This window comes from Rana temporaria, chromosome 2, assembly GCF_905171775.1.
Source record: "Rana temporaria chromosome 2, aRanTem1.1, whole genome shotgun sequence".
NCBI classification, from domain to species: Eukaryota; Metazoa; Chordata; class Amphibia; order Anura; family Ranidae; genus Rana; species Rana temporaria.
In genome coordinates this window covers 150,061,807-150,205,985 of record NC_053490.1, presented here as the reverse complement: position 1 = coordinate 150,205,985, position 144,179 = coordinate 150,061,807, and the positions used below count along the sequence as shown (strand labels likewise).

Sequence of the window (144,179 nt, the reverse complement as noted above, 5' to 3'; positions counted from 1 at the left end):
ACCTCAATTTCATTCTTCAATGCAAAGCATAATAGGAAGATATTTTGCATCCACATTAATTTATTCTGTGCATGACTTTGACAGAGACATTAGCCCATGCACTCGTCTACGACTGGGGCTGATGTGAATAGCTCCATGTACTTTGTAATAGCTAGAAAAATAAAAGACAGACACATAGATGGGCAAAAGATAGAAGAGAGATAGATAAATAGATAATAGATAGATAGATAGATAGATAGATAGATAGATAGATAGATAGATACTATGCTGGTAATAGACTACTAGGCTCATTAGATGTAAAATAAAAGCCTGAATTTCCTATACTTTATAAATGTTATGTTGTTTGGCAAACACTGCTTTATTAATATTCATTTGCCGAATGCATTTTTCATGTGTTGTCCTATTATTCAGCTCCCTTTTGAAGTTATATAGTTGACGAAACAAGAAATACTGTTAGTTGCAGTATATAGCAATGAGTTTGAATTGAAAATTAGAAAAGAAGTCTAATTACAAGATGATCACTGCTGGGAGAAGAAAATCAATGGTTCTATTCATTAAAATCACAGAAGCATATAAGAACAATTGCATGTTGATTCTCATTTTGTTCATCGAACTAATTTGAGAATATTTACAACCATGCTGAGGTATGGCTATTCACCCATCACTCTTTACATTTTTATTATTTGTATTATGCCAATGAAGCAGAAAAAGTTGCATGTTCAGGATATGAAGCTTGAAGCATAGTCATTATTTATATCAAAATAATTTATCGTTTTCCCATGACTGAAGGATGTTTGTATATAGCTACTATGGGCCAGATTCATAGTAGGAGATACGACGGCGTATCTCCAGATACGCCGTCGTATCTCTGAGTCTGAGGCGTCGTATCTTGGCGCCTGATTCAAAGAATCAGATACGCCAGAATTTCTCTAAGATACGACCAGCGTAAGTCTCCTACGCCGTCGTATCCTAACAGCATATTTACGCTGGCCACTAGGTGGCGCTTCCGTCGATTTACGCGTTGAATATGGTAATGAGCTAGATACGCCGATTCTCAAAACGTACGTGCAGCCGGCGAATTTTTTTGCGTCATTTGCGTAAGGCTTTTTTCGGCGTATAGTTCTCCCTGCTCTATGAGGCGTAGATGAGGCGTACTAATGTTAGGTATGAACGTCGAAACCGCTGCAAATTTTTCACGTTTTACGTCGTTTGCGTAAGTCGTCCGTGAATGGAGCTGGACGTCATTAAGTTCACGTCGACTAGGCATTGAGCCGGCGCAATTTAATTTGAAAAATCGACGTGATACTGAGCATGCGCGCAAATGCGCCGTTCGTAAAAAGCATAATTTAAGTGGGGTCACAATTCATTTAAATAAAACACGCCCACCTCTTCCAGATTTGAATTAGGCGGGCTTACGCCAGCCTATTTACGCTATGCCGCCGCAACTTTGCTTTGTGAATATTGCACTTGCCTGTCAAAGTTGCGGAGGCGTAGCGTAAATAGGATACGTTACTCCCGCACACAAATACATGCTCCCTATGAGAATCTGGGCCTATGTCCTTTTCTGCAATTTCAGATGCCCCCATGCTATAGAAGTACACATAAAATATAATACTTCCCTCTACGAAGGGTCGTAGAACATGCATAAATTATATCCGTGTAAAAAGTGGAGGCTGTTCATAGAGTCCCAACACCATTACTGTCCAGTTCAAAGTGTAAAGCTGGCCATACATGGATTAAAATTTGGCTGGATCTGCAGGGATTGGTCAAATTTTTACCACTTCAGCCCCGGGAGAATTTACTCCCTTCCTGACCAGAGCACTTTTTGCGATACAGCACTGCGTCACTTTAACTGACAATTGCGCAGTTGTGCGACGTTGTACCCAAACCAAATTTAAATCCTTTTTTTCCCACAAATAGAGCTCTCTTTTGGTGGTATTTGAATACCTCTGCGTTTTGACTTTGGATGTGGCTCCCCCTGTGGCTCCCCCTGTGGCTCCTCCTGTGGCTCCCCCTGTGGCTGTCCCTGTGGCTGGCAGCAGTCAGGCCTCCATCAGGGGTAGCCCCTCCCACTCCTCCCCCAAGAGGGCTCCCCCCCAAGGGTCTCTCTCCCCTCCTCCCAGGCCACAAGCCTCAGCTGCAGGCAGGAAGGCCACCCAGAAGACCAGGGGGGTGGCCGAGGTTCTGCCGGCCAATCTGCGGAGGGACCAGGCTCGGCAGACCAAACATCTTTTTTTTATTCTACTGTGATTATGATTTGTTTTATGTGTGTGAATGATGTATGAATGTGGGGTGACATTCCTGATGAAAAAAGGGTGTCACCCTCAGTTTTGGTGGAGTAGGGATCCCCAGGACCAGGGAGAAGTGATCCCAGGTCCATGTGAATGGTGTATGAATGCACAGTGACATAATTGGAGCCTTGGCGGGGCGTTGCTGCTCCCTAGTACCATGGGGGGTACTTCGGTCTAATCCAATTCGATGTGGATGTGATGTGTCTGTGCTAAGGACCACAGTGGGTGTGCATGCATGCATTCTCATTGTGCCATGATTAATGTGTGTGTTTACTGTGCAAAGATGCATTCTGCGAGGCGTCTTCTGGCTGCTGTTCCCTCAGAAGAGGGGGTACCCTCGGTTACCAAAGTCACTAGTATAGCTATGAGCATGGATGCCCCTGGCATGTTGGCATACAGATTGTTGTCCTGCAAGTGTGTGTGCTCAGCTCTTCCCTAACGGTGTTGCTTTAGCTGACATTTACACAGCTGGTGTAAAGTTAGGGCAGCTTTTATAAGGTCTAACTTTCCGCCCTGAAACTAGCAGATGCGCACAGGGCGTAGCCTACGCCGCACAAGCGTACTTTTGTGGATCGCCGTATCTCCTTCATTTGCATATTAGCATAGAAAATCAATGGTGTGTCTAGCGTATTTTGCGCTTCAAGATGCGCCAGTGTAATCGTTTTACGTCGGACGGAAAAATCTTGTTTTCAGGCGTATTTCGTTTTGAGGATACGGTGCAAAGTTACGCGCGGCACATTTTTGAATTACGCCGCGCATCTCTAGATACGTCGACGTAAGTGCTTTGTGAATCTGGCCCTATATACTTTGGATAGAAAATCAGACTACACGTCATGTTCCTGTCAACCAGGGGCTTATGCCTGTTACAAAGAAATCTACAGGGAGAAAAAGAGAGCTACACTTCAAACCTCCATAGCAACATACTTTTCTAAAAGTCCATCAGCACGCAGATCATCAACATTGACTGACAGTCATTTGGATCCCAGATCATCATCAACTGACAGTCTGTTTCCAGCTCTGACATCACCACCGTGTCCTGCTCCTATTGCTACTTGTAGTACACCCAATTCTCCAGCAAGAAAGCGCCTCGTTTTTGAAGACTTGACTTGTGAAACAGAAGATACCTGTATGCCTTCACCCTTCCTACCACAATGAATTCTCTCAGCTGCTCTGGCCTTGCAACAACAATGAGATGGGGTAAGCTTACAATTTTTATTTTAATATTGTGTTTATTTTCGTTATGAATGCATTATTCATATCAGTTATGCTTGTAAATGACTAGTGCAATGCAGTGCACACATTTAGAAGTGAAAAAAGGTATTGCTTCACTTTAAGTACATTTTCGTTTTACATACATGCCTCAGTCCCATTGTGTACTTAAAAGTGGGGTATGCCTGTATATGCGGTGGGTGGTCCGGAATTGGCTAAACAATCAGTAGTTCTAGAGATACAGGTCATTAAAGTGGTTCTAAAGGCAGATTTTTTTTTTTATCTTCTTGCATTCTATGCATGAAGATAAAAAACCTTCAGTGTGCAGCAGCCCCCCTCAGCCCCCCTAATACCTACCTGAGCCCCATCTCCATCCAGCCTTGTTGCACGAGAGTATAGGACTCTCCTTCCTGATTGGCTGAGACACTGGCGCCATTGGCTCCTACTGCTGTCAATCAAATAATTTTTTTTTTTTTTTTTGGGCCTCGATCAGAAGGACTTGGGCCCCCGAGCGAAATTAATGAATTGAAATTAATTTCAATACAGTGTTTTGTTTCAGTTTCCCAACCTTGCACCAGGCCTACTTTAAGAGAATGAGCCCAAAGCAGGTGGAAAGGGCCACTATACAAGAAATAAACTGACATCCTTACTTACTGAATCCTCTGATGTTACTGTTCCTTTTTACTGGGCTGGCTAACAAGCTTATCTCCTAAAACTGTCACTATTCCTCCATTTATATGCTATACTGTGTCAACCCCACTAGTAGATAAAGGCACTTTGTAATGCCAAACACTTTATAAGGTATATGTATGTTCTAGGTTGTCAAACCCAATTAGGAAAACACATTTTACCTTATAAAAAGGAGATGATGCGAATCCCTCCAATGAATGTACCCTTCTGTTCCCTGGAAAGACCTTTGCCATTCTGCGTGTGACCAGAAATAATCTTTGCATTTAAGAATAGTAAAACATAGCAAATCATACAGTTGCTTAAATGTTAATGCCTTTCTTAGATCCAGTGCAGTGACATGCATGGCATCTTCTGAGTACGTTTTCTCCGAGGTAGTTAATTAGTTTTCACTTGATTAGTTCTAGAGTCATGCCTTAGGCCCAAGTAAAGCTCACAGGAAAAGGCTAAGGGAAACATACTCTCCTAGTATAAAAATGTAGTTAAAATGTGACAGAAAATAGATCTTGAACTTTTCTGAAGCTGCTTTACCTAATGCTGTGTGTTTTGCAAGTATGGCATGTATGAGAAGTTTGGGGTCAGTGGTTTTGACTCTAATTTCTCCAAGTTTTATAGCCCTTTACCCTAAAGCTGTCTTTGCTTTACTTCATTTATGGTATAAATAGAACCTAACTCGTAGCCTTAAGCCACAACATACTTATATAGTGCATATAGGAGAAACACTGAGAAGTCAGTGAAATGTTTTACTTTTAGTTTGGCAAACAAAAGACACCTCCAATAAAAAATGTACATTTCATGGACTGATTGTAATAGGTAGGTCTCCATCAAAGGTATGAAAATAGATCTTGTTACAATATCATTACATTACACCTCGCTTTAAAGACAACCCCATACATCAGGCATGTCTTAAGTCTGGCCCGCATTCCGGTTTCGGACGGCCCATCTGGTCCCTTTGACATGTACATCTTTTGTGGCCTCCAATGAATCCCAAAGTGCCAGGGGCCAAAAGATATCTATGCTGGCTGCCTTGAAGGGGACAGGGAGGGGGCGGGACGAGTGCCGTACATACAGGATTATTTCCTGTTTACACGGTGGCCTCTGTAAAAGGAAGTCCAGTCTTCTGTGCTGCCATTGGATGACTGTTCTGTCCATCACAGGAGGCAGGGCTTTCTATTAAAGAGGCCACCGAGAAAACAGAAGTTTCTCCTGTATGTCGGTCAGTGCTCGTCCCATCTCCCCCAAGGCTGCACTGATGTAAATGGTGAGTCTGCATCCAGGAAAAAGCGGGTGCTGCATTCAGGGCACCGTGGGTGCTTCATTCAGGGCAACGTGGGTGCTGCATTCAGGACAAAATGAATGCTGCATTCAGGACAACGTGGGTGCTTCATTCAGGGCAACATGGGTGCTGCATTCAGGACAACATGAATGCTGCATTCAGGACAACGTGGGTGCTGCATTCAGGGTAACATGGGTGCTGCATTCAGGACAACGTGAATGCTGCATTCAGGACAATGTGGGTGCTGCATTCAGGACAACATGAATACTGCATTCAGGACAACGTGGGTGCTGCATTCAGGGCAACGTGGGTGCTGCATTCAGGGCAACGTGGGTGCTGCATTCAGGGCAACGTGGGTGCTGCATTCAGGGCAATGTGGGTGCTGCATTCAGGACAACGTGGGTGCTGAATTCAGGACAACGTGGGTGCTGCATTCAGGAAACTTGTGAGGCTGCATTGATGGTCACTGGCTCTTATTTTGCTTCACAGTTCTTTATATAAAATTCAAGATTTTTTTCCTGAAACTCTCCTGTTAAAGGGAAGGTGCGTGTTATAAGACGATAAATACGGTATATCCAAACAACACGCCCAAGCTCATCACTTCACCACACACAGACAGAAAGGCAAGATAATTCTTGTTGGCTAGTGTATTAGTGCTCGGACGAACACACTTAAACCCAATTTTAATGGTTCACAGAATGTCACGCAAAATGGTCAGCCCTCACGCATGTTCACTTCATCAAATCTGGCCCTCTTTGAAAAAAGTTTGGACACCCCTGCCATACATGATACACTTAATTTCATGGCACATTTTCAGCAACTGTTTAAATTAGTTTTGCTGCTTAGAACGGTATGCAGCAAGACAGTAAATAGCCCACTGTGCTACTAGACCCAATAACAGATGCATGAACTCCTATTGCTGTAGTTGTAGTTAGAGATAACGGGGCAGATTCAGAGAGAACTTACGCCGACGTATCTGTTGATACGCCGCGTAAGTTCTAGGATGCGCCGTTGTATATATGCTCCGTATTCTTGAAACCAGATACGCCTGAATTCTGGCTCCATCCGACCGACGTAAGTCTCTTACGCCGTCGTAATTTGGGGTGCATATTTACACTGGCCGCTAGGGGCGCTTCCATTGATTTACGCGTCAAATATGTAAATGACCTAGATACGCCGATTCACAAATGTACTTGCGCCCGTCGCAGTAAGCTACGCCAGTTATGTAAGGCGTACGTCAGGCGTATAGTTGTCCCTCATAAAGCAGGGGTAAGTCATGTTAGGGTATGGACGTCGGAACAGCCGTCGGATTTTACGTTGTTTGTGTAAGTCGTACGTGAATGTGGCTGGGCGTAGGTTAGGTTTACATCGAAAGCATTGAGCCGACGTATCTTAGGGAGTATATGCGACGTGATTCTGAGCATGCGCGCGCATGTGCCGTTCGTTCGGGAATTCATTTACATGGGATCATGGCTAATTTTAATACAACACGCCCACTACCTTTCTAATTTGAATTAGGCGGGCTTACACCGGCCCATTTACGATACGCCGACGTAACTTAGGGAGCAAGTGCTTTGTGAATACTGCTCTTGCCTCTCAGAGTTACGTTGCACAAAAATATGCCGCTGTCTCTGAATCTGGCCCAACATCTTTTGTCTTGTGTTCCTTCTTCCTTCACATTTCCCAAATTTGGAAATCACAGAATTTGACAATTTAAATTGTAGTCTTACCCAAGACCTGAAGGGCCTGGTATGGAATTTGGGGGGACCCCCATGCAATTTTTTTTTTTATTATTTTGTTTTTTTCAATTACTTTTATCTGTATTGCTGGGATCCAACAATCAATTATAGCCATTTATAGTTAATTATAGTAGTTTAAAATTACTTTTTTTTCCTTTAGAAATTTCATTTTGTGCAGGGACTGTTCTAAACACAGGAAACATGCGCTACTTTACAGGCATACTATAAACACCCCCCAGGTGCGAAATTTAAAGGAATATTTCACTTTTATGGTTTCACTTTAGTAGTTATTAAAATCACAGCTCCCAAAAAAATTTAAAACTTTTTTTGCATTGATACATGTCCCCTGGGGCAGGACCCAGGTCCTTAAACACTATTTATGACAATAACTTGCATATTAACATTTAAAATTAGCACTTTTGGTTTTTCGCATTTGTGTGCCATAGACTTTAATGGTGTTCGGAACAAATGATTTGCCTGTTTGCATGTTCTGCTGCGAACCGAACTGGGGGGTGTTCGGCTCATCCCTACTGATGTACTGATGGCCTTTCTCACTTCTTGAGGCTCAGGATAGTACAAATATCCCCCAAATTAGAAATGACCCTTTTTTGTAAAGTAGACAGTCCAGGGTATTTAGTAAGAGGCATGTGAGTTTTTTGAAGTTGTATTTTTTTGTCACAATTTTGAGCAAAATAAAGACATTTAAAAAAATTGTCTATTTGTCCCATTAGATAGTTGCCACCCCACAATACAGCTAGGAGTCTCAGGGCTCTGCATAGAAGTCTTTGGGCTTGCTTGGCTTTAGCTCTCCCCCTGCTGGCCAGAGGAAAATGGTGCAGCATGACATGAGTATCTCAGTAGAAGGAGAGAAAAATGCCTCCTTTTCCATATTGCTGTAGCCCAGCACATGGCTACACTTGAAAAATCTCCTTTCTTGTTATGAGTGCTGCCTGTCTGCTGGCCATAACCCATGGTACCTTGATGTCTGCAAGCAGTGATTCCTGTATTGACTCCACCTCCTTTCAGCACCTCAGTAGTAGACCTGACTCTCCCAGCACTAATGATTGGGAACTGGGAGGCCCCATTTCTGATCACTTGATCGCTGTGATAGTTTCTGATTGGCTATCACAGTGATCAATCACTGTACAGTCCACCTCTGTGTTTTTTCTCATCTGACTGGAAAGAAAAATATATTGTATCTTTTTCTCCCTGCCAAATGAGAAAAATGTAAACAAACAAAGGTGTATAAAAAAGTAAATAAATACATATTTCTTTTTATTAAAAAATAGAGATAAAATAGCTTATTCAGTGATTGATCTAAATCCGTGTCAGGGTTAGGGTCAAAATCAGGGTCAAATGTAAGAGTCAAAGGTTGAGGCCAAAGGTCAAGTTAATGTATTTTAGGCAGGATTTAAATAAAAGCAGTTTTTTTTTTTATTCTTATTTAGTGGCATGCATCAAAATACAAAAACATGACTTGACAGATGTATCAGGCCTTCGGAAAGCATTCTGTGTGAAAAGGGGCAACTTAAAACATAGACCTTCCCATGACCAACATATAATAAATGAAAAAGGGATTTTGATATAGAAAATTTCAGAAGTGTGCCACATCCCATAAAGAACACAAAGAAAAGAGTCCCTAGTGGTGGGATTTTTAAGTTACTACCAAAAAGACAATGAAGTAGAAAAAATATGAATTTTTTATTTATAATGAAAAATATATATACATAAATTATTAAACATAATCGTGGATACAAAATATGCAATTGGAGATACGGAGTTCTCTACCCGATGCGTTTCGGAGATGAATGTTTGTCTCCTTCATCAAGGGTTAACATGAGGTAAGATAGCTATGAGATTCAAAAGCAAATGATCAGGAATAAGTTAAAGCGGGGGTTCACCCTATAAACAAAAAAAAAAAAAACATTTTTTTTTTCTTCTAGCATAAAATTAGGCATAGTAGCGCGAGCTACAGTATGCCTGTCTTGATTTTTTTAGCCCGTCTGGATAGGAACGTGACGTGTCAGAGCCGGCCATCAATCATCCTCCGTCTGGATAGGAACGCCCATTCCCCGCGGGGAGTCGGAATCTTCAATGTACGATTGCACTGTGAGTACGGGGCTAGAAAAAGGGAAAGGTGAGTGTACATCCATAGTTCTCAAGGAATTAACTTTAGTTGGACATACCCAAAAAATTAGGTCACATAAAGAATCGGCGGCCAGGCTGAGGAGAACATATAAATTGGGGAATGCTGTGGATTGGTCCAGTGAGATGTTCTCTGTTATACTAGGGACTGTGTAGGGTCCCCAAAGAAAGAAAAAGAGGGAAAAAGTGATTAGCATCAATTGTTGCCCCGGAGAGTAAAGAAGGTAAATTACCTTAGTGATTTATATATACCATACAATACCAACCAGTTCGAAATATATATATAAATATATATTTTTTGGGCTGGAGACATATCTATCGATAGAGGCTCAGTGGGAACAGCCATAGTGTGGACAGGACGAACAGAAAACTCCATGTGACAGCGTCATTTTTAACAAATGTGGATACTTTTGATGTACTGTATGTGCTATCGATGAAGATGTAAGTGACCAGTGTTTATTGAATGGAAACATTAACTTATTCCTGATCATTTGCTTTTAAATCTCATGGATATCTTACCTCCTGGCGTTTGGATTTGTTTTACCCTCTGTCATGAAGGGGTTAAAATGTATCTTTTGATATTATATTACTGCAATAGAAAACAACAAAAAAAGATTTTAGAGCCTCTGAAGTTTAAACTGAATGTCTCAAATAGCAATGGAGGTGAAGGAGGGCTAGCTTTAACCACTTAAGCCCCGGACCATTTTGTATCTAAAGGACCAGGCCACTTTTTGCGATTCGGCACCTCGTCGCTTTTACTGACAATTGCGCGGTCGTGCGACGTGGCTCCCAAACAAAATTGGCGTCCTTTTTTACCCACAAATAGAGCTTTCTTTTGGTGGTATTTGATCACCTCTTTGGTTTTTATTTTTTGCGCTATAAACAAAAATAGAGCGACAATTTTGAAAACAATTCAATATTTTTTACTTTTTGCTATAATAAATATCCCCAAAAAATATATAAAAAAAAAAATTTTTTTCCTCAGTTTCGGCCGATACGTATTCTTCGACATATTTTTGGTAAAAAAAACCGCAATAAGCGTTTACTGATCGGTTTGCGCAAAAGTTATAGCGTCTACAAAATATGGGATAGTTTTTTGGCATTTTTATTAATATTTTTTTTTACTAGTAATGGTAATGATCAGCGTTTTTTATCATGACTGCAACATTATGTGTGATTCTTACTGTAGGGGGGCGTGGCCTGGCGTGACATGTCACTAATCGTCGTTCTGTATGACAGGGAACAGACGATCACTGACACTGCCACTAGGAAGAACTAGGAAAGGTTTGTTTACAGTTACCTTTCCCCGTTCTTCAGCTCTGTGACCCGATCGCGGGACACCTGCGTCGATCGGGTCCGTGGGTCCCACGGGCACAGTCACAGAGCTCAGGATCGGGTCGCGAGCGTGCCGCCGGCAGCGCGCACGCGACCCACGGCTGGGCTTTTAAAGACAACATACCTGTCATGGATATGTAGCATTACCTTATCTGGCTGCCTTTATCATCTCTCCTCCCTCTATGGCTCCACCCCAGGCCATCCCAGGAACTCTATATTAACCAGTTCACTGCAGGTCTGCTTTGCTGATCAACGTTGTTTGTTAGCATTGTGTTCCTGCTTGCCGTGTGCTTCATTATTTCTGTGTACCGATTTTGGCTTGTCTCTAACTACTCCTGTTTGCCTGTGACCCTGACCTTTGGCCTGTCCCTTGGTTATCCTCGTCTGCCTGTTGCCCCGACCTCGGCTTATCCCTCACTTTCTCTGTGTCCTGAGTGGCAGCTTCCCCTCTCTCCCTACGGAGCATGGCCTGGATCCGGTTGCAGCGAAGGCCATCCTCACCACTAGAGGCTCTGGTGAACACCAGCTGGATCTTAGACTCTGCGCCCTGGGGAATCTTGGGCTCAAGCTTCCTGTAGAGTCCCTGTTTGTGCCCCAGTGAACCTCTCCTCCATATCCACTCTGTGGTCCATCCGCAGCAGTCTGCTATAGGGTTCACTACCTTGTGGTGCACCCCTGACTCCAATGGGGTGCACTTGTCATCTGGCTACAGGTGACCTGACAGTTCCTGTACGTGCTTATGCCCAGCCGTGCCACTCTGCCGACGTATATCATTGTGCGGTGGTCCTTAAGTGGTTAAAGTGCTTTTGATGCTTGTTCAGAATATGGAAATACTACGACATATATTATGGTCTACCATTGCTGTCTTCTCTTTTTTTCCATCCTATTTCCTTAGTGTATCAATGAATATTGTATCATGCATATAGCATCCCATTATTGGGATTCTCCTTTTCATCTTATGTTTGATGTAACCATCACACTTTTGCACTAATCTGTTGTGACTACTTTTCTATCAATAAAATCTTTGTAAAAGAATATGTAAATACTTTAGGCTGTGTTTACACTTGTCTGGTGCAATAATGCAGGCACTTTAATGCACATTACATTACAAACATAACAAGTATTAAATTAAAGCAGACTTTAATTTTATATAGACTGCCAACATACCCCAGGACAGCAAAAACTTCACTGACCCATTTTTTGGGAACGTAACACACAGCAAAAGTTGAAGCTTTGAAGCATGTCGCAGCACAGGAGCATTGTCTTGAGTTGGGGTGTCATCCAAAAATAAATAAATGGTACCCCAGCGCACCTAAAATGCATTACCACATGTAGCAGTAGCACACGTTACCCCAGATTCAGCATTGAATTACGCCGGCGTATCTATAGATACGCCGTGTAAATTCAAAGCTGCGCTGGCGTATCTTTTTTCTGTATTCAGAAAGCAAGATACGCCGACATTAGCCTAAGATCCCACTGGCGTAAGTCTCTTACACCATCGTATCTTAGGGTGCATATTTCCGCTGGCCGCTAGGTGTCGCTTCCGTCGTTTTCGGCGTAGAATATGCAAATGACCTAAATACGCCGATTCACAAATTTACTTACTTATTTTTTTACGTCGTTTACGTTAGGCTTTTTCGGCGTAAGGTTACTCCTGCTATTAGGAGACGCACGCAATGTTAAGTATGGCTGTCGTTCCCGCATCGAAATTTGAATTTTTTACGTTGTTTTCGTAAGTCGTTCGCGAATAGGGCTGGACGTAATTTACGTTCACATCGAAACCAATGACGTCCTTGTGTGTACGGGGCCATACACACGACCGGTTTTCCTGACGGGAAAACTGGCATGTTTGCTTTTAGTCGGGAAAACCATCTGTGTGTATGCTCCATAGCGGTTTTCCTGACAGGAAAACTGCGAGCAAAAAAATTAGAACTTGTTCTCTTTTTTCCCGCTGCGATTCTCAGCGTTTTTTTGCTTGGCAGTTTTCCTATGGGAAACACTGCAGTGGAGCATATCCACACGGCCGGTTTTCCCGACCAAAGCTGTCATGGCAGTTTTCCTATCTGGAAAACTGGCCGTGTGTACACGGGGAAAAGCAACCGAGCAGGTTCTCGGTTTTCCCGGCGGACTTTTGACCGCCGGGAAAACTGATCATGTTTATGAGGCATGAAAAGTAAGTCTGACATCACTTTAAATCATCTCTGCGAACGGGCATTCCACCACTACCACAAAACCAACTTTTTGCCGTAACCTATAAAGGAATAATGACTTTTTATTGCAGCCTACAATTAAATTATGCATTTTACTGCAAAGCATCAAATGTATTTATTTTATCTCTCAGGCAAACATAATCCTAAATTTGTGTTTTTTCCTGTTCCTGAAGATTTTTCAGCCTACTATTTCCAACATGTTCAGCAAGGTGAATAAAAAGAGTGGCAGACAAAAAGCATATCTCCTTACTATGGATAACAGGTACAAATGTAAGGCAAATGCCTTATATTTAACCAACACCACAATCTGAATACAGCTGAATATGTTTTATTACAAGTGAAATCAGTTCTAAGAGTGGATTTGCTGTTGAATGTCACAATCTTGTTCCCGGTAATATAAAAAACATGAGGCTGTGCAGAGAGAGTAATGGGCTTGGCTTTCATGCGATTTGCCGGTGACAATGACAAACGGCCGGCGCCTCTCTCTTGCGAATGCTTGACATTGGCATCGTTCCACAATACCTTAGGTTCCCTTCAAGCACAGTTGGCTGCTACTTCTTATACTTCTTTACATTCCTCTGAGAATAAAAACATAACTGGCTAACCAAAGATTACTTTCCATTTCCACTGGGCTTACCCTCATCTAACACAATTCACATTGCTGTTTTTACTTCAATACATATTAGATGTGCAGCCTTCACAGTGTGCCATTGACACCAAGGTATTAATCTGAAGAGTAATGAAAAGAGAATAGCAGGGTATTTATTCTGGACAACATCAAGGCAACTAAATAAATGTTTTTAGCTGCAGATAAGAAAATTGGTTAGGGAAACATTTCTGATAATTACTGCATGGAGCTATCCAAACAAATAGTGGGACAAAATTAGCATATAAATTTACAGTAAATGTCACATAAGGGTACTTGACTCAATGGACTGTGGAATGCATTTGGGCTTATAAAGCAGAATAACTAAAAGAGAAATACAAACAGTTGATAATAAGCTACAGCGGAATCGTGGACTGAGCCTCTTCAAAGATGAATCTCCAAGGAACCATTTCTAATTTCTTGTTAACAATGGCTTTGTTCAGGAGACAATACATGCTTGAAATATTTTATACCAAAGCATGCACTATATGTATTTACCCTTTAGGAAATTGTCTTAGGCAGCGCAATGACAGTCACATGCAGGGAATGCTGATTGCAAACTGACTGATTCAAACTTCTCAAGGACATACCTTCTTAGGTTTAGACTAAAGTGTAGAGGAAAATATTAGACATTGATAGTGTCTATGGCTTTGACAGTTCAAAACAAACCTGACGACAGGGAAAAGTGCAGGCTGAAAACTGGCCCCCGATGACGTCTTTTGATGATCAAACGCATAGGACAGAGCATATGGCACTGACGTAACTATCTCCTTTGGCTTACAGCACAATTGATTCTGGCGGTGTGTTTTTTGTATGAAACTTTTTTGTATTGTTTGCCTGTTTTAATGGATAAATCATCTTGTTATCTGTACTATTTGTAGCCTTTCCCTTCTTTACATGGATACCAAAGGGTATTGGAGTATCCAGCGGTTTTAATGAGTGGAACAGGTGTCTTCTCTCATCTTGTATGGCAGAAAAGGAGGGTAGAGGGAGGCGCACCTAAGTGTAGTATTAGTAGCACAGTTTATTGCACAACATACATTGTACTTGCAAGATGTAGGCAGCAGGGCCATCTTAATGCAAGGGCACTCCTGGGCACTGCCCAGGGGCCCCAGGTACACAGGGGCCCCCACAATAATCTTGCATTACATCTTACTTGCCAACTGTCCCGGATTTGCTGGGACGGTCACACTTTTTACAAAACTGTCCCGATAAGGTCATGTCCCAGGAAGCATCCCAGAACCTATACTGTGCCCTCCTGATCCCCTTCTGCATTCCCCCCTGTACTGTGCCCTTTGTGTTGATTAGTCTTTGAATCATGGAATGTTTTCCTTTTGTAAAATCGATTTTATTGAAAGTACTAATGAATATATGTTTAATTCTATCAACTATTTATACTTTATTTCTTGAAAGTAGGTGTGTAAATTGGGGCAAGCTGGTAGGGGCCTCAGTGCATTACTTTGCCCAGGGGCCCATGATGCTATTAAGACAACCCTGGTAGGCAGAACACATGCATTGTGTTAGGAAATCATCGTCCTCAAAGGCTGCTACAGTCCAGTGTGTCTCCCAGGGTCCATATGGCTGTGGAGGAGAGAGCTGGGGCACAGGAAGGCACCACAACAGGGAAACGATCTGGGATCTGGTCCGGACTCTGGAGGAGGGGGGGAGATAGCAGCGGCTCAAAGCTAAGCGGAGGCCAGCCCCACTCACCAGCAATCAAGGACAGGCCAGCCCCGCTGCTTCACATGACCCCATTCGCCCAATCACAGGACACCAGGGGCCATCCTGCGACGGAACATGACGGACAAAGCGCAGACACAGGAAATCTAAAAAAGGAGGATGGAGCCCGGGGGGGGGGGACACACACTGGCGTGGGATTTCACCCCCCCAAATGTTGCGCCCGGGGCCACGGCACCCCTCGCACCTCCAAAGCTACGCCACTGTAGGAAGCGACAGAAAGTCCGGGAACTGTAAATACGTAAATCCAACCATGCGGTATGAACGCGGTAACCTGTGACAATGGGCTTTTGTTGGGATCACAACTGCCTTTCTCCCTATTAAGTCAATGGAAATGTAAAAGCAGCTTGTAGCAGGGTGATGCAGCTTAAAGAAGGTCAGAATACAAAACAGAAAGATAAAGGCATCCAAGAGGCATTAAGAATTTGATATGAGTATAAACAAGGCTCAGGTAAGGCTGCTCACAACAGGCAAGGCTACCCTTCTGTTGGTACTCCAACAGGTTACCAGGAAAAGACGTGCATATATGGAAGGAGTGCCAGACCAAAAGATGGGCTCTTTAATCCTTTGAACTGGCGCTCCTTCCATATACGCACATATGTGAATAATCTCATAGATGTCTCACACTAATCTCAACCTAATCGTTCTCTTCATTCTTCTCAAGACCTCCTGCTTTCTAGCTCTCTCATAACCTGCTCCCATGCTCGTCTCCGGGACTTTTCCAGAGCCTCTCCAAGCCTATGGAACTCCTTACCCCAATCTGTCCATCTATCTCCTTCTCTGTTAGCTTTTAGAGGATCCCTGAAAACCCTCCCTTTTCAGAGAAGCCTATCCTACCCACAACTAACAACTGTATTTTTGTCCATCTGATCATCCCCCACAGCTACTACACTTTGTTCCACTTGACCCTCCCTTCTAGACGGTAAGCTCTAACGAACAGGGCCCTCTGATCCCTCCTGTATTGAATTGTATTGTGACTGTACTGTCTTCCCTGATGTAAAGCGCTGCGCAAACTGTTGGCGCTATATAAATCCTGTATAATAATAATAATAATAATAATAATAATAATAATCTCAAATGCAAGCGGAGTGCCAATCGACAAACCTTAAGCCCATCAACAGCAACTTTTCAAAGAAAAGGATTAAACAAAATGATAATTTTAACTTCAAAGGAAGGAAAGGGAAGCAAGTGCTGTATTTTGCTGTTAAAGGGACTGTATCATTTTTTTGTATAAATATTCTTTAATTGTATGGTCAGTGCTTAAAACTTCAGGTTAATATAAAATGTTGCCTCCCGATAGTATTTATCATTCTCTGCCAGCAGGAGGAGCATTAAAAGCCATTACTCATTTTACAGTTTCTCTAAATTAAGTTTACACTGTAAAAGTGCAGTGTGAGTTGAATTCCTTTAGCAGTGCAATTTGATCAATGCGAGTTAATGCAGTTCTCTCTCTCTCCCTCCCTCCTCTCATAGACAATAATCCAGACAAAAGGGGGAGAGTTGACACTTGTAGAAAACATACTAGAATTGTGTTTTCTTCGGACAGGTAAGCGTTTTGCATACAGTTACCATTCAAAATCTATGCAGATAAAAATTGCACCGCACCACTCTAAACTCACACAGGATCCTTTTCAAAATTGCATCTGAATCTAACTGCATGTATGTGAAGGGCCTCCACAGAAAGACATGCCATTGCTGTAGATCCGAGGGGAACATGCAAGGAAAATAACAAACAGCATTTTAGCTTGCACATGATGGGATAATAAAATCAGCAGAGCTTCCCCTCATTTCAGATCTACCCCTCAGATTTACAGTGACTGCACTTCCAAGTACACTTTCAGCGCAATTTCGAGTGCACTTTGCACTTGTAGTTTTTACTTGTAGTGCAAAGTGGTTTTGCCTTTCATAAACTTCTAGATTGTAAGCTCTAACGAGCAGGGCCCTCTGATCCCTCCTGTATTGAATTGTATTGTGACTGTACTGTCTTCCCTGATGTAAAGCGCTGCGCAAACTGTTGGCGCTATATAAATCCTGTATAATAATAATAATAATAATAAATAATCCCCATTGTGTCTGGAAGTAAACTATTCCTGCTCTCTTCCAGCTATTCTTTTTGGATAACCCATAGCGCTCTGGGAACACTTTATCACCTAGCGAGTGTGTATTTGTATAACAAATAGTGTTTACATATAGTTAAAAATAATAAATATAAACAATTTGCAACATATCGAAGGAACAAGATACAAACATTATATAACCACAAATGCAGATATACATTCTTTAACAAAGGGTAATGTGTAAGTAAAGAGAACTGCAACATTACCAAATAAATGATTTAGAAGAAATTCATTATTCAAACTGGTAATCATGCCCTAAGCAAACTATTGAGATTGCCAAAACCGTTGAAGCTTTTCCGACACAATTATACAAAATGGCTCAATCAGAACAAAATAAATTAAGCATAGCACCCACGACTCCCAGATAGGTACAATTACAGTACATTCAGACAAAACAAAGTCAAGAAGTGTTGCCCAAAAATGTGTTGGATTGCCATGCAGCATCTAATTCTGATTTTAGCGGCTTCTCAATTGAAATAGTTTCCAGATTTGTTTGAACAAGTTTTCACAGGAAAAGAATAGAAAACCAAACTTGCAATGGACACAAGAACAAAATATACGATGTTTCAATGTGCTGGGTTCACACTATACTACACGACTTTCATCCTACTTTGCTCTGCGACATTGGTCCTACACTGATCCTACATTGGTCTTACATTTATCCTACATTGGTCCTACATCCATCCGACTTTCATGAACAGGATACTACTTTGATCCGACTTTGCCCTGGACTTGAAGTCCGACTTTCAATGAGCGGGGATCCCTGCCAATATCAGGCACTGTTTGATATGAATCTTGAGGGGGGACTCCACGTCAAATTTTAACAAAAAAAACGGCATGGGTTCCCCTCCAGGTGCATAACAGGTCCATGGGTCTGGTGCGTATTTAAAGGGGAAGCCCCTACGCCGAAAAAAAACGGCGTTGGGGTTCCCCCAAAATCCATACCAGACCCGTATCCGAGCAGCAGCCCGGCCGATTAGGAAAGGGGGTGGGGACAACCAACCCCCCCCCCCCCCGCCTTTCTTAACCATGCCATGAAGCAATTCCCTCAACATGGGGAGGTAGGTGCTCTGGGGCAAGGGGGGCACGCTGCGGCGCCCCCCCCCAACCCCAAGGTACCCTGCCCCCATGTTGATGAGGACAGGGTCTCTTCCCGACAACCCTGGCCGTTGGTTGTCGGGGTCTGCAGGTGGGGGCTTATTGAAATCTGGGAGCCCCCTTTAACAAGGGGGCCCCCAGATACTGGCCCCCCACCCTAGGTAAATGAGTATGGGGTACATCGTACCCCTACCCATTCACCGGGAGGAAAAGTGTAAAAAAAAATAAACACACTACACAGGTTTTTAAAATATTTTATCAGTCAGCTCTGGGGGTCTTCTTCCGACTTCTCCGCTCTCCCGGGGTCTTCTTCTGACTTCGGGGGTCTTCTTCTCCCTGGTTCTTCTCCCTCTCTCCGGTGCCTTCTGCCGGGCTGCGCCGCGGCTACTATCTTCTTTGTAGCTCTTTTACTAGCAGCAGCGGCCAGCCCAGTCTTCCTCCGTCGTCTTCTTCCTCTGTCGCCTTCTTCTTCCCTCTTCTTCCGGTGTTGACTCGACGCTCCCTTCTGCTGTAATGCCGGGTGTGCGGCTCGCACCAATTTATATAGGCCTCTTATGACGTCACAGTCCCAGAATGCTCTGGGTGGTGACATAGAGCTACAAAGAAGATAGCAGCGGCGGCGCAGCCCGGCAGAAGGCACCGGAGATAGGGAGAAGAACCGAGGAGCGCGGAGAGCAGAAGAAGAGAGCGGAGAAGACAGAAGAAGACCCCCAAAGTCAGAAGAAGACCCCGGGAGAGCGGAGAAGTCAGAAGAAGACCCCCGGAGCTGACTAATAAAATATTTACAAAACCTGTGTAGTGTGTTTATTTTTTTTGACACTTTTCCTCCCAGTGAATGGGTAGGGGTACGATGTACCCCATACTCATTCACCTAGGGTGGGGGACTGGTATTTGGGGGCCCCCTTGTTAAAGGGGGCTCCCAGATTCCGATAAGCCCCCCGCCCCCCGCCCGCAGACCCCGACAACCAATGGCCAGGGTTGTCGGGAAGAGGCCCTGTTCTCATCAACATGGGGGCAGGGTGCCTTGGGGTGGGGGAGGGGGCGCGCCCCCTCTGCCCAGAGCACCTACCTTCCCATGTTGAGGGCATGCGGCCTGGCATGGTTAAGGAGGGGGGGCACTCTCTCGTCCCCACCCCCTTTCCTGACCGGCCGGGCTGCTGCTCGGATACGGGTCTGGTACGTTTTTTCGGCGTAGGGGGTTTCCCTTTAAATCCACACCAGACCCATGGGCCTGGTATGCTCTTGGAGGGGAACCCATTCCGGGTTTTTTGTTAAAATTTGGCGTGGAGTTCCCCCTCAAGATCAGCAGAGTACAAGTCGCATGCCAAAGTCGGAGCGTGCAAGACTGCAATCTGACTTTGATCCTACTTCAATGATATTCAATGGAGTGAAGTAGGATCAAAGTCAGACCATAGTAGTACAGGGAGCATCTGCAAAGTCGGTCCGACACGTGTCGGACCAGTTAAGACGGCTCTCATAGGGAAACATTCATTTTCACACGTCATGCGACATGAGCTCCCAATGTCGGAGCGTTTGTCGGACTAGTGTGAACCCGGCCTCAACAGAAAAAGTTGATGGGCTTTAACTTTGTGCACCTGTGATGAAATCTTGGTCAGGAAATCTCAATAGGGATGCAGACAGCAATAAAAACCTCAAAGAAAATAGGGTATTGACTGAAGGTGAGTTTACAGAACAATTTTAATGGCCAGAAAGGACTTTTTTTATTCAGATTAGCTGATCTTTAAATCAATAACTCATAATGGATGAGAAGTGAATGTACACACATGTCAACCCCTGAATCTCTCTGGAGACCACATGCACCTAGCTGAAAGTCAATTAACGTGGCCACAGCTCCCTGTGAGGTCTTATGCTGATACTGACAGCATTAAAGTGGTTGTAAAGGCAGAAGTTTTTGTTATCTTAATTCATTCTATACATTAAGATAAAAAGATTTCAGTGTGCAGAAGCCCCCCTAATGTTAAATCAGCATTTTTTGCTAGAAAATTACTTTGAAACCCCAAATATTTTATATTTTCTGAAAGCAAAAGCCCTGCAGAATAAAATGGTGGCTGTTGCGATTTTTTATGTTGCATGATATTTGCAGTTTATCAAACTTTTATCTTGTGTTAGAATATTAGTGTACATGACCAAAATATAATACCAAACTTTTGTAAATATATGGTTGTGTTGATTAAAAAGTTACCAAACGTGTCAAAGCTGAAAACTGTGGATGCTCGTGAAATGTTGACACTTTAAAAGCCTTCACAGGTTGTCAGAGTTATTCGTAGAATTAGTGCTCTCAGTCTAACCTTCGCTACAATACCTCATATGTGTGGTGCAATAACTGTTTACATACACATGCGGGATCTACGTACCTGTTTTTACATGTATGTGCAGAGGGGAGTGGGATGCTTTTACATTTTTTTTTTTTACACTTTTTTTCCATTTAAATGTATTGCTATTACAAGGCAGCCCTTCACGCTACAGTAAATGTGATCACATGGCTGTAGAGCCACCTAGAATTTTTTTACTGAGAAAATAAAAATTATACCAAGCTCATGGCAACTGCAGCTAAGGCCTCGTACACACGACCGAGTTTCTCGGCAAAAACCAGCAAGAAACTTGCTGTGTTTTTTTTTTTTTGCGGAAACCGGTCGTGTGTACACTTTTCGACGAGGAAACTGCAGAGGATCCCGTCGAGCCAAAAAGAGAGCATTTTTTTTTTCCTCGACGGGAATGGAGAAATTTGGCTCGCTGAGATCCTCGACAGCCTAACAAGGAACTCGACGAGCAAAACGATGTGTTTCGCCTGTCGAGTTTCTCGTTCGTGTGTACGAGGCTTAACAGCTTGTTTTAAGCAGTTCAATCTGGGACAGTTTAAAGCCCCATACACACTATCAGTTTTCCTGCTGGTTTTCTCTTCAGGTTTACCAAAACCATCTAATACGTGGTCAAACCTCAAGAGTTTCAATTTGTATGCAACCAGGCAGGCCCTTGCACTACATGGTTTTGGTAAACCTGAAGAGAAAACCTGCAGGAAAACTGATAGTGTGTATGGGGCTTTAAGCCCCATACACACGGTAGGACTTTTTGACAACAAACTTCAAAATTAGCAAGTTTTCAAAAAAATCCTACTGTGTGTACGCTCCATCGGACAAACTTTTTTGGTTTTCATCGGACAAAAGTTCTCTCTGCAAACGGACAAACTTTTCGTCAGCAAAAGTCCTACGGTGCAAAGTCCTATTGTACAGAAATCCATCGGACTTTTGTCCGAAGTACAATCACGCATGCCCAGAACCAATGTTAAAATCAACCAACAATAGCAGAAGTTGACCAAAGGGTGGCGGTAAAGAGCATAAAAGAGCAGAGAAACCACGTGATGTTGGGAACGTTTCTTGAAAGTTTGCAGAAAAGTCCTGCTGTGTGTATGCTATGGGTGTGCCCGGCCAACTCCCTTCGGACAAAAATCCACAGAAAAGTTTGTTTGAAGTCCGAAGTTTGTTTGAAGCTTAACTGGTCCGGCGGACCAGTTTCCGCGGACATGTTCGGTCATGTGTACGGCCGACCGGACAATTTTCTGGCGGATTGGACAGGTTTCCAGTGGACAAATGTTTCTTAGCATGCTAAGAAACATGTCCGCTGGAAGCCTGTCCGTCGGACATGTTCGGTCATCTGTACGACTCACCGGACATGTCCGTTCGGCCGAAAGCCCTCGCATGCGTCGAAGTGATTCGACGCATGCATGGAAGCATTGACCTTCCAGGGTCGCGGCGACGGCGCGGCCACGTCACCGCGTATCCTGTCCGCGCGGATTTCTGTTTGATGGTATCTAGTTAAAGAAATAGAAGTGAGGGGAGCATAGTAAAAATATTAAAGTATGGCTTTCTTATTAGTAATTGAAGCTCCGCATGCAATATGTCTTCCCATTTGGGGCACAGTCATTGAGCTCAGTCAATTAACACTGGCTTACCTAGACACATTCTCATCTCATTTCACAACTGCTGAACATGTATGGATGGATGGGCTCAAAACAAATTCTGTGCTACACAGCAGAAACGAATACATATTCAACAAGCCTATCCAGCAAGTCATGAGATATGACAATCTGATTGGTATGGAGAATTCTGATAAATGTGTTATACGTCTGTTTTGCTTATTACTATGGCAACGCATTTACAATGTATTTAGTACTAATAAAGCGTGCGGCACCTTACAGCATAGATAGTGCAGGGAATTATAATGCAATTAATTTAACAAAAATATTAGTCCCTCATTCAGTAACACATACACGGTTGTTAAGACTCGGTCTCTGTGTTGTAGAAGTTTAAAGGAAACCTATGATAATTTTGTCTTTATTTTGCATAATTCAGTCCACTTCAAAATGCATTTTTGACAAGCAGAATTATTTGCACCAAATTTGCAAGGTGTGCATGGTAAAAAGGTAAGCTTAAACCAAAACAATATACTGTGGGTGAGAGTGAAAAAAGTGAATATGGTCTACAGAACATAACAGACAAATGTCCAAATTGTCTCCCATAATACAAATTTTTTAGCATGCACCTCCTAGGGGCCACCACTGATACTACAAGCCAAGTTCATTGCACTTACTTCTTAGAGCTTAACACTTTCAGGCACTGATACTTGCTGTAATCAATAACTAGTACCAACTGTAATCGGACACTGGTACCCTGTACATGCGCGGGAGTGATGTAATCGCGGCTCCGGCCAATCACAGCGCCGGAGCCGCGATACCCGGACGTAAATCCGGGACGACATGTCGGCGGCCAGTGTAGTTTCGGACTTCCCAGATGAGTATTACATAATGAGCTAGTATGCCATGCATACAAGCTCATTATGCCTTTTTCTTGCAGGTGCTAGGTTTTTTTTTTTGGGTATACAAGCACTTTAAAAAAAAGTAAATTAAATTAAAAAAAAAATTGTCCCAGTGTAGATCCACCGTCCATACAATGAATGCCAACCGCACCCAATAAATGCTCCTGCCAAATGGCAGCTCCACCACCTCCCACTGCTAAACAAACTAAAGGGCGGAACCACTCAGTGATGTCACCAGGTGACCCCAACCCTTTGTGACTTATCAACCCAGCTTGCTCCAGTCGATGACATCACAAGGGGAGCTGTAATTCAGCGGGAGCCTTCGTCGGGTGCGGACCTCTTTTTCTACCAGACAGGTGATCAATCAATGCCTGTATATAAATCCTTACTGGAGATGCGGGATCGCTATTCCATCTGGATATTAAAGAAAATCAAACTTAAAGCGGAGGTCCACCCTAAAAAAAAAAAAAAAAAAAAATAGCCAAAAAGGCTACAAAAGATTAGAATTTTTTTTATATATATATATATACTTACCAGAAGTGGCTGTTACTAGGCAGATCTCCTAATCTGCCACTTCCTTGTCCGTGGTGGGTCTTCTTTCTTCTCCTCCTCGCGCTGCCTCCTGGGAAATGGGGAGCGATGTCTTCTGGGACCTTGTGTGTGTCCCAGGAGACATCCGCCCATTCACATAGAGCCGCGCAGCTCGCGCATGCACAGTAGGGAATCGGACAGTGAAGCCGCAATCCTTCACTTCCTGATTCCCTCACCGAGGATGGCGGCGGGGCAGCTGAGACCTGATTGCTCAGCTTCGGCTGCCGACATCGCAGGCACCCTGGACAGGTAAGTGTCCTTATTAAAAGTCAGCAGCTACAGTGTTTGTAGCTGCTGCCTTTTAATTTTTTTATTTTTTTTTAAGCCGGACCGCCGCTTTAAAACCATGTATATCACAAGGTTCAGCAGGTATGCCTGTATCTCACCACTCATCATTATTCATGGATCGCGGTGGGACCCAGGTTCAGACAGTCTGTGCTTCTACCTTCAACAGCCGTGTAGTCTTCAACATGTTGAGGGCATGTGGCCTGGTATGGTTCGGGAGGGGGTGCTCGTTCATTCCCCCCCTTTCCTTACCTGCTGGGCTGCATGCTCGAATAAGGTTCTGGTATAGAATTGGGGGGGGGGGCACGTCTTTTTTTTAAATGCCAGCAATTATTTTCTTTCCTTTCAGCTGTCAGCGGGCAACCCTGCTAACAGATGTTGGCTCATTGTTTGTTAAGGACGCGGTGGCCACCACTCCTAAACAAATGTTTGTCAAGGATCCGGCGGCCGCTCGCTCATTACCAACCAGCTATTTACACTGTTTGTTAAGGATGCCAGCTAACACCCATGTTAAATTACCACAGGCTTTAACTACTAACATACCGCATGACTTCATATAATAGCACATGTGGCATGCGGCAGTATGCACCTGTTTTTAACGCTGGACAATTTGGTTGGTTAGCAGGCTGGTTGGTAAGTTGAGCTTGGAATTTCTTTGGTGTGGCTTATCTGCACTGTGTGTGTCTATTTAGGTATACAGCCCCACTCCTCTCACTTCCTGGTCTCACAGGAGACACTGAGAGCAGCGAGAGCCATAGGCTCACAAATCCTGTGAGGGAGCGGGGGGCGTGGCTTACCTACACTATGTGTGTCTCTAGATGTACACAGCCCCGCTCCTCTCACTTCCTGGTCTCATAGGAGACACTGAGATCAGTGGGAGCCATAGGCTCACAAATCCTGTGAGGGAGCGGGGGCATAGCTTACCTGCACTGTGTGTTTCTATTTATGTATACAGCCCTGCTCCTCTCACTTCCTGGTCTCACAGGAAAAACTGAGAGCAGCAGGGGCCATAGGCTCACAAATCCTGTGAGGGAGTGTGTGTTTCTATGGATGTACACAGCCTCGCTCCTCTTACTTCCTGGTCAAACAGGAAACACTGAGAGCAAAGAGAGCCATAGGCTCACAAATCCTGTGAGGGAGCGGGGGAATAGCTTACCTGCACTCTGTGTTTCTATTTATGTATACAGCCCCACTCCTCTCACTTCCTGGTCTCACAGGAAAAACTGAGAGCAGCAGGGGCCATAGGCTCACAAATCCTGTAAGGGGGTGTGTGTTTCTATGGATGTACACAGCCTCGCTCCTCTTACTTCCTGGTCTAACAGGAAACACTGAGAGCAAAGAAAGCCATAGGCTCACAAATCCTGTGAGGGAGTGTGTGTTTCTATGGATGTACACAGCCTCGCTCCTCTTACTTCCTGGTCTAACAGGAAACACTGAGAGCAAAGAGAGCCATAGGCTCACAAATCCTGTGAGGGAGTGGGGGCAAGGCTTACCTGCACTGTGTGTTTCTATTTATGTATACAGCCCCGCTCCTCTCACTTCCTGGTCTCACAGGAAAAACTGAGAGCAGCAGGGGCCATAGGCTCACAAATCCTGTGAGGGAGTGTGTGTTTCTATGGATGTACACAGCCTCGCTCCTCTTACTTCCTGGTCTAACAGGAAACACTGAGAGCAAAGAGAGCCATAGGCTCACAAATCCTGTGAGGGAGTGGGGGCAAGGCTTACCTGCACTGTGTGTTTCTATTTATGTATACAGCCCCGCTCCTCTCACTTCCTGGTCTCACAGGAAAAACTGAGAGCAGCAGGGACCATAGGCTCACAAATCCTGTAAGGGGTGTGTATTTCTATGGATGTACACAGCCTCGCTCCTCTTACTTCCTGGTCTAACAGGAAACACTGAGAGCAAAGAGAGCCATAGGCTCACAAATCCTGTGAGGGAGCGGGGGTGTGACTTACCTGCACTGTGCGTGTCTATTTACTAATACGGCCTGGCTCGTGAGTGAGCATGCATGAGTATCCCCTTGCTAAAGAGGCACCTGGAGGAGGGAAAAGTGGACAGAGTCGGCAGGGTACCGACAAAGGGGGGGGGGGGGGGGCAAGGTCTGGCTCTGTGTACAGGGTAAAAAAGTATAACTTTTTTTCATTTTAACAAGTAAAATAGGACATCTTTTCTATTTTAAGGTAGAAAACAGTTTTATTATGACTTGAAATCCTCTATAAATGTTACTTATTTGGAGGCAGGCAATGATGTAGTTATGAGAAGAGTCCAGACATGAGGGAAGGGGCAGCACCCTGGGGATGAATAGCACTTCTGTCTTCTTCCCTGACAACACCTGAAGCTCCACTAATAGGGAGGAACATTCCCAGTCTGGAAGTCAGAATGGAGCTGTGTGTATACAAGGAGCATTCCTGAGCTGAGGTGGAATCCAGTGACCACACAGGGAAGGAGGGAGGAGGAGGGGGGGTGGAAGGAATGGCCCCCATGCTGGGAGAAGGAGGTGGGCAGGTGGCTGGGTGAGTGACAGGCACAGTCACGTGGTCCTCTCCTGTCCAGCACAGATCTCTGAGCTCCATCTGGGGGGAATCAGACTGGGACCTGCACTACACAATGGCAGAGAGTTCGGAAAAAGTTCCTATAGCCCTAGCTGGACCTGAAGATGTGGAGCAGTGCCTTCCCCCAGTGAGTACTAACCTACACTGCCAGCCTGACCACTTTCAGCCTATGAGGATATGAACATCCACTTGGAGTTTGTCTGTGTACTTTTGATGTGTGGCAAGCAAAATCTATATTACCTATGTTTCTACTTTTCTATTTAGAATAGTGATGTCTTTGTTATTGTCAACAATACTATCTGTATTTTTTTCCTACCTATAGCTCAGAGCAGGAACTACAAGTCCAAGTGGGGTGGATTTGCGCAGTGGTTGGGGGCGCCAGGCTGTGTAGGTGGCACCTTATCTAGAACATGAAGCCGGCAGCAGTGAGAGGAATAAAATGGGATTATATGGAGAAGGGATGATGCTGTCATCTCCCCTCTCCCATAGGTACAGGGAGATGGGGATTAGGCGGAGGAGACGTGGGATTCTGGAAGGTGTTTGATTTGTGTTTACTTCCAGAAAAAGGTTAATTAGATCATTTCCCTGCATACCTGCAAAGCTGGAGATTAGTGTGGCATACTGCTTTTATTAATATATGAACAGGCGGTGCTGGCAGTCCTAATGTGAGCTGCATTATCACAATGTGACAAACATGCCATGGTGCTGGCTGATTATGGTCATAGAATTGAAAATTCACAAGTAAGTTTGCAGGCGTGCTGCCAAGACCGCACAAAATCCATTATAGTGCAGGTTCCCTGCTGGTGGGGGCTTTACAGGAGAACTAGGAACATAGAGGATGGGGGACTACATGTCCCAGTTAGGGCATACTGCCAAGAGTGTACAAAGTCATTGGTTCCCTGCTGGTGGGGGCTTCACAGGAGAACTAGGAACGTAGAGGATGGGGGACTACAAGTCCCAGTTAGGGCATACTGCCAAGAGTGCACAAAGTCCTTGGCTACCTGCTGGTGGGGGCTTTACAGGAGAACTAGGAACATAGAGGATGGGGGACTACAAGTCCCAGTTAGGGCGTACTGCCAAGATTGCACAAAGTCATTGGTTACCTGCTGGTGGGGGCTTCACAGAAGAACTAGGAACATAGAGGATGGGGGACTACAAGTCCCAGTTAGGGCGTACTGCCAAGATTGCACAAAGTCATTGGTTACCTGCTGGTGGGGGCTTCACAGGAGAACTAGGAACATAGAGGATGGGGGACTACAAGTCCCAGTTAGGGCATACTGCCAAGAGTGCACAAAGTCATTGGTTACCTGCTGGTGGGGGCTTCACAGGAGAACTAGGGACGTAGAGGATGGGGGACTACAAGTCCCAGTTAGGGCATACTGCCAAGAGTGCACAAAGTCCTTGGTTACCTGCTGGTGGGGGCTTTACAGGAGAACTAGGAACATAGAGGATGGGGGACTACATGTCCCAGTTAGGGCGTACTGCCAAGAGTGCACAAAGTCCTTGGTTCCCTGCTGGTGGGGGCTTCACAGGAGAACTAGGAATGTAGAGGATGGGGACTACAAGTCCCAGCTAGGGCGCACTGCCAAGATTGCACAAAGCCCTTATAGCGCAGGTTCTCTGCTGGTGGGGGCTTCACAGGAGAACTAGGATCGTAGAGGATGGGGACTACAAGTCCCAGCTAGGGCGTACTGCCAAGACCACACAAAGTCCATTATAGCGCAGGTTCCCTGCTGGTGGGGGCTTCACATCAGAACTAAGAACATAGAGGATGGGGGACTACAAGTCCCAGCTAGGGCGTACTGCCAAGAGTGCACAAAGTCCATTATAGTGCAGGTTCCCTGCTGGTGGGGGCTTCACATCAGAACTAAGAACATAGAGGATGGGGGACTACAAGTCCCAGCTAGGGCATACTGCCAAGAGTGCACAAAGTCCATTATAGTGCAGGTTCCCTGCTGGTGGGGGCTTCACAGGAGAACTAGGAATGTAGAGGATGGGGACTACAAGTCCCAGCTAGTCTTCCCTGTTACATGCTGACATCGCCTGTTCCTATTTTATGTAAAGTATATTAGTTTCACCCTCCACTTATCCTAATTGTTTAATCTATAAAAAATACACCAGCATATCTTTCTAAAGCTCACCACACACGTTACAATCTGTGCAATCTCCATAAAGATGGCCATATGCAGTCTGATGATACAATTTCCTTTATAGTGGCCATACACGCTGCCCATACATCGATAATCCAATCAATCTGCAAGCGATTGTACAGCAATAACTTCCCCTCTGATTAATTTGGACTCGGTTTTTTGATTGGCCAGGGTAGAAAATCAGTTATCAGTTATCAATCAGCAGCACAGGGATACTTTGTTCATTAATGCAATTGTATTTCTATCCATCAGACTATGAGATTACATGGTGGAAACAGAGATGCAAGAGATTACTTACAATCATAAAATACAATCGTCTCTTAATTATTGGTCAAAATCCACTTTCCCGTGTGTGGCATATCGATCAAACGGGTTGCTGACTACAGATCGATTATTCCAAACAGGAAAGATCAAATCAGGAAAATTAATTATTTATCGAAGTGTGTATGGCCACCATTAGATTTACCAAAACTATGAGGACATGCCTAATCTATCCAATCAATCTCTATACAATTAGGCATATCCTTGCACTACATAGTTAATTGTAGGTCTAAATGAAATTGTATAATCAGATTGGATAGTATATGGTGAGCTTTAGATCCACCAAGAGGTGCCTGCCTAAAAGGATACAGATTGATTGGTTTAGGTATGTCTGTATTGCATAGGTTTGGTAAAGTTGATTGTACATAGATTGTAACGTGCATGGTGACCAAGATTGTAGGATTATGTGGTCCTGTGTGTACAAGAAGTCAGTCCAGTAGTGGTCTCTGACCGCTCAGGAGCCATAATGGTGTTGATTTTGCTTCCAGTTGTCATTCCTCAATATGTCCATCAGGTTGATAAAGGAACAGGGTCCAAATGGGTTCCTTGCTCTTGGAAATGTCATTAATACTAGTATACTGTACACCACTTTTTACAGGGGGAACCATAAATGGGTTTTAAGCCCTTGCTGAAATCATCTTATCATTGAGGCCAGGTTCACACCTATGCGAATTGAGTGCGGCTTAAACCGCATCCAATACGCAGAACATTTCTAAATACATTGTTTTCAATGAGGCTGGTTCACATATGTGCGTTGCATTCGCACTGCGCATTGCAGTAAAACCGTGTGCGTCTTTTAGGCATTGCGGTGCGGCTCAGGTGCGAATTCAAGCCCATTATCTTCTATGGGTACGCAGCTGATTCGCAGATGTGTTCAGTTCTCTTCAGGAATTTCTCTCATTCAGCTCAATACACTTCTCCCCCACTCTCCTCTCACCCGTAACTTCTCCCAGGTCTCCAAATTCGCATCTAAAATGTTGCTAATCTGCTGAACACTTCTCTTATCTCTCTGCAGAGATAAGAGAGCTGAAATTTGCACCGCACTAGTGTGATTCCGGCCTAAGTATTGATGTTTTAAATGTATTTTTTTTTTTTTTTCATGTATAGCTTGTGATTCTATGTTTATATGGGGATGGCTTTATTTTCTCTGTACAGTGTCTGTCTGATGATTATTATTATTACTATTGGTACTTGTATAAAAACAAAGTACTCACTGCAGTCTCTTATGATGTGAAACATTCACAATGCATTGTATAGCAATACATGTGTATATGTGTGTCGCGAGGACCGCGAGAGACACCGACGCCTCGTTCTAAGGTAAGTATTTCATAATAAGCTAGTATGTGGTGCATACTAGCTCATTATGCCTTTTCCCTTAGGCCCCGTACACACGGACGGACTGTCTGATGAAAGTGGTCCGCCGGACCATTTTCATCGGACAGTCCGCTGCCGGATTTCTGTCTGATGGTTGTACACACCATCAAACAGAAATCCGCGCGGACACGATATGCGGTGACGTGGCCGCGCCGTCGCCGCGACGATTGCGCGGCGATGTGCGCGGCCCTGGAAGTTCAATGCTTCCACGCATGCGTCGAATCACTTCGACGCATGCGAGGGCTTTCGGCCGAGCAGACATGTCCGGTGAGTCTGTACAGACGACCGAACATGTCCGACGGACAGGCTTCCAGCGGACATGTTTCTTAGCATGCTAAAAAACATTTGTCCGCTGGAAACCTGTCCGATCCGCCGGACAATTGTCCGGTCGGCCGTACACAGGACCGAACATGTCTGCTGAAACTGGTCCGCGGACCAGTTTCAGCGGACATGTTCGGTCGTGTGTACGGGGCCTTACAGGTGTAAAGAAAAAAAAATCAGCGGGATTACTACCGCTTTAATCCATGGGTGCTAAACCTGTGGTCCTCCAGCTGTTGCAAAACGTCAAATCCCATGAGGCATTGCAAGGCTGATAGTTACAAGCATGGCTTCCAAAGGCAGAGGCATGATGGGACTTGAAGTACCGCAACAGCTGGAGGGCCACAGGTTGAGCACCCATGATAATCCATAGCAATGTTGTGTAGTTCCTAACACACACACTGTCCTAGGGTGACAACGCTGCTCAGTACCGTTGTCACTCTAGGACAGGAAGTGTGTTCATGGCAGGATTAGCAGGTTAAAATAAATGTGTGAAAAAGAAAACAAATGCAGCCACCACATCTAGGGAACGGTAAGCTGCAATACTATCAATTTCTGTTCTTGGGTTTAGATATGTTTTTAAAGTGTAGTAATGTTATTTCAGACTAGCAATGTACGTCGTGATAATTGATAAGATTGGTATGGCATCTCGTTTACGATGATTGTGTCTCCTCTGACTCCAGGCATACACAGCAGTGACAATGAAGCCAGCCAACAATGGGCGTCTACTGCGAATCGGGGCCGTGGTGCTGATCTCAGGGGCTCTCCTGCTTCTCTTTGGAGCCATTGGTGCCTTCTATTTCTGGAAAGTTAATGACAAGCACGTAAGTGACCATGAAAGCAACAAGCACAATGAGCGTCTGTCCTTTCCTCTTGCCGGGCCTGTTCCTGAAGAGCAGATGTGACAATCAGGAGGTCATAAGGCTTCTGCTGTAAAAGGAGCCTATTCACTTCACTTCCCCAAAATCCCTTTCTAAACATACAAGACATCCTTCTATTTAAAACAAGGGATCCATCCTTGGAAACACATCAGCCGTAGTCAGCCACAGATCATTCTAGGGAGATAAAAGATATCCGCTGTATAAAATGGATGTTGAATGACTCTTTAACGCACAACTGTTTTCTAGCTAATCCGCCGATATTGGATAAATGAAATGCGGTTTTTATGCACTTAGACAAAATGACACATTTGAGTTTATTATTCCTGGATTGTTTGAAAAGCAGATATAAATAAGATCATAATAATTCGCCTGACTATTTAACCTGAGTACAGATGGCTGTCTTAATTGGCGGAAATATAAATACATAAATTATTAAAATGGACCATTATAGCTGCAGTGGGGAAAGACGTGTAACTTGTCACGATAATTGGCTTTGGAGGAATAATTAGCGTCAAGTAAAAAGCTGCCACTTTCCCTTTCCGTATGAAAAATTTGGTATTTAAAAGGATTTTTTTTTTTTTTCACTGATTGTGTTGTCCCGTATAAAATGTGAACACTCTTGATGTGCCTTGAAGGGAGTTGTACAGGGATGGCCTGTGCTGGCTGCGCTGCTTATGGTCTTGTAGGCTGAGCTGGGGTCAGTGGTGACTGCTTGCAGACAAAAGCCCCTTTATGTCCGACTCAATCAGCTCTTGTATATCAGCCAGCTACTTCCCCCAGCACTATTTCCAACGGCAGCATGTCATGAATGCAGTCCAGTATTTGTACTAATGTGCGTTTTTATCATTTCTACATAGAGCTGCATTGACATAACTTATAATATCATACAGGGCTTGTTGTTAAACTTATGTGGCTATTTATCAGCTGGCACTACTAACTCATATGTCTGCTTAATTGGAAATGTTCACATTCAAGGACCTCATGGTATATTATTGTCGCTGGTATAGGATGCATCAGCAGCATTAATGTCAATGTATTAGGTGTTAGTGTCATACATCCGTGCACAGTCTGTACCATACATGTAATTGGTATTTGATCCAATTAGTCACGGTAACAAATGTAATGTGTTGCATTGGCAAAATCAGCATGGATAACAGCAACTATATGCTAATTAATTTACAACAATTATTTATTTAATTTAAAGAATAGGTCACTGATTTGCTTGTCCTCATACATTATCATCTGAGTTGTGTTTAGTAATCTAAATTTGGAAAAAACACAACAAAGCTCCCCACAATGCTCCCAGGGCATTTCCGACTCACCACTGGAGGCTCCACCCCCTACAGTGATTCCACATCAGTCCGCTGTATCCTCAGGCTTCTGGCCCAGAGGGTCCCTCGACTCCGCCCCCGACATAGGGTCCTCCGGCAGTGGAGTGTTGCATGTTGTAGCCCTCTCCTTAGTCAATTTGTTCAGATAGCGTTGGGGTACCGGTCCTCCTCTTATTCACCCCATACTTGCACAGGGCAAACCCCTTCCTCTGCATCAGTCTCAGTCTGGTGTCCACAGTCACTCCATTGTAGATGGAGACCCACCTCTTCTGAAGGACCGGTACGACTTTGGATGGAAAGCGCCTTGAGGCGATTAAGTTCGCATTTGTTGCGCTGTACGCACACACCTTTACAGGGAAAAACTCCCCCATCTTAGTTATTTACATATTTCTGTAGTGAGGCCCACCTCCGTAAGAAGGGATTGTCCACATCAATAGCCTTTTAACACAATTTTACTGTGGCAGTAACACAACAGCAGATATATACATCCAACCTTCACTTTTACAGCTTAAAGGGGTTGTAAAGGAATTTCTTTTTCCTAAATAGTTTCCTTTACCTTAGTGCAGTCCTCCTTCACGTACCTCATCCTTCCATTTTGCTTTTAAATGTCCTTATTTCTTCTGAGAATTCCTCACTTCCTGTTCTTCTGTCTGTAACTCCACACAGTAATGAGAGGCTTTCTCCCTGGTGTGGAGTGTCATGCTCACCCCCTCCCTTGGACTACAGGAGAGTCAGGACGCTCTCTACGTTGCAGATAGAGAAAGGAGATGTGTGTTAGTGGGCGTCCTGACTCTCCTGTAGTCCAAGTGAGGGGGTGAGCATGACACTCCACACCAGGGAGAAAGCCTTGCATTACTGTGGTAAGTGAAGGAGGACTGCACTAAGGTAAAGGAAGCTATTTAGGGGGAAAAAATTGTAGCTTTACAAACCCTTTAAAGCCTAGTACACACTAGTATTTTTTTTTTTTCATTCAACCCAGCAGGGCTGAACGAAAAAAAGATTGACCGCTCAGGAACTAACTATCCAACATTAGTACAGAGATCTCCCCTGCTGTACTATTGTGTTCTGACAGGGGAGCGGCCTCCACACCAGAACACTCCGTTCATAATTCTGCCATTGGCTGAGAGTGCTGATTGGGAGCCGATCAGACCTTTTTCGGTCATGCCCCTTCATCAGAAGCCAGCTGAACGGCTGGCTTCTGTCAGACCGACTGCTGTACACACCGGCCTAATGTCGGGCGGTTTCTATAGAATCAGATGTGTGACTGACAGCTCCACTCTGCTTTCCATGGCTTAGGGGGAGGGCCTGAAAAAGCTGAGTTGACGTTATAGGACACATGACCCACTGCTTAGCCCTGCCCACAGCCCAGACCGAGCTGAAGAGAAAATACTCATGTGACCCAATTTACACATAAGCTAAAAAGTAATTTATTGCTGGATACTTAAAGCTCTTTACATGTGAATCAGTGGCTACTGGTGTGCTCCATCATTTATATGTGCCAGTATTGTCAGGGTTTAAAGTCACTTTAACCCTAAAAATGCTTTTTTACAATTCTTTGTTTATTTCAAGAATTACGCATTACAGCATATAACATTTCAATATTATCAAAAAATTGGGAGTGAGATGGATATTTACCTCCTAATCCTCCTCCCACTTTTATCCTGTAATCATAATACTTTCCATTTTCCTCACTTTCTTTCTATCTTTTGTTACCCGTTATCCCCCCTCCCCTTACCACCCACCTAGGAAAAAAAAAAAAAGGAGAAAAAAAAAAAAAAAAAAAACCAAGAAAAATTTTCTGCTGGCCATTCGCATCCTCCCGTCCCCCTACCCCTCCCTGTATCTCACATAAGGAGCCCATATCGCCTGGTATCTCTCATCTTGGTCTTTCAGTGCCAATGTTAGATTTTCCATTAATTGTATCTCTGCTACTTTTGCAAGCCATTGTGCTTTCGATGGGGGAGTCTCCTGTTTCCACAGGGCAGGGATACACGCTCTAGCTGCTATAATAAGATGTCTTATCAGCGAGTTTTTATATTTTTCCGTTGACAGTGGGATGTCTAGTAATAGAACTGTCGATGGTTTATCCGTTAAGTTAATTCCCGTGATTATATTAATTGTTTCTATTATCGTTTTCCAAAATTCTTTTATTTTCCTGCATTCCCACCAAATATGTACCAGTGTCCCTTCCGCTTCAAGACATCTCCAGCAGATATCTGAAGTCTCTGGATATATTCGGTGTAATACCGCTGGTGTTCTGTACCATCTTGTCAGTATTTTGTATCCCCCTTCCTCATACTTACTAGCCACTGACGCCTTATGGGTAAATCGAAATATCCTGTCTTTTTGTTCTTGGGTGAATGTTAGTCCAAGATCTCTCTCCCAAGCTCGTATGAACGTGAATTCTTGTGGTCTGTCTAGTTTAATTAACGTTGAATAAAAATAAGACAGAGAGTGTCTTACTATGTTCCCATCCAGACAAATCCGTTCGAATTTAGACGGGGGTCTTATTTCTGAGAAGGTGTCTGCCTTTAAAGTCACTTTAACCCTAAAAATGCTTGAACGCACAAACACACATAAAAAAAACTCCAAAAACGCTTGAAGCTCATGCTCAGGTGTGAACCTAAGAATGGCAATAAGCATCAGTCAGACTTCCAATCTGATACTACTCAAATAGTAGAAATTACTCAATCCCTGTTCACACTATTGTGTTCCTGTACACAGGGCCGGCCTTAGGTGTTCAGGCGCCCTGTGCGAGCTAATCTTGTGGCGCCCCCCCCCCCCCCCCCATCTTCACCCCCTCGCCCCCTGGTCACCTAAACATACACAAAGAGAAAAAAAATATTTGTAACAAATAATTTCTTTTAATAAACAAACAGACAATTTAAGTGCGTCTCAATGGACCTTTCACACTGAGTCCTGCAAGCAGCATCTTTGGAGCAGCTTTTGGGTGCTGAAAAAAACGCTCCAAAAACGCCCCTCTCCATTGAAATGAATTAAAAGCGCTGTAAAAACGCCTTACCCTTTCACACTGAGGCACTGCAAAAACGTCCTAAAACGTTAGGGTCTTAGGCCCCGTACACACGGCCGAGGAACTCGACGTGCCAAACACATCGAGTTCCTCGGCCAGTTCAGCCCTGAAGCCGCCGAGGAGCTCGGCGGGCCGAGAGCTCCCATAGAACAACGAGGAAATAGAGAACATGTTCTCTATTTCCTCGTCGAGCTCCTCGTCGGCTTCCTCGGCGAAAGTGTACACACGGCCGGGTTTCTCGGCAGAATTCAGCCAGAAACTCGGTCGGAAGCTGAATTCTGCCGAGGAAACTGGTCGTGTGTACGGGGCTTAAGTGGTGCTTTACCAGCACATTGGGATTGCAGATGAGGCTTCGCTTGAATAACGCCTCAAATAACGCTCAAATAACAGTTAAGCCTTTAATTGCCCTAGATCAGGGGGTCTCCAAACTGCAGCCCAGGGGCCAGATGTGGCCCTTTTCTTGCTTTTATCTGGCCCTTGGGGCAATATTTCATCTTCTGACATAAAAAATGGGGCACAATTCCTCCTAATGACACCAACAATGGGCCAAAATTCCTCCTAATGACGCCAACAATGGGGCACAATTCCTCCTAATGACACCAACAATGGGGCACAATTTCCTTCTAATAACACCAACAAAGGGGCACAATTCCTCCTCTTACTGACACCAAAAAACGTGGCATTGTTTACTCCTGATACCGGAACATTTTTGCTATTTCCAGTGGCCACAGTCCGGCCCCCTAAAGTCTGAAGGACAGTAAACTGGCCCTTCGTTTAATAAGTTTGGAGACCCCTGCTCTAGAAGATTAACCCCTTGCCAGCCAGTGTCATTAGTACAGTGATCACTGTATTAGTGTCACTGGTTCCCACAAAGTATCAGATTGTCAGTCACAATATCGCAGCCCCGCTATAAGTCGCTGATCTCCGCCATTACTAGAAAAAAATAATTCCATAAATATATCCCATAGTTTGTAGACACTTATTAGGATATTTTGTACCAACAACATTGACCTAAATCAGAGGTCTCCAAACTGCGGCCAGGGAGCCAGATGTGGCCCTTTGCTTGCTTTTATTCCGGCCCTTGGGTACAATTCCTCCTACTGCCACCAATGATGGGGCACAATTCATCCAATGACACCAATAATGGGGCACAATTCATCCAATGACACCAATAATGGGGCACAATTCATCCAATGACACCAATAATGGGGCACAATTTCTCCCAATGACTCCAATGATGTGACACAATTTCTCTCAATGACACCAATGATGGGACACAATTTCTCCTGACAACACCGATTATGGGGCAACCATTACTCCCATTGACACCAAAGATGGAGCATTGTTTTTTCCCCACTGACATCAGGACATTTTGTACTCCAAATGGCCACAGTCTGGCCCTCCTGAAGCACAGTAAACCAGCCCTTTGTTTAGAAAGCTTGGAGACCCCTGGCCTAAATTTATGAAAAAACTTTAAAAAAAATTGGATATGTTATATAGCAGAAAGTAAATTTTTTTTATTTTTTTTTTCAAATGTGGTCTTTTGTTAAAACAAAAAAAAATACAAATGTTATTTGTGTACAGCGTAGCATGACCGCGCAGTTGTCAGCTTAAGTTATGCAGTGCACATCGCAAAAAATGGCCTGTCATGGAGGTGGGGGGGTAAATCTTCCAGAGGTCACATGGTTAAACCGTGAATTTTTTTTGCCCAAAGTTTATTTATACTTCAGGCAATAAACTTGGGGTGTCCCAAACGTGAAGTGATCCTCTGTAGGAGTTTTCCATATGACAGAGGTGCAGACATAGCCGGGGGTACATGGTACCAGTACAGGCCAATTACAGACTGCCTGAAAAAAAATATCATTGCATTTAGGCTATTTAGTAGAATGAGAATCAGCGTTTGTTTTTAAAAAATGCTAGCGGGACCTACCTTTTTCTATATAGATGATCAACGCAGCAAATAACAAATAAATATATAAGACATAAAAATCAATAGTACCCTACTGGATATTGCACCCAAAAGCACCAGTGCTGCAAATATAGAAAATTGTGCAAACAAAGCAAGATAATTCCACATGCAGATAAAGTTCATTAATGCGGTAGCAATATCCAAATAAGATGCCCCTGCTGGGTACTGCAACCAAATGCACCAGTGCTGTAAAACATCTAAATATGTGCAAATATGGTGAATAAATAGATAAACCAAATACATTTCATAGGATAATAAAGTTCCTCAATAAAGTGTCCTTTTTTGGACACATCAATGTGTCCAAGCAAATAAATACATCAAACAGATCCCAGTGGTGATAGAAATGCATATATGATGGTGTGATCACTCCATATGTACTAACAGCTCACCTCACACCTCACATCAAGACCTTTGATTTTTTTACAGCACTGGTGCTTTTGGTTGCAATATCCAGTAGGTTAAGGTTGTCTTATTGTATGTATTTGTTATGTGCACATTCACTTGAACTTTATTGATGAATTTGATCTGTATATAAGGAATTTTTTTATTTTTATCAGTTTATTCTGCTTTGTTTGCACATTTTTAATAATGTGATCTCTGTTATGGGTGTACCTTATGTTTTTAGCACATTCATCTGAACCTCTTGTGGCACTGAATTAGGGATTGCCACACAGTCACTACAAGTCCCAGCATGTCCAGGACTCCCCCTTTCCCATGCTGGGTTCCTGTCACTTCCTCACATATGGGATGTTCCCAGTACAGAGGGGAGTCCAGGGAAATCTCAGCCCCCCTCAATGTATAGAAGCCCCCCCAGACATGTCAGTGTCCAGGCTGGACTTTAGAATGCTCCAACTCCCTCCACAATCCACATACACCCCCCCCCCCTGCATCTGACCTCTTGGTGAACTTGCTTGCAGTAACTTCTCTGGCTCCAGCTTAAAAGCACATATCTCCAGCCGGACCCTGCCATGACTGAGGACAGGTGAGGGGGGTGAGGGGAGGGGGGCGGGGGGGGGCAACGAGGGATGTGAGGAGAGATGAGATCGCACTGACTTGCAGTGAGAGATGTAAGAGGTGGAGGGGGCGGAACCAGCTCACAGAGCAGCAGGGACAGGGAGAAGACTCACGCTGCTGCTTGGAGGCAGTCTGGATGCGATGTTCTATGGAGAGCTGATGTCCCGCCCATTCAACTCAGCGGTCCCGCGCGATGGGAGTGGTCTGTCACATTTTTTTTTCACAGTCCCTTCCCTCAAGTGCCCTGGCGAGATGTGACAGCCGCACGGCGCCCGTATTGTTCAAGGCGCCTTGTGCGATCGCACAACCCGCACAACGCAAAGGCCGGCCCTGCCTGTACATGTTACCCTAATGCCAGGCACTGCACGCTGCTTGTGATATGCATTGCAGTGTGGTGCACTGTCACTGTTGATCTGTCTATTCTGACAGCATGGTCTCCCAGCTGTCAGAATACAATAAAGCAGCAGGGAGGATTCCCCCATCCACCTCAAATGTGTTGATGTATACCCAGGTCCATTTTTCCGCTCACCCCATTGGTTGAAAAAAAAAGACACATGTATGGCCAGCTTTAGGCAGCAAACAAAAAATGTTTTCAGCCAGAACAAATGAGTCAGAGACATGTTTCATTAGAATAAATATTTCGTACAGCAGGAATGTTCCAAATAAAACGGGCGTTTTAGAGTCGGTGAGCAGTTCTAATGCTGCGTACACACGATAGGTTAGTCTGATGAAAACGGTCTGATGGACCGTTTTCATCAGACCAAACCGATCGTGTGTGGGCCCCATCGGTTATTTATCCATAGGTTAAAAAAATAGGAACTTGTTTTAAAATTATCTGATTGATAAAAAACCTATAGAAAAAAACGATCGTCTGTAGGTACGTCTATCGGTTAAAAATCCACGCATGCTCAGAATCAAGCCGACGCATGCTTGGAAGCATTGAACTTTTTCAGCACGCCGTTGTGTTTTACGTCACCGCGTTCTGACACGATCGTTTTTTTTATCAACTTCATCAGATAACTGATAGAAAAATCCATCGGACCGTTTTCATCAGACTAACCTATCGTATGTACAGGGCATTACAATTTGTTATGTACAGTATTTCACAAAAGTGAGTACACCCCTCCCATTTTTGTAAATGTTTTATTATATCTTTTCATGTGACAACACTGAAGAAATGGCACTTTGCTACAATGTAAAGTAGTGAGTGTACAGCTTGTATAACAGTGTAAATTTGCTGTCCTCTCAAAATAACTCAACACAGCCATTAATGTCTAAACCACTGGCAACAAAAGTGAGTACATCCCTAAATGATAATGTCCAAATTGGGCCCAAAGTGTCAATATTTTGTGTGCCCACCATTATTTTCCTAATCCTTTTGGGCATGAAGTTCCCCAGAGCTTCATAGGTTGCCACTGGAGTCTCTTCCCCTCCTCCATGACGACATCACAGAGCTGGTAGATGTTAGAGACCTTGTGCTCCTCCACCTTTCATTTGAGGATGCCCCACAGATACTCAATAGGGTTTAGGACTAGAGACATGCTTGGCCAGTCCATTATCTTTACCCTCCGGTTCGTTAGCAAAGCAGTGGTCGTCTTAAAGGTGTAATTGGGGTCATTATCATTTTGGAATACTGCCCTGCGGCCCAGTCTCTGAAGGGCGGGTATTATGCTCTGCTTCAGTCTGTTACAGTACATGTTGGCATTCATGGTTCCCTCAATGAACTGTAGCTCCCCAGTGCCGGCAGCACTCATGCAGCCCCAACCATGCCATTCCCACCACCAGGCTTGACTGTAGGCAGGACACACTTGTCTTTGTACTCCTCACCTGGCTGCCGCCACACACGCTTGACACCATCTGAACCAAATAAGTTTACATTGGTATCATCAGACCACAGGACATTGTTCCAGCAGTCCATGTCATTTAGTCTGCTTCAGCAAATCGTTTTACACTGTTATACATTGTAGCAAAGTGTAATTTCTTCAGTGTTATCACATGAAAAGATATAATAAAATATTTACAAAAATGTGAGGGGTGTACCCACTTTTGTGAGATACTGTATTAGATGCGTAAACACCTTTTCACCCCACTCTACTCTTTTGAAATTCAATTTGTCTGAATGTTTCTTTTTCTACCAAATCACAGTTTACATAAATTTCCTTCTAAAATAAATATTAACAACAACAACTTTAACAATATTTAACATAAAATATATCAGTTCCCATTAGTGCATACTCATTCGTGCAGCTCCATCAGTGAAAAATGTAAATAGGTGACGCTCCCACATTATCACTTTAACCAGTGTAACTTAACTGCCGCAAACACTGATTAGCAAATCCGTGACTAAAAAGGTGCAATGAGTAATAGAGTGATGGTGTTGCGCTGTCAAGTATCAATATATCAAAGGGGTGATGAAAACAAAATATGTGTAAATAAACATCCAATAGCATATAATGCACATACACAGAAAAAAATAAAAAAGTGCAAAATACAATAGCAACAATGTGCACAGTGACCACACTTGTGCCAACCAGTGACTGATGTAACATATAACAAAATATAAGTGCAGACACAGCAATGTCAAATGAGGTGAAGGGGTAGATAAAATATCTCTTCCAACCATAGAATAAGGTGACTGGTGTCTATTTCTCGTGGACCTCTGGGATCAGAAAAACCTCCAGTGTAAAGATCCTGGGGGTCCTGCCCAATAATCTCCTCAATATTGATATGCTAGGAAAAGATCTCCAATAGTGTAGTACTTTTAAAATATATATATATATATATATATATATATATATATATATATATATATATATTAAATTTTTTATTATATTTATATATTAAAAATATATATATATTAAAATGGCTAATTTATTACATTTAAATCAGTAAAACAGACATACAATCCATGAGCGCTGAGCTTGTCCTCCTGCGTCACTTCCGATGTGCCTGTCGCCCAATCCCAACACGTATCTTCACGCCCACGTGACTTCATCAGGGGTACAATATTAACATAAAGCATATCAGTACACATCAGTGCAGACTCTCATTATTACAGCTCCATCAGTTCCCATAAGTGCAGTATATCAGTGCTGCCTTATTAGTGCCCATCATTGCCGACCTCCTCAGTGCCCATCATTGCCGCCTCATCAGTGCCCATCAGTGCCACCTTATCAGTGCCCTACAGTGCAGTCTATTACTACATGGGGATCACAGAGAGCAATGGGAAGTAGAGACAGCCGGATCACACAGAGAGATGATCTCCCGCTGTGACACAGCTTGGATCTGAAACGCCAGCCACTGTCAAACTAAGTCCTGCCTCCTAGACCAGCTCCTATGATGAACAGCACACTGATTTAATTTTTGGACCAGTGTGCTGTCTATCAGGAGTCCTCTCTATGTGTGATCCAGCCATCTCTCCTCCTGACAGTTACCTGGCTGATCGATTCTGGCAGAAGTGGTGCAGCCTTCTGTACAGGGCATCAGACTGGCCCAGGGGCAATACCCTCCCTACCCCCGGCCCAGTCCGCCCCTGCTTCACACTCACCCTCAGCTTATTTCCACTTGCCTAATGTGAGGCGAGTGGAAATTATATTTATATTTATATATATATATATATATATATATATATATATACAGGTGGTTCTCAAAAAATTAGCATATTGTGATAAAGTTCATTATTTTCTGTAATGTACTGATAAACATTAGACTTTCATATATTTTAGATTCATTACACACAACTGAAGTAGTTCAAGCCTTTTTATTGTTTTAATATTGATGATTTTGGCATACAGCTCATGAAAACCCAAAATTCCTATCTCAAAAAATTAGCATATCATGAAAAGGTTCTCTAAACGAGCTCTTGACCTAATCATCTGAATCAACTAATTAACTCTAAACACCTGCAAAAGATTCCTGAGGCTTTTAAAAACTCCCAGCCTGGTTCATTACTCCAAACCGCAATCATGGGTAAGACTGCCGACCTGACTGCTGTCCAGAAGGCCATCATTGACACTTTCAAGCAAGAGGGTAAGACACAGAAAGAAATTTCTGAACGAATAGGCTGTTCCCAGAGTGCTGTATCAAGGCACCTCAGTGGGAAGTCTGTGGGAAGGAAAAAGTGTGGCAGAAAACGCTGCACAACGAGAAGAGGTGTCATGAAGATCCTGCCAGAAACAGGCGACTTAGATTTTGCGGTTCCCGATCGCGGCTGCGATCACGCATGCGTGTGCATGCACGGGTGCACACGCCTATTGGAGCCAGGCGGGGTATTTAAGCCGGCCCCTCACACACCATCCCTGCTGTCTGCTCTACAGCGTTGAGTACCTGAAACCTGATCTGAGACTTACCTGTGAAAGACCCCGGCTTACCTGTGACTATTCCAGCCATCCGCCTGCACCTGATCCTTGGCCTGTTCTGACTACCCTTCTGCCTGCACCTCTGTACCTCGCTGTCCGCCCCGATATCTGACCCGGCTTGTCTGACCTTCTGTGTTGATCCAGTCAGCTCCAGTCTGCTGAACGATTCCAGTTTGTCCTAGTTCCAGTCCAGCTGAACGATTCCAGTTTGTCCTAGTTCCAGTCCAGCTGAACGATTCCAGTTTGTCCTAGTTCCAGTCCAGCTGAACGATTCCAGTTTATCCTAGTTCCAGTCCAGTTGCTGAGCTGATCCGGTCTGCTAAGCTGATCCAGTCCATTGGACCTTTCCTGTCTGCTAAGCTGATCCAGTCTATTGGACCTATCCTCTCTGCTGAGCTGATCCAGTTCCAGTATTCCAGTTCCTGCAAGGAAGCTTCTACTAGACTGACCCACTGCCTCTTCCTGTTGATCCTGCCAGGCACCCGTGCCCCTCCTTCCTCCTGTGCCTTCTGTTATCCTATCAGGGGGCCACGAGTGGGAGCTGTAAGGGAGGCCGACCTCTGCAATTCGGGCTCATCACCATCAGGTACGTGACAGTAGCAGACAGCCATGTCTGAGCCCGAGCAGAGAGTCTCCCCTATGGAAGAACTGTGTCAGCACCTGGCTGGTTTAACTGAAGCAGTTAAGAATCTTCAGCACGGCTACACCCAGCTAGAAGAACGGGTGCTGGTTCTGTCCAACCCCACTGGAGCCCAGGGATCTTCCCACGCATCCACCTCTTCTGCTGGGACAGGATCGACACCAACTGTGGTGATGCTTCCTCCGGAACCCAGGGTCCCCACACCTGAAAAGTTCTCTGGAAATCGAAGTAGCTTCAGGGCCTTTCGTAATTCCTGTGAGCTGTATTTTGCCCTTCAGCCACGAACCTTCTCTCTGGAAGTCACCAAAGTGGGCTTTGTGATCTCACTACTTACTGGAGAACCCCAAACCTGGGCCCACCGCCTCCTAGAACGAAAGGATGAGTCCGTGACCAACCTTACCACCTTCTTCGACGCTATGGCACAGCTTTACGAAGACCCCCAGCTTTCAGCAACTGCAGAAGCTGCTTTACGTACCCTTCAGCAGGGTCGCAGGGCAGCAGAGGACTATGTCGCTGAGTTTAGGCGGTGGAGCGCAGATACAGACTGGAACGACGCTGCTCTTCGTTACCAGTTCCGCATGGGACTATCAGATCCTCTGAAAGATGAACTGGCTAGAGTTGGGGTTCCACAGACTTTGAAGGCGCTGATCGATTTAGCCATACAAATCGATCGACGCCTAAGAGAGCGAAGGGCTGAGAGAGCTACGGGGTTTTCTCGTCCAACCTGGATGCTTCCCAAGGCCCCAAGTCATCTACACCCAGTACCCATTGCATCACCAGCCCCTACAGCTGACACACCTGAGCCCATGCAGCTGGGCGTCCTTCGCCCTTCCCTTACTCCTGAAGAGCGTCAACGACGTCGTGTAAATAATCTGTGTCTGTACTGCGGTGGACCCAGCCACTATGTCAGGAACTGTCCTGTAAAGCTCCGTAAGTGTCTCTCCATGTCTCCTAGCCATACAGACTTTATTACCCAGCCTGCATCTCACCTTGCCCTTTCTGTGTCGTTCCAGCTTCCAGGAAAGACTCTGCTAACACCTGCCATTATTGACTCCGGGGCCTGTAGCTGTTTCATGGACTCATCTTTTGCTGCTAAACACCAAATTCCTCTCCTTCCCAAGACCCATGGACTTTCTGTTCATTTGGCTGATGGGTCTGCTATCAAATCAGGCCCTGTAGTTCTAGAGACTGCTCCGATACTTGCCGTTATCTCCAGTTCCCACCATGAACTTTTACGTATGGACATAATCTCCTCCCCAATATTTCCTGTAATCCTTGGCATGCCCTGGCTACAAGTCCACAACCCTGCCATCAACTGGGCCACAGGGGAGGTTACCTTTTCTTCACAGTACTGCCAGCAATTCTGTGGGCCCCAAGATCCTCATGGGCCATCTACCTTACTATGCCTGGAATCTGAAGCCGAAATACGCCAGTCTATTCCCGAAGCCTACCATGATTTTCTGGACGTATTCAGTAAACAAAGGGCAGAGGCTCTACCACCCCATCGAGCCTACGACTGTCCTATTGAGCTGCTTCCTGGGGCCGAAATCCCTTTTGGTAGGATTTTCCCCTTGACAGAGGTAGAACAAGGGGCATTGAAGGAATACATAGATGAAAACCTAAAGAAGGGGTTTATTCGCCCGTCCACATCTCCAGCAGGCGCAGGCATCTTCTTTGTCGAGAAAAAGGACCATACCCTTCGACCTTGTGTCGACTACAGGGAATTAAACAAAATCACTGTGAAGAACCGTTATCCTCTTCCCCTGGTGCCAGAGTTATTCCAGAGACTGGGGGCCGCCACGGTTTTCACCAAACTTGACCTCCGTGGCGCCTATAATCTAGTCCGCATCAGGGATGGGGACGAGTGGAAGACGGCCTTCCGTTCTCGATTCGGGCACTTTGAGTACTTGGTGATGCCCTTCGGATTGTGCAACGCACCTGCTACTTTTCAGTATTTTATCAACGACGTCCTCCGAGACTTTTTGGACTTATTTGTTATCGTCTACCTGGACGATATTCTAATCTTTTCTTCTTCCCTTGAATTCCACCGCAGGCATGTCAGAAGCGTACTGGGCCGTCTTCGTCAACATGGTTTATACGCAAAAGCTGAAAAGTGCGAATTTGAACAGGAAAGTATACCATTTCTGGGGTTAATCATCTCCAGTGAAGGCATCAAGATGGACCCCCAGAAGATTTCTGCAATCCTGGACTGGCCAGTCCCAGCAGACAAAAAGGGAATCCAACGTTTCGTTGGTTTCGCCAACTTCTACCGCAAGTTTATCAAAGGCTTCTCGGCCATCATTGCACCAATCACCCAATTGACCAAACAGGGAACCCGCTTCCATTGGTCCCCTGAGGCCCAAGGAGCCTTTGAGGCCCTTAAGGAACTCTTTACCTCTGCTCCTGTTTTGGGACACCCAGATTCCTCTCTACCATTTGTTCTTGAGGTAGACGCATCTGAAATTGCCGTAGGAGCAATACTTTCCCAAAGACAAGGAACCAAGGCCCAACTTCATCCAGTAGCCTTTTTCTCACGTAAACTCTCAACAGCAGAGAAGAACTATGATGTAGGGGATCGGGAATTATTGGCAATAAAATCTGCACTGGAAGAGTGGCGCTACCTGCTGGAAGGGGCTGCCCATCCAATTCTAATATTTACCGACCACAAGAACCTGGAATATCTGAGGTCTGCAAAGCGGTTGAGGCCACGCCAAGCCAGATGGGCGCTCTTTTTCTCCAGATTTTCCTTCCATGTCACGTATCGGCCAGGTTCCAAAAATACTAAACCCGATGCCCTGTCCCGGATGTTTCACAAGTCAAAAGAAATTGCTACCCCGGATACCATCCTTGCCCCTGGCAACTTTCTTCTTCTTCAAGAAAATCTGCTTTCCCGAATTAAGCAAGCCTCCACAGGGCAGACACCTCCTTCTGAATCAGGACTGCAGTTCAAGGATGGGGTATTTTGGCACGAAGACAAGATCTACACTCCCGAAAGCCTACGAGTATCTGTCTTGGAACTTTGCCATGACCATGCATTAGCCGGGCATTTTGGCGTAACCAAAACCACCGATTTGGTACAGCGTACCTTTTGGTGGCCTCAGTTACGGGTAGATTGTAAGAAGTATGTTGAATCCTGCACTACTTGTATCAGAAACAAGACCCATAGAACCAAGGCTTGGGGTCTTCTAAAGCCCTTGTCTGTCCCAGATAGACCATGGAGAATGTTATCCATAGACTTTATCGTTGAATTACCTCCGGCAGAAGATCATACCACTATCTTCGTGGTAGTTGATCGTCTGTCAAAGATGGCACATTTTATTCCAATGAAAGGCACTCCCTCAGCTTCTGAAACAGCGCAGGCATTCATTAAGGAAATCATCAGACTCCATGGGGTACCAGCTAACATCGTCTCAGATCGGGGGGTGCAATTTACCTCCCGATTCTGGAGGTCCCTCTGTAAGGCCCTGGACATTGAACTGTCCTTTTCCTCCGCTTATCATCCCCAGACCAATGGGCAAACTGAGAGGACGAATCAGACTCTCGAACAGTATCTACGCTGCTTTTCCTCTTTTGCACAAGATGATTGGATTTCTCTGCTTCCATTGGCCGAATTCGCCTACAATAACTCCATCCACTCCGCTACCAAACAAACCCCCTTTTTCGCAAATTTTGGCTTCCATCCCTCATTTCTGCCCAATTCACTTCCTGAATGTACAGTACCAGCGGTCCAGGAGAAAATTAATTTCTTCTCTACCAATAACCAGTTTTTGCAGGAAACTATGACCAAGACTCAGGAACACAACAAAACAACCTTTGACAGGAAGAGACGAGGTGAATTAATATTGTCTCCTGGTGACCTGGTGTGGTTATCCACAACGAATTTGAGGATGGCATGTCCTTCGAAGAAGCTGGGTCCCAAATTTTTAGGGCCATTTCCGGTTAGGAGGAGAATCAACGAAGTAGCCTACGAATTAGAACTCCCAGATTCATTAAGGGTCCATCCTGTATTTCACGTATCGCTGTTAAAACCTTCTATTCCCAACCCTTTTCCAAATCGGAGTACTTCCCCCCCTGATCCTGTCATTGTAGATGGAGAAGAGGAATTCGAAGTGGAGGCTATCCTGGACTACAGAAGGAGAAGGAACCAGAATCAGTTTTTGATCAAATGGAAGGGGTACGGACCTGAAGAAAATTCGTGGGAGCCCGAGAGGAACATCCACGCTAAGAGTCTGGTACGTTCCTTTAAGAGATCTCACCCTGAGAAGTTTGCCAGACTGGGCATCCGGAGGCTGCCCCTTGGGGGGGGGCAATGTCATGAAGATCCTGCCAGAAACAGGCGACTTAGATTTTGCGGTTCCCGATCGCGGCTGCGATCACGCATGCGTGTGCATGCACGGGTGCACACGCCTATTGGAGCCAGGCGGGGTATTTAAGCCGGCCCCTCACACACCATCCCTGCTGTCTGCTCTACAGCGTTGAGTACCTGAAACCTGATCTGAGACTTACCTGTGAAAGACCCCGGCTTACCTGTGACTATTCCAGCCATCCGCCTGCACCTGATCCTTGGCCTGTTCTGACTACCCTTCTGCCTGCACCTCTGTACCTCGCTGTCCGCCCCGATATCTGACCCGGCTTGTCTGACCTTCTGTGTTGATCCAGTCAGCTCCAGTCTGCTGAACGATTCCAGTTTGTCCTAGTTCCAGTCCAGCTGAACGATTCCAGTTTGTCCTAGTTCCAGTCCAGCTGAACGATTCCAGTTTGTCCTAGTTCCAGTCCAGCTGAACGATTCCAGTTTGTCCTAGTTCCAGTCCAGTTGCTGAGCTGATCCGGTCTGCTAAGCTGATCCAGTCCATTGGACCTTTCCTGTCTGCTAAGCTGATCCAGTCTATTGGACCTATCCTCTCTGCTGAGCTGATCCAGTTCCAGTATTCCAGTTCCTGCAAGGAAGCTTCTACTAGACTGACCCACTGCCTCTTCCTGTTGATCCTGCCAGGCACCCGTGCCCCTCCTTCCTCCTGTGCCTTCTGTTATCCTATCAGGGGGCCACGAGTGGGAGCTGTAAGGGAGGCCGACCTCTGCAATTCGGGCTCATCACCATCAGGTACGTGACAAGAGGTGACTGGACCCTGAGGAAGATTGTGGAGAAGGACCGATTCCAGACCTTGGGGGACCTGCAGAAGCAGTGGACTGAGTCTGGAGTAGAAACATCCAGAGCCACCGTGTACAGGCGTGTGCAGGAAATGGGCTACAGGTGCCGCATTCCCCAGGTCAAGCCACTTTGGGCTACAGAGAAGCAACACTGGACTGTTGCTCAGTGGTCCAAAGTACTTTTTTCGGATGAAAGCTAATTTTGCATGTCATTCGGTAATCAAGGTGCCAGAGTCTGGAGGAAGACTGGGGAGAGGGAAATGCCAAAATGCCTGAAGTCCAGTGTCAAGTACCCACAGTCAGTGATGGTCTGGGGTGCCATGTCAGCTGCTGGTGTTGGTCCACTGTGTTTTATCAAGGGCAGGGTGAATGCAGCTAGCTATCAGGAGATTTTGGAGCACTTCAGGCTTCCATCTGCTGAAAAGCTTTATGGAGATGAAGATTTCATTTTTCGGCACAACCTGGCACCTGCTCACAGTGCCAAAACCACTGGTAAATGATTTACTGACCATGGTATTACTGTGCTCAATTGGCCTGCCAGCTCTCCTGACCTGAACCCCATAGAGAATCTGTGGGATATTGGGAAGAGAAAGTTGAGAGACGCAAGACCCAACACTCTGGATGAGCTTAAGGCCCCTACCGAAGCATCCTGGGCCTCCATAACACCTCAGCAGTGCCACAGGCTGATTGCCTCCATGCCACGCCGCATTAAAGCAGTCATTTCTGCAAAAGGATTCCCGACCAAGTATTGAGTGCATAACTGAACAGAATTATTTAAAGGTTGACTTTTTTTTTAATTAAAAACACTTTTCTTTTATTGGTCGGATGAAATATGCTAATTTTTTGAGATAGGAATTTGGGGTTTTCATGAGCTGTATGCCAAAATCATCAATATTAAAACAATAAAAAGGCTTGAACTACTTCAGCTGTGTGTAATGAATCTAAAATATATGAAAGTCTAATGTTTATCAGTACATTACAGAAAATAATGAACTTTATCACAATATGCTAATTTTTTGAGAACCCCCTGTATATATATATATATATTGCTACACAAGCCATATTGTAATTGCATGCTATTAAAAATGACCTTACCTAGTTAATCTAATTTTCTGTAGAATCCAATGCAATATGGAAACCTGAAAGCATTCCATACACCATTGGTGTACCCCCAGAAATGTAATTTCCTACTTGTGTGATTGGCTTACTAATTTTCCCAAAAGTCTGCCCTAAGATACAAGTCAGATTTTAGGTATCCCCTGCAATAGAGATACTCCTAAAGGTTTAATCATTTCTAAAGGGATGCAGACCCTGCATTTTCCTCATTAGAGCCCTGTGAGTACATCAGCTGATCAATAATGAAAAAGTCACTCCCGTTCGGATTCTCTCTGCAGACAACAAATAGCTTTTTATTCAGAGCAGAAATAGGTAGGGATCTGCTACAAAAGTTTGATCAAATCCTTGCAATGTACATTGATCACCCAGACGGGGGTTGTTTTCTTCTCAACAAAAGTGGAGTCACTCTTTAAAGCAGCATACTCAAACCAAGGTGTATATTTAGGTATAGACATTTTTGAGGTTTGTCAGTGTAAATTATAATCTTTAAAACATGATTGTTTTGATCTCTTGTTCAGGTTTACAATGTCCACTACACCATGAGCATCAATGGCAAAATACAAGAAGGTTCAATGGAAATTGATGCTGGGAACAATCTTGAAACATTCAAGACCGGCTCTGGTAGTGATGAAGCCATTGAAGTGCATGACTTCCAGATTGTAAGTATAGAGTACTTGTGTGTTGGTGTCTTTGGGTCAGAACTGTCTGTAGGCACATTGTACAGGTACTAGAAATGTGTCTACATCAGCCATTTTAGGACCCCTTTCACACTGGGTCGGATTTCAGGCAATGTAGTGCTGGAAATCGCCTCTGCTAAGTGCCTGAAATCTGCCTCCCATTCATTCCAGGGTGACTTTTCACACTCGGGCGGTGCCCTTGTGGGACAGTCCAAAAAGTCCTGCAAGCAGCATCTTTGGGGTGGGTTGGGAGTGCTGTATTTAGCATTCCCAAAACGTCATGCTCATTGGAATGAATGGGCAGCGCTTTTAAAGCACATAAAATACATTTTTAAAGCGCAGCATAATGGGTCTTTTTTTAACCCTTTTTGGGGGTTAAAAGTGCCCCGCTAGTGGCCGAAAAGGGCTGCTTAAACAGCGCTGCTAAAATGAGCAGGTGCTTTCAGTGTGAAAGCATTCTTAAGCCTAGAGTTTCGAAACAATTAAAGCCAACTGGAAGTCCAAATACTGTACCTGACAACTTTTACATATACTCAGCCATGGTAATGATTATTAAAGTCATGTTTGTTGTAATCGTCTGTGTAATGATCAGGCAAACCCCCTTTAAAGTAGGTAGAGAAGGAAAGGGTGGGCAGGATAAGCAGTGCTTACATGTCATTCCCTGTCACGTTGACAACACTGATTGACTACCCACTCACATACTTAGGTAATCCAAGTGGCTATAACTGCAGTAATGTCACCCTCTTAAAGGAGATGGCAATTCAACTGGTCAATTGGCAGAATCAACAGGTAATAAACTATGTTACAAGGGGTACTGTGAGAAATATAAATGGTATTTTACTAATGAAAGACTACTGTATATTTTCTCTGGACCATAGTTCCACTTCGAACAATACTAAAGCTAGCCATACACATTTACATCTCTCAAGCTGTCAGAATGCCTAAACAGTGACTGCATCTGATTGGATGTAATCCGTGGGTTAAACCAACATTTTTTCACCCAGTTCCTTTGATAAAAGTTACTTGAAAAATCACATTTTGTCCAGTGGGGTGGTACTGAGAGGCCCACCTACGGCTCTAATTTCATCAAGAATCAGCTGAATTGGACAAAATTTGACCCATCTATGGTTAGTGACACTCCAGCCCAAACTTGGTTTTGGATAAAGAGTGGGAGGGTTAGATCATTTGCTGTGCTTTAGTTGCTGCCTATGGCCTTATGAGGAGAGATTTCCTCTTACTTCCTTCCATAGTGATATCCAAAACATACAGTTGCAATAAAAAGTATGTGAACCCCTTTGGAATGATATGGATTTCTGCCCAAATTGGTCAAAAAATGTGATCTGATCTTCATCAAAGTCACAACAATAGACAATCACAGTCTGCTTAAACTAATAAGACACAAAAAAAAATGTTACTATGTTTTTATTGAGCACACCATGTAAACATTCACAGTGTAGGTGGAAAAAATATGTGAACCCTTGGATTTAATAACTGGTTGAACCTCCTTTGGCAGCAATTGCTTCGAACAAACGTTTCCTGTAGTTGCAGATCAGACGTACACAACGGTCAGGAGTAATTCTTGACCATTCCTCTTTACAGAACTGTTTCAGTTCAGCAATATTCTTGGGATGTCTGGTGTGAATCGCTTTCTTGAGGTCATGCCACAGCATCTCAATCGAGTTGAGGTCAGGACTCTGACTGGGCCACTCCAGAAGGCGTATTTTCTTCTGTTTAAGCCATTCTGTTGTTGATTTATTTCTATGCTTTGGGTCGTTGTCCTATTGCAACACCCATCTTCTGTTGAGCTTTAGCTGGTGGACAGATGGCCTTAAGTTCTCCTGCAAAATGTCTTGATAAACTTGGGAATTCATTTTTCCTTCGATGATAGAAATCCGTCTAGGCCCTGACGCAGCAAATCAGACCCAAACCATGATGCCCCCACCACCATACTTCACAGTTGGGACGAGGTTTTGATGTTCGAGTTCTGTGCCTCTGTGGTATCCTCCCATGAAATCCATTATGGTTTAGTGTTTTACGTATTGTAGATTCGCTAACAGGGATGTTAGCATATGCCAGAGACTTTTGTAAGTCTTTAGCTGACACTCTAGGATTCTTCTTCACCTCATTGGGAAGTCTGCGCAGTGCTCTTTCAGTCATCTTTACAGGACGGCCACTCCTAGGGAGAGTAGCAGCAGTGCTGAACTTTCTCCATTTATAGACAATTTGTCTTACTGTGGACTGACGAACCGCAAGGATTTTGGAGATACTTTTATAACCCTTTCCCGCTTTATGCAAGTCAACAATTCTTAATCGTAGGTCTTCTGAGAGCTCTTTTGCGCGAGGCATCATTCACATCAGGCAATGCTTCTTGTGAAAAGCAAACCCAGAACTGGTGTGTGTTTTTTATAGGGCAGGGAAGCTGTAACCAACACCTCCAATCTCATCTCATTGATTGGACTCCAGTTGGCTGACACCTTACTCCAATTAGCTCTTGGAGATGTCATACTTTTTCCACCTGCACTGTGAATGTTTACATGGTGTGTTCAATAAAAACATGGTAGCATTTAATTATTTGTGTGTTATTAGTTTAAGCAGACTGTGATTGTCTATTGTTGTGACTTAGCTGAAGATCAGATCACATTTTATGACCATGCAGAAATCCATATAATTCCATAAGGTTCACATACTTTTTATTGCAACTGTAGTAGATGTGAACTGAACTGTGAAGTTCTTTTAGAGACTCCTCCATCTGTATATTTGAGCTCCATCATTTAACATTTATAGTCTGTGCACTGGTGAAATCCATCCAGTTAGAAATCTCAATAAATTAGGATGCAGCCAGCCTTTTCTTCTACCTGCGTAGGAAATGTTAAACTAGTAAAGTAACATAACTAACATCAGCTGTCTGAAAATGCCTTGTAGTTTGTAGGATCTGTCATTCTCTCACATCTCAGAGTGCTCCGAAAGCAGTTATGCAAATACTGACTTTCCCAAAATTGCCTGTAGGCTCTGTGTCTATTTCCACTATGAAGAATCAGAGATAGTATGGAGGGGACTGTAAGCTCTGAATGCATAAGAGAAAGTATGGGCTGACAGCAACCCACTACACAATTTACATTGCCATGTTATTGTTTTCCACAGGGTCATTGCATATAGTAATCTAAGGCAGCAAGTGAAATTGGTAATTGAACTGTCAGAAAATCCTTCCTACTATCATACCTTTACATTTACCATGTAACCCACTGCAGCCCTAATTCTTGAAGCTTCCCACATGTCGCATGGGTTTGTTTACTCCTGAAGCCTTCCTGAATGCTGACTGGTAGCTGTGAGGAGCTTCAGAGATCTGACACTTTGATGGTTTTCAGTATCAGAGAAACACTGCAGAACTTTCAGTGGGTGTGTTTAGGAATATCTGCATCGCAAGCAGGTTTTCTCAAAATAATTTCCCAAACAACCTACCAAAGGCACTGATGTGGACTGGTATATTGCAGCAATGCAATCATAAATGAACCACAGTGGGTATAGAAAAGAATCACCCCCTTTATACTAGTCACATTTTGTTGCTGTGCAGCTTGAAATGAAGGCAGACACAGTTTGTTTTATCCAGCTGTCTTTACCCAGTGCAACTTTATAACATCCCAGTGAAAGATAAAACACCAACATGCCAGAAAAACAGTCACTGAGTTTGAAAAAGGTACACTCCCTCCTAAAAATGACTTGTAAACACTTAATCAGGTGTAGCCAATCAACTTCTCAATGGCACGCAAAGCCATTTGACTTTCAACTATGATCAACTGTGGTCATTTTGATTAGTTCAGCATGAAAAGAGCTTTCCTGGAGCATTTCAGTCCCTGAGAGTGCAACTGAAGCAAACAATCATCTATGGGTTGTTAAGGCACTGTCATCGGGATCTCCAGGATAAAGTTGTGGACAGGCACAAGTCAGGAGATGGATACAAAAAAACATTGCAAAGGCTTTATCAATGCCTAGAAGCACAGTGAAGTATATTATTGAGAAGTGGAAGGCATTTGGTACAACACAGATTCTCTCTAGATCAGGACGTCACTCCAAACTGGCAGGAAAAAAACAAGGCTTTTCCCGACGTGATTCGTCTCCAGCCTGACTTGCATACACACGTTCATGCAAAAAAAGTCAGACCAAAGCGAGGTAACGTACAACAAGTACAACGGGACTATAAAGGGGAAGTTCCTTTCAAATGGTGCCACCCTTTGGGCTGCATACTTGATTCTGAGCATGCACGTTTTTTTCATCTCGGAAAAGCATACGCACGACCGTTTTTCGTGACGAGAAAAAAACTGACGGGAAACGCGACGAGAAAAAAGAGAGCTGGTTTCAATTTTTTTGTGGCCATTTTTTTCATCGAGAAAACTGCTAGGGTGCATACACATGACCGGTTTTCATGACCAATATAAAAAATGGCAATTTTCTCGTTGTGAAAAGCAGTCGTGTGTACAAGGCATTATAGTTTTCAGTAGAACACTGGTGCAGTAATCACTGCACTTGGAGACTGAAAGTCTGTACCTTTTATATGGACACAAAAAGTTTGCAGGAGCCTGGCATTGCACCCATGATCCACCAATTGCAGGTGTATTGCTTTAAAGGCATGGAAAGAAAAATAAATGCAATTTTTTTGTTCCTGCAAACATATGTGCCTTTACTTTCTTGTTTCCTTTTTTTTTTTGCAAGAGGTGGACTAACCCTTTAAAAATGCTTGAAATGTAACAGCATGGAACATCTAAAGGGGCTGTTTGTTGCTCCTTAGTTAAGTCTTTTAAGAAACCCCTTCTGAGGAATTTACATTTCCAGAGTGATTTTTGTCAGGGTCTGAACTTTCCAGTTGTTTGTTCCAAATATAGTGCTTTGTAGCTATAAATATTAATAACTCAGCATGGGCCATCAGGATATTGGGATATTACAGCATGTGACATTTTGTGTATGTGCAGATGCCTGATTTTCTATGAGCCTAAGGAGCATATATGCCACTTGAATAAGGCAGGACATGTGATTTGTGCAACGTTATGTCAGAGCTTGGGGTGACTTGCTGGGCAGATTAAGAATATATTACTTCTACATGTAGCTTTATTATTAAATCATGTATCCTCTTCTTTCTGTGCCGGTTTTCAGTTTGCTATGGGATGGTGAAATATTACATTAGCTTTTTAACTCTATGCTGTCTTTTATGATAATTTATCTGTAGGAAGCCTTGGCTTTATCTGAAACTGAGACAATAAATATGAATATGACATTTGTTAATTCTTTTCAGAAAGGGAAGAATTCCAACTTCACTGCAGTAATGGCATATTTACATTGATCAATAATCTAGCCATTTAAGAATGTGTTCAATAAGCTCTAGTAGAAGGTTTTATAGGGATGTATGTTCCGGGGTTGCTATCTTAATTTCCGGTCATATTTCTTTACAGTAAACTGATTTTATTGCTTGATTTATGGCCACGGACGTAGAGTATCACCAAGACAAATAGAGTTGATTTTGGGGCCCATCTTGTTGGGGCGCATTGATAAATTTAGTGCCCACCAAGCGTAACACATTCAAAGCTAATTGACAGCTGCTGCTACATATGTTTTATTTTATTATCCAGGACTTTCTGCTCACGGTTACCATAGAGAGCAATTGGCGAGAGCTTTATGGCAAACCCTTGCACACAGTTCGAGTAGAAGGCTGGAGATATATGCATTTAGACCTGGCATCTAAAAATAAAGTCTGTACTCATTCCAGCCAAAGTAGACTGACATCAGCCATTAAAAGTGTCCACATCACTTTTAGTAGCATTAAAAAAAAAAATTTTTACATCTCTAAATGCCCATTAGTGTTAGCCTATGTGTCCATGCACACATAGGCATTTACAGGCAGAAAAAAAAAATCAACTGCCAATGTGGTCAGGAGCAGCGGTGGCAGAAAACATGCTTGATTTGCCTAAAAGCACATAAACATGCTTTAACGCTAAGTGCTAAATTATAAATTATTAAATTGTTATTCTGGCCAATTAAATTAATTATTGCCCAACAGCTGGATGAGCCTAAATACGTCTAAACATGGTTAAACACCTTTCCAAAAATGCAGCTTTCCAAAACGCTGCTGTTTGCCAGGAGAAAGGCATTCAGGAGAGCTGGGCAACCGCCCAGTGTGTGTGGGGTTGTATCTGTATTCCATACCAGTTGAAGACTGGCATGAGAATATCTGTGCAATCAACCGAGTAGTGCAGACACATTCTTTATTCGCTTTAAGCAATCTCTAAACCCATGATATTCTAATGTGCAACCTTAGGTAGGACACTTGTACTTGGCCTTAATATTTCCTACTCTCCTTACTCATAAGTGAGGATGTCGGAGACACTGCTGGACAGATGTACAGCTAAGCAAACGGGGCAAGTTTTGGCTTTCTAGTTTGAAGTGATAAATTCTGGTTTGAATGTATATATAAAAATGTGAAGGGTGTACTCGCTATACTGTGTGTGTGTGTGTATATATATATATAGATAGATTGATAGATAGATAGATAGATAGATAGATAGATAGATAGATAGATAGATAGATAGATAAACATATATATTCTTAAAGTGTTTGTTACCCCAACACTTCATACTTCTGATATGTGCCCGCTGTACGATGTACTTGTGTGAGAAAGTATCCTGTTCTCATTATATTGCTTTCTTTGTGTAAAATCCCTGGTGTTCCTCACAGTTCCTCTGCTTTTCTATTAAACACTGACCACACTAAGCAGGGGAGCACACTTTGGTCAATTCTCTAGCTATGCTGGGAACTCAGTGTGCTCTCCTCCAATGATTAGACTTGACCTGACATGCCCCCCCCCCCCCCCCCGCACAGCTTCTCACTGAGAAGTTCAGTGTAATGCTGCTTCTCTTCCCCCTAGCCCTTATGCAGTTGAGAACAGAGGGAATGTGATCACTAAAAAAAAAGTGAAAAATATATTTTTATAATGTATTTTTATGCCTATACAAAAATGTTTTGCCTTTCATTTCTATTTTAAACAGAATGGGTTGTTTTACAAGGTGATCATTTACAATCATGGGCGTCCGCTCCATAGGGCAAGGGAGGGCGCTTGCCCTCCCCCTAGAAACCAGTGCCATGATCCTCGGGGAGAAAAACAGCGGGCAGGAAGCAAGGCAGCGGCACAGCGAATCCAATTAGAGCCGCTCTCTCTTCTAGCTCCAGCTGACAGAGAGGGGGAGGGGGCGATCGGGAGAGATATACAGTACAGCCAGCCCACGGCTCTCCTCTCCCTGTCACATCACCGCTGCCAAATTCTGTGGTAAATAGAGCAGCGGCACTGTGACAGGGAGAAGAGAGCCGCTGGCTGGCTGTACTGACTGTATATCTCCCCCGATCACCCCCGAAAGCTAGAAGAGAGAGAGCGGCTCTAATTGGATTCGCCGTGCCGCCGCCTTGCTTCCTACTTTCCTCGCCATGATTGGCCACAGCAGAGGGCCAATCAGAAGATTCTGGGGACTGGGGGCATCATGGGAAATGTAGTCCCTTAACAGTGGCGGCCCCAGTGTGTCCACAGACACCATGCTAAAGCCACCAGCATGCAAGCACTCTGCTGGGGGGGTTACAAGAGGAAAAAAGAGAATACTGTGCTCATGCTGGGGAAAGCCAGAGAGAGAGAGAGACACGGTGTGCCTGCACAACTAGAGAGCCACGCTGTACCCGCACCAACCAGAGAGCCACGCTGTACCCGCACCAACCAGAGAGCCACGCTGTACCCGCACCAACCAGAGAGCCACGCTGTACCCGTACCAACCAGAGAGCCACGCTGTACCTGCACCAACCAGAGAGCCACGCTGTACCCACACCAACCAGAGAGCCACACTGTACCCGCACCAACCAGAGCGCCACGCTGTACCCGCACCAATCAGAGAGCCACGCTGTACCCGCACCAATCAGAGAGCCACGCTGTACCCGCACCAATCAGAGAGCCACGCTGTACCCGCACCAACCAGAGAGGGAGTCACGCTGTTCCCGCACCACCAGAGAGAGGGCCCAGCTGTACCCACACTACCAGAGAGGGAGCCCGCACAACCAGAGAAGGAGAAAGATTGAGCCGCTGCCAGGGTACAGACATGCTCCACTACTGACTAGAGTCACCCCAGGCAACCCAGAGTGAGCGAACGTCCAGCCAGAGGGATCACTGTTGCGGTTTCACCAGGTCTGGTAAGAGGGCCTGTTGGCCATTATCCATTACTGTTCCTAGGGACTGAGCCATTAGGAAGTGTCTAACCTGATATCCTCCCATCTATGCTGGGGAAAATTATTGCAGAAAATGACACCAAATGCTGGGAGTTTTTAGTGTGGAAACTGACACCAGTGCTGAGGGTCATTATTGTTATGTACACTGGTACAGATGCTGAAGTTTTTATTCTAGAAATCTGCACCGATGTGGGGGGTTTGCTACTGAAACCAATGCTGGCGATTTTTATTGCGGAAACTGACAGGCCTGTGTCCTCTGCAGTGTGCACCTAAAGCTACGTGATGTGTGTACTGCCCATGTCCTCTGCAGTGTGCACCTAAAGCTACGGGGTGTGTGTACTGTCTGTGTCTGTGCTATTTTTCTCAATGATTTTCATCCATATTGCAGGGACCAGACATTACATTAAAGCCGCAAGCAGTTTTAAATTACTTTTTTCTTATAGTAATCTCATTTTGTGCAGGGACAGTTCTAAACACGTGCCACTTCACAGGCATACTATAGACACCCAGCATGTACGATATTTAACCACTTCCCGCCTGGTCAATAGGAGATTTATGTCTGGGAAGTGGTTCTGAAATCCTGACTGGACGTCTATGGACGTCCTGCAGGATTTCATGCCACGCGCGCCCGTGGGGGCGCGCAGCACGACGATCGGTGATGCAGGGTGTCAGTCTGACACCCTGCATCTCTGATCTCTGTAAAGAGCCTCCGGCGGAGGCTCTTTACCACGTGATCAGCCATGTCCAATCACGGCTAATCACGATGTAAACAGGAAGAGCCGTTGATGGCTCTTCCTCACTCGCATCTGACAGATGCGAGTAGAGGAGAGCCGATCGGCGGCTCTCCTGACAGGGGGGGTTCGCGCTGATTGTTTATCAGCGCAGCCCCCCCTTTGGATCACCACACTGGACCACCAGGGAAGCCCACACTGGACCACCAGGGAAGGGCAAAAAAAAAAGGGGGCAATAAAAAAAACAAAAAGTCAGTGAAAAAAAAAAGATGCCAATCAGTGTCCACAAATGGGCACTGACTGGCAACATGGATACATCAGTGCCGTCCCACAGTGTCCATCAGTGCCACCCCACAGTGCCCATCCATGCCCAGTGCCCACCTATCAGTGCCCATCTGTGCCACCCATAAGTACCCTTCAGTACCACCCATAAGTGCCTGGTATGGAAGTGGTTAAAGGAATTTTTCTTTTTTTTTTTCACTTTAAGCATCATTAAAATCACTGCTCCAGAAAAAACAACAGTTTTTTCCATTGACACATGTTTCCTGGAGCAAGACCGGGTTCTCAAACCCGTTTTACGACAATAACTTGCATATTAGGCTTTAAAATGAGCACTTTGAATTCGAACGTTCCAGTCCCATAGACGTCAATGGGGTTCTAAATGTTCGCGCGAACGGTCGGTCCGTTCAAAGGTTCTGGTGCCAAACGAACGGGGGGGGGTGTTCGGCTCATCCCTACTCTTGAACAACTGTAGGGCTTTAGTTTGGAGACCCCTGTTCTAAACAAACATAAGTAAGGGGTAAAGGAGAGTTTCATGAAGGACATTACAAGGAGGCAGAAAAACACAGTTATACCTTGTACACGCAGTCAGACTTTTAACCATGCAAAAGTCTGCCGTGAGTCAGTCGGAAGTCAGACAGAAAGATAGAGAACAGGTTCTCTTTCTAAGGTCCGTTGGACTTCCGAGAAAAAAAATCAGATGGAGGCTACACACGGACGGACTTTCGTCCAAAAATATTACGTTTCCGGTACATACTTACTACGTTCTGCCCATGATTCCAAATCTAGTGGCCATTGGTGCAAAATGTGCTGTGATCGCAGCAAAATGCGACCTTAAATATCATGTGAAGCCTGTCCCCCAAAAAGGAGCAGGAGCTTTAGACAACATAAATGCATAGGGCAGCCCATTGAAGTAAATGGGCTGCCCTATGCATGACACGCAGAATCGCATGAAAATAACTCACATAAAACTGCCAGCGGGAACACGAGTTCTAGCTATGCAAAGCATTAATGGGGTCCAAGGATATTGTTTAGTGTCACTATAAAGAAAAAATAGTTTAGTATGGAGTTACACTCTAATTTAACAAGTGCATTTGCTTCTTGGACTATGACAAAACCTTTGTGAATAAAAAATAAAAAATTCCATTACTTGAACAGTTGTTCCAACGTCTGTTGTATTCTGCTGATGGCGGGTAGCTGGACATGTCCCTTTGCATGTTTTTCAACTAGCTGCTCCTTTCCAGGGACGTGCAGGATTTCAGCGCTGGCTATGTTCACCTCTGAACATATGTTTCAATCGATGTTGTCACCTATTTATTATAAGTGTCAGAAGAGGTATGTCATATAAGTGGTTTCAGCGCCTTCTCGGCAATATGGTGGCAAGCTCTGAATGTGTTAATGGACTGATACACCCTGAAAGAACTTGGGTAGAGTACAAGATAACAAACTGATAATTCACTTGTATCAGCCATGAGGGAGGGCCTACAGCTTCTGTGTGATTTATGAGCCCCGGGATTAAACTTCCACTTCAATTACACATCACAAACAAGATGCACTTGGAGCTATATTTGTGAGATGTCAGCTAAAATGGAATTATATTTTTCTGATGACAACCAGGAGCACTCAGCATCCCATTTTTGCTTCTGTTGCTGTTTATCAAGTGTGAATATAAAATCCAGTTTCTACTTGTGTTGTTTAGGCTACAGGATATGCCCTTATGGGTATAGCAAATGCGAGAGGAAGCGCGGCATAAATATGGGATTACCTAGCAGCACATCATTGTAATGTACAGCTTTTTAAATAGGACTCTCACCATCCTTTGCTGGGCTGTCACTTCAATGTGCAAGATGAGAGCCATCTGAAGAAATGACAGTTATAATTCTGGAGTCTCATTTTTCTTCATTCCGGTCACACAAGCAATATAGACACCGTAATAATAAGCCACCGAGCTGATAATTCTGTGGCAGAGTAAATGGCCTATTTTGACTCATTTACAGAAAAGTGACATTCCAGATTGTACCCTTGCTCCATTAGGCCCTGGCAAAAGCAGTGTTATTGGTTTCTATATTTAGTATAGAAGGTTAGAACATGGCTGGAAGCCGTACTTAGAATTGCCCCCCGTGGCCCCCCAAATTCTCCTCAGTATAAAGGGGGATGGATAGCTGCTATGACATCTTTTAACTCCTGAGGCATATGTTCCAATGTTCCGTCTCCACACGCGGTTTCAGCACTTATGAAAGGTAATACTTTTAAAACTGTCAGTCTCTTACTACATTGCATAGGCCTGAAATAATAGGAATTACTGGTTTATGTTTCACCAATGTTTTAGAAGTATAGTTGCATGAATGATTCTATAGAGTTCAAATGTTATGACGTACAGCAGTGGTCATCAACCCTGTCCTCAGGGCTAAGGATGAGCTCCGGCGTGTTCGCATAGAACACGTGCCGAGCCCGCCAGGAAGTCGGCACCCGCGCTGCGCTAATCACAGCCAGGCAGACATTTCCCGATCTCTGCAGCCGAGCATCGGACAATGTCTGCCTGGCTGTGATTAGCGCAGCGCGGGTGCCGACTTCCTGGCGGGCTCTGCACGTGTTTTATGCTAACACGCCGGAGCTCATCCTTACTCAGGGCCCACTAACAGGCCAGATTTGCAAGATAACTGAAACACATGCCAGGTGATATCATTTGCTGCTCAGTGATTGCAGTAGTCTAGTCTGCATCTCCCCAAGGTAATACATAAATAAGTAATACCTGGCCTGTTAGGCTGCTTTCACATTGGGCAGCGGAGGTGCGGTGACGGTATAGCCGTCGTATTTACCGCGATATTCGGGCGCTAGCGGTGAGGTTTTAACCCCCGCTAGCGGACGAAAAAGGGTTAATACCACCAGCAATGCGGTATTACTGCGGTTTCCCATAGATTTCAATGGGAAGGCGCGGTATAGGAGCGGTAAACACCCCGCTCCTATACTGCTCCAAAGATGCGGCTAGCACGACTTTTGGAGCGGTCCTGCTACCGCACCGCTTCAGTGTGAAAGCCTTCGGGCTTTCACATTGAAGCCTGCAGGGCATGATTTTTTCATGCGGCATAGCAGCACTGTTTTTAGCGCTGTACCGCATGAAAAACGCCTCAATGTGAAAGGGGTCTTAGTGGGCCCTGTGGACAGGGTTGATGACCACTGACGTACAGCACGGTTCTTGTAAATCAGCATAAACTTCAGCAACAGACACAGATCAATTAAGTGTATTCAGTGTGTTGTTCAATGTATAGGGCCTCGTTCACAGGGCAGTTACTAAAGCATAGGCCTGTGGAAAGCCATGTTTACCCGCAAGGATGTCAGATTGGGAACCGCATCTGTGCAGCCACTGCCTCCCAATTGACATCAATAAAATTGCCTGCATGGGGAAGCACGGATGACACAAAGGTAAGCAGGGCAACAACTTCACATCAGGATATAGAAATTTTACAAAATTACCTGAACAAAAGCGGGCAGACAAATGGCAAATGAGGTTTAATGTGGAGAAATGTAAAGTAATGCACTTGGGGACAAAAAACATAAGTGCAAACTACTCACTAGGGGGAGAACCTCTGAGGGAATCAAGGATGGAGAAAGATCTGGGGGTCCTAGTAGATGACAGATTGAGCAATAGCATGCAGTGTCAAGCTGCAGCTACCAAAGCCGACAGAATATTAGCATGCATAAAAAAAGGGATATACTCCAGGGATAAAACGATAATGCTACCAATTTATAAAACTCTGGTTAGACCACATCTGGGGCATTCTGTCCTGTTCTGGTCACCAGCCCTCAGAAGGGATGTGCTGGAGCTGGAGAGACTCTAAAGAAGGGCAACAAAACCAATAAGGGGACTGGAGGACCTCAATTATGAGGAACGACTGCAAACACTAATAGCTAGATTCAGGTAGGGGCGCGCAACTTTAAGGCGGCGTAGCGTATCGTATTTACGCTACGCCGCCTTAAGTCAGAGAGGCAAGTACTGTATTCACAAAGTACTTGCCTCCTAACTTGCGGTGGCGTAGCGTAAATGCGGCGGGCGCAAGCGCGCCTAATTCAAAATAGGCTGAAGGGGCGTGTTTTATGATAATTTGGTTTGACCTGACGTGATTGACGTTTTTTTGGAATGGCGCATGCGCCGTCCGCCTACATTTCCCAGTGTGCATTGCGGCTAATTTTCGAATTTCGACGCGGGAACGGCGGCCATACTTTAACATTACTCTTCCAACTATTTGATGGAATATCTTTAGGCCTGATAATGCCTGGTAGGTATCACATGGGTAGGTACAGAGCATGATGGGACTGTGAGGCCTATATAGGTCCGATGCAAGGCGCGCATCCGTCATTTCAGCGAGAAGGACCGGCGTGTCAACATCGGGAGAAGAAGAGAAGTGAAGAACATGACGTCACAGCACGGAAGAAGAACTCACAGCACGGAAGAAGACGTACAGCACGGAAGAAGGGACCGGACTGCGAGACGAAGAACCGGGGTGCGACGAGTCAACAGCGGAGAGCGGCGAACATAGAAGGAGACCCCCCGGATAGCGGAGAAGACCCGTCGGGATAGCGGAAGAAGAAGAGCCCCGCCGAAGACGCCGGAGGAAACCCGCCGGGGGGGTGGGGGCTTTTTTAAAAGCCAGCCCCCCCCCCCCCCGGCGGTGGAAGAGAACCAGACGGCGGCCCCCACCCACCCGAAGACGTCAAAGAAGAAGCTCCCCCTGGTAAAAGAGCTAATAAAGAAGACAGGGGGCGGCCTCCGGAGCAGACTAATAAAATATTTTAATACACTGTGTGGTTTATTTGTGTTTTTACCACTTTTCTTGCAGGTGAATGGGTAGGGGTACGATGTATCCCATACTCATTCACTTAGGGTGGGGGGCCGGTATCTGGGGGCCCCCTTATTAAAGGGGGCTCCCAGATTCCGATAAGCCTCCCGCCCGCATACCCCGACAACCAACGGCCGAGAAGGGGCCCTGTCCTCATCAACATGGGGACAGGGTGCTCTGAGGTGGGGGGGCCGCAGTGCGCCCCCCATGTTGAGGGCATGCAGCCTGGTACGGCTCAGGAGGGGGGGGGGGCGCTCGCTCGTCCCCACTCCCTTCCTGGCTGGCCGGGTAGCGTGCTTTGGATACGGGTCTGGTATGGATTGTAGGGGGACCCCCTACGCCGTTTTTTTCGGCGTAGGGGGGCTCTCCTTACAACCCATAACAGACCTAAGGGCCCGGTATGCTCCTGAGGGGGGGACCCATGCCGGATTTTTATTTAAAATCCGGCGGGGTCTTCCCCCTCAGGATTCATAACAAACGCCGCACACGTGTAGAATTGGCGGGAATCCAAGTCGGATCTCCCGTCGCTTCTATGACGCGCTTGCTGGGATGTGCTGTCACTATTCCAGTGAGTGCGAGATGTCGGCGAGATCTCGGCACCATGTCGCCGAGTATCAGCGCGACGCTGTCGTGCTAAAAGCACAATATCACAAACACCTACTGTAACATACAGGGATATGGTAAATACGTATAGACACTGACAGAAGTACACCAACACAGGTTGAACTGGATGCACTATTGTGTTTTTTTTCAGCCAATAAAATACATTTACGTTTTTGGTTGTAACATGACAAAATTTCAAGGGGTATGAATACTTTTTCAAGGCACTATAGATCGTGTATGGCCTAACCTGCAGGATTGTTCGAAATTTAATGATTTGCAGTCAGATCAATAAAGCGATTATTTGTGAATGGCTGCTAAGGGCTGTTGCAGGTTGCATATCAGTATTGATTTTTGTATTGCCTTGGTAAAGCAGAATTAAACTCAAAAACAAAAATGTAATATATTGCAATTTACCAAAACTTAGATGTGGAGGCTGCATTAGTTTTCGTTCTCCCCTTTATTTTCACTGGTGATCCAGCCATTAAGTCTGTTATTTTTCAATTTACTTTAACAGACCAAGCTGTCTAGCAGAAGTAACAGAGGGTTGAGACAAACCATTTAAGACTACATTCATACAGGTATTTTTTCCAGATGCAAATGGCGGCAGCAGCAGCGATCCACTGATTCCTGCTGGTAATTTTTACACCAGTGAGCAGCTATTTGTACCTGTATGCACAGCCAGTGAATACCTGAGTTGATCGCTATTGGACACACTTTGTTGAAGAAAACCTTTCTTTATGGGGACTGTCTTCTCATTATTTGAATGCTAGTTACCTGGCTGTTGCACTTCAGAATATTAAAGAGTAACTCCACTTTTGTTGAGAATAAAACGATCCCCGCTGGGTGATTAAAAGCGGAGGTCCACCCTTAAAAAAAAATAGCTACAAAAAAATTGAAGTTTTTTTTTTTTATACTTACCAGAAGTGGCTGTTACTAGGCAGATCTCATAATCTGCCACTTCCTTGTCCGCGGTGGTCTTCTTTCTTCTCCTCCTTGCACTGCCTCCTGGGAAATAGGGAGCAGTGTCTTCTGGGACCTTGTGTGTATGCGCAGTAGGGAATCGGGCAGCGAAGCCGCAACGCTTCACTTCCTAAATTCCCTCACGAGGATGGCGGTGGGGCATCCGAGACCCGAGCGATTGCTCGGCTTTGGCTGCCGACATCGCGGGCAACCCCCTTTTTTTTTTTTAAGCTGGACCTCTGCTTTAATGTAGATTTTATTTGTAAATACAAACCACAACACGTGTCTCATTAACTTTGTTTAACGGTCTCAGAAAATTTTGACAGGTTTTTGGTCAAGTTGTTCCCATTTAAAGTGGAACTAAAGGGAGGAGACTCACCTTCCCAACGTTCCATCATTGGCACCAACATATTCTCCTGTGTACTGGGTTTCCGCCATCATCATTGGCCAGTGGAAGAGGACGTCATTCCTCTGCATGCGCAGGAGCTAGTCATCCCTGCACACAGGATCGGTTGCTTTGGACTCGCCAGAATCTATAGGGGTTATTTACGAAAGGCAAATCCACTTTGCACTACAAGTGCAGACTACAAGTGCAAAGTGCTCTTGAAATTGCACTGAAAGTGTACTTGGAAGTGCAGTCGCTGTAAATCTGAGGGGTAGATCTGTAACGAGGGGAAGCTCTGCTGATTTCATCATCCAATCATGTGCAAGCTAAAATGCTGTTTATTTTCCTTGCATGTCCCTTTTAGATCTACAGCGACTGCACTTTCAAGTGCACTTTCTGTGCAATTTCAAGTGTACTTTGCACTTGTTGTTTGCACTTGTAGTGCAAAGTGAATTTGCTTTTCGTAAATAACCCCCCTTGTAACTTAGCTGCAGACCTGGTGAAGAAGAGCACATTGCATTGATTTTAACAAACGTTGTTTCCAATTCTGACTTTGTTGCTGTGAAGAAATATCTGTTTGCTTCAGCAGACTGATCACATACTGTTCATTCTGAATGGGAGTGACCTTTTCATTCATAATTAGCTGATGCACTTGTTGTGTACTAATGAGGAAGCTTGCTGTGTCAGCATTCTTTTACAAGTGATTAACCCTTTGGGAGCACCTCACCAAAAATGAAAATGTTACTACAAATGATGCATATAATCTGACTTGTATTAGAGAAGACCTCTGGGAAAATGATTGAGCCAATCACACAAGCAGGAAATTACATTTCTGGGGGTGGGAGTGTTCTGTACACAATTGATTGCCATATTTCAGTGATTAAAGTGATTAAAGTAATTAATACTAGCATTCAATTACAATTCAATTTTCTCAAGAAAGTGGAGTTACTCTCTACATTTTGAATATCAAAAAAGTATGCAGATATGGACTTCTGACTTTTTTCTCTGATTCTTCTGATCTACATAGCTGTTTCAGGTCAATGAATCAGGAATTATTGAAGTCAGTGAGTGGACATAATAGCCAGGCAACTAGCATCTACAGAAATAGGTCAGCAATAACAGACCCTTTACAGCACAGCCAAGCAGGACGTTAGCAATTATGTCTGTCCTCCTTCCTTATACAGTATAGTTACAAACTTTACACACATACAATAGTTCATAGTTTAAACATTATTAGTGTGTATTGATAAACTAGTGTTTAGTTGGTAGGAGCATGGTAAAACAGAGCCAGGTTTTCATCATTAGGCTGCATTCACACCTGAGAAGAGTGAATTTTAGGCATTTTTGCAAGCGTATAGGAGCGTTTTTGTTGTACCCAACTTTCCGTAGGAGAAGGGAGAAGACCAGTTCTTGCAGGCTAACAAGCACCTGAAATATGTGTGAAAAACGCTCTAAAGTGTTTACAGACATCCCAGAGGGACAGAGCTGGTTTGTTGCCCCCAGCCTAGAGAGAGAGACCGCTCCAATGCCCCACAGACTGAGAGAGAGAGACTGCTCCATTGCCTTGGGACTAAGGGAGACCTCTCAACTGCCCACAGACTGAGAGAGAGACTTCTCCATTGCCCCCAGACTGAAAGAGAGAGACTTCTCCATTGCCCCCCAGACTGAGAGAGTGAGACTGCTTTATTGACCCAGACTGAGAGAGAGAGACTGCTCCATTGCCCCCAGACTGAGAGAGAGAGACTGCTACATTGCCCCCAGACTGAGAGAGCGAGACTGCTCCATTGCCCCCAAACAGAGAGAGAGAGAGAGAGACTGCTACATTGCCCCCAGACTGAGAGAGAGACTACTCCATTGCCCCAAACAGAGAGAGAGACTGCTACATTGCCCCCAGACTGAGAGAGAGACTACTCCATTGCCCCCATTCAAGAGGGTAAGAGACTGCTCTATTGCTCCAGCCCAGAGAGAGAGTGAGACTGCACCATTGCCCCAAGACTGAGAGAGAGAAAGAGACTGCTCCATTGCCCCCAGACTGAGAGAGAGAGACTGCTCTATTGCCCCCAGACTGAGAGAGAGACTGCTCCATTGCCCCCAGACAGAGAGAGACAGACTGCTCCATTGCCCCCAGACTGAGAGAGAGATACCGCTACATTGCCCCCAGCCAAGAGAGGGGGAGACTACTCCTGGCAGTGGTTTCAATCCATGAATTCCATGTTGTCAAAAATGCCCAAGTCTGCCTCAGAAGTAGCTCATGTAGCTTTGTTTTGCATCAGGTGTTGAGCCATAGATGCCTGAACATTCCTTTCATTTGTGAACAGCCACAGTTTCATCACATGGGATTTTGTTTGTTTTCAAACATTAAAGTGTTACTAAACCCTCAACTGTAAAATCAGTCTGTATATGCAGTAAAGCATGCTTGTTATACTCACTGTGGAACCTTAGGGGTTAATCCTCTGCATTGTGTAAAAAGGCTGTTTGATCTTGTATGCACAGATCCTCCCCTCCTGCACTGTCCCCCTGGACAAGTGTGGATAAGACAGAGCCTTTAGAGTCAAGCTGCACATGCTCAGTTTGGTGTGTATTGCTAGAGAGGTTTTTTTTTTTCTTGGCAAAGCACATGTGATCATCACAGGGCCAATCAGCACTGTCCAGACATGTCCAGACAGAGAGTCAGGAGCCCTTCGGCCTCATAAGACAGCTCAGTGCAGTATGAAAACTTCTCCTACAAGCTATACCAGGAACTGATAGAAATCACAAGACTGCTATATACTAAGTACTGATGAGAAAGGGTATTTAGCAGTTCATATTTACTAAAATAATTGCATTTCCATGTTCTGTGTACTGTGGTAGAGCAGATATGATGAATGAAGTGTCCTGGGTTTAGTAACACTTTAAACATCAAGCTACAAAATTCATAGGTTGGCCATAGACTGTTCAAATTCTCACCCAGTTCATCAGGGACCGGTTGAGATTCGAACAGTGTATGGGCAGGCTGAATGTACCAAGTTGATCGCTCAATCAACCCGGGTACAACCAGCCAGACAGATTTACTTTCCCAACACATTGCAATTAGAAAAATGTGTGAATACTGGGTGAAATTTATAGTAGAACCCTGTGATAATGATGTTGTTCTATCTCCAAACAAAGTTTGAAGTTAGAAGTTTTGTATACCGATCAGCCATAACATTATGACAACTCACCATAACCTGTAAAAGCATGGACTCCACTTCACCTCCTGAAGGTATGCTGTGGTATCTGGCACCAAGCCATCAGTAGCAGATTCTTTAAGTTCTGTAAATTGCAAGGTGGGACCTCCATGGATTGTTTTTCCAGCACATCCCACAGATACTCAATTGGATTGACATCAGAAGAATTTGGATGTCACGTTAACACCTCAAACCTGTTGTGCTCCTCAAGTCATTCTTAACATCTTGAGCCAGGCCACCTTCTTCCATTACTCCGTGGACCAGTTCTGATGCTCACAGCCCATTGTAGAGGCTTTTGGATGTGGACATGGATCAGCATGGGCACCCTGACCAGTCTGCAGCTACAGTGCCTCATACGCAACAAACTGCAATACACTGGGATTGATTTACTAAAATTGGAGAGTACAAAATCTGGCGCAGCTCTGCATAGAAAACATTCAGCTTCCAGGTTTTCTAGTTTTTTTTTTCAATCAAAGCTTAATGAAGTTAGAAGCTGATTGGCTCCAAGGCACACACAGACCTTAATGGATTTCATGTTCCTGACAGCCAAAATTGCTATTGCAATCACCTGGAAAAGTCCAGTTATAGACGTAGCCCTAATGAAGTGTAAACTAACTTGGGTAATGCTAAATGAATCTTGCGAGACAAACAACGTCATTTCGACAAGATATGCTCTCCTTGGCTTGCCTACCTGCAGGTCTCAGACATAAAGTGCTGATTCCAGGACTGTTTGGCATTAGACTCCCCAACGGACTCACCTGCTTTTCTTCTCTACTTTTATCACTGATTTTCTTTTTTTTCATTCTTCCCCATTTTAACCCTTACTCTACTTATTGTCCACAAATGATTAGTAATGGGAGTCACATTACCCATAAAATAATGCATTGTGTTCTGACAATGGAGAAAGTATCTGCAGTCTACAACGTAAGATAAAAGTATAATTGTTTGAAGAATATTTCAAGAAGGTATTGCGATATTGTTGTTTACAACTTTTTGGATTATGGGTGTACAATGGAAGGACCTGTAGGGTTACCCTGGGGAGGGCCCCGTCTTCCACCCACAGGGGCCTCATGGGTTTCAGTTATGCAACCACCCATGTAATATTAGGTTCTCATGTTCGCTCTTGTGCCTATATCGGCCACCAAGGTCGACCTGTCTTATTCGCGAAACCCTGATTACCTTTCTCTCTCCCTTAACTCCCCTGCCTTTTGTTTCCCATGTATTTGCATTGTAAAATGATTTGAGCATGGCAAGGATTGTTTGCCACTCTATTTTGTGACGCTCATAAAAAAGTTCTCAGTAAAAACTAATGTAACAGAAGCTGATTGTCTATCATGCACAATTGAACTAGATGTTGCTCTCTCCATTTTTAGTAAATCAACCCCTGTGCATAGAAGTAAAAAAACTGGACGACGGTTACAAAAGTTGGATTGTAGTGGCAATCTTTCTTTACTGAGCACATGCTTGTTCTGGGTCAGCATTTCAGAAAGTACTGAAGATAGAGAGAACGATAAAACTAGAATCTACGTAAGGAAGCCAACGGTGACAACCTGCATATATTACTTAGTACACGGTCACTTTAAGGCTAATGTCAGTCAGTTTTTGCATATATTGGCATTAGCAAAGCTGCAGTCATACATGAACGGATAAAATATGAGATGTTATATACATACATAGTTCATGAGTCTCATACAAGTAAATGTAAAAGAAAATCACATGATGCTTTCAGCCAGTTCAAATATTCAGTGTTCACTTCTATTCCCGTGACAGTGACAAAACGCTATGCACACAGATAGATAATTGAAAAGAACATTGGATTCCTGCACTTAACAGTGTAGAAAATGTGCTCTCCTTTGTCTCTGCCCTTTCGTTTACCAAATGTGTATGAATCTGGCTTGGCCATTGCCTTGTGTCAGTGTTTCATTCAGCCTTAACACTCATCTATATTGTCAGCTTCGCTCCACAACTACAGCACTGAGATATGGAGCCCGAGAGCTGATCCCAGCTGAGAACACACATACAGCAACAGGGGAAGCACCCATGTGTAAAAAAAACACGCTCTTCGAATAAAAATATCCCTGGATGAGCCAGGCACCTGTACTTTTGTGAAGCAACAAAAAATCGAAAAAGCAGAAGGGATAACAAAAATGTAGTAGCAAGAAGTAATAGCCATCAGTTTAACAAGTCCATAGCACAACTGTTATGGTTTGCTCAGAGCAAGACATGCTTAGCAGATCTTTATCACATTTCTTATAATTTTGTGTAAAGACTCAGACTTATGTGTTATCTAGAATTCTTGGCACTTGGGGCTTTCTAGATATGGAATGTTAATATAATTTAGAGCACTAAGAAATGCACTTAATTACATGTAAAACAATATTTGCCTTTCCCATGCTATCGTTAACATTCGTAGACCCTGTCAGGTCTCTAAAGAAATAAATATTTAAGTTTCTTGTATAGAAGAGGTCGCATACCTCTACAACAGCCCAGGTGACCTACCTACTAGCACTGCAATCTCCGGTACTCTGACCGTTTTTTTTAGCACTTCCAGGAGTCTAATTGATGTAGTGTGTGTGTGTGTGTATACAGTATATGTATGTGTGTATAAATAGACAGATAGATGGATAGATAGATGGATAGATAGATAGATAGATAGATAGATAGATAGATAGATAGATAGATAGATAGATAGATAGATAGATAGATAGATAGATAGATAGATAGATCAGCTTGTCTTCATGTGCAGTTGGGTGTATTTTAAATGTTTATAATTGGCCAAATGGGAAGGCAAAATGGTGGCAGGAAAATACTTTTTGGATCTATATTGGAATATAATTTGGCTTTTTCTTCCTTTTTTAATTATTGTTGTGAATAGAGACATGCAGGATGAAAAAATGTGTTTTTATTTTGATTCATTTATAAAGGGTAAGAGCCGGTTCACACTAGGGTGACACGACTTCCAGCACGACTTTCAGAGGCGACTCCGACACGACTTGAACATGAACCACAGGGCGATCTGGGGCGATTTACAACACAACTTGAAGTCGTCTCCAGGACAGGAGACTTTCCAGTGGCCAATAAAACAACAATCAGCTCTGGGAGAGGGAGGGGGGCAGGAGAGATTTGCCTGAGAAATGTATGTTATCTTCCTGGAAAGTAGCTTCAGATAAGACAGTGATCCGACTTCTGAGGCGACTTCCATTGAAATCAATGGGTACAAATCGCCTACAAGCCGGATTGAAGTAGTACAGGAACCTTTTCTGAAGTCGGATCGCCTTGAGTCGTGTGTATTAACACAGCTCCCATTCACTTCCATTGTTTTTCTCTACAGCGTGACTTGGGACGACTTGAGGCGACATGAAGTCGGATCGCAAGTCGCCCCAGTGTGAACCAGCTCTGACTGTACTTTTGTTGGAAAAAAATCTAGCAAATAAACAAAATAATATAGCATATACAATTGTGACACAAGTCATGGTGTCATTGAATGCTATTAAAAATTACCTTTCCTTAAGTGGTTAGGTTCATTAATTTGTTTTGTCATTTTCGTTTTTATTTAGAATGATTCGTTTTTGGAATTTGTTTTGTATATTTTGGATCCGTTTCATATTTTCGTTGTTCCAAATCAATTTGTAATTTGGAAGATTTGCTAAATTCATTTTAATATGTTAATTAGTTTCTAAAGATTACTGTGTTTGGTTTGGGTGGAAGTGGATCCATCAAAATCTCCAATTCATAACATAGTTACATAGTTACATCGTAGGTGTGGTTGAAAAAAGACACAAGTCCATCAAGTCCAACCTATGTGTGTGATTATATGTCAGTATTACATTGTATATCCCTGTATGTTGTGGTCGTTCAGGTGCTTATCTAATCGTTTTTTAAAACTATCGATGCTCCCTGCTGAAACCACCGCCTGTGGAAGTGAATTCTACATCTTTGCCGCTCTTACAGTAAAGAACCCTCTACACAGTCTGAGGTTAAAACTCTTTTCTTCTAATCTTAATGAGCCACGTGTCTTATTAAACTCCCTTCCATGGAAAAGTTGTATCCCTATAGTGGAGTCACCACTCACCAGTATGGTATTTGTAAATTAAAATCATATCCCCTCTCAAGCGTCTCTTCTCCAGAGAGAATAAGTTCAGAGCTCGTAACCTTTCTTTATAACTAATATCCTCCAGTTCCTGTTTCAGCTTAGTTGCCCTTCTCTGTACTCGCTTTATTTCCAGTACATCCTTCCTGAGGACTGGTGCCCAGAACTGGACAGCATATTTCAGGTGAGGCCGGACCAGAGCCTTGTAAAGTGGGAGAATTATCGTTTTATCTCTGGAGTTAATCCCCTTTTTAATGCATGCTAATATTCTGTTCGCTTTGTTAGCAGCAGTTTGGCATTGCATGCCATTTCTGAGCCTATCATCTACTAGGACCCCCAGGTCCTTTTCCATCCATCCAGTGAGTAGATTGCATTCATATTTTTGCCACCCAAATACATAATTTTACATTTTTCCACATTAAACCTTATTTGCCATGTATTTGAAAGGAAAAATATTGGGACTTTCAATGAGGCAGTGGCTATTATTAGGCCACTGTCTCATTTCCTGGTAATTGTCTACAAGAGGAAGGAAAAAGGGGAGGGAAAAGGGTAAGGCATGTAATGACGTAAAATACAACGTAACCTTGGGACTGTAGTGAGACAACGGCTAGTAATAGGGTTTAAGCCTTAGACTAATGCGCGGTTCATTTCGTCCATGACTGGATAATGCTGCTAATCCAAATTGTGATAGGAGGTCCGTCTCCCCCTCTTCCCTCAGGTTAGGGGGCCTATAGCATACTCCCAGTATTATTTTCCCCTTAGTTTCATCCCTTTGGAGCTCTACCCATAAGGATTCCACCTTCTCCCTAACTCCCTTAGTAATGTCATCTCTCACATTATTTTTGATATACAGGCATACCCCTCCCCTTTTTTTACACTCTCTATCCCTTCAATAAAGGCAATACCCATGAATCGTTGCCAGGCAATTGTGAAAGTCTCTGAAATTCCCCAAAAATCTAAATCTTCCTCGTACAACAGTATTTCTAGTTCTTCCATCTTGTCCGCCAGGCTCCTGGCATTGGTGAACATGCCATGCAGTTTAGACCGGTCACAAACTGCCCTCTTAGTGGGTGTTCTGAGATTGCAAATAGGACTTGCTACTATACTTACCTCGAGTTTATGTGCTTTAGTAAACCTACCACTAATGCCCCCAATACTACCCTCTGGTATATGCTCTGCGCTGACTATCTCTACCTCTGGACCCTCCCCTTGTCGCCTAGTTTAAAAGCCCCCCTAACTTTTTGGCCATCTTCACTCCCAGCAGATCTACACCCTACTCATTTAGGTACAATCCATCCCTTCTATAGAACTGGTGTCCGACTGAGAAGTCAGCCCAGTTCTCCAGGAACCCAAACCCCTCCTTAATACACAAGCTCGGCCACTTGTTTACTTCCCTAATCTCCCTCTGCCTTTTTGATGTGGCTCGAGGTACCAGTAGTATTTCTGAGAATACTACCTTGAAGGTCCTTTTCCTCAATTTAGCTCCTAAGTCCCTAAAATCGTTCTTTAGGACACTCCATCTGCCTCTGACTTTGTCATTGATGCCAACGTGCTCCATGATAGCCGGGTCTTCCCCAGCCCCTCCCAGTAATCTGTCCACCAGATCCGTGATAACAAATGGAACTAAATTAATTTTGGGTTTAATCGTTATGTTATGATTTGGAGATTCTGGTGGCTCCACCGCCATCCAACACAAATACAATGAATTATCATTTTATTTCACTTTTATACCTTACTGTATTTATTGCATTATGTTTCCATTTCATATGTAGTGCATTTTTTATAATAATGAACCACTTCCATACAATGCCTATTCTGGCTCTCCTCTTCTACATGTAAAAATCATACATTTTTTGTTAGAAAATTACTCAGGAACCCCTAAACATTATATAATTTTTAGCAAAGACTCTAGGGAATAAAATGGCGGTCGTTTCAACTTTTTACGTCACATGGTAGTTGGGCAGCAATTTTTCAAATGCCTTTTTTTTGGAAAAAAAATGTTTCATGAATAAAAAAAAAACAGTAAAGTGATCCCAATTTTTTTTGTATAATGTGAAACATGTTACGCCGAGTAAATAGATACCTAACATGTCACACTTTAAAATTGTGCACACTTGTGGAATGGCGCCAAACTTTGATACTTAAAACTCTCCATAGGCGTTGTTTACATTTTTTTTACAGTTTACCAGTTTTGAGTTACAGAGGAGGTCTTGGGCTAGAATTGTTGCTCTCACTCTAACGCACATGGCGATACCTCACATGCATGATTTGAATGCTGTGTAAATTTGTGGGTTCATGCGGGACTCCATCCCTGTCCTCGAAATTCCACTACCATCATCCTGGGCAAGGACCCCAAAAAGCTGATCTCCCAGTTCTATGCCTATCTTCTGATGCCCTCGGCTACCACCACCAGCCCATCAGCTAAAATCCCGCTGGGAGCCTGATCTGGGCGATGTGTTGGCTGAGGACTGGGAGGAGGCTCTCGCTAACTGTAGAATTGTTTCCCCTAAGCTCTCTGACCGCCTTACCCACCTATACATTCTCCATCGATCATACCTGACGTCCTACCGCATCTCTAAATACAGACCTGGACACAGCCCCAACTGCCCCAAATGTGACCATCCTCTGGACATGTCCTTGCATACAGGGGTTCTGGACCCAGGTGGTTTGGTTCCTCCACGACCGCATGGGCTCCCCGCTGTCCCTCTGCCCTCGCCAATGTGTGTTGGGGCTTCTCGCTTTCCGAGGCCGAAAAGTACTTGAACATATTTCTGCAAGAAACATTATTTCTTGCCAGGCTTCAGATAGCCAAGACATGGATGAGGGGATTCCCTCCTACACTGCAGCAATGGATCAGAGCTGTCAATAAAACTCTTCCTTTCAAAAGAATACTTTACGTCCATAGGGGATGCCCAGATAAATACCATAACATTTGGGATAGATGGCTGGGGGATGCCTCCACCTGTGACGCAGAAGACTAGCCATGCTCCTCTCTGGTAACCCCACAGGCTCCCCATGGGGCCCCCCTCCTCCCCCTTTATTGGCCCTGCACTGCTCTGTTCACAATCAAACTGTGCTATGCATGCACCTGTAATGATTTTTGTCATGCCTTTATGTATGTCAATGGGATTGATTCGCAATTGTAGTGCCTGTTGCACTATTTACCCGTATGTCTATGTACTTTCTATGCTCAATAAACATTGTCTTGATTAAAAAAATCACCTTGTATTCCTTGTAATAGGAATAGTGCATGACAGGTCCTGTTTAAGGAGAGATCTGGGGGCAACAAGACCCCAGATCGCTCCTTCAGTCTGGAAAGACTGAGATAAAAAAATAAAATAACCTGACTCTGCCTTTCCAGCCACCTACCCTGCAATGTTTTCTTCCGCTGGCCCAGGCGTGACGTCATAATGTTGCGCCCGGGCATCCAAGGGTCATAGAGATGACTGGGGACCCAGAAATCCCTATGGTTAACTTCCGGCGGCGGCCGATTCATTCTCTGGCTTGCTGGGCAAGCCAGTAGAAGCACCGGAGGGAGGCGAGAACCGCCTGTAAGAACGATAAGCTTCTAAACTGCCTCTATGATTGTTCTTATGGTGCACAGAATCGCCGGCCAAAAAAGATGATATCTGATATCCCCACTCAAAGTCCAGGATGTCATATGACGTCCTTGGGCTGGAAGTGGTTACCGATGTTAATGCAACATAAATTCGGATCATTTGTTTTGCTGTTACATTATTTTGGATCTGAATGAATATGAATGAATTCAGTGTTTCGTCATAATTTATTTTGGATTCGTAATAATTCGTTACTACTGTGATTCAGAGATTCGGATACATACAAATTTCTAAATAATTAACATTTTGTCTGAAATTCGATTTGTAATGAAACAAATCTCACATGTCTAGTTGTGACCTAATAAGTTTTCCTATTCATATCCCCTTATATAGATTCCTAACTGCTTGACGTGTTCAATGCTTTACAGGCTTTTAATAAAAAGCTTCTAAAAAAACAATGCTAATTTTTTTTTAACCTACATTTATTTATTTTTACAATAGTGAATGTATACTTTAAATTGAGCAAGTGCTATGTGCACAGGATTCCCTGGGGGGTTTACAAGCTTTTTTCATCTTGGAATCCTTTTTCTTTAAGTGACAGCTGTCTAATGCCGCGTACACAAGATCGGTTTGTCTGATGAAAACAATCTGATGGACCGTTTTCATCAGACTAGCCGATTGTGTGTGGGCCCCATCGGTTATTTATCCATCGGTTAAAAAACTAGGAGCTTGTTTTAAAATGATCTGATGGTTAACTAACCGATAGAAAAAAACGATTGTCTGTGGGTACGTCCATCGGTTAAAAATCCACGCATGCTCAGAATCAAGTCGAAGCATGCTTGGAAGCATTTCTCAGCATGTCGTTGTGTTTTACGTCACCGCGTTCTGAAACGATCGTTTTTTTAACCGATGGTGTGTAGGCACGACTGATGAAAGTCAGCTTCATCGGATATCTGATGAAAAAATCCATCGGATGAACCGAGGTGATTTTTTTTTTTCCCTAATTTTTGAGACATTTTTCCTTGCTTCCTGTTGTGTCTTCAGAACAGAAAGTTAAGGAAAATCTCCCCATAGGACAGAGACAAGCCTGCCAGGGATTTTAACCATGCCCTGCCCTATATGCAAGATACACTTGAAGGAAACCTATGTTTCCGATCTTATTCCTTAGTGCCAGTCAACAGTTTACCCTCATGCTTCATTCTTCATATTTTCTTTTTCTACTTGGCTTACATTTTTCTATTCTTATATAAGAAGCATTGTACATTTATGTGCAGGTTGAAGAGATAAGACATACAGTGTCAGTTAGTATGAGGATCTGTGGCGTGCGGGCGTATGGCCATTGTGTATAACTGTGTCTATCTTTTTAGGGTATTACCGGAATTCGTTTTGCTGGAGGAGAAAAATGCTACATTAAATCTCAAGCCAAGGCTCACGTTCCGGATGTTGACAGCGTGACAAAGGAAAGCCTCTCGTTTGAATTGGTAAGCACCAGACAAAAGAATGTGGATATGTGACAATTTAAACCCATTGTGACCCAAAAGTTGCAGTATCTGATTATATTTTCTGCATGATTTCTGAACACTTCTATGAGAAGAACAACAAACTTCTATATAGACATTAGACCGTGGCCAGCCATACAGTCAAGCAGTACACAGCTTTCTTTAAGCAGAATAAGGAGAACAATTTACCATTGTGTCAAACAAGCAAAAGCATATAACTCTTCTTCGGACCCCTAATGTGCTGTTAAAGTCCCAAAGTTGTTCCCATGGGTCAAAAATATCAATCATGTTGAATGAAGACTTGCCCTTGCAACCTGTCACAATAGTTTACTGCTCTGGATAGAAGGTGTCTGCACAATTCCCCCAGCCACTAATGGGGTTGGTATCACTCAGCGGCAATTGGTCTACCAGTCGCTTATATTTGACCCATCTTTCCACATTAGAAGACAAGCATTAACGTGAAAAGAAAACTCTCTGTGACAGAAGCAGGGCCAGGACAAAGTGTGGATAGGTAGGGCGGCTGCCCTGGGCACTGTGGTATTATGTGAGGTGGAGGGGCAACATGAGGAGATTGGGGGAGGGGGTAAGAATTGTTCTAGGAGGGGAAATTTAGAAAGGTGTGCTAGGAGTGGTCATTTGGGGGGATATGTGTTTAGGGGGATTTGTTCTAGGAGGGAGGATTTTGGGAGTTTGTGCTAGAAAAGGTGATATGGTGGTGGGGGGGGGGATTTGTGCTAGGAGGGGGGATTGGAGGAATGGAATTTGTGGATTTGTGCTTGGAGGGGAAATTTGAGGGGTGAAGGACTTGTACTATGATGGGGACATTTTTGTTTGGGGGGGTGTGCTGGGGGCATATGGGGAAAGAGGATTTTGAGCTGGGGAAGGGCAAGGATTTTTGTTGGGATGGGGGATTTTAGGGGCAGATTTGTACTGGGAGAAGGGGGAATTTAAGTTTAGGGTTAGGCATGCAGATTAATGCTCAATTTTCCTTTTTGCAGATTTTTTCGGACATATATTGCTCATACATCTTGGGCGGGCACACACAATTTGGTCTGGGCTCTAGATGACCTTGTCCTGGTACTGGATAAGATCAGCTAAAGTTGGTAGACACATTCTACTTATAAACATATTCTCTAAATAAAGCAACTTGACCTTAAAAGTTATATTACTAGAGTTACATAAAAAAATGAACTGGTTTACTTCCCCTTTAAGTTTCCGTTTTGATGCAGACATATAATTCTTGTTAAAAGTTTCCCCTTTGAAGTCAGCATTTCTCACCATGTTTCTATCAGTAAAAATGTTGTCTTATCATACGTGTCCCCAGTCATAGGTATAGGTACAGTGGGGATCGAAAGTTTGGGCATCCCAGGTAAACATTTGTATTAATGTGCATAACGAAGCCAAGGAAAGATGGAACAATCTCCAAAAGGCATCAAATTACAGATTAGACATTCTTATAATATGTCAAAAAAAGTTAGATTTTATTTCCATCATTTACACTTTCAAAATTACAGAAAACAAAAAAATGGCGTCTGCAAAAGTTTGGGCACCCTGCAGAATTTATAGCATGCACTGCCCCCTTTGCAAAGCTGAGACCTGCCAGTGTCATGGATTGTTCTCAATCATCGTCTGGGAAGACCAAGTGATGTCAATCTCAAAGGTTTTAAATGTCCAGACTCATCTGACCTTGCCCCAACAATCAGCACCATGGGTTCTTCTAAGCCGTTGTCTAGAAAACTGAAACTGAAAATAGGTGACGCTCACAAAGCTGGAGAAGACTATAAGAAGATAGCAAAGCGCTTTCAGATGTCAATATCCTCTGTTCGGAATGTAATTAAGAAATGGCAGTCATCAGGAACAGTGGAAGTTAAAGCAAGATCTGGAAGACCAAGAAAAATATCAGACAGAACAGCTCACAGGATTGTGAGAAAAGCAATTCAAAACCCACGTTTGACTGCACGATCCCTCCAGAAAGATCTGGCAGACACTGGAGTTGTGGTACACTATTCCACTATAAAGAGATACTTGTACAAATATGGTCTTCATGGAAGAGTCATCAGAAGAAAACCTCTTCTACGTCCTCACCACAAAAATCAGTGTTTGAACTTTGCAAATGAACATATAGATAGCCTGATGCATTTTGGAAACAAGTTCTGTGGACCGATGAGGTTAAAATAGAACTTTTTGTCCGGAATGAGCAAAGGTACGTTTGGAGAAGTAAGGGCACAGAATTTAATGAAAAGAACCTCTGCCCAACTGTTAAGCATGGGGGTGGATCAATCATGCTTTGGGGTTGTATTGCAGCCAGTGGCACAGGGAACATTTCACAAGTAGAAGGAAAAATGGATTCAATAAAATTTCAGCAAATTTTGGATGGTAACTTGATGCCATCTGTGAAAAAGCTGAAGTTAAAGAGAGGATGGCTTCTACAAATGGATAATGATCCTAAACACACCTCAAGATCCACGGGGGATTACATCAAGAGGCGTAAACTGAAGGTTTTGCCATGACCTTCACAATCTCCTGACCTCAACATAATTGAAAATCTATGGATAGACCTTAAAAGAGCAGTGCGTGACAGACAGCCCAGAAATCTCAAAGAACTGGAAGACTTTTGTAAGGAAGAATGGGCAAAGATACCTCAAACAAGAATTGAAAGACTCTTGGCTGGCTACAAAAAGCGTTTACAAGCTGTGATACTTGCCAAAGGGGGCAGTACAAGATATTAACTCTGCAGGGTGCCCAAACTTTTGCAGACGCCATTTTTTGGTTTTCTGTAATTTTGAAAGTGTAAATGATGGAAATAAAATCTAACTTTTTTTGACATATTATAAGAATGTCTAATCTGTAATTTGATGCCTTTTGGAGATTTTTCCATCTTTCCTTGGCTTCGTTATGCACATTAATTCAAATTTTTACCTGGGGCGCCCAAACTTTCGATCCCCACTGTACATGTGCTCCCATGTATCTAACATGGGAGTAGGAGGTGATGGCTCAGCCTGTCAGGGCCACTGCCTGTCCTTTGTGGTACTAGTATTATATCCACTTATCATAGCATATGGTGCAGTTCCTGCCTATGCCTTACTGCATTAGTTTTCTCTATGAGCCCAATACATTTACACTAATATATGTACACCTTGCAGACATACCCAGGGCTCCAACAAGGGGGGTAAGAAACATTTATTTTTATTGATTGCCACCTGTTCATAGTTCATTACATTATAAACCCAGTTTGTATACAGTGTCCTTATTATCCTGCTAGTTAGAGTATTTTTTTGTTGTGTGTCCCAGTTGTAGAGAGGCACATACAACATGATGTATAACTAACTGAAGAAAAGCCGTCGTAACAAGCGAAAGGGAAAATGACATTTGTTGTCAGTCAGAACTAACACTAGATTGTAGTATGGTAAACTCAATTTTAGACGTAAATTTAATGTTAATTTAGTGGTTTTTTTTTTTAGATGTATAATAATTATAGGTCATAAAGCATTTAGCTAGTGGTATAATAATAAAAAAACACCATGATATTATGTGAGGCTTCAGAAACCTAGTTCTGTGTACATCTAAATACATTGTAAATGATTAGAGATAATGAATCTGCTGACGTGTATATGGAAAGGACGACTGGGTGGGAGTGTACTGGATCCAGGCTCTCCCTTGTGTATAAGTGCCGGCTCCTCCATTACTCTGTCCTGTAGATTTATTGCTTGTAAGCGGTCCGCTGTCACCTACCATCAATTTGAAGATAAACCACTCTTAATGCTGTCATGTCATCCATACTCCTGGGCTGTGACCTGCTTATATGCTTTCTGGGATAAGAGAGGCTTGATAGAATTTTATGTATGAAAATCTGTATTTTAAGAATTGTACATTATGTTTATCCATATATAAGTTAATTTTACAGTAAAAGTTTGCTTGACAACCAGAATACATTGCACTGAAACAAAGTAATAAAATTATTTTTTTAAGCTGCAGTCGAGAAGGTTAGGCAGAAATAGTTCAGTTACATAAAAAGATGACTTTAAAAATCTAGGTGCTGAATAGATACCCAATATACTATATAAATGCCTCTCTTCCCAGCGGGATTTGATGAAGTTATGGTGCCCATGCAGTGAAAAAAAAAGTTGCAATAGATAAGTATAGTCTATGAGAAGTTTATACGGCAGAATAGGCAAAACTGTCACTGAGGTCAATGGATGGCGAACGATTGGGCCATGTTCATCCTCCTCTGGACCTCCTGTGAGCAATGTTTTACTGTAGTACATCACATGTGCCTACAAATAATAGTCAGTTCTTTCATAATTTTGTATAATGAGCTTTCATTCAATCCCTGCAGTACTATATGCTTTGTCTTTTTTCAGGCGTGGAATGTGGAAAACCCACTGACTTGAGCTACCCCATTTTTTTTAACAATAATTTGCAGATTCCTACGTAAGCGTACATTATGTATATGCATGTACAGTAGGGTGACCAGACATCCCCAGTTTCAGGGGACATGTCCCCTGATTGAGGACACTGTCCCCAGACCAAGTTTCTCCCTGTCCCCAGATTGGATTTAATACAAAATTTAGTATTACACACCCTTGCTCCGCCGTGCCTACTAGCATAGAGGGGTTGGATTTTTTCTATTATCTGTGCCCCTTTTTGATGATCATGTGCTGGTCGGAGTGGAGGGAGTATTTCTTCAGTTTCGGGGGCATGCCCATTCAGCTCCGGTCGCATGTTCTTCTGCCTTGGCTCAAATCCTGGCCAGCCACCTGCCTATCTCCTTGCCTTCCCCTGGCGGAGTGATCTTCCTCCACTCCCCATCCAGTAGTAGCCGGGGCCCGAAGAGTAAGACTTGAGAGGCTGTGAGGCGGGCGGCGACTGGCAGAGAGTCGCTGATTGTTGCCATTACTAGTAAAGAGAAAATATGTCCCCGGATTTCATTTTAAAAATCTGGTCACCTTAATGTACAGTAACTGAAGCTTTTAAGACTTGTAGGGGCTTTCTAGGTTGTTTCACAAGGGATTGATGTGTGGACCTGTGCTGTGATTTGTGCTTTGCTATTACAGCAGAAAGATAGGCATGCATTTTAATGTATATATGTAGCAGACAAATCCGATGTTCATCCATAGTTGTAGATTTGTAGGAAGTGCAGTGGCAATAGATTTGCAATTGTTCACTGCTTGTTGTGGTAATTTATTATACCTCCTATTTAAGGCACCTGCATGGGCAGTTTGACATCTACTAGCAAGCTGGGTTGCACAGTAGAAGCACCTCTATCACTGGGCTATGTAGTAGAAGTGCCTGTATCACTGGGCTATGTGGTAGAAGTTCCTGTATCACTGGGCTATGAAGTAGAAGTGCCTGTATCACTGGGCTATGTAGTAGAAGCACCTGTATCACTGGGCTATGTAGTAGAAGTGCCTGTATCACTGGGCTATGTAGTAGAAGTGCTTGTATCACTGGGCTATGTAGTAGAAGCACCTGTATCACTGGGCTATGTAGTAGAAGTGCCTGTATCACTGGGCTATGTGGTAGAAGTGCCAGTATCACTGGGCTATGTAGTAGAAGTGCCTGTATCACTGGGCTATGTAGTAGAAGCACCTGTATCACTGGGCTATGTAGTAGAAGTGCCTGTATCACTGGGCTATGTAGTAGAAGTGCCTGTATCACTGGGCTATGTAGTAGAAGTGCTTGTATCACTGGGCTATGTAGTAGAAGCACCTGTATCACTGGGCTATGTAGTAGAAGTGCCTGTATCACTGGGCTATGTGGTAGAAGTGCCAGTATCACTGGGCTATGTAGTAGAAGTGCCTGTATCACTGGGCTATGTAGTAGAAGCACCTGTATCACTGGGCTATGTAGTAGAAGTGCCTGTATCACTGGGCTATGTGGTAGAAGTGCCTGTATCACTGGGCTATGCAGTAGAAGTAGCTGTATCACTGGGCTATGTGGTAGAAGTGCCTGTATCACTGGGCTATGTAGTAGAAGTGCCTGTATCACTGGGCTGTGTAGTAGAAGTGCCTGTATCACTAGGCTGTGTAGTAGAAGTGCCTGTATCACTGGGCTATGTAGTAGAAGTGCCCGTATCACTGGGCTATGTAGTAGAAGTTCCTGTATCACTGGGCTATGTAGTAGAAGTGCCTGTATCACTGGGCTATGTGGTAGAAGTGCCTGTATCACTGGGCTATGTAGTAGAAGTTCCTGTATCACTGGGCTATGTAGTAGAAGTGCCTGTATCACTGGGATGTGTAGTAGAAGTGCCTGTATCACTGGGCTATGTAGTAGAAGTGCCCGTATCACTGGGCTATGTAGTAGAAGCACCTGTATCACTGGGCTAAGTAACAGAAGAACTTAAGTGCCTGTATCACCGGGCTATGTAGTAGAAGCACCTGTATCACTGGGCTATGTAGTAGAAGCACCTGTATCACTGGGCTATGTAGTAGAAGTGCTTGTATCACTGGGCTATGTAGTAGAAGTGCCTGTATCACTGGGCTGTGTAGTAGAAGTGCCTGTATCACTGGGCTATGTGGTAGAAGTGCCTGTATCACTGGGCTATGTAGTAGAAGTGCCTGTATCACTGGGCTGTGTAGTAGAAGTGCCTGTATCCCTGGACTATGTAGAAGAATCACCTGTATCACTGGGCTATGTACTGTAGTAGAATCACCTTTTTTTTCTGGGCTAAGTAGTAGAAGCACCTGTATCACTGGGCTATGTAGTAGAATCACCTGTATCCCTCGACTATGTAGAAGAATTACCTGTATCACTGGGCTATGTAGTAGAATCACCTGTATCACTGGGCTATGTAGTAGAATCACCTGTATCACTGGGCTATGTAGTAGAATCACCTGTATCACTGGGCTATGTAGTAGAATCACCTGTTTACTGGGCTATGTAGTAGAATCACCTGTATCACTGGGCTATGTAGTATAATCACCTGTATCACTGGGCTATGTAGTAGAATCACCTGTATCACTGGGCTATGTAGTAGAATCACCTGTATCACTGGGCTATGTAGTATAATCACCTGTATCACTGGGCTATGTAGTAGAATCACCTGTATCACTGGGCTATGTAGTAGAATCACCTGTTTACTGGGCTATGTAGTAGAATCACCTGTATCACTGGGCTATGTAGTAGAATCACCTGTTTTACTGGGCTATGTAGAAGAAGCACCTTTTTTTCTGGGCTATGTAGAAGAAGCACCTTTTTTTCTGGGCTATGTAGAATAAGCACCTGTATCCCTGGCCTTTAAAGGGGAGTTCCACCCACAATTTCACTTTTTAAATATAAATACCCCTGTAATACACAAGTTTAATGTATTCTAGTAAAGTTAGTCTGTAAACTAAGGTCCGTTTTATTAGGTTGTTACAGCATTTAGATAGTTTATAATCTAGAAATAGACCGTGGCCATCTTAAGCGTGGGCATCATGAAGCCAGACTATATGACTTCCTGGATTTCAGCCTTGCATATCTCGCACATGCTCAGTGCACAAGCAATGTGATAGGTTTCAGTCAGGTTTGCAAGGACTACTGGGAAACATGATGCCTATCCCAGAAACCCTTGCAAATAGCCTAGGCAAATAAGGAGGAGGAAGTAATGAAGGACTACAAAATAAAGGTATTTACAAGCAACAAATTAAATAAAAATTGTCCATTCTGAACACTATGAGATTAGAGCATGCAGCACAGACAAACATAAAAAAAATGGGTGGAACTCCACTTTAATGCTTTGACTTTACTGCAGACTCGTTTGGCAAAAGAATGTATTAACACATTTCTGAAGATTATAGGAGAAAAGATGTTTCTTTAAATAAGCGCATTTTTAAACCTTATGCCCCACGCACACTGGGCAGTTAGTCCTGGAGCATGGAGCTCTGGTATTTAGTTGTGGGCGGAAGGCACAGATGTTGTGTCTAACCCCCCTGCCAACTTAATCACTATATTACTCTTTAGATTACTCCTCAAACTTTCCGGTTGTGTTAAAGATATTTTCAACCCTCAGGTTTGTTTTGTAAAAAATATAATTTCTGCATGATACAATAAAAACGCCAGTGTGTACTTAACGTTACAGAATATTATATTCTGTGCTAGAGACTTCACCTGTTCTAAAGAAAACCCTTTTTTGGAATTAAAAAAGAGACACATTTGTCATTACTGTTACATATAGAGCACCCCCCCATAGAAACAATTTCTCTTTGCTAGACGCTGAGCAAATACAGTACAAAGGGGGAGATTTACTAAACCTCAAGTGTGCAAAATCTGATGCAGCTCTGCAAAAAAAAACAATCAGCTTCCACGTTTTATTATCAAAGCTTAATTGACCAAGCTAAAGTTAGAAGTTGGTTGGCTAACATGCACAGCTGTACCAGATTCTGAGTGCTCCACTTTTAGTAAATACCCCCACCCATCTATTCAGCTGTCTCCAAGGTCCACCAATACATGGAGTGTGTATCTTGCCTTCACAGTGCAGAGCAGGGTGCACCTGTACACATGAGCTCTCATTCGCTCCTTAAAACAGTTGTGTGGCATGAACACAGGGTCACTTGGCTGGATAACGCTACTTAACCACTTAAGGACCGCCTAACGCCGATATACGTCGGCAGAATGGCACGGCTGGGCACAGGCACGTACAGGTACGTCGCCTTTAAGAGCCCAGCCATGGGTCGCGTGCCGCCGGTGTGCGCACGCGTCCGGATCCGAAGCTCCGAGACCGCGCCCGCGGACCCGATCGCCACCGGTGTCCCGCGCTCGGTCCCCGGAGCTGAAGAACGGGGAGGGGTGTGTCTAAACACACCTTCCCCGTTATTCACTGTGGCAATGTCAGTGATCGTCTGTTCCCTGATATAGGAAACGACGATCACTGACGTCACACACGTCCAGCCCCGCCCCCTACAGTTAGAAACACATATGAGGCCACACTTAACCACGACAGCGCCCCCTAGTGGTTAACTCCTAAACTGCAATTGTTATTTTCACAGTATCAGTGCATTTTTATAGCACTTTTCGCTGTGAAAATTACAATGGTCCCAAAAATGTGTCAAAATTGTCCGATGTGTCCACCATAATGTCGCAGTCATGAAAAAAATTGTTGATCGCTGCCATTAGTAGTAAAAAAAAAAATATTAATAAAATGCCATAAAACTATCCCCTATTTTGTAAACGCTATAAATTTTGCGCAAACCAATCGATAAACGCTTATTGCGATTTTTTTTTTTTTTACCAAAAATAGGTAGAAGAATACGTATCGACCTAAACTGAGAAAAAATAATGTTTTTTTATATCTTTTTGGGGGATATTTATTATAGCAAAAAGTAAAACATATTGATTTTTTTTTCAAAATGGTCACTCTATTTTTGTTTATAGCGCAAAAAAATAAAAACCGCAGAGGTGATAAAATACCACCAAAAGAAAGCTCTTTTTGTGGGAAAAAAGGACGCCAATTTTGTTTGGGAGCCACATCGCACGACCGCGCAATTGTCAGTTAAAATGATGCAGTGCCGAATCGCAAAAGGTCCTTTACCTGCATAATGGCCTGGGTCTTAAAGCGGAGGTTCCATTCCAAAAAATAATAAAACAAAAGTCAGCAGCTACTAACACTGTAGCTGCTGACTTTTAATAAGGACACCTACCTGTCCTAGCCGCCAGCGATCTCGGTCCCTGCCGAGGCCAATCCTCGATCCTGGCAGCTCCAAGCGCCGCCATCCACAGAAGGGGAAACAGGTAGTGAAGCCGTGCGGCTTCACTGCCCGTTTCCTACTGCGCATGTGCGAGCAGCGCGGCGCTTTGTGAATGGTCCAGCTGCTTTCTGGGACACACACAGTTCCCAGAATGCAGCGCGCCCCATTCACAAGAAGACGCCAAGTGTAGGAGGAGGAAGATAATCCACCGCGGAGGATGAAGAGACAGATTCGGCACTTCCATATAGCAACAGCTATTTAGGGTAAGTTTTTTTTTTTTTAGATTTTTGGTGGAATTTTTTTTTTCAGGTGGAAACTCCACTGTAACGGTCACCACCGTCTACGAACCTTCCATCAACCCACGACAGCTCATCTGACACTCCAACCATCCAACAGACATCAGACATCCCATTTCCCAGAATAACGAGACTCTGTTACTGGTTTCAAATGTATGAACACTTTTAATGGTTAGCTCTCAGGTTTATATACAGTTTTCAAGGCATGTTTCAGTGATCACAGGAACAATCAAACTCTCAACCCACACATCACACCCTGGGGGGCTTCAATACACCTTCAGATGGCTAATTGCTAAACATTCCAGACATTTTGGCACCGGTCTATACTTAACTATAATGACCTAATCACTGCACCTGAGAAGTCACATTCCTTAATTAACAGAATTCAAACAAAACACCATCACACAATGATTTACCCTCAATCCACATCTTTAGACAGACGGTCTGTCTCCGACAGAAAGGTATTCACACCTGAGCATCAATAGGCTTTAAACAGTGTTATCACACAATGAAAGGCCTTTCAAGAGCCAGCCTCATTTAACAACTCACTAGCCAGGGCTAAGCATTGAATGAGGCATTATTGACCGGTAGGGTCAGAATATTCTTTGCAGACATTAAGGAATGTATGGTGGGTTACTGCCCATGCTAAAACAATCCAACATATGCCCCTTATCTCCTGGCTCAATCTGTGCCCAAAAGTCACTCCTGTTACATCCACTTTAAGTGGTTAACTGAGCACATGCTGTTAAAGTGCCTGGCCTTCCAGCACAGCCACTAATGGTGGGGATAGTCCTGGCTATTGGACATCTCTCAGGCTGGTATGGGTGGTGCACAGGTAAGCACCCAATATTTTCTCAAATCAGAAGAAGAATGTGACATGTGAGGGTACAATTCACTTGCAGACTTTGGGAGGTAAGCAGTGTAACGAAAGGTCCCACACTCCGCTTGAGTGCTTCCGTCAGCACACTGCTTCCTCCAGTCTGGAACTTAAGATATCAGATATTACAGCTCATATATTGTAAGAACCAGGTGAGACTAGCTCAGTTACAAAACTACTTTTATTAAAACACAGAGATATTAAAACTTCTCCTCAGTAGACTGTCCAATCAGCAGGGAGAGTTGTTGGAGGAATTCGCCCCCTCCCCTCTCACAGCTAATCTACATAAACATCCCATAAAAACCAAGGCAGACAGACACAATAGAACAATGGAATGCAGCCACACCCCAAATGACCAAAAACAGAGCACACCATAGTATGAGACAATATACAAAATATATGTGTGTGTGTGTATATATATATATATATATATATATATATATATATTCCAGTTTGGTTGTACAGTGAGTACAATTCGTAGAGATCAGACTGGGGTACTCAGTCACCCTGTGCCCCTATTAGAGACACAGGGTGACTTAGACATAGGAAGTGCATGGGGAGCTGAAACAAGGGTTTGCCATCCTCTCCAAGGGATTCTGGTTTCCCACGGGCCCCCCACCCAAAGTGACTGCCATCACAAGCTACAAGAGGGTTGTTACATACTTTCCTTTAGTAACTCACCCTGTATGTAAAAATAAATTTAGCCGAAAATGCCAGCTTTATTAGCCTGTGGCTTCCGGTTATTGCAAGGCAAAGATTTCCCGGATCCTTAAGCCATCTCTAGAGGGTTATTTCAAGCTTAGTTACATCAAAGATAATTATGTTCATTAAGCAGTATTCTGCAGTAGTAATAGCTGATTCCACTTGATGTGTACCCCTGATAGAAATTTTGTACAGAGATGCTCCACTTTGTATCACATGGCCGCTTCACGGACGATGAACTAGGTGAATTCTCAAATAGCTATAATTAGTCTGACTTCATACTAGTACAGTGTACAGCAGAATCAGTCAATTTCTATCTAGACAGGCCACTGCCTTCCTGATCTTTCAAGGATATTCATATGCACTTGATGTACTGGCGTAATATATCATATAAATTGCTGCCTTTAGGTCATATCACTTCTTTGCAGGATATATTATCTCACAAATGTTCCTGCCGAGGCAGCTGTAGTCAGTAAAATTAGACAGCATTACGCATGTTAGTGCTCACATAATTGTGTTTATTACCCTTATTTTCAGATTTTTTTTTCTATAGATATGTACTCCCTGTGCATCATTCATATCCCAGACACGTGTCATGGTTGTTTTGTCCTCTGTACAGATCAAAACCAATTACTAGGTGATATTCTCAATCATAATTACACTGAGAAACCTTTGCTAGAATTTTTGTTAGAGATTGCTTTTCATAGCTGATGTGTACTGCAGGAGAGATATGTTTAAAATAATTGATTCTCCCTGGAACATGCATGAAATGTACTGTATCACCCTATAATGAAATGCAAAGAAGTGAATGGGAAAACATTTAAAGAACCCTTCCACCTAAAATTAACATGTTCTGGGTAGAGTAGATTAGGGTTTTATCGACCCCCCCCCCTAGACTCCAGGCTCCACCATTCCCCCCCCCCCCCCTCCTCATACATAGGGACTAAGCAGAGTTTATTTTCAGCTGAGCTACTGTTGTCGCAGCTCTAGGCGAGTTCCTACCGTGTTTCCCCGAAAATAAGACCTACCCCGAAAATAAGACCTAGCAATATTTTCCAGGAGAGCTGCAATATAAGCCCTTCCCCGAAAATAAGCCCTAGTTTAAAATGCTTGTAAAATCCTATAATCCACTATATTTCTGGAGTATATAATGTACAATGTGTGTGTTTCTGTAATATAATTTTGCCAAATACCTTTGGTACGTGCCCCCCTCTGCAGTGCTCAGAGTGGGGAAAAGAGCTCCGGCGCATCATGGAAGTACAGAGTGCCGCTATAATGAAGGTATTTGGCACGTTTATATTACAGAAACACACACATTGTACATTATATAATACTGTAATAGAGTAGATCATATGATTTTACACTTTTAACTTGACTCACACTGGGGATTCCTGACAGGCAGGGAGGGAGAGGGGGAGAGAAGACATCACATTACATGGTAAGACCTACCCTGAAAATAAGCCCTACTGTGTCTTTTGTTGCCAAAATTAATATAAGACCCGGGCTTATTTTCGGGGAAACACGGTATTATATGAGAAATTTTGCTTAGACTTATTTTAAATAACTGGTTCTGCTTGGAACATGCACTAAATTCACTGTATTAGCTCCTAATAAAATAGTAAGTAATGAGAGGAAAACCTTTAGGGCAACCCTATGGCCTTCTCTACGCCAGATTCCAGCACCAAGAATCAATTGATGCGGATGCACGTTTGATTGGGACATCTGTGCCTAACCACAGGTAACGGCTTTACATGCAAAGAGCTATCCCTTTACTAGAACGAAGGGGCCAGGTCCTAAAAAACAACCCCACACCATAATCCCCCCTCCACCAAATGATTTGGACCAGTGCTAAGCAAGGTTCATAAAGACATGGATGATTGAGTTTAGGGTGGAGGAACTTGACTGGCCTGCACAGTCCTGACTTCAACCCAATAGAACATCTTGGGGATGAATAAGAGAGGAGACTGCGAGCCAGGCCTTCTCATCCACATCAGTGCCTGATCTCAAGACTGCACTTCTGGAAAAACACACTCTTAAACCTTGTGGACAGCCTTCCCAGAGAAGTTGAAGCTGTTATAGCTGCAAAGGGTGGGCAATCTCAATATTGAACCCTACGGACTAAGACTGGGATGCCATTAAGGTTTATGTGTGTGTAAAGGCAGGCTTCCCAATACGCTTGGTATCATAGTGTACAATGCTGTTTGTTTGCCTTTAAAAAAAATGTCCCTTCCTCATTTCTTGGTTAGGGAATGCGCTATATAATTAGTCCTACCCTTTCTCGTGCTTTCACCTCCATTCATCACATGTAGTGTATCCTGCTGGAGCAAGAAACACTATGATTTTTGGAGCTATCTGATTTTCATCTGTTATGATCTGCACAAGTTTTTGGATTAAAGCTTTTTACGATTTGCAAGATGTCATTTGGGCCGAGTCGCTGTTTGCCAAGCTACAGAGACTGTACGTTAAAGCCATCTCACCACAACTGGATCAGTTAGAGATCACACTTTCAGTGCTTAGATGGGGAGGCAGAACAGTGGTCTTATTTCAAGACAACAACAAAAAATACTTTCCTGTCCCACTACCCATGTCAACAGACTCTACTGAGTTGAAAGAAAAACTTGTTCAAAGATCTTCTGCATTCACACTTCAGTGTTCCAGACTGCACTTAATGGTTGGCTCCTTAAGCCCCTATGCCCCTACAGAATTAAGGGCCTATAAGTGTGCCAAACGCTAAGGATCTTTAACCAGAACAGTATGGTGCAGTCAGGTGTTCAGGTGGGCATTGTTTGTTTGCTTTGCAGGGATGCTTTTTTAACATGTCTTAAAGGATGCCTTCACCTAAAATGTATTGTTTTGAGTGGAGCAGATTAGGGTTGTATTCCATTTATGCTGTTTGATCCCTTCAACCTCTTACCATAAAGGGGCAATCTAAATTTCTTTTCAGCTGAGCTACTGTTTTCACTGCTTTAGATGAGGTTCCCTTATATGCCAATGGGCAGTGATATACTCAACCAACTGTCTCTTAATGGGTTTCTAATGGTTTTCAGAAGAACTCACAGACAGGGACAATGGTAGCATTCAGCTGTTCTCTTGTATTTCAATATTCATACCAAATGTGAGGATATCCCACACAGGGAAGCTTGCCTTTGTGGATTGATAAACTGCATTCTTATAAATGTTAGCTTAGCCCTCAAACTAGTCATCACCCATAGATATAATTGACACACAGGGGGTTATTTACGAAAGGCAAACCCACTTTGCACTACAAGTGCAAACTACAAATGCAAAGTGCAGTTGAAATTGCACTGAAAGTGCCCTTGGAAGTGCAGTCGCTTTAAATCTGAGGGATAGATCTGAAATGAGGGGAAGCTCTGCTGATTTTATCATCCAATCATGTGCAAGCTAAAATGCTGTTTTCAATTTTCCTTTGCATGTCTCCCTCGGATCTACAGCGACTGCACTTCCAATGGCACTTTCAGTGCAATTTCAAGTGCACTTTGCACTTGTAGTTTGCACTTGTAGTGCAAAGTGGATTTGCCTTTTGTAAATATCCCTCACAGAGAACGTTTTGTGCTATGTAAAAATACACAGAATTGAAAGCAGCTCATTATTTAAAATGGGCACCACTAATACAGTATCATGTATACTGAACATTCCTAGGAGCTTCAGGGAAATACTTTTTCTTTACGTATTATTCAGTATTGTACTGATCTGCAATGAAGAAAGTCTATAGGAAAAGGGCTGACAATAGCAGACAGAGCTGTCCTAGTCTTCACACGCTTACATATGATGTCTGTTGCTCACTTGTCTACAGGAGTCAATGATAGTGACAGATCTGACAAGTGAGTGTATGAGTGACAGTAAAAGGGGACAGGGGCTCTGAATGGGTACTCTACAAGTACTAAGCGTACAGCTACTTGAGAACTGAGAAGTGATCAAACCCTTGAAGAAAATAGTTTTATTCCACATATTCATCCACAATCAGTGGATAGGGCATGTCGGTTAAGCAGCGAAGCAGTGGTGGTTTGTCTATATTTATTCAGCAGCTGCACAGCGATTTTTCCAGTACAACGATCATAACACTACCTGCCGGAGCTCATCTGGCCAATCATTTTTACTAGAGCTTAGCCTCTTACTGGAACAGTCCTATTCAGTGGACACAGTCAATGAATTTATAAAGATTGTCGTAGACACACTTTAGAATCCTGTTGCTCCTCTTCTCGAAAAATATTGATGTGGATGAAACATTCATATATCTGTCAGGAACAGGTACATGAATCTGTTGGATGATGGGGTGCAGCTCCGGGGGTGTCCATAACACAGAAACTCCATCTTTATCCCTGGAGATTCAGAGATTTCACAGATGACAGCTACAATTAAACAAAGTGGCTGGGATATGGACTGACAAACATCTGCATGTATGGCCATCGCCATATACAGTAGGAGGCCTTTCACACTGGGGTGCGGGCTGCATTAGCGGTAAAGCGCTGCTTGTTTTAGCGACGATTTATCGGCACTGTGCGGAGCGGGAGCAGGGAGATTTAAACCCCAAAGAAGGGGCTAACAAGAGGTTAAAATAGGGTGACCAGACATCCCCGGTTTCAGGGGACAGTCCCCAGATTGAGGACACTGTCCCCGGGCCAAGTAGGATTTGAACAGGGGCTGGGGCAATTTCAAAGACAGTCAGTGCAGAATAAAAAAAAAATATCTGAATTACACACCCCCACATCGCCGCTCCTAGTAGCTTGGGGGGAGGGGGGTGTATTTTTTTTTTTCATTATCTGTGCCCCTTTCTGATGATCATGTGGTGGTCGGAGCGGAGGGAATATTTCTTCAGTTTCGGGTGCATGCCCATTCAGCTCCGCTCGTGTGTTCTTCTGCATTGGCTCAAGTCCCGGCCAGCCGCCCGCCTGCTTATCTCCTTGCCTTCCCTGGCAGAGTGGTCTTCTTCCGCTCCCCACCCAGTAGTAGCCCGGGGCCCGGTGAGTGAGACTTGACAGGCCGGAGGCGGGCAGCGGTGGCAACGGGCAGAGAGTCGCTGATTGCCACCATTACTAGTAAAAAAAAAAAATATGTCCCCAGATTTCATTTTAAAAATCTGGTCACCTTAGGTTAAAAGCGCCTGCAAAGCGCTTCGGTAGCGCTGCCCATTGTTTTTAATGGCAGAGGCGGTTTAGGAGCAGTGTATACACCGCTCCCGCACCTCCCCAAAGATGCTGCTTGGAGGACTTTTTTTCCGTCCTGCAAGCGCACCGCCCCAGTGTGAAAGCACTCAGGCTTTCATACTGGGGAGACAGGGGAGGCACTTTACAGGCGCTATTTTTAGAGCTAAAACACCTGTACAGCACCTTTGGTGTGAAAGGGGTCTAATAGTAATATGCAAACTGTTGGAGCTATAAAAATCCTGTATTATAATAATCATAACATCAGCCGGTATCCCCACCCATTTATTTACTTTCATCTGTTTGAAAGGGAATCTCCAATCCTGCAGCTGAATGGGGCCAGTGATGCGTCATCGGTTGTCATGATGATGGTAGAAGTAGCAGGCCGCTGGTCCAATCAGCTGCAGTCATGGATTTCCAGTTCCGCAGCACCCCCTAAAAAAGCATTGAGTATGCTGGTAACATCATTGATCTAATATAGCCACAATGATATTGACCAAATATAGCCATGCGGTAATAATAGGTCAATGATGTCACCAGCAGCTGAGCTGACAGCCTGCTAGGATGTGACAACTTACCACAGCTTCTCTTTAGCTCATCCTCAAGCCCTGTACACACGGGCCGAATGTTGGGAGACAACGGCCCGTTCAAAAAAAAAAAAAAAAACAGCCGACATTCGGCACGTGAGTATGTCGGTCTGCTTCTGTCGGACATGCATGTTGGAGAACCAGTAGCCAACCGACTCCATATCAGCGCTCTCAGCCAATGTCAGAGAGCGCTGATCAGAGTGTGTACGTGGCTTTAGGCCTCAAGCACACTGGATGTTTTTGCAGCTGTTTTAAGGGGCATCAGGCATTTTTTTTATTCCTGTCTCTTAAAGGGGTTGTAAAGGAAACATTTTTTTTTCATAATAAGCATCCTTTACCTGCAGACATTCCTCTTTTCACTTCCTCATTGTTCGTTTTTGCTCAGAAGCTGCTCTATTTCTTCTCTGTTCTGTTCACTTCCTGCTTGTCTGATTGTTACTCACCACCGTGACGGGAGGCTTTACTGCGGTGGTCAGTAACGTGCTCACCCCCTCCTGGGAACTGCATCTGTGTGGCAGGACGCTCTCTATGTGATAGAGACTTCAAGGAGGTGTGAATTACTGGGCATGCCGCAATTCATACTGGGAAATGTAGTTCTTACATGAACGAGCGACGCAAACCAGGAAGTGAATGAGAGAACAGAAACTAGAACGCCGGAGGTGATATAGATGAAGGAATTTAATAGGTATTTACTCGTTTTTTAACAGAATCATTACACATTCTGTCTGTCTACCTTGCAGTTGCAGACATAAATTTTAGGCAAAAAAAAAATTTCCTTTACAACTCCTTTAACTCCCCTGCATGTTGTGCATAGGCATAGGCTTTTAGCAGTGTTTTTAGTGGCAGGAGCTTTTAGAGACAGGAAAAAACCCACTGACAGTGTGTCCAGGAGCAGCAGAGTTTTGGCAGAAAAAAATGCTTGATGCTGCTAAACGTGGCAAAACGCCAGGCACCTTTATTCATTTAAATCAGGGGTGTCCAAACTTTTTTCAAAGAGGGCCAGATTTGATGAAGTGAACTTGCGTGAGGGCCGACCATTTTGCCTGACATTCTTTGAACCATTAAAATCGGTCTAAATGTGTTCGTCCAAGCAGTAATACACTAGCCAACAAGAATTCTCTTGTCTTTGTGGCTGTGTGTGGTGAAGAGATGAGCTTGGACGTGTTATTTGCATATATAAATATATCTTTTGTGGGCCCCCAACAAATCCCTACGCGCCGCTCAGGACTAAAGATGAGTTAAACTTTGGGCGTGTTATTTGGATATACCGTATTTATTGACTTTAAACATGCACCTTCACTTCAAAAAGGAAAGTTTCAGGAAAAAAATGCCCATCAATGCAGCCTAATCAGTGCCCATCTGCATCCTTACCATTGCCATGAATGCAGCCTCACCATTGCCATGAATGCAGCCTCACAATTGCCATGAATGCAGCCTCACCATTGCCATGAATGCAGCCTCACCATTGCCATGAATGCAGCCTAACTATTGCCATGAATACAGCCTTACCATTGCAATGAATGCATCCTTACCATTGCAATCAATGCAGCCTCACTATTGCCATAAATGCAGCCATCAATGCAGCCTGATTGATGCCCATCTGTAGCCTCGGAGGGGGCGGACAAGCACCAACCGATTATATACAGGAGAATCTCCTGTTTACTCAAGGGTCTCTTAATACAAAGTCCTGCCTTCTATGATACACAGTACAGCCGTCCAATGGCAGCCCAGGAGACGGGACTTCCAATTACAGATGCCGCTGAGAAAACAGATTCTCCTGTATGTAATTTGACAGCACTTGTCCTGCCCCCTCCGAGGCAGTGCCGGTAAATACGTTGTGGGGGCCACAAAAGATACATATAGTCAAATCAACAGAAGCGCCATATTAAACCAGACCGCGAGCCACGATTGGCCTGTGGGCCAAACTTAGGACATGCCTGATTTAAATGGTCAGAATAAATTATTATTCTTTTGTTTTAAAAAAAATAATAATAGATACAATTTATCCATGGACCTGACAATGCCATTGGCCACCCTGCTCTTCCTTTATTCACAGTCCAGAACTCTGCATGTCATTATTTCATGAATGCATTCTTCTCCTAAGCAGCATCTGATAGAAAATAAAATAATAGACCAGCTTGAATAATTTCCAACAATACAAGAAAGATAGTCATGTCCTGTACGTCTGCCAAACATGTTTCCTTCTAGATGAAGCACCCAAAAAAAAATGTAAAAGTGAAATATGTATCCGTCCAACCTGGGTGCAGTGTCAGCTCAGGCCTTGGAGGGATTTAATATGTGTAGTAAATGTTTTACAGTCAATTTATATTTCAGAAAATCAACATCAGCTAATTTCAAATGGTGTCGTAAACCAAAGGGGATATGAATTATGCACTGCTCCATACGCTGTACTGGATTCGAAGTTTGTTCATCTGAAGACGGAATGCAAATCAATGCTTACAAGAACAAAAAAAAAAAGCCACCCAGAACATTAACTTGTTCCAGGCTCAGTTCTGGAAGTTTTATATTTTATTTAATATAGTACCATTCATTGGTTTGTTTCCCAGCGTCATATTTACAAGAGAGAGAACAATTACTGCAGTAATGCCACATTACTAATGAATAGCATCAACGTTTAGTCACCAGGGCCTAATTCCTTACTCTGTGCAATCGTAATATGTATTCCTGTAGTCGCCTGAATAATGAAATATCATTTCCAACTTTGCTGTGGCTACTATATAGAAAACACACAGCGTAACGTATCCGTTTTGTCCCTGGAGATGTGTGAGGTTCATATCATTTGACGATCAGTAAGTCTGCAGTGTGAAATCTGTAATAATGTGGTCTCCGTAAAACAATTCTCGGTGCGGTGATATACAGTCGTGTTTATGATAATAGCTACTGGCTGTATAAATGCAATGTTTATTAAGACATCATTAAGACAGGATAATGTCTGTCTTCCGCTATTTTGTTATCACTTTCTTTTTTAAATGTCATTTTCTTCCCACTAGCAGTAATCACTATATTACTGGCCTGTCTCTACAAAGAAGAGGTGCACAATTTGTCCCTGGAAACTTGGCTGGGTTCTGAGGATCTGCATGTAGGTTTCTCAGATTGCCACATTTACAATACACTGGGGTCCCTAACAATGACAGTACTCACAGCGTGGTGCCAGAACATAAACCATTTTATCTTCAAAATAGTAAAGTGCCATAGTTGTGCCCAACCTTGCAGTTTTTGGTTGTAAATATTTACACATAATTTTGTGTTTTTATTTTTCTCCATTATATAGAGTTTGAAGAACTTCCTAATCATTTTCACTTTGTCCTAACATGTTTTTCCAGCCAAAACTTACGATGGTTTTTACCAGGCAGGGTGCGATGGCAGAACTTTTCCATGCTCTCTTAACGACTTCAGCCCCAGACCATTTCGCTGACCAAAGACAAGGCCATTTTTGCAATTCGGCACTGCGTCGTTTTAACTGACAATTGCGCAGTCTTACGACGTGGCTCCCCAAACAACATTGACATCCTTTTTTTCCCCACAAATTTAGCTTTCTTTTGGTGGCATTTGATCACCTACCTTTACTTTTTGCTATAATAAATATCCCCCAAAAATATCTAAAACATTTTTTTTCCTCAGTTTAGGTCGATACCTATCCTTCTACATATTTTTGGTAAAAAAAAACGCAATAAGCAAAAACGTTATAGCGTCTACAAAATAGGGGATAGTTTTATGTCATTTTTATTAATAATTTTTTTACTAGTAATGGCGGCGATCAGCGATTTTTAATGTGACTGCGACATTATGGTGGACACATCGAACACTTTTGACACCATTTTGGGACCATTGTCATTTTTACAGCAATCAGTGCTGTAAAAATGCCCTGATTACTGTAAAAAAGACACTGGCAGTGAAGGGGTTAACCTGTAGGGGGCGCTGAGGGCGTTAAGTGTGACCAAGGGAGTGCTTCTGTCAGGGGAGCGTGGCTTGCCGTGACACGTCACTGATCGCTGTTCCCGATGACAGGGAACAATCGATCAGTGACATGTCACTAGGAAGAACGTTCTTCAGCTCCATGACACGATTGCAGGACACCGGCCAACATCGAGTCCGCAGGTCCCGCGGGCACGGTCAGGGAGCTCGTAGGAGGGTCGCGAGGGCACCGCCAGCGACCACACAGTGGTAATTTAAAGGGGGCGTATATATACGTCCATTTGCGCAGCCGTGCCATTCTGCCGACGTAAAAAGTCGTGCGGCGGTCGGCAAGTGGTTAAAAAGCAACATAAAAAATTTAGCTAGACATAATGTATATTTAAATGATGGCTGAGGACCCATTAATATCTTCTGCGTTGGGCTGTTTGCCTTGTTTTCTATGATTTCAATTCACACCACTGTGTTGTGATAGCATGGACTGAAATAAAATACTAGCCAATAAATTAAAAAAGGTGCGTGATCTCCTTAAGTAACGCTCAATTGTTAAAGTGAACCAATGTGCATGTGTAGCACCCTCTACTTAGGTAGTGTGCTAGAGTTGAGATTTTTGTCAGTACAGGTAAATTTAGGCAGGCCTAGGCCTGTTTGTTTTGATCTGTGGGCTGGTAATGGCTTGCAGTAGGCTGGTGTCTCACAGCTAGCTTCATCTCTTGGTTACCTCCCTTCTGCATCTGGAGGCTTCTAGAAGGAAGGTGGGGAAGAAGGATGGAGCTGTCTGGGGTGTTCTGAGGAGCCCTGACCAATCCCCAACCTGGATTGGCAGGAGGCAGGCCTCCCTAAATACCTGGAGTAAGCCCAATTGGAGAGGAGTTGTTCGGGTAGAAGAACTGGAGATTTGCAGAGATAGAGACATATGGGGGGGTTATTTACTAAAGGTAAATCCACTTTGCACTACAAGTGCAAACTACAAGTGCAAAGTGTACTTGAAATTGCACTGAAAGTACACTTGGAAGTGCAGTCGCTGTAAATCTGAGGGGTAGATCTGAAATGAGAGGAAGCTCTGCTGATTTTATCATCCAATCATGTGCAAGCTAAAATGCTGTTTTTCTTTTTTTTTTGCCTTACATGTCCCCCCTCGGATCTACAGCGACTGCACTTCCAAGTGCACTTTCAATGCAATTTCAAGTGCACTTTGCACTTGTAGTTTGCACTTGTAGTGCAAAGTGGATTTGCCTTTTCATAAATAACCCCTATGGTCTTCTATCGGATTTTAAGATTAATTTATCCAAATCAGAATAGAGTGCAAAGTCTTTTGAAGAGATGGCTCCACTCATGGCTTGGGAGATGCAATATTATTAAAATGATTATTTTACCAATGTTTTGTATTTATTTCAGGCATTACCTATTGCTATACCTAAATATTATTTTAAACAGATACACTCTCTCCTTTGCTGGATTTGTATGGGCAAATAAACATCCAAGGATCAGAAGATCCCTGTTGACCTTACCTAAACAATATGGTGGTCTAGCGGTACCAGATCTGTATAAATATTTACTAGGCGGTTCTTTTGAACCGCCTGATTGATTGGAGTAGACATGGAGACTGGAAGATGTTGCCTGGGCTAGAGCAGGCTCAGAGTAGTGCTTTATTGAAAAGAGCCGCATGGTGTTATAAGGACCTTCCAACCATTACGAAGGCACATCCTATGATAGGACCTACCTTAAAGATGGGTTATGGGCTTTTTCTCAAGGGTAAATTATCAGCAATAGTTTCACCCTTGTTCCCGTTATTGGGGAATTCACAGTTTGAGCCGGGCCTGAGGAAGGGAAACTTTGGGGTACTGTTAGATCAGGGTTTTTTTAGGCTTCTCTATTTGTGACAAGGGGAACATGGCCTACAATACACTTGATGATAATAGGATTTACAACATATCAATTGGATTTCTGGCGTGTGGTACAGCTGAGACATTTTCTAAATACTTTAAGTTCACTAAGTGGCTATGAACGTACTTTAACACCATTTGAGGGGTGTCCATCAAACCCTCTCTAAAATGTATGCGCTGCTGGTCGCACCAGTTGCCCTTCTTTAGGGAGTGGGAGAAGGATCTGGGTCGAAACGTCAGACTAAAGTCCAAAGTAACAACACGCATTCTCATAACCAATGCTAAAGATCAGCCAACAATAGCAGACGTTGCCCACAGGGTGGCGGAAAAGACCTGAAAAACCATGTGATTTGGTGAAAGTTGGCTGAAAAAGTCCTGCCGTGTGAATGCATACCGTATTACCAAGTTCCCAACACCCATTCACGAAAAAGTCCATTGGAAGTCTGATTGTGTGCATGAGACTTAAGAGAGGGTTTCACACTCTATGAATATATAAGAAAGATCACCCAGAGCAGAGCCTGAGATATACCCTGGTTCTGGATAGGGGGTTGTCTTTATTTCTTTATTTTGTATCTGTGAAATTAAAATGAGATAGTTGATTTTTTTTCTCTTTTTTTTGGAAGAATATGAATTTTAACGTATAATAGATTAGTATATAGACATGGATACTATGTAATTTATGATGTCTGTAAACAAAAAAGAAAAAACAAAGGGAATAGAAGAACTGGAGATGGAGTGTTAGGCTGTCAGAGCCTTGAAGGAAGCCCCCCAGTTTGGGGGGGGTGACCTTGGGCCAGGGGCTCGGAGCTGTACAGGAACCCCACACAACTCAAGGGGTGTCCTGAACAGGAGCAGGAGAGGACAGCAGGGAATACTGCCAGGCAGGTCTCCAGGAGGGATTCACCAGATGTAGGTGAGTGACAGGCACAGTCGGGAGAGTCATGCCGGAGCAGACTGGGAGTTTGCAGTCTGAGATGGATGTAGAGCCAGTGGGAGAGACTGTGATGTTACTGGCATTGAAGTCGGGCCGCTGCAGTCAGGAGGGCTGTCAGGGCCTGCAAAGGACTGACTGGGATTGGTAGTCCACCAAAGAGGGCATTTATCACCAGAACTTTCTTTGATACACCATAGGGGCCTGCCGTCCCTGCCTGTAATAAGGTACTTTAGCTAAGACCTGGCTGAAACCAGAGTCAGACCTAACCATGTGCTAGCTGTGCATTTAGAATTGTGCTGGAGGGAGAAGGAGAGCTAGTCTGCAGCAAGTGTTGTGCAGGAGGAGAGTATCTAAATGGTCCCAAGCTATGCAAGAATCTGTTCTGGGCATCCCATGAATTCCTTAATCCTAGCCAAGTTTAATCCCTCAATAAAATACAAAAACAAATCTGATGGACTTTTCATTGTCTTGAGTGTCTGGAAGTGGGCCACATCACTCAGCAGCCCCTACGGGGGTATCGCTACAAATGAAAAAATAATTTCTTCCATAATACACAATTAATTTAAAAGTGTGAGAGTAAGGCAAAACAACCCACAATCAATATACTTCAATAATGACGTTTTACTAATGAAATTAATAAATTAACAATAAATAATAAAGACATTTGATCATACATAATAAAAAGTCCAAAATCTTAAAGTCCATATGTTGCGCAAAAACAAAGTGCTCTGTGCTCCAATGAAAAAATGTGCACTGGTGCTTAAAAAGCTTGTAAGATAATAAGGCCTCTTACCAGACTGCAATGATCTCAGATTATAGAGATCACTTGCGCTTATTGTAGCTTAGGAGAGCCAACGCTCTCACCCTCGGATCTTATTTTAGACCAGTGACCCCAGCGGCTAGGATTAACAGTCAATGCTTTGACCTCAGCCAGCACTCTTAAATCAAGCTTCGACACACGTATATAGAAAACACAAAAGGAGGAGAGATTTGGTGGCGCAACTCTATTAAAATATCCAGTTTATTCAGTAGAATATTGCACTTGCATCCGTTCCAAAAATAGCATGCATTTGGCAGAAAATCCTGGCCGCGGTACCCTCCGATCAACCTTGGCGTGATGACGTCATAGAACCAGCCCCGCCGGTGCGTTTATTTGTACAAGGCATCCTCTGGGATTAGAGACTGTTCTGGGACGTCGGCAGTCATCATTTTGAAGAGAAAGTGGTACCGGAACTGAGCATTCCGTGCATGTGAATCCTGGGACACACCAAAAAATAAAGTTCTGCCTGAAGAACTTATTTTCAATGCAGTGTGTTGCCACACAAACTACAACATTGCAACATTGCTGCACTGAATAGAAATGTATGAAAGGTCACTTGTGACCTTGCAATAAAGTTCTAACGAAAAAAACAAAAGGTTAACAGTGTGATGCTCCATGACTAAGGTAGTTTAGATATACCATTAACATTATTCATAAGTAACCAATACCACCCCCCCCACCCCCCATTCTTCAATAACAACACCAAACTGTATTGGGGTAACTGGCCAGTTCGACCTTTTATTAAACCCAAATTCTAATTTTAAATTTGAATATTAATAAATACTCCAGATCGAAGAAGAAGAAAATGATTGCAGATCTTTGATGACACCATCACCCACGACTTTGGAGTCTGTGATACTGTAATGCTAGGTTCAGTCCCCAGCCGCCATACACCGTCTTGAGGACTATCTTAACTGACCACAGACCCCTACCACTTTAACACCTGGTCAGTTTAGACTGAACAAGACCAACCAGAGGACTCCATACCTAAGATGGGTCCCACCGTTTCACCAATCGACCAATGTTTTCGACCCTCTTGAAGGACGCCAACCGCTAACCATCACCCTTGGGCTTAACTCCCAATTAATCCATGTCACCAGGGTGGACGGTAGGGCAATTTCAATTTGCAAGTGACGTCCCCTTCAATCCTCCCCCTGAACGACTATCTCTCCTCTCCTCCCATCACCCCATCTACTCGTCCATTCAGGTAAGAGCACTGCCTTCTAGAAACAAACCCCCTAATTTTAACCCACTACTGCCTGGTATACTTCCACCTTGTCAGGTATGCCCTACGCTTATTCTTTGTTAAGCTTTGGGCATGTCTGGATAAGTGCATCAGAACTCTTCTTTCCTGTGCACACTAGTGGTCGTGCATGCAGAGCAGCTTGCTAGTGCCATAAAACAAATAAAATAACAGAAATAAATTATGGAGCATGTAAACCCTCAAGTTTTTTCACCTTAATGCATTCTATGCATTACAGAGGGTGATCACAGTAATATATATTTTGAGCCTCTCTAGCCCAGCTCTTGCATTCTTCAACTGTTACTTTTTAAAAACCGATCATAGATTTATAATATATATGAGTTCTTACACTCACACACATACATATCAACTGGACACTAAGGGCCCATATACTCCTATTAAGTGTTGTGCAAGAATGCAAATGTTTTAAAGCATGTTACTGCAAAGCACATAGACATAGCAGTGCATTATTGCAGTGCAGTGCAGTGCAATTTGAATGGCACCCCAATACATAAGTGAAATACACATCCGAAGCATACATATTACAGCACATTCATTTAAATTGGATGCCTTAACGCAAATGCATTTCAATTTGTGACCTAACGCACTTTAACACAGTGCATGATTATGGAATGGTCTGAATGGGCCCTAACTCTATATTTTATAGGTGTTCTAGTTTTCCGTTATGCCTGCATCAGTGTGTGGTGACTGGTGTGCTTTTAAGTGTTGTTTGTTTTGCGCATAATATCTTCTCACTTTTATAATTTGCTGTCACTTTCTAGTCTGTAATTACACATACAGAGAAAAGTGAGATATACTGCGCCCCGAATAGTGACATAAATACAATCTGACAGATGGCTGCTCTGTGGTTACTGTTCATCACTCACAGAACTACATTATTATAGCTAAAACCGTATCCCTGAGTTCTGGCTGTTTGTGGGGCTTGTGTATTCAGGGTGGTATTTCATGCCCATCGGTGCTCTTAGTGATGTATAAATAATCAATATACATGCTTTTCACACTTTAGACTAGGCCAGACTTCGTTCCCACACAGCCATATGTTCCCACTGTAGGTAATTAAAATAATAACTACAAAACAAACCAGACTTATGGATTTATTTTTAAATAAGGATGTGATAGTTAACAGAATAAAATGTACCGTTTTTGCTGAGATGGCTTTAGCATTGATGCAATATTGGATTATTCCTATATTACAAACTTTTAGGCCTCGTGCACACTGGACGATTTTTGTAGCTGTTCCTGGGACGTCAGGCGTCCGTCCCCCCCCTCTCGTCTAAACTCCCCTGAATGTTAGCTCATGGGGGTTATTTACGAAACGCAAATCTACTTTGCACTACAAGTGCAAACTACAAGTGCAAAGTGCATTTGGAAGTGCAGTCGCTGTAAATCTGAGATCTAAGGGGTAGATATGAAATGAGGGGAAGATCTGAAATGAGGGGAAGCTCTGCTGATTTTATTATCCAATCATGTGCAAGCTAAAATGCTGTTTTTTATTTTCCTTGCATGTCCCTCTCGGATCTACAGTGACTGCACTTCCAAGTGCACTTTGCACTTGTAGTTTGCACTTGTAGTGCAAAGTGGATTTGCCTTTCGTGAATAACCCCAAGTGTGTCCATGCACACATAGGGGTTGATTTACTAAAGGCAAATAGACTGTGCCGTTTGCAAAGTGCAGTTGCTTCAGAGCTTAGTAAATGAGCAAAAACTCCATCATCCAATCATATGCTAGCAAAAAAATGCTGTTGTTTTTTTTTTTTCCTTGCACGTGATTGGATGTTCTTTGCAAAGTAAAACTTTAACTCATGTACTATATTCTGGAATAACTGCACTTGCAGAGTGCAACTGCACTTTGATAACTGCACAGTCTATTTTCCTTTAGTAAATCAACCTCATAGATTTTTAGCAGCGACTTTTGGCAGAAAAAAACACTTGATGCTGCTAAACGTGCCTAAATGCTAGGTGGGTTTAGCACTTCAGCGTTTATTCATTTCAATAACCAAAATAGATTAAAATTCTGGCCAATGAAATAAATAAACGTCCAAACACCAAACGCTGCAAAACTGATTTGAAAAATCGCAGCTTAGACGACTTTTTAATGATTCTCTTCTGTAGGGAGAAACAACATTTTTCAATAAACCAGTGTGCATGGGACCTTAGACCTCGTGCACACTGGACGTTTTTACAGTCGCTTCTATGGGTGTCAAACATTTATAGCCAGATTCAGGTAGCTTTACGCTGGCATATCAGTAGATACGCCGACGTAACTCTGAATCTACGCCGTCCTAAATTTAAGCGTATTCTGGAAACCAGATACGCTTAAATTAGGCTAAGATACGAGCGGCGTAAGTCTCCTACGCCGTCGTATCTTAGGGTGCAATTTTTCCGCTGGCCGCTAGGTGGCGCTTCCGTTGAGTTCGGCGTAGAATATGTAAATGACCAGATACGCCGATTCACGAACGTACACGCGCCCGTGGCAATTAATTACGCCGTTTACGTTAGAGATACGCCGGCGTAAAGATAAAGTTGCTCCCTAGGTGGCGCATCCCATGCAAGGTATGGACGTCGGAACATGCCTATCTTTTTACGTCGTTTGCGTAAGTCGTACGCGAATAGGGCTGTGCGTAAATTATGTTCACGTCACAGGCATTGAGCCGACGTATCTTTGGGTGTAAATACGACGTGATACTGAGCATGCGCGCGCATGCGCCGTTCGTTCGGCCATGCATCTACATGGGGTCAAGCCTTATTTAAATACAACACGCCCCCCTACAGCCTACTTTGAATTACGCGCGCTTATGCCAGCCCATTTACGCTACGCCGCCGTAACTTAGAAGGCAAGTGCTTTGTGAATACAGCACTTGCCTCTCTAAGTTGCGGCGGCGTAGCGTAAATACGGTACGCTACGCCCACGCAACGTAGATTGGCCGTACCTGAATCTAGGCCTTAGTTTTCCTGCCTCTAAACTCTCCCCTGCATGTTAGCCTATGGGGGTTATTTACGAAAGGCAAATCCACTTGTAGTTTGCACTTGTAGTGCAAAGTGAATTTGCCTTTTGTAAATAACCCCCATAGACTTTAGCAGCGTTTAGTGGCAGGAGCTTTTGGAGCAGGAAAAAAAAAAACACTGCCAGTGCGTCCAGGAGTAGCAATGTTATGTCAGAAAAAATGTTTGATGCTTGTTAACGCTTGTTAAATCTAGGCACATTTAGCACTTGAGCGTTAATTAATTTAATTTCCCAAAATAAAATATTTTTCTATCCAGTGAAGTGAATTAATGCCCAAGTGCGCCTTAATGTGTTACACACTTTTACAAGCGTAAGGCGTTTTTTCGGCCAAAACTTTGCAGTCAGAGGATTTTAGGAGAGTTTCCAAAATGTCCTGTGTGCATGAGGCCTTACAGGTACATATTATTATTTTAAAGTGGAGTTCCACCCATAAATATAACATTACATCAGTAGTTTTAAAAAAATGTCATTAGTCCTTTACAAATTTTTTATTTTTTTTTAGATGCCTTCAAAGTGTTGTTGCTAGGCAGAATAGTTAATCTTCCCACTTCCTGCACCTAGGTGCTTAATGCTTCCTAACCTACACCGAACAGACTCCTGGGAATGTAGTGGGTGTAACTTTCCAGGAGTCTGTGCACTCCCCAGTCTCAAGGAATCATGTGACTTGGACAGCACAGGTGCTGAAACCTGATCTGACACTGCTTGTGCAGCACTGTGCGAGATTTGCAAGGCTGAAATCCAGGAAGTCATACAGTCTGGCTTCATGATGCCCACACTTAAGATGGCCCCAGTCAATTTCTATTTTATAAAGTGTCTAAATGCTGTAACAACCTAACAAAACAGACCTTAGTTTACAGACTAACTTTACTAGAATACATTAAGCTTGTGTATTACAGGGATATTTATATTTAAAAAGTGAAATTGTGGCCGGAACTCCGCTTTAATGAAAGAGATGTGTATTTTTTATAGTATTCCCTTGTATCTCAGGCAACATTGGTGGTCTATGGTCATGCTTCAGGTTATGTCACCGTCTACTTATCTTCCCATACTCTGCTCTAGGAAATACTGTCATCACTGGTGAGGAGCAGTTTATTATCATAAATTGAGCTTCTGGCCAACACCGAGGGGGGAAGAGACTATGGACATCATCAGTAGGTTGCAGGCATCCTTTTCCTGGAATCTTGTTTGGGCCTGAATAAACGGCACTCAGAAAAAAAAACTAGAGTGACATGAGTCTACTGTAAGAAAAACACTGAACAATGTTGGTATTCATGGTAGCTAACCATGAAATGGAACACAGCTCTCCTGCCATCTAGATTACATTTGCTGTTCCCTGGCATTACTGGAACAATTTTCTGTGGAAAGGTACACAGCGGTATGCTTAAAGAGGCAAATCACTGTATAGCAACACTAAGGCCTCGTACACACGACCGGTTTCCTCGGCAGAATCCATCAAGAAACTTGGTGGGAGAGCTTTTTTGCCGAGGAAACCGGTCGTGTGTATGTTTTTTATCGAGGAAACTATCGAGGAACTCGACGAGCAAAAAAGAGAGCGAGTTCTCTTTTTCCTCGACGGGAGTCTGAATTTGCTCGTCGTGTTCCTCGTCGGGCTGGTTTTCGATGAGAAACTCGAGCGTGTGTATGCTAAGAAACCCGCGCTTGCTCAGAATAAAGTATGAGACGGGAGTAAAAGTAGCATTTGTAATGGAGATAACACATTTGTCGCGCTGTAACAGACTAAAAAGTGCAAATCGTCTCTTAACAAACTTTTACTTAACACGCAGTAACATGAGATTATCAAAACCAGCCCCAAGAGTTGTGCCAGTGGAATCGAACTTCCCCTGCCGCTGTATGTGTTGTACGTCACCGCGTTTGAGAATGAGGAGATTTTGTCTTTACCGTGTGTACGCAAAGCAAGCTTGTCGAGTTCCTCGACAAGCCTAACAAGGAACTCGTCGAGGAAAACGATGTGTCTTTTCCGACGAGTTCCTCGGTCGTGTGTACGAGGCCTAAGACCTTATCTAAGCTATGAGGATTAGTAGAGGGGGGTATGTGGTATGGGGCTGCTTTCTGTCTCAAGGCCTTGAAGAGGTGCAAACACTGAGGCCCCGTACACACGACCGAGGAACTCGACGTGCCAAACACATCGAGTTCCTCGTCCAGTTCAGTGTGGAAGCCGCCGAGGAGCTCGGCGGGCCGACTTTCATCATTGAACAACGAGGAAATAGAGAACATGTTCTCTTTTCGGCCCGACGAGTTCCTCGACGGGTTCCTCGCTGAAAAGTGTACACACGACCGAGTTTCTCGGCAGAATCCAGCTCCGACCGAGTTTCTGGCTGAATTCTGCCGAGAAACTCTGTCGTGTGTACGGGGCCAAGGGCTCAATTAATTTAAGTTGTGTCAGAAAACATAATCCTTAGCAGCGTGAGAAATAATTTTATCAAAGTTGAATAGGTATCACTGTTTGCTTTAAAGTGGTGTAAAAGGTAATATTTTTCCTAAAATAAAAGAGATGTTATACTTACCTGTTCTGTGCAATGGTATTGCACAGAGTGGCCCCTTACCTCCTCTTCCAGGGTCCCCCGCTTGTGCCGTCTGCTCCTCCCCTTCCCCAAGTACCCCCTCAGCAAGACGTGTGCTGAAGGGGCACTTGTGTGGGTGCGTTTCTGAACCGGGCTGTGTGTATCCATAGACACACACAGAACTGTTCGGCCATTCCTCACAGGATTTGACTGACAGCAGACTGATAGATGAACAAGGCTTTTTTTTAGCTGGAACTTAGTTACACTACCTCTTGTTCAGGCCCTCTGCTTACCACTATCACCTGTAAACACAGAAATACATCTTCTGTGTACCAATGATTAAAAAGTGAAAGGGAGAAACAAGATATAAAATAAAGTGCATACAATCTTATTGTGCCCTTTCACTTTTTTATTCATTGTTTATTAGTATTACTAATTTTGGAGCTGCACTTGATATATAAGAGAGATTTATATTAATTTTGTATTGGCGCCGGTTTCTATTCATATATATTTCACATGTTTACCAATGATAGCTTGTCTTCCACAGATCTGCAAAGTGCAGGGTGGGGACAAGGTAGATGCAGGTGCCCAGGGTGCATTGTGGACGCTGACAGCCATACCGAATGATCTCCCTACAAATGAGAGAGGGGGAGCCACCTACAGTGTGCGGGGAGGTACTAGAGCCGGCTGGGTGCTTCAATTTAAAGTGGAGGTTCACCGGTAAATTGCTATTTTTACCCTTAGATGGATGCTCATTTTGTCTAGGGGAATCGGCTAGTTGTTTTAAAATCGAAGCTGTACTTACCTTTTTAGAGAGCGATCTTCTCCGCCGCTTCTGGGTATGGGCTGCGGGACTGGGCGTTCCTTCTTGATTGACAATCTTCCGACAGGCTTCCGACGGTCGCATCCATCGCGTCACGATTTTCCGAAAGTAGCCGAACGTCGGTGCGCAGGCGCAGTATAGAGCCGCACCGACGTTCGGCTTCTTTCGGCTACTCGTGACGCGATGGATGCGACCGTCGGAAGCCTTTCGGAAGCCTGTCGGAAGACTGTCAATCAAGAAGGAACGCCCAGTCCCGAAGACCCATACCCGGAAGCGGCGGAGAAGATCGCCCTCTACAACGGTAAGTACTGCTCGGATTTTAAAACAACTAGCCGATTCCCCTAGACTAAATGAGCATGAAGCTAAGGGTAAAAATACATTTATGGGTGAACTCCCGCTTTAATACAGCAACAAAAGTAAGACATGTGGAAGATGGTGGAGTTTACCCTCAAGGAGTATACAATCTAAGGTCCCTAACGCACATTCACACATACACATTCCAGGGCCAATTTAGATAGGAGCCAATAAACCTTCCACCATAGGTGTGTGCAGCCTGTTGCATTAGGGTGTGTACCCCAAAGCTCAAACACATAAATATATAGGGCAATGGACAGTGTCGGTAGAGCAGTGGGCGATGTCAGTAGGGCAGAGGTTGATGTCAGTAGTTTATTTTTTTTATTTTTTTTTTATTATTACATTTTTATAATTGCATTCTTTTTTTTATATTTTTATACAATCATATTTATTATTGTTTTTTTACTTTTTTTTTAGGTGCCCCATTAGGGGCTTTGGTGAAATATCAGGGTTCTAAACAGGCCCCTGATGTCTCACTTTTGAGACAAAGAAAGGGACTGGGGACAGAGATTCCCCAGTCTTTCTCGCAACCAAGCAGCAGGGGGAATCTGCCCAGCACAGGGGGATTAGGGTGTGCCCAGGCACACCTAGCATACCCTGTGCGAACGCCTATGCCTACCACTAGGGGTTGACAAATTTTCTTGGAATCTAGGAGCCAGCTAAAAAAGTTAGGAGCCAGAAAACGCACCCCGTCCCGACGAGCTTGCGCGCAGAAGCGAACACATACGCAAGGAGCACCCGCATATGTAAACGGTGTTCAAACCACACATGTGAGGTATCGCCGCGATTGGTAGAGCGAGAGCAATAATTATAGCCCTAGACCTCCTCTGTAACTCAAAACATGCAACCTGTAGATTTTTTTAAACGTCGCCTATGGAGATTTTAAAGGGTAAAAGTTTGTCGGCATTCCACGAGCAGACGCAATATTGAAGCGTGACATGTTGGGTATGAATTTACTCGGCGTAACATTATCTTTCATAATATTAAAAAAAATGGGGATAACTTTACTGTTGTCTTATTTTTTAATTAAAAAAAGTGTAATTTTTTCCCAAAAAAAGTGCGCTTGTAAGACCGCTGCGCAAATACGGCGTGACAGAAAGTATTGCAACAATCGCCATTTTATTCTCTAGGGTGTTAGGATAAAAAATATATATAATGTTTGGGGGTTCTAATTAGAGGGAAGAAGATGGCAGTGAAAATAGTGAAAAATGACATTAGAATTGCTGTTTAACTTGTAATGCTTAACTTGTATTATCAACGGCCACCACCAGATGGCGCCAGCTCACATCTGGTGGTAATAACGTGTAATACCAACGGCTCACCTTCCAAGCCAAGTCGCCAGGACACTATTTCTAGTCGCCATGGCGACCTGGCGCCCGGGATTTGTCGACCCCTGCCTCCCACCATGTCTTTGGAGTGTGGGAGGAAACCCACACAGGCACATGGGATGACATGCATATTCCTGGCAGGTAGTGCCATGGTTGGCATTTGAACCGCCAACTCTAATACTTCTAGGTGGACGTGCTAACTATTTATCTACTGTGCTGCCTATTTGTTCACTAAAATGTATTATAGGTTAACTAAGGTGACATCGCATTTTAGGGGACATTCATGCATAAACTTGATTGCCAAGGTTCAGAAACTTTTTATTTCAGGTGTGCGTATATATATATATATATATTATATTATTAATTCAAACACAAAATGTAGAACATGCTCGTTTTGATGTCACTCTATGAGAGACGAGACTCATTTGGCCTATATTCTCCTAACTCATATGTCATTTTAAAGTATGCTAGTTTTAATTTACAGATAAAACACCAAGACCTACTTTCAGCAAATGGTGTTATGCTTTAGTTTAATTCCCATTAGCATAAGTGGAAGATAAGGAATAAAATCTCTTTGCTGCCTTTGATAAATGTGGGCCTTAGAGTCCTCATTATACAAAATACTAATTCAAGTACACGAACGCTTACACCAAACATTTAATAAGAAAATCAAAGCGGGATGTAAACATTTCAGAACATTGTGTGTTATAGTTTGCTTGTCTTTTCTATCATGCCAGGAAGATGAGGTCATGCCGGCCAAGTTTGATGAGAATTCTCTTATCTGGGTGGCTGCAGACCAGCCCGTGAAGGATAACAGCTTCCTGAGCTCAAAGATCCTGGAACTGTGTGCCGATCTTCCCATCTTCTGGCTCCGACCTACATATCCCAAAGGTGGGTTTTTTATATATAGAAAGTGGAGAATTTTAAAAGGGTTTTCAGGTACCTTGAAGTGCTGCTTGTGGTAGAAAACAGCATCAACGCTTTTTAACAAGGAAATTTTAAAATATCTGAAAAGTAAACTAAAAACGTGTTGTGTGCGACATGAACATTTAAAATATAAATGGTTAACATCGTGTGCTGACTTTTTTATATAATAATCCTACCCAGTAGCAACTGTATAAGTATCCTAACTGGATATTAATAAATATGTCGTGTAGATATAGTGCCTACTCTAAATCAATAACATAAATACATGATCCCCAAACCCCCCAAAAAAATCTTAAAATAATCAACAACATATAAATAAGTAAATTAAAACATAGTGAAATCTCATATAAATTATATGCAATAATAAGTTCATAAGCTGAATTGGTGTCTATTTGAGAAACAATATTTTGCATAAAAAGTGAAAAATGCTGATTTTTGCCTTTGCAGGCTAGTCTTTTATTTTATATATATAATAATATGCGCTGAATATTAACTCAAATAATGTGAAAACCGTAATGCAGATGGTTCAATACTCTAATGAACCAAAAAGTGTATGCAAAAAAAGAAATGAAAAACAAATCCAAACAATTAGTTCAATTACATAGACGTGTACCAGTGCTTCTCCTGTGGACAACACCCAAACAAATGTAATGATTTGAGAGATGAGCGATGTGTTCACACTCTAGGACTCCTGTTTCATATATGTACAGCGCCTCCTCCACAGAATCCACCGATTTTAAACAGCATTAACACCAAGGCACCAATCCTCCATTAACCGCTCAGCTTAGTGATGTACTCTCCTCATTCGGATCTGTAGTCCGTCCCGCTCGTAACTCCTCCCCCACGCGTTACGTCACTAGTGTTATTTTATTTATTTTTTTATTTACTTCATTCATGTCCCTGCACAGCAAGCAGCACAGTACATTGTGCAAGACATGCAGTGCCACCCACTGCACTGCAGAAAAATACAAACATGCTGCAATTGTTTTCTATGTGCCCTAGCAGTGACCTGTGTTTATCCAGTGTAATAATCCAGGTAATAAAGCAGAAAGTTCCAATTGGGCTTTATATCAATGAAAGATTCATTATGATTGGTTCTTAAGAATTCCGTGACACATCTCACTAATAGTATGCAGGAAACATTGATTGTTGATGTAAATGCATGGTGTCAATGCATGTACTTTTTTGAGGCACATCTAATTTTGCTTCCCATGTTTGTAGAGAGTCAAAGAGGTAAAAGAGATGTTGGAAGAAGAGCGAGACAAACTCAGAACCTTAACTTGGACCAGTTTGAAGCTGCAGCAGAGGAAAGAAACACAAGACGCCAGGGGAACCGACGAGCTCAGCCAGTCAATGAAACACAACCGCCTGCTGAAAGAGAAGCTCCCTTCAACCCCGAGAACCCATACCATGTAAGTACACCCAGTGATGAACTGCACTAGAGATATACATTTTTAAATATTTTGTATAGAGCGAAGCTCACAAAGTGTTACCACACATTTGATTCTAAGCCTTGATCAGCTGCTCAAATTATATTTAAGGGGGTTGTAAAGGTACAATTTTTTTTCCTAAATAGCTTCCTTTACCTTAGTGCAGTCCTCCTTCACTTACCTCATCCTTTGATTTTGCTTTTAAATGTCCTTATTTCTTCTGAGAAATCCTCACTTCCTGTTCTTCTGTCTGTAACTACACACAGTAATGCAAGGCTTTCTCCCTGGTGTGGAGTGTCGTGCTCACCCCCTCCCTTGGACTACAGGAGAGTCAGGACGCCCACTAACACACAGCTTCTTTCTCTATCTGCAACGTAGAGAGCGTCCTGACTCTCCAGTAGTCCAAGGGAGGGGGCAAGCACGACACTCCACACCAGGGAGAAAGCCTCACATTACGGTGTGGAGTTACAGAACGAAGAACAGGAAATGAGGATTTCTCAGAACACATAAGGACATTTAAAAGCAAAATCGAAGGATGAGGTAAGTGAAGGAAGACTGCACTGAGGTAAAGGAAGCTATTTAGGAAAATCAATTGTACCTTTACAACCCCTTTAAGTCTTCCTCCTCTGATCTGTTATACAAAGCGATAGTAATTTTAGCTATCACTGTTAGCGGATTCTGCCACTTAGTGTGACTGTAGCAGCTCAAGTATGTCACTTCTCAAATCCAACCTTTTCAAGAGTATCGCACTGCAAATACTAGCGCCTCGCTCGCGCTGAGGCCATACACCACAAACGGGATGTTTTCTTTTTTCAGCACCTCCAGTCTCGAGGTCCCGCATGCAGGCAGCCCATTCAAGCCTATTAGGACACTGTGGCTGCACGGCACAGCCTCTTGTCCTAAAATGATGGGTGTGCGGGTGCAGATGAGTGGCCCCCAATGCACACTGTCTGTTGAAAAAAAAGGCCTGTTCACAGTATAACGGGCCTCAGCGCCTGTTTATATAAAGCCTAACAGTTCCCCAGTGCAGATATTGATTACTTAATGTCGCCCATGCCCTGGTAGAGACATTCTTTACCCTTCTGTGTAAACATCCCCACCACACATTGTTCTCCAAGCAAACTCGTTTACACTTCAGTGTTGCACCTTTTTTTCTACTGTCTGCAAGAGCTTCTCTAGCTCCTCCCAGATCATCTGCAGCAGCCGTTGGTCTGCAGTAAATTCTGTGGAAACCCCCTAATCCAAATCATGTTCTCTAGCAGCTTCCCTCAGCTCTCTAATAACTGCCACCTTACTGCCAGAAGTAGCTAATCTCGCAACTCTCTCCACAATTTTCACACTTTAAGTGATTGTAAAGGACTTTTTTTTAATAAAAAAAATAAATAAAATTAATAATCATGTCATACTTACCTGCTGTTTGCAGCAGTTTTTCACAGAGCAGCCCTAAACCTCCTTCTCTCTGGTCCCCTGCCAACACTCTGGGCACCTCCCCCTTGCCAAGTGCCCCCATAGCGAGCCGCTTACTGTAAGGATGCTAATGCTTGCTCGCATAAGACACAGAGAGCACGGCTCAAACCCCCCCCCCCCCACTCCCGCCTCACCGCTTCTGCATGTCAGCCAATCAGGTGGGAGAGACCCGGAACCCGGGAAGCCTCAGGTTTAGGTAAATATTAGGAGGGATCTGCAAACTGAAGGTTTATTTACCTTCATAAAAATGCATAAAATACATGAAGGTAAAAATATTTCAGCCTTTATAACCACTTAAAGCTGGTGTAAGGATTTGGCTCAGCAGATTGTGCATGTCTCCCTCGATGAGTACACAGCACGGTGGAAAATCACAGCAGACAGCAGGAACTTCGTAAAACACCGGCCATACACTATTTTCATTCAAATCTTCATAGAAAAATCATGTGTGCACCGGATTACACCACTCTTCACAGAGGCGATTCAGTTCGCATGTATTGCGCTATATAAGTTTCTCACTCACTCACTCAGTATTGTGTATTCAGCACTATAGACTTTCTGATCCTTTGTACTTTGTTACAGCATCTCAACAAACCAATGTGCTTTGTACAATGCCTTAGCTATAAGGCTACATGCTTTTTTTTTTGGTTCAACCAACTACTCCCTGACTGTCATTGCGGAGACAAACTCCCAATAAGATTTTAAATAAAACCTGTAATTTCATTAATATGCAGGCATGCCCACCCCTTTCCAGCCCTTGTTATAGATGTATTATGGCCCCAGTCCATGATTGGTACCACCTCTGCATTTTATGCCAGTGAAACACAATCAGCTTCCAACCCTCTCTCTCCTACAAACCTTAGCAACAATTTGTTCTTTTTCTGCCTCCTCTCTCTCTTTCCATGATGAATTCCTGTTCTGCTCTGCTTTCCCATCCCCTAAATCAGGCATGTCCAAAGTCAGGCCCGGGGGCCAAATGCGGCCCCCCTGTTGATTTAATATGGCCCCCCTGGGGATTTGGATGTATATATTGTTTGTGGCCCCCAGGGCCACAAAAGATATATACTGTATTTATTGGCGCTGCCTTGGAGGGGACAGGGAGGGGGCAGGACGAGCGCCGTCAGATTACATGAAGAGAATCTCCTGTTTACTCAGCAGCGTCTGTATTGTAAGTCCCGTCTCCTGGGATGCCATTGGACGACTGTTCTGTCTATTAAAGAGGCCACAGGATAAACAAGGCATTCTCCTGTTTGTAATCTGTTGGCACTCGTCCCGCCCCCTCCCTCTGCCCTCCGAGGCTGCAGATGGGCATCGTTCAGGCTGCACTGATGGCAATGGTAAGGCTGCATTTATGGCACATGTGAGGCTGCATTTATGGCACATGTGAGGCTGCATTGGTTGCAATGGTAAGGCTGCATTGGTTGCAATGGTAAGGCTGCATTCATGGCAATTGTAAGGCTGCGTTCATGGCAATGGTGAGGCTGCATACATGGCAATGGTAAGCCTGTGAGTGTTATACGCCGATAAATACGGTATATCCAAATAACACGCCCAAGCTCATCCTTAGTCCTAAGCAGCGCTCTGGGATTCGTTGGGGCCACAAATAAAATATATACAGTAGATCCAAATAACACGCCCAAGCTCATCTCTTCACCACACACAGCCACAAAGGCAAGAGAATTCCTGTTGGGGCGTGTATTAGTGCTCAGACGAACACACTTAGGCAGAATTTTAATGGTTCAAAGAATGTCAGGCAAAATAGTCGGCCCTTCACGCATGTTCACTTAATCAAATCTGGCCCTCTTTGAAAAAAGTTTGGACACCCCTGCCCTAAATAATCTTCTATCTGCCCATCACTATGCTCAGCCCCACTCTTGCTATTGCACCAGTGGTCCATGATCAGGATATGCTCAGCCTCCTTATCCCCTGTCCACAATCAGATCCAACTTCGTCACTTTCGTCCCCTATTGATTACCAGCTACCCTTCTTTCTCTCCCTTTCCCCTGTATTTGATCAGCTCATGCTGTGCTTCTTCCAACTGTCCCTGGGCAACTTATTTTACCTTCTCAGCCTTCACCCCCCACCATGTTCAGATTACACTGTGCATCATCTGTTCCTCTCAGTACATATTCAGCCACTATTCTGCCTTGTCAATATGGTCTATGATCATATCTCTTTCTGCCTCCTTAAATACCCCACGCCCGCATCCAATCTGTCTTTGTTTAGTAAGACACTTGACCAAATAATACATGCATACCACTGTGTTATGAACCAACTAGTGGGCAAATACCATTCAGCCTGACTTAAAGCGGAACTTCACTCTCTATTTTTTAATCCTTATGCTAGCATATTTGTTATATTTGCTGCTTTATGTGCCTAGGCAAATGAGATCATACATCCCAGGAGTCTTTAGGGGAGGATGGGGTTTTCTCACCTTTACACACCCTCCTGCCTACATGTATGAGCTAAGGGCAGATGGATTCCAGGAAGTAAATGCTACATGAATCATTTTCCCTTATGCTCCGTACACACGACTGGGTTTTCCGACAGGAAAACTGCAAGAAGAGCTTTTGGCCGGGAATCCCGGCCATGTGTATGCTCCCTCACAGTTTTTCCGACGGGAAAACAGCCAAACCCGCCGGCAAAAAAAAAGAGAACCAGCTCTCTTTTTTCCCGTCGGGATTCCGACTGACTTTTTCCCATTGGAAATCCCAAGCTTGTGTACTGGGGAATAACTCAAGATGGCCACAGACAGAAATGGGTGTTTTTTAAAGTGATTTTTCATCGAAATAAAGAATGTAGACATGGATAAATGGGGGATATTGCTTTAAATAATAAAAATAAATCATATAGCATTTTTGGTTTGTGGTGCTCAGGTGCAGCGTAGTTTCTTTTTAACTTGGTAATAAATATATACAGACTTGTTAATGAAAATATATCAAAGGAAATTTGTGCCAAAAGCAGTAGGTAACCTTTAACAAAATTTTGGACGTGGTAATTCTTCAGCACCTTTCTGTATTTCTTTGGAAATCTTAGAACACTTTGATCCTTTTAAAACGACACCTTCCAGCATTCCATAATAAGACAAGTTGTAACCAAGGAAGGATGGCATCTGCACCTTGCTTCTTTATAATGCCGTTATATGTGCTTGCATGTCATCTTACCTTGTACCCTTACAATCTTTACATCAATCCAGCAATGCCTTTTAAAAGAAAAAGTATATATCATTGTTAAGTTACTGTCTCGAGAACAGAAAGGATCTTTTGTTATGACCTTTTCTTTTGAACAGAAACTGCAGATGCAATGAGCTTTACTTTAAACTGCTAGAATGCGTGGTAAATGCAAAATTTTCCTCTAATTTGCATACCATGCAAACAGCAAGTAAATGTAAGATGCTATGGCAAACATAAACAGCAAACATAGCATTTCTAGTAAATGTGCGTATCATGAAACCGAGACATGTCTACTGGAATAACCTGCTGTTTTAAAAGAATTTAGCATATCGCCACTTGTCATGATGCCAAGCCGCTGTCCTGGTTCAAACTGTTATCAGTGTAGCCTTTCTTCCTCTATAGACACATGTTCACATTGATCCTGCATTATTCTACTGTTTTATCAATTCAGTGATTATTTTCACACAAGTTGGCTTAGCAGTCTGCATAGAGAAATTTGAGCAAAATTTTGAAAAAGTCAGCAAAATCAAGTTAATCGAAAACATGCTCATACCTAATAAAGAGGAGTTAAAACATTTATTTGAGAGGATCTGTTCGTCCAGCCATTTCCCCATGCTTGTACCTTCACTGGTGGGTCATCTTTAAATTATGCTCAAGGTGTTGTGAAGAGAAGACTCCTGTTGCTCACTATATGGCCTCTGTGGATCCAATCATGTATATGAGCAAAGAAAATAAGTCCCAGGAGCCGCACAACACACAAAATCCTCATGTAAAGAGTTGAAGCAGCCTCAGCCTAGACTCCATCTAGGCCATACACTCAACATTTTTCGCCCCGCCCATGGGGCTTAGTCATGGGTAACCCATGGGTTTTCCTTCCTCATTGACTTCTATGGAGCTGAGAGAAGCTCCCTCTTTGCCTGCACTCCCAGTGGTTGTCAGAATATAAGGACCTACTAGACTAGAGCCTCAAGCAGCACCCTTAATAACTTCAGCTTGCACTTTGGTTTCTTTCACCTGCCTGCCACCTACAAATATTACCCAGACAACTACACCTATCTTGACATCTGCCTGTTTTTGGAATTCTCTTTTCCCAAACAATTTGTTGGTTTTCAAGTGGGTAAATCCAAAACCTACATCCTGGGACAATCATGCAGCTTAGCCAAAACCTCTTTGCAAAGATCCCCTCTGAAGACTAGACACTCATAGCAGTGGAGGCTGGTGTTTTTTTTTGGGGGGGGGGGAGCAAACCATGCACCCACAGCCAACCCCCCTTGTCGGTCGGGTCAATCCGCATTAACCCCCCCCCCCCTATCCCCCATGGGCTGGCCAGTCATTCGTTCGGTCGACCCCGCACTTACACGATCAAGTGGGCAGCGTTTCCCTCCAGGCTGCGGTTCTCGTGCATCTGCTCACAGCGGGTGTGCGTTTCATTCCTTCCTCCTCTCTTCTCCTCCTAGGCCAATAGGATCGTTTCTCCTTTCGGCCAATCTGGAAACAGGTCTTAAGACCTGCTTCCTGATTGGCCAGGAGGAGAATCAATGTGACCATGGCGAATATTCATTTAAACTAGGTTATAAAGTTTATTTATATTTAAAGAGTCAAAATACCCAATGTGACATCTAATTGATAGATGGAACCTGGTAGAATGAGTCAGCCCTTGGCTTCCAATACGTCTTGAACACACCAACAGTGAGATCTTGTTGCTTTAATTTCTGAAATTTTCCCTGTAGTTATGGGTCTTTCCTTCCACCTTGGTGAGTTTACAAACATCTTGTGTCCTACATAGTATAAAATAAATTGAAAATACAACAAGGAGAATGATAATGCCACAGTACAGACCTTAGGACACAAGCTCAGCTCTCTCACAAATAGATATCCAAGAACTCATCAGTTGGTTTCAAGGTCTAGTATCTACCAAACCCTTTAAAATGGAAAGCCAAGTAATAATAAACATATTCTACATATATATTATCATGGCTCCTTCAGTAAGCCCTCAACAAAGCAAACCAACTGCAAATATTCCAAGCCACAGAAGAAGACCGATGCAATTTTAGTTTACACAAAGCAGGTGATATTTAATAATCACAATATTAGAGTTTTGTCATTTATTCTTTATTATTTAATATTATTTTACAGTCACCAGCTATAGTGGCAAAAGTACACATTTTATCCAAATTCATGCAGAAGAATACAAACTTGGAGTATTTGCAGTAAAAAAAAGAGTTAAACATTTAGATGATAGTCTACTCATTCTAAATACTACTGATAGTACCGCCATACACTTCTGTTCTACAAACAGCACTTTACATGAAGCCCACGTAGTAAGCAATTTCCATAACAGTTCTTTTCTAAAGATTGCTATGCATTTTCTGCTTTTCAAGGTGTACAATGTTCTGAAAAACAGTAATTTAAATTGTGAATTCTTTGATGCGTACACACTACTTTTCCTTTTCTTTTGCTCAAGAAATGCTGTAGTAATCTAATGTACGTTAAAGGGAGTTTAAAGTTGGCTTTTTTTTTTCGCTAAAAAAGTATTAAAAAAAAAGACATACACTTTACAGTACAATCTTGAGAAATGTAAACTAGATATGCCTTGCGGAAAATCAATATTGCGCTGGCTTGGTTTTCTGATCAATGTCATTTGAGTATTTAAAGCAAGCTCACATTTCAAGATTTCATCAGTATTCGTTCCCTGCAGGAGTTCTTGTCAGGCCTTTCAATAAAGTATTGTTCTTCCAATCATTCCTTAAAATCTAGCCACAAGTGCAAGACAGGAGAGAACACTGACATTGCACTTTATGGTACAACAACTTCTTAAATTAAAGTTTATTTTACAAAAAAAGAAAGAAAGCTGTATGACACTGAAAGCCAAATAGAAGCATTTGTCTTTTCTGGTGCAGTGTTTGGGTCAGGGCTGGACAGGTGAGTTTTGATTGACTGAAAACCAGCCAAGATTGCTTGTGAAAATGTTTGCAATGGATTGTGAAATATAAAAGAACTGCAAGTTATATAAAAGTCTATAAACTCAGCTATACTGGCTTTCTTCCCCAGGATCTGTTATCACAAACGCTCTTACAATCCATATCTTTCCATTGGTGGGATTGTTGTGGCTGCTATGGGTAGTAGATTTTTGACTCCACAAAAAGAACATTTCCAGTGTAGCTCAGCTCTTCCTGAAAGATGTTGGCCCGGATTCAGAAAGGATTTACGACGGCGTATCTCCAGATACGCCGTCGTAAGTCCAAATCTGCGCCGTCGCATCTATACGCCTATTCAGAAAGGCATTTACGTTAGATTTTGTCCAAGATACGACTGACGTAAGTCTCTTACGCCGTCGTATCTTGGGGTACATATTTCCGCTGGCCGCTTCCGTATATTTCCGCGTTGAATATGCAAATGAGCTAGATATGCCGATTCAGGAACGTACTTGCGCCCGGCGTATTAAAATATGCTGTTTACGTAAGGCGTACGACCGGCGTAACTTTACCCCTCATAAAGCAGGGGTAAGTCATGTTAAGGTATGGACGTCGGAAAAGCGTCGTATTTTACGTCGTTTGCGTAAGTCGCACGTGAATGGGCGTAGGTTACGTTCACGTCGACTAAGCATTGAGCCGGCGTAATTTACGGAGAAAATTCGACGTGATACTGAGCATGCGCGCGCCGTTCGTTAGGCGCGTCATTTACGTGGGGTCACGAATCATTTCCATACAACACGCCCCCTACCAGCCTACTTTGAATTATGCAGGCTTACTCCGGCCCATATACGCTATGCCGCCGTAACTTCGGGTGCAAGTTCTTTCTGAATACACTACTTGCCTCTCAAAGTTACTGCGGTGTAGCGTATATGAGATACGCTACGCCCGCATATAGTTACGCCATTCTATCTGAATCCGGGCCAATATATACTGTATGTCTTTAGAAAGGCTACATTTCTAACAGGAGGGGGTTGGGGGTTTAACAAGAGGAAGATTTTTTTTATTACAGAGATTTTTTGCGTGCACTTCTGTCATTGATACAGAAAATGGTTCCTTATCTCATAGTCACAGTCTAGGCCACATGTATCAAACACAAGGCCTACGGGCCAAAGTCGGCCTGAATTCGCAAAAAAAAATAGTACAGAAACTTTTTTTCGAATCAACGTGTCCTCGCAAAGTCGGCATCACACCAATTTGAACAGTTCCATTGCTGACAATAGTGATCCATCTGCAAAAATATGGCTGCATTATTTGTCTTGGGGCCAAAGTTAAAAATGTATATGAAAAAACCGGGACGGCCGCACTCCAAAAATAAAAATGTGTTCCTTTTAATAAAAACTGGTCACAACATGGATATGTCACAGCAAAAAAATCAGGAAAAGGTCTAACGCGTTTCACACTCTCATGCAGTGCTTATTCATAGCTGGTGTGTGTTGCCGCAACATACGTTAAAGTGCATGTTTTATTATACATTACCAGAATGTGCGTCATAGCATCAGGCCAATCGCAGTGCTTTAACATGTATTGTGAATGGCATGTCAACACACAATGCAGTGCACCACAAATTCCCATACTACACTTGGACACTTTCTTGCCTGTTGTGATGGGTTAGCAGCCCATTTAGAATGAAAAGAGTGACTTAACACTATGCACATGAACACATGGTGCCACGCACGTGATAATACATTGCTACGGAATACATGTGTGAATTCACCTTTAAAGTGTGCCTAGCATCAGATATATTTAATCATGTTAAGTGCATACTAAGCAATGTGAAAGTGTGACACCGATATACAGTATATTACCTCTCACAGACATCACAGTACCCCTCTCAAAAATGCCTTTTTTTTCCAGAAGGAGGTCTCCATTTTTGTCCAGACATAATCCAGGGTCAACATCTTGATTAGTGGTGCCCAGTGTGCAGGTTACATGTGTGCAGCTGCAAAATATGGAAACATTTTGGAGCATTGATGTGCATGAATGGGCTGCCTAACTTAATACAATGCAAAATAAGTGCACAAAAATGCACCATTATTTTGCAGCCATCTATAATCTTTAAGTTCACCACCAAAGATCAAGGTACGCTGGCTCAGATGCCACGTAAATGCAGATGTGTAAACCTTGAGTCTTGCTGTTGCAGTCTGATCACAGGGTGAGAAGAGACTGAGGCCCCGTACACACGACCGGATCTGTCCGCTGAAACTGGTCCGACGGACAAGTTTCAGCAGACAGATCCGGTCGTGTGTAGGCCCGAGCGTGCTAAGAAATCTGTCCGCTGGAAACCTGTCTGTTGGACGTGTTCGGTCGTCTGTACAGACTCACTGGACACGTCCGTCCGACCGACCGCCATCCCTCGCATGCGTCGTACTGATTCGACGCATGCGTGGAAGCTTTGAACTTCCAGGGCCGCCCACGTCCCCGCGTATTGTTTACGCGCGGATTTCTGTCTGATGGTGTGTACAACCATCAGACAGAAATCTCCGGGCGGACATGTCCGCTGAAAACGGTCCGGCAGACCGTTTTCACCGGATTGTCCGTCCGTGTGTACGGGGCCTTAAAGGGCCAGATTCACAGAATAAGTACGCTGGAGTATCTGCTGATACTCCAGCGTACTTTCAAATTTGCTGCGTCGTATCTTTATTTATCATTCACAAACAAAGATACGACGGCTTTTGGCTAAGATCCGACAGGCGTACAGCTTCGTACACCTTCGGATCTTAGGTGTAATTTTCCGGCGGCTGCTGGGTGGAGTTCGCGTTGTTTTCAAGCGTCGGGTATGCAAATTAGCTGTTTACGGCGATCCACGAAGTACGCGCGTTCGTCGCATTCTCTTACGTCGTCGCTAGTTGGTTTTTCCCGTCGCAATTATAAGCCTGCTTTTTCATGGCTTACATTTAGAACAGCCATGTTAAAGTATGGCCGTCGTTCCCGCGTCGAATTTCAATTTTTTTTTTTTTTTTGCGTAAGACGTCCAGGAATACGAAACGATGTAACGCACGTCGCCGTTCAAAAAATACGTCGGGGCGCCGTAATTTCGTGCAAAGCACGGTGGTAAATTTTCACACGGAGCATGCGCAGAACGTTCGGCGCAGGAGCGTGCCTAATTTAAATGGTACACGCCCCATTTGAATTAGGCGGGCTTGCGCCGGACGGCTTTACGTTACACCGCCGTAAGTTTACACGCAAGTGCTTGGTGAATCAGGCACTTGCGCTGAAAACTTGCAGCGGTGTAACGTAAAGACGATACGTTACGCCGCCGCAGATCTCTGTGAATCTGGTCCAAAGTGTTTGCAAGGTCACATGTATCCCCTCCAGAGCATGCTGCCATTAACAATAGTGTGTTTTTTTTTAATGAAAAGGCTAAATACCTTTTCTCACACCGCAGCTATTCGGTCATGTGATCCCCCTTCCCTCATCTTCCCTGATCTGGGGAGGGGGATCAGTGGGAGGGGCCAATATTCCCCTGTGACATCAGCTGGCCAGCACAGGGGGATCATGTGACCACACAGCAGTGGTGTGGAAAAAGGTATTTAGCTTTTTTGTTTTAAAAAAACATATACACAATCGTTAATGGCAGCATAAACCAGTGGGGGTACCTATATATTTTCTGCATTGTGCAGCTGAATAGTGGTGGGAGGGGTGGGGGAGGAGAGCCGCTGTCATGCTCTACAGGGAGGGAGAGGGGAGGGAAGAGACTGTCACAGCAGAGCAGCAGATGACGAAGGCTTGTAAACTGACCATGGTAATCATGGATCAGCAGCCATGATTACCGTGGTCAGCACAAACTGGGGGACGCAGCAACTGGCAGGACCAACCAGGTATAATACATGATAGGAAGAGAAAAATTACACAGTACAAGCACTATTCTATAGAGCATGCCATAAAGGAACAGGATCTTAGTTTTATTTTTTTAGGGTTACACCCACTTTAAGCCAGCCATACACGGATTGAAAATCAGACAGTTCAGCAGGGACCAGTAGAATTTTAATCCACGTATGGGCACCTTGGTCAACACAAGTCGATCTGTTGATTGGTTGTATACAACCAGTCTGTTGGGATTTTCCTGAATGATTAGTGCCGCTGGCTATAGCCGGCAACACTAGTCGCTGTGTTCTGTCGGGAGGATAGGCTCTCCGCCGGCAGAACACAATAACGCTGCTGGATGGATTCCTCACATCAATACTTAGGCCCAGATTCACATATAATTACGTTGCTCCTGGGCAGTGTAACGTATGTGATTTACGTTACACCGCCGCAGGTTTACAGCGTTAGTGCCTGATTCTCAGAACACTTACCTGTAAACTTGCGTACTGCGCATGCTTCGTCGGGTAAATTACCCGACGTGCATTGCGCTAAATGACGTCGCACCAACGTCATTTGCTTAGACGTTAACGTAAATGGCGTCCAGCGCCATTCACGGACGTCTTACGCAAACGACGTAGATTTTTTAAATTTCGACGTGGGAACGACGGCCATACTTAACATTGGCTGCGCCTCATAGACCCAGGGGCAACTTTACGTGTCGCAAAGGCTACGGAAACGTCGTAAATTCTCTGCGTCGAGCGCGCGTATGTTCGGGAATCGTCGTAATTTGCTAATTTACATAAGCGACGGGGAAAACGACGTTGGCGACACCTAGCGGCGGGAAAAAAAATTGCATTTAAGATCTGACAGCGTAAGAGCCTTACGCCTGTCAGATCTAATGGGTATCTATGCGTAACTGATTCTAAGCACCAGTCGCATAGATACCCGGGGGCCAGATTAGGACTTACGACGGCGCAAATGGTGTTGCGCCGTCGTAACGCCTTTGAGAATCTGGGCCTTACTGTGCAGATGGGAGAATCAAGCAATGTTCTTTCTTTCCACCCTGCAACAGACCATTGGCATTACATCAGCCTAGGCAATGTCATCTGATTGGAGCTCAAGGACTGATTTTTTTAATAATAAAAGGTGCATTTTTTTATGCTGTTGCTCTTTATTGTGACATATTAAGAGTTTCTTCATGCAGGCTGGTAAGGTAACTTAAAGGGCAACTTTAATAGAATAAAGTATTTAAACAATGTGATTATCAACTCAGAACATATAACCAGTGTGCTCATTTCCCTTGTAGAGTTTATCTGTTATATTAAACAGCAGTGTTTTTGTGAGACGCTGGCATTATGTGATCGCTTTCTTCCTGCTTTCACACATGCGATGATGACTACATTAGTGGAGTCCCTCTTGCCTTTACTCTGCCACTATGTCCCTTGCTGTTTTCCTTTGTTTTCCCATGTGCCGCCTCTGCCGGTGTTATTTTTGTGTACCGCTGTGTAATGCTCTGTTCTTCATATCACTCAAGCTGAGAGCTTAGTTAGATGATTTCACCAAAGTGCTTTGTGTTCTTCCCAGAAATGCAGACACAATAACCGAGACAATCATCTCATATAGGTCGCCTTGTCAAATTGAGTCTCTTTTTCCCCAGTCAAGGAACTGTTTTAATTTGCAATTATAACACATAGTACTCATGTCATGTTCATTCACATTGTCTGCTTACATTTGTATGAATTCTTTAACAACTTCCATACCAGGCACTTACGCACCTTCCCGCCCAAGCCAATTTTCAGCTTTCAGCACTGTCGCACTTTGAATGGCAATTGCGTGGTCATGCTACACTGTACCCAAACAAAATTGGCGTCCTTTTTTCCCCACAAATAGAGATTTCTTTTGGTGGTATTTGATCACCTCTGCAATTTTTTTTTGCGCAACAACTAAAAAAAGACTGAAAATTTTGAAAAAAAATTAAGTTTTTATTTTTTTCTGTAAATTTTTTTGTAAATAAGTAAGTTTTCTCTTTCAATTACGGTCATTTAAATTAGGCGCGCTCCCGCGCCGAGCGTACAGCGTATGCTCCGTCGGGAAACTTTCCCGACGTGCATTGCGGCAAATGACGTCGCAAGGACGTCATTTGCTTCAAAGTGAACGTGAATGGCGTCCAGCGCCATTCACGAATCACTTACGCAAACGACGTGAAATTCTAATTCTAATTCTAATCTACTTTAGCATTGGCTGCCCCTACTATTAGAAGGGGCAGCCTTGCGCTAAAGTTGCCGTACGGAAACTCCGTACCTGGCTTGCGCAGGGCCCTCGCAAGTTTGTGAATCAGTGGTAGTATGCAATTTGCATACTACACGCTGATCACAATGGGAGCGCCCCCTAGCGGCCCACGCAAGAATGCAGCCTAAAATCTGCGTGGCATAAGAGCCTTATGCCGCGCAGATTTTAGGCTGCAGTCGGCGTAACGAGGTTCCTGAATCAGGAGCACTCGTTACACCGGAGCAAGTAAGCAATTGCGCCGTGTAACCTATGGTTACACGGGCGCAATTGCTTCTTGAATCTGGGCCACTGTAGTGAGGTAGGAGTGGATGGGAGGATCCACAGCGCCCAGCAGGGGGCACACTATCCAACACAACTGCAAGTCTCATGACGCTTTTGAGTCATGGTCCATCACACAGATAAGTACAACGCTTCTTATTTTACAGGCAGCTTTTACTTTTTTTTTTTTACCTTGTGACAGGATCACTTTAAAACATGAATGTCATTATGGCTGTTTAGAGAAAGAATATAAAGCTAGGAAAACATAAATCTTTAGAATATAAAATGAGAATTAGATAGCACAAGCCGGAAAACATTTACTATAATGATACTTGTGGGGCTTGCCAAAGGTTAAGGGAAGCAGCACCAAGGCCAAAATGTACAAACTGTGATGCTGTTCTAATTGTTTTTTTATTATTTTTTATTATTATTCCAGAAACATAAACAACATTTGTACTTTATCTTGTTTGGTATCCTGTACCGTAGCTTTGCATTATAAAGTGGAGGTAAACTCCCATGGTTGATATTTACCTATAGGTAAGCCTATAATAAGGCCTACCTATACTGTAGGTACAGTAAATATGTCCTAATTGTGCACCTTTTAGGGGATATTTAATTGTGAATGGGCCAGTGATGTCAGTGGCACATGTGATGTCATGTGAAGGAACGTCATGCCTGAGCTGCTCCTTCAGAGTCCTGTGCCGTCAATAGCAGTTCCCACGTGCATGCGCGGGAGTGACGTCATCACGCCGTGCCATATGTCATACTTGAGAGGAAGCCGACAATCACTGTAGTAGTCGGCACTACTACAGTGATAACCACTGTCTCCTGAGTACTGTGCCGAGTGGATTACCCTATGCACACTGACGACATGGGTTTGCTTGCTTAACACTGCTGCCATTCACAGAGCACCTTTTTTCCATGCATACAAGGTGTTCTTTGATTGGTTGAGGTGGAGATTGTGATATTATCACCCCTCCTATTCAATTTGTCCAGTTGATTCTTTGATAATAAAGAAAATACAACGCATTCTGTGAATGACGGCAGTGGTGTGCAAATGACCCCCTGTGGGTTTTGTGCAGTGGGACAGCTGCATTGCACAGGGCCTGAAAGTTTGCAATTATCACTGTAGTACAATGATTTTAACACCCCTTTCACACTGAGGCGCTTCTAAACTGCCAGTAAAACACTGAACGCTTTTAAAGAGCTTTTAAGGTGCTTTTGAGGAGCTTTCCATTCATTTCAATGAAGAGGGGCGCTTTTGAGGTGCTTTTTTTTAGCTCTCCAAACGTGCTCCAAAAATGCCGCCCCAGTGTGAAAGCATCTAATTTAAAGGGGTTGTAAAGGTAAAGCAAAAATTAAAGGATGAGGTAAGTGAAGGAGGACTGCACTAAGCTAAAGGAAGCTATTTAGGGGGAAAAAAATTGTACCTTTACAACCCCTTTAATGGGAAGCAGTTTTCGTGAGTCTTTTACAGGTGCTTTTTTTAACGCAAAAGCGCTTAAAAAACTCTGTACTCAGTGTAAAAGGGGTCTTAGACCGCTTTTACACTGGTGCGCTTTGCAGGCGCTAAAACGCTAAAAATAGCGCCTGCAAAGCGCCCTGAAACAGCCGCTGCTGTCTCTCCAGTGTGAAAGCCCCGAGGGTATACTGCTCCTCCACCGCTCCTGCCCCTTGAAATCAATGGGCACCGTGGCTATACCGCTGGCAAAGCACCTTTGGCGCTCTGTGGTGGTTTTAACCCTTTCTCGGCGGCTAGCGGGGGGTAAACGCGCCACTATTTTTAGCGGCACTTTACTGTAACTTTTGCGGCCGAAAAGGGGTTAAAATCACCCGCATAGTGGCGCTTTGCCGGCGGGTGGGCCGCTCTGCCCTTTCATTTCAATGGACAAGAGCAGTGAAGGAGCGGTGTATACACCGCTCATAAGATGCTGCTTGCAGGACATTTTTTAACGTCCTGCCAGCGCATTGCCTCTGACACTGCAGGGAGGCCATTTTTCAGGCACTTCAGCCCAAAAGCGCATGAAAAACACCACAGTGTGAAAGGGGTCTTAAGCTGGCCTTAGATGGATCAAAATTTTGGCCAGTTCAGAAGGGACTGGACGAATTTCTTTCCATCTATGGGCAGGCTGGTTGCCCAACTTCTGTACAACCAGCCTATTGATTTTTTTTTTTACATAGGTCCAGCTTGGACCAATGTAAGCATGCAGTAAAGATAGTACCTGGCGCTTAGCTTTAAATATTCCTCCTAGACAGCAGGTACTCTGTATGACACACTCCAGCCCAGTACACGCTCCAAAATTTGCATATTTATCTGAAATATTTGTATCTAATTTATTGTTTCAGCCATGTAAACACAAAATTGCATAATTTATTGAACATCCTCATGTTTGCATGACACAACTAGAGATCATAATAATCATATTGGTTTTTTTTTATGACAGCTGGAAGGAGAAGGTGGCATGACTTTTGACCCCATGCTGGACCATCAAGGCATATGCTGCATTGAATGTAGAAGAAGTTACACCCAGTGCCAGAGAATCTGTGAACCTCTTCTTGGCTACTATCCATGGCCATACAACTATCAGGGGTGCCGCTCAGCATGCAGAGTCATCATGCCATGCAGCTGGTGGGTAGCCCGTATCCTGGGAGTTGTGTAACATGAATGGCATTAAAATGACAGATGGAAATAACTCCAGAAAGAAAGGGCCAAATTGAAAAGCAGCGGTAATGTTGTTGACATGTTATTTGTTGTAAATAAAGACCTAAGTTAATATGTGATGGTCGCATTCATTGAGTGGAGTGTGGTCAGGTCTTAGGCGTCATCTCTGTATGGAAAGTGCAATAGTCTTCATGGGAATTTTCCTACACTTTGCCCTCTTTTTTCTTTTCTGGATTAATCTTTTCATGTAGAACCCTGTCCTGCCGTGAGACATATTTGCTGACGTGATTTAGAGAAACGTTCATTTCTAAAGGTTAACTTGACTGGCTGCCGTGTTTCACATTTCTGTAGCTTGATGTAAATAAATCTCAAGTGAATTTGCACCCTGTTGTTGTTGAAGCGGATACATTTCAAACAGCGGAAACCAGTTGATGCCAGCTTGTTACTTGCTGCTGTTTCCAATCAGTAATTTCTCTGTAGATGGAGGAATAACATATTTGACAGAAACTATTTATATTTTTGACAATGTAATGTATAACACAAGTTTAGCTAATTTTATACCAATCACTGCAATAAAAAGAATGATTACTTTTTTTTTTCCATGGAATGGGCTATAATTCTCCTATGCAAATGAGTTCTTTTATGTACGGTGCTCCTGAAAAAAAAAATACTCAGCTATGCTTCCTTGTCAGTCTGAATAAACTTGCGCTAATAATATCCACAGCTTGCCTAATGTAGCCACTGAATTTCTAAACAGAGATGCAAATGTATTGTGCAATCAGATTAATCTGATTTCCAGGCAGATGGGATTATTTTATTGAGTATGTGCTAAAGTGTCCAGCTTACAAAGAATCATGCAACTTGTGCATTCTGTTCTCCACAGAGTAGACCGATGTTCAAACACAGAGGGAACTTTTTTGCCAGGAAAATATTCCTCTAGATTTTTTTCCTCCAATTTTTCAGATTTTTGTAATTTATTTGTGTATCTTGTATTTACAGTAAGGCCTCGTACACACGGGCAAACATGTCCGATGAAAACGGTCCGCGGACCGTTTTCATCGGACATGTCCGCTGGGATCATTTGGTCTGATGGCTGTACACACCATCAGACCAAATTCCCCGCGGACAGGATACGCGGTGACGTGGCCGCGCCGATGACGCGGCGACGTGCGCGACTCTGGAAGGTCAATGCTTCCACGTATGCGTCGAATCACTTCGACGCATGCGAGGGCTTTCGGCCGAGCGGACATGTCCGGTGAGTCATACAGACGACCGAACATGTCCGACAGACAGGCTTCCAGCGGACATGTTTCTTAGCATGCTAAGAAACATTTATGCGCTGGAAACCTGTCCGCTCGGCCGGGAATCTGGTCCGGTCGCCCGTACATGTCCGCGGACCAGTTTCAGCAAACATGTTCGGTCGTGTGTACGAGGCCTAAGAGAGTATCACTCTCCCATGTTTATGAAAACTGGAGAAGGTGATCTGTTCCTCATCCATCTGGTGGATCGGCTCGGATCGGATGGAAACCGGATGTAAATAGAGAGGTGGTTCGTTTACATCTGACCGCCCATAAAGGAGAGCGGGCTGTGCCTGTATCCGTTCTGCATGAGTGGAGCAGACACAAGGGAAAGAGCTGGGTGCACAGAGCTCAAAGACATGTTAGCCTGGGTTCACACTGATACTACACGACAGTCAGGCTGGGTTCACACTGATACTACACGACAGTCAGGCTGGGTTCACACTGATACGACAAGACAGTCATACGACTTTCATCCTAATTTGCTCTGCGACATCAGTCCTACATCTGTGCTACATTGGTCCTACATCCATCCAACTTAAATGACCAGGATACTACTTCAATCCGATTTTGTAATAGTCTGACTTGTCCTTTGACCAATCAAAACAATCCCAGTGTGACATAAATTCCTTTTACTGCTGCTGTAATCACCATGTCGGATGTCAAAAGTCAGATGGTTAGGACAAGGATCCTACTTTGATCCGACTTCAATGATATTCAATGGGCTGAAGTTGGACCAAAGTAGTACAGGGAGCATTTTCAAAGTCGGACTGACTTGTGTCGGACCAGTTATGACGCCTCTCATATGGAAACATTGATTTTCACACATCATGCGACATGAGCTCCCAATGTCGGAGTCTTTGTCGGACCAGTGTGAACCCGGCCTCATACGACTTTCATCCTAATTTGCTCTGCAACATCAGTCCTACATCCATCCAACTTGAATAAACAGGATACTACTTCAATCCGATTTTGTAATAGTATGACTTGTCCCTTGATCAATCAAAACAATCCCAGTGTGACATAAATTCCTTTTACTGCTGCTGTAATCACCATGTCAGATGTCAAAAGTCGAATGGCAAGGATCCTATTTTGATGCGACTTCAGTGATATTCAATGGGCTGAATTAGGATCAAAGTTGGACCAAAGTAGTGCAGGGAGCAATTTCAAAGTCGGACCGACTTGTGTCAGACCAGTTAGGACGGCTCCCATAGGGAAACATCGATTTTCACACGTCATGTGACATGAGCTCCCAATGTTGGAGCATTTGTCGGACAAGTGTGAACCCAGCCTAAGGATCTGATGAGCTGCTGGAAGAATCCGGGTGCCTGCCTGGTCCACAGCCAGAGAAATCCAATTGAAACAGAGAAAAATGGCGGTACACCCAGAAATAAAATGAATAAAGTTTATTTCAAGTCCATAAAATCAAGAGAACATGACATTAATCAATCAATCAATCCAATAAGGTGCTCAGTGGACACGTTTCACACAAAGGTGCTTACTTATCACTGATGTGTAAGCACCTTTGTGTAAAACACGTCCACTGAGCACCTTATTGAATTGATTGATGTACGTCATGTTCTCTTGATTTTATGGACTTTCAATAAACTTCTTTGATTTTATTTCTGGATGTGCCACCATTTTTCTCTGTTTTAATTGGAGCAGACACAAACCAGCCATCTACCTGCACAGTGGACAGATTCCTCGATGAGTAGGCAGACTCCGACAGAGCCCGCCCCTTTGTATGGGGCCTTACACCCGACTGCCATTGGGTTGGATGTAGGCAGGTGTAAATGGACACATCTATTTTCACCTGCTGCTTCATTGAGGAAAACTGAGGTTCTGATTGGGTCTGCCTGAAAAACGGACCTGATGGGAACGTTCGTGTGAAAGGGGCCTAAAGCAGTCTATAGGTAGGTTTCTGCATTCTCTCCACTTTTCCTTCCTCTATGTTGATCAGTCAGGTCCAAGTAAGAATTCTTTATAAATTGTATCATACTGTGAGAGAAATATTTTAAAACCCAAGCCTTGAAAGGTTGTCAATGGCCATCACTCCTGTAAGACATTTTATAAAGTGTGGTAAATAGAAACTGTGGGCCAGATCCACAAAAGTGATACGCCGTCATATCCCTGTTTCTATCTATGCGGCTGATTCATAGAATCAGTTACGCATAGATATCCCTAAGATCCGGCAGGTGTAATAGTTTTACACTGTCGGATCTTAGGATGCAGTACCGCGGCCGCCGCTGGTTGCATTTCTCGTCGAAATTCCGCGTCGGGTATGCAAATTAGCACTTAAGGGAAAAACCTTTGTGGATCTCCGTCGTTAATTCTCCGTAAGTGTTAGTTTGCCATCGCAAAATTAGGGCTGCTTTTACAAAGTGTAAACTTAGTACACCATATAAAAATATACCCTTCTTTCCTGCGTCGCTGTCAATTTTTTTTTTTTAAAAATATTTTTCCCGCGCATCTCTTTTTTACCCGTCGCGATTCACAAAACTCGGCGCAACGTAACGTAATGCAAAGCACGTCGGGAGCATGCGCAGTACGTCCGGCGCGGGAGCGCGCCTAATTTAAATGGGACTCGCCCCATTGCGCCGGACAGATTTAAGTTACACAGCTGCAAATTTCTAGGTAAGTGCTTTGTGGATCGGGCACTTAGGTAGAAATTTTGCGGCGGTGTAACTTAAATCGAAACATTTAAGTTAAGCCCGCTGGTTGTGGATCTGGCCCTGTATTACTATTCCTGATTTAAAGGGAAACAGTAGTGCATTTTGACTGAGAATACCTTCACTTATCATTGTAATGTTTCCCGAAAAGGAAATGTGACTTACATTTTATATGCTTGATCTTCCATATTTTCATGATGGAATGTCACACACAGGTTTGTAGACTTTCCCCTGAGAGAGTCTCTCTATAGCAGACAACCTCAGTTAATATCCTTGCTGAAAAATTGCCAGATAAAAAAAAAAATGCCATATTACCAGAAATGTGATAACTAGCCTAGTTCTTGTTCTTATAGTGGAACTATGGGCAAAAAATAAATAAAAAATACATCATGTATATTATATGGTCAGTCATTAGCATTAACAACAATTTGTCTTTCTGCTGTCCAGCAAACATGGTAGCTACAGGTTTGGGATAAAAAAATAAAACTGCTGAGGATGCTTATAAAGCTTAGTACACACAATGCGATTATCGGATTTTTTGCTTGCTAGTCTCATATCGAAAACAAGTAGGTTACTAAAGTACAAAAATTCTCGTAAGACAGAACAAAAGAAAATCAGAAGTGATATAATGTATTTGTATTGTATTTTCGGACAAAAACTGTACTGATTAAATGAAAATCGTATGATCTTTTTTTTGTGTTTGTTCCTTCAAGAAATTTGGGATAAAAGCGCTGTACTACCTATCAGATTATCGTACGATCGTTTTGATTGCAGTATTTTTTGTACGATATTCTGATCGTGTGTAGCTTGGAAAAGTGTTAGCTGGAGTTGGACTTTAATTTGTTTGTTATTTAAAGTCTATTTAAAACGACATAACTATTTAAGCCAACCCTATCCTCAGGGTGACACAGCTTCTGCGAGGCGTCAGAATTTAAAGATAATACATAACTATGTAACTGGGGGGGACAATTTAAAAAAATAAATAAAGCAGTGTTAATTCTATAGCAGCGATTATTTGTTTGCCCAAAGTTACCCAAACCAGCTAATCAGGATCTATTCTACAGTATCTTGTACTGGGCCAAAGTTGGATTGGCTGGTATGGGTTACTGTACTAAATAGTTAGCATTTAATTAGATCTTTGTTGAACGAGGGTATAGAGTATATTGTTTTCAGCCAGTCGGGACGGTAGAGCCTTATATGCAATACATGTGCAATTAAATGCACAAAAAAAATATTTGTTTATCTGAACACAATTACGAAGAATATCCTAGAAATACTCTGTGGTAGGTAGGCTGCCAATATTGTAACAATTTACAAAGCGAAAAGGACTTCACTTTGTCATAGGGTCCAGATATAAATGTTAGAGCAAATAGCAGAATATTCATATTCAGTCACAAGTGCAGCCCATTTACTGCTATTTCTTCAGAAACCAGCAAACATAAAGTTGCAAAATTATGTTTTTCAGTGAGTATAAAAGAATGTTTAACAATAGCAGGTATGGGTTGAAGGTAATTGTGTATCTAACCCTGATTTGTCTAGATTAAAATGGATGTGGATCTTCATACACTGAACAAAATTACAAACGCAAAACGTTTGTGTTTGCCCCTATTTATCATGAGCTGAGCTCAAAGGTCTACGACTTTTTCTATGTACACAAAAGGTACATTTTTTTCTTAAATATTGTCCACAAATCTGTGTTAGTGAGCACTTCGCCTTTGCCGAGATAATCCGCCTCACAGGTGTGGCATATCAAGATCCTGATTAGACAGCATGATTGTTGCAAAGATGTGCCTTAGGCTGGCCATAATAAAAGTCCACTCTAAAATGTGCAGTTTTACTGTATTGGGGAGGCCGAAAACCAGTCAGAAGCTGGTGTGACCACCATTTGCCTCATGCAGCACATCTCCTTCACATAGAGTTGATCAGGTTGTTGATTGTGGCCTGTGGAATGTTGGTCTATTCCTCTTCAATGGCTGTGCGAAGTTGATGGATATTGGCAGGAACTGGAACACGCTGTCGTATACGCCGATCAGACCAGAGAATCCCAAACATGCTCAATGGGTGACATGTCTGGTGAATATGCTGGCCATGCAAGAACTGGGATGTTTTCAGCTTCCAGGAATTGTGTACAGATCCTTGCAACATGGGGCCGTGCATTATTATGCTGCAACATGAGGTGATGGCCGTGGATGAATGGCACAACAATGGGCCTCAGGATCTCATCACGGTATCTCTGTGCATTCAAAATACCATCAATAAAATGCACCTGTGTTTGTTGTCCATAGCATACGCCTGCCCAAACCATAACCCAACCGCCACCATGGGCCACTCGATCCACAATGTTGACATCAGCAAACCGCTCACCCAAAATGCCATACACGCTGTCTGCCATCTGCCCTGTACAGTAAAAACCTGGATTCATTTGTGAAGAGAACACCTCTCCAAAGTGCCAGACGCAATTGAATGTGAGCATTTGCCCACTCAAGTCGGTTACAATAACAAACTGCAGTCAGGTTGAGACCCCGATGAGGACGACGAGCATGCAGATGAGCTTCCCTGAGACGGTTTCTGACAGTTTGTGCAGAAACTCTTTGGTTATGCAAATCAATTGTTGCAGCAGCTGTATGGGTGGCTGGTCTCAGATGATCTTGGAGGTGAAGATGCTGGATGTGGAGGTCCTGGGCTGGTGTGGTTACACATGGTCTGCGGTTGTGAGGCCAGTTGGATGTACTGACACATTTTCTGAAACACCTTTGGAGACAGCTTATGCTACAGAAATTAACATTTAATTCAAGGGCAACAGCTCTGATGGACATTCCTGCAGTCAGCATGCCAATTGCACGCTCCCTCAAAACTTGTGACATTGGGGGAATTGTGCTGTGTGATAAAACTGCACATTTTGGAGTGGCCTTTTATTGCGGCCAGCCTAAGGCACACCTGTGCAATAATCATGCTGTCTAATCAACATCTTGATATGCCACATCTGTGAGGTGGATGGATTATATCGGTAAAGGAGAAGTGCTCACTAACACTGATTTGTGAATATTTGAGAGAAATAGGCCTTTTGTGTACATAGAAAAAGTCATAGATCTTTGAGATCAGCTCATGATAAATAGGGGCAAACACAAAGTGTTGCATTTATAATTTTGCTCAGTTTAAATCAATAGATAATAAACGTTATATAAAACAATGAATACATAGAAATAGAATACACATTTTTTTTCATTTACATCTAGCGACATTTTGGTATACAAACATGTACAGTGCCTTGAAAAGTATTCATACACCTTAAAATGTTCCACATTTTGACATGTTACAAACAAAAACTTAAATGGATTTTATGTGATAGACCAACGCAAAGTGGCACATAATCGTGAAGTGGAAGGAAAATAATAAATGGTTTTCCACGTTTCTTACAAATACATATCTAAAATCTAGTGGAACCAATTGCCTTCAGAAGTCACCCAATTAGTAAATAGAGTCCACCCGTGTGTAATTTAATCTCAGTATAAATACAGCTGTTCTGTGAAGCCCTCAGAGGTTTGTTAAAGAACATTAGTGAACAAACAGCATCAGAAGTCCAAGGAACACACCAGATTGGTCAGGGATAAAGTTGTGGAGAAGTTTAAAGCAGGATGAGGTTCTAAAAAAAATATCCCAAGCTATGAGCGCTGTTCAATCCATGATCCGAAAATGAAAAGAGTATGGCACAACTGAAAACCTACCAACTCATGGGATTCACCTAAACTGACAGGCCGGGCAAGAAGAGCATTAATCAGAGAAGCAGCCAAGAGGCCCATGACAACTCCAGAAGAGCTGCAGAGATCCCTAGCTCAGGTGGAAGAATCTGTCCTCAGGACAACTATTAATTGTGCACTCCACAAATATGGCCTTTATGGAGAAGTGGCAAGAAGAAAGCCATTGTTGAAAGAAATCTATAAGAAGTCCCATTTGCAAATTGCGAGAAGCCATGTGGGGGACACAGCAAACATGTGGAATAAGGTGCTCTGGTCCGATGAGACCAAAATTTTACTTTTTGGCCTAAAAGCAAAACTCTATACGGGGCAAAAAAAAAAACACAACACACCATCCCCACCGTGAAACATGGTGGTGGCAGAATCATGTTGTGGGGATGCTTTTCTTCAGCAGGGACAGGGAAGCTGGTTGGAGCCAAATAAAGGGCAATCTTAGAAGAAAACCTGTTAGAGACTGCAAAAGACTTGAAAGAAAGTTCACCTTCCAGCAGGACAACGACCCTAAACCTAAAGCCAGAGCTACAATGGAATGGTTTAGATCAAACCATATTTCTGTGTTGGAATGGCCCAAGGTCCAGACCTAAATCCAATTTAGAAACAGTGCCAAGACTTGAAAATTGCTGTTCACAGACGCTCTCCATCCAATCTGACAGAGCTTGAGCTATGTTTCAAAGAATGGGCAAAAATGTCACTCTTAAGATGTGCAAAGCTGGTGGAGACATCCCCAAAAAGACTTGCAGCTGTAATTGCAGTGAAAGGTAGTTTTATAAAAGTATTGACTGAATACAAATGCACGTCACATATTTATTTGTAAAATTAAAATTAAAAAACATTTATTGTTTTCCTTCCACTTGACAATAAAGTGGCACTTTGTGTTGGCCTATCACATAAAAACCAAATAAAAAAGGGATTTTTAATACAGCTTACCTGTAAAATCCTTTTCTTGGAGTACATCACGGGACACAGAGCGGCATATTCATTACTATATGGGTTATATGGAGTACCTTCAGGTGTTGACACTGGCAATCTCAAACAGGAAATGCCCCTCCCTATATAACCCCCTCCCATAGGAGGAGTACCTCAGTTTTGTAGCAAGCAGTATGCCTCCCAAAATGGTCCCCAAAAAGAGGGGTGGGAGCTCTGTGTCCCGTGATGTACTCCAAGAAAAGGATTTTACAGGTAAGCTGTATTAAAAATCCCTTTTTCTTTATCGTACATCACGGGACACAGAGCGGCATATTCATTACTATATGGGATGTCCCAAAGCAATGCTCACAATGAGGGGAGGGAGAACATCTCCAAGACAAAAGGATTTAATTTAGAGAAATACTCAAATCATAATAAATCCAACTTAGTTGAGAAAAATAATCTTAAATTTTAAATTTAACTCAAAAAAGAGGAGCCCCCGGAATCCGAGGGTCTCAAACTGCAGCCTGCAGCACTGCCTGCCCAAAGGCTGTATCAGACTTCCTTCTTACGTCCAACTGGTAGAATTTTGTAAACGTGTGGACAGAAGACCAGGTTGCCGCCTTGCAAACTTGAGCCATAGAGATCTGGTGGTGTGCTGCCCAGGAGGCGCCCATGGCCCTAGTAGAATGAGCCTTTAATGATACTGGAGGAGGCAACCCTTTCAAGCCGTAGGCCTGAGTGATTAATTGCTTAATCCACCTAGAAATGGTGGACTTTGCAGCTGCCTGCCCCTTCTTGGGCCCATCCGGTAATATGAACAGCACATCTGTTTTCCGGATCTTCTTTGTAGCTTTAAGATAGGCCTTCATGGCCCTGACGATATCCAAGGTATACAGCAACCCTTCCTTTCTGGAAGTAGGTTTAGGGAAGAAGGATGGTAATACCAAATCCTGGTTCAAATGAAAACTGGATACAACCTTCGGTAGGAAGGAAGGATGAGGGCGGAGAACGACCCTGTCCTTATGAAAAATAAGATATGGTTCCTTAGAGGATAAGGCCGCCAGTTCCGATACTCTTCTTGCGGAAACTATGGCGACCAAAAATACTAACTTTCTTGTCAGTAAAACCAAAGGAATTTCAGCCAACGGCTCAAACGGTTGTTTCTGTAAACTTGACAGAACAAGGTTTAAATCCCACGGGCAAAGCGGGGATTTAACTGGAGGTTTAATACGTAAGACCCCTTGAAGGAAGGTCTTAACCAGCGAGTGGGTGGCCAGCGGCCGCTGAAATCACACTGACAGAGCAGAAATCTGTCCTTTGATTGTGCTTAATGCCAATCCTTTATCCACTCCTAGCTGGAGAAAACTTAATACTCTATCGATGGTAAATTTGCGAGAAAGCCATCGCTTGGACTCACACCAGCCTACATAGGCCTTCCAGACCCTGTAATAAATCACCCTAGAGACCGGTTTCCTGGCTCTGATTAGGGTAGAGATTACTTTCTGAGACAGACCTCTACCCCTGAGAATCAGGGATTCAGCTTCCAGGCCGTCAAATTTAGATGCCGTAAGGCAGGGTGGAGGATCGGACCTTGCGATAGCAGGTCTGGCCGTAGAGGAAGAGTCCAAGGGTCTCCCACTACCATCCTTAAGATTAGTGAGTACCATGCCCTTCTGGGCCATGCTGGAGCTACCAGGATGACTGGTATGTGCTCCACCCGGATCCTGCGCAGCAGGCGGGGTAGTAACTGGAGCGGGGGAAACGCATAAAGAAGTTTGAACTGATGCCAAGGGCAAACCAACGCATCGGTTCCGCAGGCCATCGGATCCCTTGAGCGGGACATGAACCTGTCTAGCTTCTTGTTGAGTCTCGATGCCATGATATCCACGTCCGGCACTCCCCATCTTTGGCAGAGTGCTTGAAAGATTTGTGGATGCAGAGACCATTCCCCCGGCAAAAGAGTCTGGCGGCTTAAGAAGTCCGCCTGAAAGTTGTCCACTCCTGGAATGAATATTGCCGATATGCAGGGCACATGAGCCTCTGCCCATAGGAGAATCAAGCTCACCTCTCTCTGAGCGGCTTGACTCCTGGTTCCCCCTTGGTGATTTATGTATGCCACGGCCGTGGCATTGTCTGATTGAATTCTCACCGGGAACCCCTGCAATTTTGACGTCCAAGCCCTGAGGGCTAGTCGAGCAGCTCTGAGCTCCAAGATGTTGATGGGCAACTGCTTCTCTGGCGTTGCCCAAGTACCTTGGCGAGTGCAACCATCCAAAATTGCTCCCCAGCCCGTCAGGCTGGCGTCTGTGGTCACTATCTTCCAAGCCACTGGGCTGAAAGACTTCCCCTTCAGTAGATTCTGAGGGTCTAACCACCAACACAGACTTTGTCGGACTCTTGATGAGAGCGGCAACGGGATATCCAAGGCCTGTGGCCTTCTGCTCCATGCTGACAGGATGGCTGCCTGCAGGATGCGAGTGTGGCTCTGGGCGTATGGTACCGCCTCGAATGTGGCCACCATCTTGCCTAGTAACCTCATACATAGGCGAATAGTCGGTTCCTTCTTGCTTAGAACAAGTAGGATTAATTCCTTGATGGCTTTGACCTTCCTCAGAGGTAGAAACACTCTTTGTTGTTCTGTGTCTAATCTCATGCCGAGATATTCCAACTGCCTTGTGGGCAGGAAAGCTGACTTTTCTCGATTTAGGACCCAGCCGAACTTCTCGAGGTATTGGACCGTGAGGGCCACTGCTCGCTCCAAGCCGGGAGACGAGTGATCTATGACTAGGAGGTCGTCCAGGTATGCTAGGATCGTGACCCCTTGGATCCTTAGTTTGGCTAGGATTGGAGCTAGGACCTTCGTGAACACCCGGGGGGCCGTAGCCAACCCGAAGGGAAGCGCCACGAATTGGAAGTGACGCGAAGCCACCATGAA

The 144,179-nt window shown here is 43.6% G+C and overlaps 1 protein-coding gene across 1 annotated transcript; it reads left to right on the top strand.

Annotated features, from left to right (window-relative positions):
• The first annotated feature begins 26,711 nt into the window (after positions 1–26,711).
• Positions 26,712–133,215, top strand: CNMD (chondromodulin). Its single transcript, XM_040341331.1, has 7 exons — positions 26,712–26,879; positions 31,599–31,739; positions 50,922–51,062; positions 79,344–79,457; positions 114,369–114,522; positions 115,780–115,970; positions 132,396–133,215. Exons 1-7 carry the CDS (start codon positions 26,808–26,810, stop codon positions 132,609–132,611), a joined length of 1,029 nt encoding a protein of 342 aa, XP_040197265.1. The 5' UTR covers positions 26,712–26,807; the 3' UTR covers positions 132,612–133,215.
• Positions 133,216–144,179: the final 10,964 nt, after the last annotated feature.

Bases quoted from the DNA above. Each gene is read 5' to 3' on its own strand.
- CNMD (XM_040341331.1), top strand. From the start codon at position 26,808: ATGGCAGAGAGTTCGGAAAAAGTTCCTATAGCCCTAGCTGGACCTGAA. The intron at 26,880-31,598 runs GTGAGTACTAAC...CTCTGACTCCAG, and splicing joins TGGAGCAGTGCCTTCCCCCA to GCATACACAGCAGTGACAAT. The intron at 114,523-115,779 runs GTGGGTTTTTTA...CCATGTTTGTAG, and splicing joins CCGACCTACATATCCCAAAG to AGAGTCAAAGAGGTAAAAGA.